This window comes from Ambystoma mexicanum, chromosome 6p, assembly GCF_040938575.1.
Source record: "Ambystoma mexicanum isolate Mex_15411 chromosome 6p, UKY_AmexF1_1, whole genome shotgun sequence".
NCBI lineage: Eukaryota > Metazoa > Chordata > Amphibia > Caudata > Ambystomatidae > Ambystoma > Ambystoma mexicanum.
The window spans coordinates 698,898,116-699,042,294 of NC_090935.1; the positions used below are offsets into that span (position 1 = coordinate 698,898,116).

General features: G+C 46.2%; 1 pseudogene; it reads left to right on the top strand.

Annotated features, from left to right (window-relative positions):
- The first annotated feature begins 62,086 nt into the window (after positions 1-62,086).
- On the top strand, positions 62,087-64,572 carry LOC138510763 (inactive tyrosine-protein kinase 7 pseudogene; annotated as a pseudogene).
- Positions 64,573-144,179: the final 79,607 nt, after the last annotated feature.

A 144,179-nucleotide genomic window follows, 5' to 3' on the forward strand; every position in this document is an offset into this window, starting at 1 on the left:
GCCGCCGATGATTTTGGCCTGTTGGAGGATGGGCCTCTATGTTTCTTTGGGGATGTCCTGTGCAGGGGTCTCCGGATACCAAGTTAGTATGTCCGCTTTCTTGTTTTCTTACCCAGGGTGGTAGTATGAAGTCAAAGTCAGCGAAGTACATAGCCCATCGAAACTGGCAAGGAGTGAGGGCTCCTGTCGACTTGAGGAACTGTAAGTTGTGGTGATCAGTTAACACCATCACTGTATGCCGAGCCCCAGGTTCTAGATCAAGTTTGCAGTCATAAGACCGATGAGGGGACAGGGTTTCCTCTTCAACTTTGCTTGAGACATCCCGGTATTCTTCATACTCTGGGGGCAGGACTGCTCTGGCCTCCTTGCTTGGGTCTGCAGTTGTCCTAGGTGCTTTCGTGTCCGCTACCTGCGTTGTGCCCAGAATTACTTGGTATCCCGGTCCTCCATCTGCAGTGTTCTGATTTAAATTGCACCATGCCTCGGGCCTAGTCGATTGTTGGGTTGTGTAACGTAAGCCAAGAGAGTCCCAAAATAAGCTCAAATGGGGGTGCGGGCGGCAGCTATGACATCAAATCTTATAATCTTCTTGTGCCCTTGTACTTCCAGTAACACCTCCTTGTTGTGATGTGTTATGGGTCCTGAGGTCAATGGTGATCTATTCACAGACTAGACTGCTTCGCCACTTTCTTTGGCGCACACTGGAAGACCTAAAGCTTGCACAGATTAATTGTCCACAAAGTCTCCCGGAATCCAACATAACCGTTCAGGGGCGTCCCTCTGGCGTGACCATAGCCACCCTGTGATGGTGATGTGAGGCTTTGAAGGGTGTGTGACATTGGCTAAACAATGGGTTGGGGTGTCAACTAGGCATGGGCTCAGCATTTATACCCCGATCACTGGCAAGCACCAGAGTTTCCCCGTGGTGGCCCCTTCAGATTCGCCCCACACTCCTTCACAAAATGGCCTGATTTGGCGCAGTAAAGACACAACTTCTCTCGTCTACTTTTCTCTTTCTCCTCCTTGGAAAGTGGGCCTTGGACAGACCCGATCTGCATTGGCTCACCTTCGGTAGTTTTCTCACTCTTGGTGGTAGACCTTTAGTACTGAAAATCCAATCATGCTGGGTTCTGTTTGGCGTCCCACCACTGCTTATCCTGGCGCCGTTCACCCTGTCGATGGTTTTTAGCACAGAGTTAAGTCTATCATGGCTGTACACTTGTCTGGTTGCGGATTCACCTGCGCTATTAGGTAATTCAGGCCTTTTCTGAGCCCTTGGTAGAACAGGTCTAACGATTTCTGATGTGGCCACTCCGCTTCTACCACCAAACGGTTAAAAGTGGTGACATAAGTCACCAGGTCCTTGCTGCTTAGGCACAGCATTAACAGTTCTCAGTCCCGTATAAGAGATGCCACCTTGCGGTTGAAAGTTTTTCCAAACTCCTCTAAAAAGCCACGCCAGTCGTACAGCATGGCATCGTCCTTCTGTACCAGCGGTGTTGCCCAAGCCGTTGCGTCCCCATAAAATAAGAAATTATGAAGGCGGTACGAGCAAGGGCAGCACAAAGGCTGTTGGTTTCGTGAGGAAATGTTTGCGGGTCCCCCATACCTTTCTGGCAAGGCTGAGGGCAAGGTGGGTTCTGCTGTCACTTGAACATGAACTGGGGCAGGGGAAGCTGGTGGTGGGGCTCTGTCTGAGAGTGGCCTCCCTTGTGCTGTGAGATCTTGCAACTGGGTGCAATACTGCATACTCCAGCCGGGTCGTTGCCACCTCGGTTTTTAGTTCCTGCAGAGCTGGGACTACATCCTTCATGGTGGTCAATTCATGCTACCATGGCGCTAGTAAATACTTTGGTTTGTGCTTCTGTCAGAGCGAGGCTTGGTCCAGCGCAGAGGCAACACAAACTCCTTCCTCCCCTGGTGGGTCTTGGCGCCTGCAGTAGCAGAAACACAGGCCACTACAAACCCAAGGGAAAGAGGGTTAGGGTGCACAGGTTGGATAAGTAGAGGGCAGTAGGGAGACCGGAAAGAGGGTTAGAGAGTGGAAATGGAAAGGTCGTTTTTTGGGGGGATAGCATGCTCCTTGGCTCTTGGTTTGCCAGCCAGCACTCCTTTACTTTTGTTTGCTAAATGCCAGATAACTTTTACGAGCACACTTCACACACTCGCATTCATACAATCTGAATGAGGCTTTATCACTCAGTTGCTTCCCTCACTAAGTTTACCACTGAGCACTCACACTGTTGCCCACTGGGATTGCCCAAAAGTGCCCTGAATTGAGCGCTTCTGCCCACTGACACTGATTCAGTGACTAGCAAGCCCAATATGAATACACTGATCTGTGACTGCCTGTGACTAGCACAGACCACCAAGAGCTTGCACAAATGTGCAGATACATTGCTAAAAGAACCTTGCTGCCTATAACATGGAAACTTGCCAGAACATAATCTAACACATTATCTTGTCATGATAATTAGGCTAAACACAGTTTGAACACGTCACTTTAGTGTCATTAAGTGAAAGCACTTAGCTTTGTTTATGCACGTAGTCCGGAGCCAGTCTCTGCTGAGCAGCTGTCTCAGAAGCTATTGGAACATTGTGTTAGCTGTGGCACCTGCGGTCTGTCAAAGAGGGTGCAGTTAGTACGTGCCTTTTCACATATATACAGCGTTCGTCTGCCTACTGCACTATATTCACCTTGGCACATGCGCCGTAATGGGTATGCGCCTTCCAATACAATGACATGCGGGTTAGTGATTCCCCCGGTGCCCGATCTTAGTTTCATGCTGTTAGGGTTTACTCCCCACTGCCACTGAAAAGGGCTACAATCCCAGCACTTATCTGTTTGTCAGCGGGCACTGCAAGGACTGCTGCAGGCGAGGGCCTGGCCCCACGATGAGTGTGCCTGCCAGGAACTGCTTCAGGGTACATCTATGTTGGTGAAAGGCTCTAGCGCGAACAAGCGTTCATTCTGCATGCATGCGCGCAGGTCTGGGCATTGGCCTGGGCATTTCCTGAGGAGTTTGCAGGTTCCGTGGCCTGTGCATGCCAGGTTCAAAGGCTGCTGGGGATTGTGGTTATTCCCATGTTTGGGTCTTTTCTGTGCTCCTGCTGGTGTGTGCTGGCTGCCTTTTCCTGGTGCACCTACAATAGGGGCAAATGTGACATTAACAATGGTTCTGGCACTCCACCAAGCCTGCTACCCTGTGTGTTTTGGTTTGCGTCATGACAGTGAGGTGTGTGATTTTGATGGGGTGCTGCCTCCACTTACGAGGAAGGGCTGTGTTTTCGCAGAGGTGCAGCCTGGAATTGCGAGGTGAGGCGTGTGATTTCACTGGGGTGCTACCTCCATTTACAAGGAAGGGCCGTGTTCTCGCAGGGGTGCAGCCTGGGCTTGCAAATTTAGGTGCACGATTTTGCTGGGGTGCTGCCTCCACTTACGAAGGAGGCCCTTGTTTTCACAGGGGTGCAGCCTGGGCTTGCGCTTGCGAGGGAAGGCGTTCCTTCTGACAGGGGTACTGGATGGTGGGTCATGGGTGGACGCAGTGGGTTGCGCCTGGTTTGGGATTTTGCTTGTTTTTCATTGTGCGTGGGGGGCATGTTGTGGGCATTCCTCGTGCAGCTTGTTTTTACTTGCGTGATGGCTAGAAATGCGCATTTGGATTAATGAATACGCAGGGCACGCATTTAGTTTTGCACCACGGCTCACGCAGGGTCATTCTCTGCGTGCAGGACTTGCGGGAAAAATGCACTGATTTCCATGAATAAGGCCTTTAGTCTCAGGAGAGTGTGAGTGTGGTCAGGGTCCCTCAATGTATCAATGAGTCCACCCAGGATAGCACACTTATTACATTTAGACAGTTAATTATACAAATACAGGTATTGGTTTTTGGCCTGATGAACACACTGGAAAATGAATCTAACAGGTAGCATTATTACACTGCACTCTATAATACAAATCTATACAATCACTATAGGTTCTCATATACATTAGCTAATTTAATCCAGCAAAGCTGATTAGTAAATTAGAGGCAGCAAATAATGGGAAGCAGATCACAAGAGAGATATCCTAGCTTGGGAAGTTTAAACCCTAAGATGAATGGGCCTTGTGCCCAACAAGTTGCAGGGTTCAACGTAATGTTTCTCAACATTATGAGTTATCTTTAAAAAAGACACAATGGTCTCGTGGTGGCACATGTTTTAAACTATTTCAAAGTTATTCAGCAATATACCAAAGGAAAGGTAAGTTTTCTCACTTCTTCCAGACCCAAGGTAACTCAGGGGCAGGATACCTGACCCAGGTTCGTCAACAAACGGTAGCTGGAGGGGAGACAGGAGACAAAGGGACTTGTTCCCAATGTTATCCTATGGAGGACAGGGGGGACAGGTAAACTAATGCTTACTTACCAGCTGACTCTGATTTTCCCAGATGTCTTCATGGATCATCTGGAAGTCGCTAGATGCTCAATCTTCCGCTATCTGTTCCATTGAGAGATTCCCAGGAGTTGTGGGTTTGAGGATTCTTCTTCTTGAATGGAAATGCAAGATGCAAACCTTTTCGGAGAAGAAATGAAGAATCCTACCATGCAGGCCTCCGTTGGACACTTCACTGGATGGAGGGAGATGAGTTCCAGTGATGGTCAAAGTTTTCAGGTGACAACAGGCAGACTTTCAATCGTGGTCACAGAAGCTACTCAAGGACAGTTTGCCTTGAATGTGGGAAGGTGAAATTCAGGGAGAATGTGACTTGTGGCACTGGCTGGGGACTACGACAGTTACAGACTTCAATTTAGAACTGTAATGGTTCTGGCAAGGTAACTGGTCAGTCCACCTGGCATTCCAGGGACACTTCCAAAGGCTCTTAAGGGATGGATCCTCAAGAAGGCATCAAGACTAGTTTATCCCACTAGTCCAAGGGCTGAAGCACAGCTCAGGGCCTTTGGAGATTGGGCAGAAGTGCAGGGATTCACCGGGCTGGACACAGGAAGTGATGCTGGTCCACTTCATAAATCCTCCTCAGATCTTCAGCAGGCTTCTCTTCTTCGAGGAATTCTTGGCTCCAACATAGAGCTCCAAAATCGCTGCAGAAGCCCTCCAAGATTCTAGCTTAAAGCAATTCCAAGCCTACCAATGGTAAGGATCTGCACAATTCAGGGACAACTACTGGTTTCACATCCGCCCCAGAAGAAAACTTTCTGGCACCAAAGATGTGGACTGGAACTAGATAAATAAAGACCTCTTCCTGGGCCTCACACACACAAAGGTTCACTAGCCTTCGAAAGCCACTGCTTTCCCAGGCAAGTGCCTGACTCTATAAGGACTTCCCTGACCTGGGAAGGCAGGAAGAAGACCAAACTCCAATTGGCCAAAGAGCAAGCTTAAAAGTAGTGGCATGGCCATTGTTGGGCACTAACCAACTTTAGCAGCCATATACGATACACATTAATGTGCACACCAAAACTAACAAAAACATTGTAAAAATGGAACTGCTTTCACTAGCTTAATACTAAATGTTCCGCCATCACCCCTTTTGTTTTGCTATAGTCACCCTGAGTGGGACAGGTATGCCCAGACGTGGGGCCCTTGCCTGCTGAGCCTAGAGACCCAAACTACACCTCACTGATGAGGCTGAACTTGGATTTTTGAGGATGTTTATGGTCTCGTGCAGAAAGGATGTGACCAACTAGTACGGGCTGGACTCCCCTTTTTTGGGCTGGGACTTAGCCTGATTTTTAACACAATATTCCAATGATTGTGATGCTGGAAATGCATTGGAGGGACAGTGCCTCCCTGTCCTTGTCCTGTAGTCCTTTTTTGTGTATGTACTGTGTTATTTTCTGCACCATAGTCGATGTGGGACTCCTGGCAGTGCAGCTCTTCCTCTTTTTGGTTTGGTGTACAGACCCTTGGGATAACCTTATGCACCCATGGGTGAGGGTACAACTATGTGCCCCTAGTGTATGTTTTTGAGCACCTGTGTGTGGCCCACAGAGCTGGGTATGGGCTGATAGCAGCTGCATGCTGAATTTGGCAGGGGCTCTGAGTATCCTCCATTTTGGGAACCCAGGCCCTGCTATTGGAATCAGTTGATTCCTGATAGAAGACAAGATGGACCCTGTGGACTCTTGCTTTCTATTGCATGTTACCTTGTTTTTTCCCAAAGTCCTGGGAAGCCTTGGCTCTGTCCCTTCCCCCTGACTGGCTGCTGGGTGGAAGTTCCATATATGGTATTGTGGGGATGTCCAGGCCAGACTGGCTGAAACCTTCCTAGTGACTGCATGCTGTGGGTACACCCTGTGGGTGGGACCCGGGTGAATGGAGTGTATGACCAACTTGCACTTCTTGTTATGAGTGTCTAGTTTCTGGTATGTGACACAAAGACTGAGACAGCCCTGCCTGAAACTGTTATGAATACAGTGTGGAGAGCTGAATGGCTGGGCACTTGTCCCAATACACATTACTTGTTGTCAGTTTCTGAGAGGGAGGATAATGACCTGAATGCACTGTAAGCCTGATTGGCTGCCTGCCTTTGAATGCCCTTCTGAGTGATTGGTTGCCTGAGTGTGAACCAGCAGAGTGAATGAGAGACAGAACAGAATATCTGGGAGCCTCTCACTGCTAGAAATCGTTCAGAAGCTGAAGTCGAAACTGATGCTTAATCTTGAAGCCAAGCCTGAAGAAGAAGGTTGACTGCTGTTACTTTCACCACAATCCGAAAGCTGCTGTGCCGTCAAAACTGATCCAAGAGAGGACCTGGCTAGGAGATCTCATCCTGAGCTAAGAGGGACCATCGTGCACCGCTAATCTTTGCCGAGCCCGAAGATCCCTGGAAGCCAGCCTTCAAAAGACTGTCAACCGGAGATGGGGACCACTGAGGAGAATGAAGAGAAGCACTGGACATTCCATCCACCATCGTCAACCAGGGTTCGCAGGTTTGCTATAAACGCTAGAGGTCAGTCGAAGCTGTGTTGCCCAGAAGCGGGAACTGCTTGACACTGAGCCGCCGATGACCAGAGCTGCAACGCTCCACAGGATTAAGACACTTTGAATTCATGGACGCTCTTGCCAGCACTGCCGACCGCTTTGTCCTGCCGGAGAAAATCAAGGCAATCTAGGCACCGAGGAGAATCTGCCAGTGGGCTTCCCGCCACCAGAAGACCGCAGAGACGCTGGACGACTGGATGACCTTACTGGGCCAAAGTTCTTCAGTGACTCTTTGCGGCAACCAACTACTGTCGTCAAGGTGCACTGCACGCCTCCTCTTCACAGGACGGCGATGACCGATGGTGAGCGAGCACTGCCAGGACTGAAGCTGCTGCTTCAACGCCATTGTTCACCATTTCTTCTAGGGATCTTGATGATCTGTGGCTCCTGCCTTAAAGGGAGCCGCTCAAGAAGGATCCGTTGACGACCTGATGTCGAACTCTGCTATTCCAGGTACATTGAGGTGGTAGCACTATTATAAGTCTCATAGAAACAATACATGGACTGGCAGTGTATTATATTTTTATTTACAGTTTGCTCAGGTGGGGGGATCCTCATACAGCACTGTGCCTAGGGGGTGGGGCCTAGTATTCTACCTATTGTTTTAACCCACCTGCGTTCCTCCTATGTCTATTGTTGGTTCACTTTATTAACTGATTTGTATGACATTTCAACTGAGTACAGTTTATGCATTTTAATGGAATCAAGAGTAATTGTGGTACCACATTGAGACTGTATATATTTACCATTTTAGAATTGTCAGAGCACAAAGTGTGTTATTGTATGAGTACATAATCAAAGCCTTATTTATATAAAGGCTGTGTTTTCACTAAAATAGTGTGTGGACATTCCTTGGGGACTACACTGTACTTAAGAACCAGCCTGCATCACTTCCTGAGAGCTTAAGCCTTGATTGCTCGCTCATAGCTACCCTATAGAGAATCTTGGCTGGTGTGCCCTGTGCTTCCACTCTGCCATATAGAGAGCAGGAGTACAGACACCCCCATCCAGTCTTTACAATGATTAATGAGATGTTTACTTCTAATGGTTAGATATGGCTCTTGTGTAGCGTTGAGATCACCCATTGCAATTATGGAGAACAATAAACCTGAGTGAATTCCATAGACAGTGAAGAAAAGACATTCATGTACTTGCCTGCACAGTCTTGTACAGAGTATGTGGCAAGCAGCCAATATTTCAGGTTGAATTTGCAATATAGTTAAATGTGTCTCCTTAAACAACCATTATCTGTTCACATATTTATCCAAAATAAGACATTTGAGCCACAATAGTCAATAAATCAGAACTTGTCTAAACCACAGACACAAGTGCAGGCATGAATCCAATGCATTTTGGACAAAGTGTCAGTTATCATGGAGAAGTGCGCAAATAATTTACAAAATAGGGCTAGTACAATAATTACAATTTTTACAATTGCCTCAAAACCATCCCTTAAAGCCGGAAAGATCTACACTCAAACCTAACCGAAAAAGTGATTGTTGGAGGGAGTGAAAATGGAACAAATTCTAGAAAGATTCTCTCATATTTTCAAATTAGACAGAATTAAAAATGTCTGCCAATATCCATAACGCACACCTCAGAAATGAATGCTATTCTTAATGTCCGATACTCTGGAAAATGACGTAGCCCATGTAAAAACATTTTGAAATCTCTGTGAATAAAAATGCTGCATTAATACTGTATTGAATCAAGTATAGGTCATATGGGCATACAGTTAACTATTACTGAACAATGGACCTCCCGTGAATTTCAAAAAAGTATTGGCAGTAATGTCTGTTGGTTAGAGAGCTCCTCGTGGTAAACAAGCAATCATTTATCTGGCTGTCCCTGAAACAGGCACAGTAGTGCCACACACAGAAACACGTGTGCGTTGATGTCACTGATGTGATGACATCATTGTGACCATGAACATACTATCAGAAGAAGAACAGCATGAGTGATGGTAATAAGCAAAGTCACAAAGCCAATCGAATACTACACAGGCAACCTATGTTCAAATCCATACAAACCTCAACTTAGTATACAATTTCTGGAATGAAACAACCATTAAACTTATATTTATGTGTCTCAGTGGTTGGTGCTCATTTTCTAATAATTTCATGTAATGTTCAATCTTAAACTATGATATTCTTATAACTGCATATTCTCTCATAGCAACTATTCAATGTTACTGTTGTGGGATTCTTGCAACATCAGCTAAAGAACAATGCCAGTGTGCCATAAATAGCATCAAAACAACATCCTTACATTTCAATTGTTGAAACTCATCATCACTAGCATAAATGATAACGCTGTTTTATTATCTATAGATTGATCCGATGTTTCATACATTAGTAATAATATAAGACATATAAATCACATCGGTGTACACATGAACAAACTTAATGACATGTATGATTTCAATTCTTGTCACAAACAATTAAGATTTCTCTCCTCATTCATCCCACCTGATATGACTAAATCTAGCCTATCTATCCAGAATGCTTCTCTTTGATCCAATAAACATGTAATATGGGCCAGTCCATATAACATCTAAAATGTGAAATGTTATCTGATTACCCTTGTGTCCTTGTTCAACATAATTGTGAGCCATTGATGACTTGAAGTTCTGTCTAAGTTAATTCAAGTGGTGTTAATTCCAATCAAACAATAATAACTCTATTCATGCAATAAGCCGTAAAAGTACAACACAATACATACCATGTGAACAATTTCAATAGCTCAGATTGCCATCCAACCTTACAGAAAATGTGAAAGCAATATCTCCAATCCCATAGCCTCTGCAATTATCAGCAACCCGTGACTCAGTTAGAGCTAATCAGTTAGCTTGGTGATCAGGATTTCCTCATTCATTGGCGATGCCCCAGAAATATTTCCCCAGTGGAAATGAATTGGATCCGGAAAGCAAAGGACATCGTGGCCTAGAGCCTATGGGGAGAACACTGTTATGATGGGGAGAGGCACTGATTACAATCATACTGCAGGAAGGTATACTGCGTCTTCTTGCAATTCCCAAAATTACATTTGCCACTCTTATTTCCCTCAGTTTAAAGAATATGGTATCGAAGGCACCCCCCCATCATATGGTAGTCTAGGATAATGTATTATATCAACCCGAATTAAAGATGTGCAGACATATACCGTTCTCAACCAGTGGCTACCCTTATTGGTTAGCGATTCCCGGGTTTCTGGATGGGCAGTAGAGACTTCGGAAATTCTGTGTGACCCTCTCATATTTCCGGATTCTACACCTTGGCCAGGGAGCAATCTGGGACCCTGCAGGTTTGTTTTGTGGGGGGATGGTTAAGATTGTACACAGGCTACCCGGCTGCTTTGTTTGCCATGTATGGTTCGAACCTCCCAGTCTGCCTGCCCACCTGTTATGTGCTGAAACGGCTGAACATTTTTATTCTGGTGGCTTGGAGTTTGCATCCACGTGGGTGCCCAGATTAGCGATTGTTAAGGGCCCTGTCTCGAGCTTGGCATTTGTATGACCTTTAGTTTCACTGGTGTTATTTGACAATACTGAGTGGGCCACCGGGCCCCTATACGCTTTCTCTACTAATGGCTGGCTGCCTGACCCTTGTGCAGCCCCATGGATCCTTCAGTGTTTTTAGAATATGCAGGAGCTGCCTCTTTAGGACTGATCATTCTGATAATTGAAGGTTGCATTTGCATCCTGTTAATGAACCCTCCCTCGTCTGTTCCATCAGTGGTGATGATAGAAGGCATTTCAGTGAAGGCTGGGGTGCAGGGGGAGTTGGCACACGGCTGTAGCTTGCTTTTGGGGTACACAGCCCCACCACCCCCCTCATATCTGATGACTCTTAGTGGTAGTGAGTGCTAATCCTGGGTGAAGGCTCCTCCCACCCAGCTCACCTATTGGGGAGCGGCTAGTCACTGATTTCTGGCCCTTGATTTCTTCAGCCACATCAGTCATGACAGGGCTCAGTGCGGAAGAAATTACAACTGTGGTAGTGTCAAAACCAACAATACATTTCGCCGCAATGACAGTTTCAATAGGCTTCCTTGACAATGGGTGATAGGAACGCAAAGCATCGGCTCGTTACCTCTTCAGCTCTCCATGCTTTGGTAGAGCAGATCCATGGACAGGGCGCTGCAGGTGGTGGGGTTATCTAACCCTCTGCTCATTCAACCGAGGCTCAATGAGGTGTAGGTGATCCCTCCGCTACAGTCTATATTGTCATTACCACGTGAATCGTCCTCTGCCTTGTTGTTTATGACATGGTTACCCATGTGGTTCAAGTCACTCTAAGGAACTGGTTTATCTCCTTAATGAGTTTATATGCTTCCCCAGTAAGCTTTATAGGAGTGCGTAGCTGCACATGACATGAAAGAGAGGGTTGAGGAGTAATCAAAGGAAACAATTGACAGGTCGCAGTTCAGTTCAGTTCAGATGCCCTCCTCAGTTACGGCTTGTCAACTGACAAATGTTATGATACATGATCTCTTCTCCAATGCGTGTGACACAACTAAGCAGATCATAACAGGTAGCCCACCCTCACCCGTGGGCACCGACTGCCCCGCAGCAGCACAACACCCGCACCCTTGTACCGCAGGCTTCACCCTGCATGTGCGCCTAAGTCCAGTTAAGGCTGAGGGTGCGTGGCTAAAAAGAGGGAACAGGAACCAGCAGCAGAGAGCCCCTTGGGAGCCAGAGAGCACAACACCCTCGCCTTTGTCCACAGGCTTAATTCCATTGAAGCTTTTTTTCATCAAAGACTGACCAAATGGACAACAAATTCAGTATATCAAGTTAGATGTTTCACATGAAGTATAGTCCCATAACAGAATATTCTCCCCTTGCGTGGGTGGGATGTATTACTACCCTTAGTAACATGTGCACAGGACATGCATTGGAATACTTTTAAAGAAAGTGCCTAATTGGTTGTCCTGTGAAACAGTAATCCAGTGCTTCAATATGATATTTCTCAATCTTAAACTTTACATGTCAAGTTTGGACCTATACGCTAAGACTGATCATTCTCTTGCTTTATCCACATGCAATAACGCTTATTTATTTATTCAATTATGTATTTATTATACAGGAAGCAAATACTGTTTCAAAGCACCGACAGGGCAACAGGGAAGGGACAGGGGACGATAGACAATAATATTTAATACAAAAATATGAGCATAGACAAATAATGGAGAGGTGAAGACGAACCTACAATGCCTTGTGAGTGTTCAGAAAATGCAAGTGCAAAAGGGATAGGGTATAGGATAGGTGATGTGGTGCTTGTGGGAGACCAGCAGGTGAAGTGCTATGAAAAAGGTAAGTGCAAGCCTCCATGGTGGAGGGTGAGCCGAGACAAATGCAGAGGATAGACAGCAGCAGGGATGATTCGATGTTGGAGGTCAGGGCCCCGAGGATGCATAAGGGCCCTGCACACCAATCAAGCTACTGTGCGATTTGCAGGGGAGACAGGGAGAGAAGGAGGAGGTAATTAGAAAGGCTTGAGGCTCTTCCGGAATTTAAGAAGGTCCTGCTCAAGATGAAGAGGAAGGGGGGGCTGTTCCAAAGAAGGGAGCCAGCTGATGAAAGAGATCCACCACCTGCCTTCTGTTTAGCAAAATGTTTTATACACAGATAATTGGTGCCAGAGGAGCTCAGGGGCATGAGGGGAAATATGGAATATTTAGTCAGAAAGAGGTGTAGATAATGTGGTCCCCGGGCCCCAGACAGTTTTGTGGATGATACAGAGGGTTTTGAATTTAATCCGTGCTGCGACTGGGAGCCAGTGAAGACTTTGTAGGGCAGTAGAGATGCAGCCCCTGGCTTGAGTCCAAGGATAAGTCTTGCTGCCCTATTCTGGATTAGCTGGAGGGGTCGCAGGCAGAGTGGACGAAGGTAGATTCAGGAGGAGGCTATTGCAATAGTCAAGCCTGGGGAGAACCAGATCCTGGGTAACATTGAGCCTCTGAGGGAAGGTGAGGAAAGATATAAGTCCTTTGAGGGGCAATAGCTGAAAGTGGGACTTCTTGGCAATGTTTGAGTGTGAGGGAGGAAGGAGAGAGAGAAGTCGAAGATGACTCAGAGATTACTGGCTTCCAAAGAAGGGTAATGGGGAGATCCCATGGTAGAAGGCCAGAGTGAAGGGAATAATTTGGTGCAGCGTTCCCAATACAAATGATCTCTGTTTTGCTGGCATTGAGGCAGATATCATTGGTAGTGCACTAGGCCTGGATGGCAGAGGGACAGTCAGGATGATGGAGGGTGCAAGGGCGTCTGCAGGAAGTTTGAAGAAGAGCTGTGTGTCGTTAGCATTGCACTGGAATTTGGGGGAGAAGGAGGAGATGAGGCGTGACAGCAGAGTAAGGTAGATGTCAAGGAGCTAAAGTGAGAGAACAGTACCCTGGGAGATGCCACAGGAGGAGAAGGAAGTAGGCGAGGAGAAGGTACCCAGAATAACATTGGACAAGCGGTCAAATAGGAAGGTGATCAGCCGGTCCAGTGCCCGCTCCGAGATACCAAGGGTGTCATGGAGCTTTTTTATGTGGATGGAGTGGTTGACTGTGTCAAATGCAGAAGAGAGATCAAGAATGATATTCTGGCCATCTGGACCTGTGGTCAACCCCTATTCTGGCTAATGTTTTGTGATATAGTACTCATTGCAGGCTCACCCCAACAACTGCAAAACCTTGATGTTGCCTTTTCTACCTTCTGCATTGATGGATATGAAATAACAGTCCTCACACATATTAAAACATTAGGTGTACACCTTGATGCTGAATTATCCATGATGAAACATATCAATACGTTATTGTCAACTACAGGCCAGACTTCTAATCTTATCTCCCTGAGCAGAAAATGTTTGTCCACTGACAATTGCTTTGCACTGGCTAGAGATCTCATCATTAGCAAACTGAACAATTGCAACATACTCCTTATGGGTACTACTGCAACTAACCTGGCGTTATTTCAACTAATACAAAACAGAGCCTTGCACACTGCACTTGGTTTACGCAAATCTGTCCACATCTCTGCTACTAGACGTGAAGTCCACTGGCTGCCAATAAAAGCCTGATCCGCCTGTCACACACTGCTGTATCCACAAAGAAGCCCCAAATTACCTCAACAACATCATTATCACAAAACAAGATGTGTGCTCATTTAGATCAGCATCCAGTACTATGATTTTCATTCCTCGCTACAAAAATAAGAGAACAGATGGTGTCAGCTTTTGTATCACAGCACCCACCATCTGGAACTCTCTGCTGCTGGCTATCAGAAATGAACAGTCCAACACAACCTTCAAAAAAATCGGTAAAACCCTGGTTGTTTAACATGTATGGCTAGAACCCTGCAACTCTTCTCCCGCCAACCCACTGTACAAATGTTGTGAGACCCCCGGGCGTCTGGCTGTTACATAAATGTAATACATAAATGGACATTCATCCTCTGAAGAACCTTTTATCAAAAACCTGCTGTACATATAATCTTATTGTTTAGAACATTCTTCCTCGTCAAATACAATCCTTCTCAGCCTAAATTTCTGACTCTGCGGTAGTATGCTTGGAGGATGAAAACTTAATCAATGAGGCAAATTATTAAAATCAGTGGAATTTCAAAATATATGAAGCCCCCATTTTTGAGATGCGATCTTCGCCGTTACATCTAGACATTGACCTTATTGACCTTAGATGAAACCACTATTGTTGTAAAATGTATATGTTCATATCTGATTGATGCAACCAAGGAATCAGAACATATATTCTGCTATTCTTTGCCAGTTTCCGAAGAAGTACTCTCTGTATTTCCCCTAATATCATATGCATTCATGCCAGATGGGGGGATTTAATATGGGTTCCTCTTCAAACTTGTGCATGAGGATATTGACATTTGTGGGTTCCATGGTAGCACCCAAAGTGGTCAGAGGCACTTAATATTGTAATATATTAAATAATATTGGGTCTTCTATCTAAACTATGAGTTCTGGGCAATAAAAAGCAAATGAAAAATAATACCTACATTTGATGTTCCTTGCAGTTCTTCTTGTAAAATTAGACATTCTACTCTTTTGTGTCATATGTTGTTATGTTATGTTATGTTAAAGATTCGTCTACAGCGCAATGTTGCCACCTGCTTGGTTTCTTGGGGCTCTGGCAGGTCAGCAAAGCAAGGTGGATGATGGGTAGGTTAGTTGGACTGAGCAGGAGAAAGAGCAAGAGAGCTGTGATGTCCTGTTGGCAGCTTCAGTTCGGTTGAACTGTTCACAGAGAGTGGATGTGTTTTTCAGTTGTTAGCCACCATCTGCTGTTTGTCAGAGTTTGAGAAGTATAAGCAGAAGGGTGTAGTAAGGTTGGTGTAGTCGGTGGGCTAGTGGCATTGGTCTTTCCTACCCCTGCTATTATAACTAACCATGGTCCATATCCCTTCCCCTGTCTGAAATTCTGGTGTGCTGCAATTACCGTCCCTATGGTACCTGGAAAGTGGGGGGACACCCATGCAATCAGCATGAATACTGACACACAAATGTAGGCCCAATGCTGAGTCACAATAATAAGACACGCACATGTCAACCAGGCACATTGACATGTGGACACATACGCATTGCAAGGAATCATTACACATCACTATGCCAATGCCAAAGTGGCCCAAGTATAATCTGTAGGCAGGACTAAATGATGTGCACATGGGCACGTGTCTCAGTACCACCATTGCATGGCTAGGAAGATCACCTTGTCTGCTCGCTGAGACATGCAGCGTGGGAAAGGATACAAACAGGACAGACATAGGGAGCCATTCATGGGATAGGGAACCCTGACATCAATGGCCTAGATAGCAGCACACAAGGGCATGGCCACAACCCCCCATCCGTGGCTATGTCTTTTATGCCCTAGAGCAGTACCCTCCTGAGAGGCCTGGGGACCACGACCACGACATGGCGACCCAATAGCTCTATCTTGATACTCCTACTGGACCCCTGGTCCTGCCTGGGCATTCAGTTGCAGGGCTTGCATAGACTCTCCCTCTGGGTCCAGGCCCATTGGGCCACATCTGCTCTGGGTCTGTGGTCCAAGCACAGAGGAGCATGTCCGGATCTGACCCCACATGTCTGTCCCACAGGGAAACACTTCCCAGCGACAATTAAGCCCCCACATGAGTGTGGGCTCATGCAACCTGAATGCAGACAAATGCAAAAGCCAGCTGGGCCAGCCGTGACTCAGGCCATCTGGTCTGACCACCCTGACCAGATGGCTGCAAGGCCATGAAGTAATTGCTGCATCAAGGCCAATGTCCAGGATACGGGGCTAAAGCTGCCACTTTAGCATCCAGGTTCCGAGGCTTCATCCGGCATCCATGAACCAAGGCCCAGCCTCCCCTCCCTGCCTCACTTGGGCTTAGTCGAGCCACCCTGCCTCTGCTGGCTGGGCCAAAGCCAGCTGGTCTGCTAGGCTGACAGGAAATGGAGAAGAGTGCTCCCTGCCCAGTATGCACTGCTGCAGGTGTATCCAGTTTCCTGTGTGCCCCACGGTGCAACAGAAAGGACAGAGACCGTTGCGGCCATGCAACCACAACAGAAGTGCCATATACAGAAGTATGACTCAGACTATGCCATCCAAGAGATAACAGCGTGGTAACTGCTCCGCTACTTACAAAACCCTGACCCAGAGTCAGGTAGCCTATGAATGATTACTCACCAGGTTCCCCACGAACATCCAGTGCATTATGGGAGAGAGGTATGGCCCCCTTGTGTCCACACTGGAGTCCTGAGGCAAGCGGCTCTTCACACCAGCCCAGAGGCCATCTATCTTAGGCCAACTGAGGCTCCAAAGCACTGCGGAATCGAGACCATTTAGGGGAGATTCTGACTAAGAGATGTTCAATCACAATAACAAAGATGGTAGCTACGCCTCATTGGCTCAACTTCCAAGCACATACACCAATGTATTAACCTGCGGTGCCTCTCGTACTGAGCCGGATTACCATTGCAACAACACGTCATCAGTAGGGTATAACCAATCTGTCTCTTTATGGTGTAAACCCAGCTCACATTATCTACTTGGTGAATACTGCTTCACAATTATAAGAAGAGCTGACATTGAAGGATCAAAAAGTGACATCACTATGAACACCTTGGCCGCCACAAGTAATTTATACCTGAGGTAACTTCTCAGACACCTCCTGCTTGAAACCCAAAAAGTCAAAAGGATTGTGATGCACTGATCTCCTGGACTGTATTCATAGAGAAAATCAAGTGTGTTTTGGCCTTCTCCTCTGCTGGAGTTTTCTGTCCTCCTTTAGATCACCTTGGGACACCTGCATTATCGTCTAACAGGTCTACTACCCTAGTCACAGTCCCCACCTGCCACTGTCCCTGGAGTGGGCTGCGCCCGGCGGGTGCTAGGTGGTTTCACCCAGAAGTGAGAGCTCCACTAGGCTTGCCCCTTTCCTCACTGGGTAAGTGCAATAAGCAATTTGCGCAGTGGCATTTCACCTGCAGCCTAAGTCTGTAGAGAACCGATCCCGCACCCCCCCTTCCACTCTGATCTGACTGCTTGGGAGCTTCCAGGCTGCTTGGCCTTTGAACTATTTGGAAGGGAAAGACACCCATGTAAGGAGGCACTCCTGAGGGGGCATGCTCCAGTCATTGCCCATCACAACAGCCAAGCCCATTCAAGCAGTTCAACCCTAGATGGACCAAGTGCACCAAACAATACAGTGGATTGGAGGTAGCCATATGGACAGACTGTCCTGCTGATGAAGCGCAAGTCTTCTTAGTTTCTTCTGTCAGCCAGGCATTCTGTTGGGCCAGAAAAGGCTTGGCCACTCAGAAGAGCGCTCCCAGCCGGCAAAATGTATCTGGGCCATTGTGTGAGGAATGGCCCTTGGTTGTCTGATGGATGTGCAGAGCCTGGGTTTGTTACCAAGTAGGATCAGACAGGACCCTTCCACACTGTCAACAATAATCCAGAGAAAGGCAACTATGCTTACTTGTCATCTGTGTACCCTGGGTGACAGAGGAGGAGGTCTGGGCCAGAGCATAATTTTAAAAAGATGGATAATTCATAGTACGGACTTGTCAAAATTATATACTTAATATCATTATTCTTGTGATTTTTCTGTGCACATTTTAAGAGGTGTTAGGATTCTGTACCATGTTCTGTGGGAAAAAACCATGAATTATGGAGATTGCAGACACGGGGTTCACGCTAGAAAAATGAAAATTTACTGGAATATGTGTAGAAAGGCGGTGTACATCTGTGTAATTTTTGGTAAAAATCCAATATTGGTAAACCAACTAAAAACGAAAATAAGTTGCCATTTTTGAACCCTGGCTCTTAGAAACATCAGAGTTGGAACAGAGACCTACCCGAAGTAATATATGATATGTACATGTAATGTCAACCACTTGTGTATTTTGGAAATATGTTTAGTTATGAAAATGATTTTCTAAGGTAAAAGCAAAGGGGAGTGTTCTTTCTTTGGAGCCATAAACATGACACCTGATGACATAGGATGACTCACTGTTCCCTTCTCAAATCAGGTCAAAGAGAAACCCTTGACCTATCAAATCATGAGTGGGTTGGGCATAGAATGTTAGCTTCCACACCCATTTTCAAAAGACATAAAAAGAGCCACTGGAAGCCGGACAGGGACATTAATTTTCCAACCTTCAACTGAATTCCTGCACAGCACGCTGATGGAGAACTCCAGAACCAGAACTCCTTCCTATACTAACTCCTCATTGATTGTAAAGAAGTGTGCTAGTTTCAGATTATCTATTGTTGATCAACATTATATTTATAAGGGTGCTATCAAATATTAATTTATTATAAAAGTGTGATATATATATATTGTGTAATTTTTCCAATAAACCTTTTAAATTGCAAAACAAACCTACTTCTTGGCTAGTGAGGTCAGGGGGATTCAAAGAGAGGGGTGTCATACAAGGGTTTATCATCCAGGGTATAACTTGCTATCAAAATATATAAATAAGGGCTTCCCTTGGGCATCCCAGACGAGGCACTGACTTAGTGGGAGCGTTGAATTGAAGTAATTTAACAGATTTGGGGGCTCGAGCCGGGGATTCTGGATTAGATCTATCAATTGTGCAGATTAATACGGTGTGCTAACTGACAGGATATATAAATTCTGTTGGATCACCACGCTGTGTTACACTGTAAAAACACCCCTCAAAGGAACGCTCTGAGGAAACGGTCTGTTTTTCAAAATAAAAAACAAACTTCTGTAAGTCAGGAAGGAAATCAAATTCCAGAATGACGACCTTGGTAGATATCAAAATAGCCAGAGAACACCTCTTACATAAGCTATTTGTGAGAGGTGAGTGGGCTCATCAGGACCAGGCGGTCTGGTTGCAGGCAATCGCATGCCAGATCACTGAAACAGGGTCAGACATATCGAGAGATCAGGGTCCATTACATGTGGTCCTGAGTGAACTATATATGGCCCCTAAGGCTAAGGATGAGCACAACAAGATTGCCAGGGTAGCGGCATATTTATGTTTATATATGGGAGCCATACAGGACAAATGTGCTGAAGGCCAAGATCTGGAAAAAAGGCAACTGATGGCATTAGAGAAGGCCCAATCTGACCTGGTCTCTTCTGAGCAGAGGCTGCAGAGGAGCCAGGAGTCAGAAAATGATAGTAGGCAGTATATTATTAAAATAAAGGAGGATATGGATATCCTGCAACAGGAAAAGTCTGACCAGGATAACAGATTTCTGACCTTGCAGAAGGAGTACCAAGAAGGCTTGGACGCCCTACTTCAGAGCCAGAAAAAGCTGGAGCAACAACTGGACTTCAATAGGGCATGCTCAGAGCAGGTAGTCACCCTGCAAAGCCACCTAGATAGGGAGAAGACAGAGAGCAATAAACTGATTTTGAAAGCCCTGGCTACCCAGGCAGAGTTTGATCAAGAACGCCAGAAAGCTGGTGCCTTTCAAAGGCAGAGGGACGACCTGGCGGCACAGATGCAGGCTCTTAGTCAGGAAAGGGACATCTTAGGCCAGGAAGTCTGCCAATTAAAAGAAAAAATTGAAGAAAATCACTTGGCCCTCCAGGGACTGGGTGACTTCCAAAAAGAGCATCAGAATTTGTTAAAGCACACCAGGAGGGTGGAAGATGCTCTGGCAAGAAAGGAACAGGCCAGTAGGGATGGGACTCAGGAGGTAACCCTCCTGCAGCAAAGACTGGCCCAGTATTCCAGGACCAACCAGGAAGCGCAGAGAGAAAATGAGGCTCTCTGTCAACACAATGATAGGCTCCAGCAACAGGTAGCCATGCAGGAGAGACTGTAGAGTCTAGTAAGGCCTTAACTGAGGAACTGAAAGCGCAGGCTCTTGCATTGCAACAGGAGCACGGGCTGGCAGAGATGAGGTTCGCTGGGAAAGGGAAACACCTAAGCATAACCTCAGGAGCCCTAGTACCAGAGGCCTTCATCTCTCCCAGTCCTTGGACTCTACCACCCCCATGTCCCCTGGCACACAGGAGCACAGGGCCACAGGGATGGCAGATTACTATCCAGCCAAAAGTATGGGGTTCATAGGCCAGTACCTCCCAGGAATGGATGGGCGGGCATCTGGGTATGGGCACCGAAGCACAGTGCAATTTAGTGGGGAACCCCAGGAAAGTAGGCCCACTAAGGGCATCCTAAAAACCTCTGCCCAGTTAGGTCAGTGGGGGGGGTACCCATCAAATCCTGGCAGCATGGAGGGATCTGAAGACTCCTCTGTGCGGCACAGGACACAGGAGACTAGGTCCCCACATTCTGCCAGCCATTCCCAGGCTCGCAGAATCCGGGAAAACCTGGAAGATCAGACGGGCACCTCTGGGAGCAGTGCCTCTGAGTCAGAGGATGAGTGGACCAGGGTTACCCAAACCAAAAAGGCCAATAAGGCAAAACGGGCCATGCTTAAGGACCCCTTAAAACAGATTAAGGCAATCAGGAGTGTCATCACGCCTTATCACAAGAACTCCAAGTATTCTGTTTGGGAACACTTGGAGCTCTTTGAGCAAGTGATGGAGACTTTCCATCTGAAAGACAGCAGTAGCTGCATTCAGTATGTAAAATGGACATTCTCCCCAGAATACTCCAGTTTCTTTGCGGGGCTGGAGGACCAAAATCATTCAAGATGGTCCACCTACAGGGCAGCCATCTTGAAACATTTTTCTGTTCACAGAAATCCCCAAGAGGCTCACAAGGCAGCCTACAATTTGCAATGTGGGGAGGATCAGGTCCCACAAGAATATGTGCAGGAGTTAAAGCGTGCTTTTGCGCAGACTACAAAAAGGGTACGCACGGACAGTAAAGAATTTGTTAATACATTTTTCCATGCCTTACCCAAATACATAATGACCCAGTTCGTGAGAGACTTTCACGAGAAGAGATCTTTAGACTGGGTCATTGAGCAAGCCACCCGCATCTATGAGGTGCAGAAACCGGTGGAAAATAAGAATCAGCCCAAAAAACCCAAAACCAACAGCACCCCTGCTGCTGCCAAGGTGGCAGAGGTAAAGGTTGCCCCCATTTTAGATTTGGAGATGGGGGGGCCTAAAAAGCCCGGAAGGCCCTCGGGCCAGTCGCAGACAGGGAGTCAAGGAGGTAGTCCCACAAATGGGGACCCTCGCTCCCCTGACTATGTAAGTCTCCACTATAAGGTTAACAGTCCAATCCTGGGTTATGTGTGGACTCCTCCAGCCCAAGGGGGGGATGCAACCAGGCACCCAACCCAGGAACCTCCCTCCTAACTTCCCACAGGAGGGCAGAATTTCACCAAACCCTGGGCAGAACTTTTTTCCCAGGTATCCACCCAATTTCCAGCCCCAAAATCATCCATCCTTCTTTCCCCAATACCCTGAGCCCAGAAAACCAAATCCGGGAGAGAGGATACCAAGGGTGGAGGGGTACCCAAATCTTCCCAACCCGGGGTACTACCAGAGAAGGGATAGCTACCCTTCCCGGGATCAGCCCAGGGGAGAAAATAGAACCCCGTATCAGCCTGAGCGGGTTTCACAGTTAGAGCGCCAGGTCCAAAATATGGCACGGGATCTGGGTCACATACTGAGGGCTCAACAGTACCCTCAAATGAGCATGCCACCGCAGAATGCCCCAAACTCTGGGCCTGGTGCTCCAGAACAATGACGGGGCAGCACCCCGATAACCCACCGGTTCCCAGGGAGGAGGCACAAGGGGAAAGGGTGTGTAAAGCCTTGGAGGAAGCTTCCTTCCCCACTTGTAAACAGCCCCTGAAAACCCAGGAACCGGAAACAAAATCTCCTACCCCTGGAAGTCTGCCACCCAAGGAGCAGAGAGGAGGTAGGAGAAACAAAGGACCCAAACAGACCCATTTTGTGGAGGAGGTACAGGTCTTCCAATTTGAGGGAGAGGGATCCTCAGAGGATCCTGGGAAAAGGATCTTCTCCTTCAGAGATGGGGGAACTCCTCCCAAGGAAAAATGGGTCCCAAGGGATTCCAACCCAGACTGGGTAGATGTGGGGATCGAGCTGTCGCCGCCCATCATCCTATCCCAGAATCAACAATACCGAAAACCCCTGGTTCAAACCCATCCTAGTGACTGCCTCCAAAAAGGGGGGGTGGCCCAGAATCGGAACCAGGGGAACCTAAAACCGAATCAATAGACTGGGTAGATGTGGGGATCGAGCTGTCGCCGCCCATCATCCTATCCCAGAACCAACAATACCAAAAACCCTGGGTTCAAACCCATTCTGGTGACTGCCTGCAAAAAGGGGGGGGGGGGGCAAGGACCGGAACCAGCGGAACTCAAATATCCTCTTTCAAGTTGCCAAATTTTTCTTTCAGATTCCCGAGACTCTCCACATAATTTTGCCCAAATCTCTTCTCTCCCAATGTCAAAAACCAGTAAATTAGCCCACCAGTTGTCCGAAAATGTGCATTATCTGTGCCCCCTTGAGGAGAAGGAGGGAAGATACTATGCCCCGGTACAAGTACATGGGCAGGGTACAATTTCGGCACTGGTGGACACTGGATCATAAGCTACCCTTCTGTCCAAAAGGGCCTTTGATGAACTAAATGCAGGAAGGGGGGAGAATTACTGTATTCCTCTCACCTCTCTTCCTGGACAACTCCAGAACTTTGACGGGAAGGAAATTCCCATCGAGGGGACTGCAGATTTGGACATCAAAATTGGGCGACACAAGGTGAAACACCCAGTCATAGTAGTGACTCCAGAGGGCACCCTTTGTTTACTAGGGAATGACCTCCTGAGAAGGTTGTCACCCCTAATAGATTGTGTAAACAAGGTCCTCTGGACCCAGACTAGCCGACCAATAAAATTAAAGCAGAGTGTCAACTATGTTAGCTTAAACGGCACCTGCCACATGGTTGAACAAAAATCTGACCAAGTAGAATTTGACTTCCAGAATAACCAAATTCCAGATGTGACAGTAATAGCAGTAAGACAACAGACTGGTGATGGGGGGTCCTCTCTATTTCTGAAAATCAACCTTCCTTCCAGTTTAAGGTGGTATTCCACACTGGAAGGAAACACTCTGAAATTCTTTACTAATCCAAAATCAGACATTCCCACTCCGATAGTCCAGAAAGATGTGAAATCAGCTCAGAGCCTGGCTGATATTCAGCAAATTGGAGAGCAGTTGTTCATCCCTGTTCAGCTAAATGATGGGAAGGACTCTCTTCTCGCCAGAGTGTGTGTAAACAACGGTAAGAGCTTCATCAGCGAAACCATGTTCTGCCAACTCCCAAAACATTAAGCCATTCCTGCATTCAAACTGATAGACAAATGGCAAATGGACCTGGAAGCACCTAATTCCAAACATCTCCTGCCAAGCAGGTGTATGCTCAAAATCTCCATTGGCAACAAGAGCATAGTCCATAATTGTTGGGTTGTTGCGAGACGTCACTGCCGCCTTTTACTTAGGCAGTGACATTTCCAATCGCCTTGCCATTAGTTTGGACCTAATAAACTTCAAAGCTTGGTCCCGATTAGCAGATAATCCCATGGGCTTTGATGATCCAGAAAAAGCATTTAGGTCAGCTCAATTGCTACCTTATGCAGTTGAAATTCAGATTAAGGAGGAAGTCACCATCCCAGAAAGGACCCGACAATTCTCCCTGGGAGTGAAAGTTAAAAGAGGACAAAAATTGAAAAACCCTGATGCTTATATTCATCTAAATGCTTCTCTCCAACAGCAAGGGTTGGGGGTAAACCCAATACCATAAGTCGCATAGAACATGACACCATTCAAATAGAGGTGGATAACAGCGACTTAAAGAGTATTACTCTAGCCGCGGGCACCATTATTGGAATGGCGGTTGATGACCGACATTTCTCCATTGATTTAGGAAATTAACTGTTAGGACCAATCCCCAAGGACTGTTTTGACCGTGACAGTGATGACAATAAAACACCAGACAGGATCTTTACCCGGCATGGGGGGAACTTCCTGGTGTACACTTCTTGCCCTTATGGTAAGGAAGATGTGACTTGTGACTTCAGAGTGGATGAGGTGATTTTCCAGGTCCATGAGGGCTGCCTTTCCCACCTGAAGCCTCCAGTCCAAATCAGCACTCTGACCAGTGACTTCTCCACCCAGCTGGAGGAGGCCGCTGAGATAGCAAAACCAGAAGTCTTTACAGGCTTCAGGCAGATGGTGGAAGAGAGAGTCAAACTAGCTGATGCCTGCGTGACTCTGGAACAGAAGCAAAAGTTGAAACAAGTTTTCTTGGATTTCCAAGATCTCTTTGCGGTAGACTCATATGACTGTGGTCACACCGACATCCACACAATAACAATTCCCACGGACCCTGGCATGACTCCAGTGTTTGTGAAGCAAAATTGTTTGCCCCTCGCATCCATGGAGTCCCTTACTGAAATAATTAAGAACCTTGAGTCCCGGGGAATAATCCGTCCAGTTCACATCACCTTCAATAATCGGGTGCTGGCGATTTTGAAACGAAACGGCCAGTGGAGACTCTGCGCCGACCTTAGGGAGCTCAACAAACAGGTCCATACTTCCCGATGGCCTCTGCCCTACATTGACCAAGGGCTGGCCCAGAATCAGGGGTCACAGGTATTCACTGCAATAGACCTGAACAATGGATACTGGACCATGCCTGTCAGTAGGGAGGACCAATAAAAAATGGCTTTTACCTTTCGGGCCAGCAGTGCACATGGACCCGGACTCCCTTCGGATACCTCAACTCCGGCAATTAATTTAACATTTTCCTACACAAGGCCATGCCTGACCTGGGTGAAAGGGTCTATTTAGATGATGTTTTAGTCAAAAGCTCAACTGTGGAGGAACACATAGCAGAGATCCGTTATGTTCTGACACAGTTGAGGGCCGCTGGAGCAAAACTTTCCTTTCAGAAAGCACAGTGGTGTAGAACCCGTGTTAATTTCTTGGGGCATGAGATTACTCCTCAGGGTCTCTGTCCCCAAGAAAATGAAAGTGGAAGCACTTCAGAAACTGAAAGACCCCACAACTCTGCGGGAACTAAGGAGTCTCCTTGGACTGACTAATTACAGCAGAAAGTTCATTGAGGGCTACTCAGAGATCACTAGACCCCTGATTCATATTTTGAAGGGGGGGTCAAGTGGGAATGGGGTCCAGAACAATCTGAGGCAGTAAGACAACTCAAAAAAGCCTCTCACAAGCGCCCTGCCTAGCTCACCCTGCCAGAAACAAGGAGTTTTTCCTGGAGACAGGGTTCTCTAATACGTGCTTGACGGCAGTATTATACCAAAAGCATGACAAGGTCAATAAAGTAATCTCTTATGCGAGCAAAACTTTATCCTCTGTGGAGGAAAAATTCAACGATTGTGAGAAGGCACTCCTGGCAACGGTGTGGGCATTGAAGAATTACCGCCCATTCATCCAGGGGGAACACATCATAGTGGAGACTCCACACCAGCCTCTGCAATATCTCCAAAGTGACAGAATCCGAGCCGGAAATGTGAGTAATTCCCAAATTACTTCCTGGATTCTATCAATGCAAGGCTTTCCTGTGGAGGTCAGATATGGCCAAAACAAGAAGAGTCCCCTCGCACAAGGTCTGGCCGACTTGCATGATTGTGCCAGAGAAAACTGTCTCGAGGACGAAAGTCTAAAAATCAAGGACAACATGAAGGCATACCTTAATTCCCCACACAAAGTCTTTGAAGAAGACAAGTGTGAGGGAATGGCCACTGTCTATGTGGATGGATGCTCTTACCATGTTGACAACAATGGGGAGAAAGAACTGGTGGCCGGCGTAGGGAATGCATGGGTGAATGAATCCCCAGAACCCTCCGCTGGGTACAAAATTGGTCCCCGAAGTAGTCAGGTGGCAGAATTGATGACTGTGCATCAGGCCATCCTCACTGCTGTCCAACATCAACTCCACGAACTGGTCATAATCACAGATTCAGATTATGTACGGAACAGATTCGTGGAGCACCTGGTTAATTGGAAAACCAGAGGCATGTTATGTGCTAATAACAAACCCCTGAAACATGGGAAGTTAATTCACAACATTGATGATCTGGTCATCTCGAACGGGATGAGCATCTACTGGAAAAAGATCAAGGGTCATTCCAAAGTAGAGGGACCAGACAAAACTGGATATGACTTAGCTGATCAGCTGGCCAAAACCGGGGCCATCCAAGGGGATCTAATAGAGATTGAGTCCCTCTAGGGGGAAATCCAGGTCACTGCTATCACTAGGTCCCAGACAAATGCTCACAATGATCTTTCAACTGCACAATGGAGTAAGGAGACCCCAGATGATGATTTAATTACAGCTCAGAAAGGGGATTAAATAATCGGTAAGTTTTACCAACACATTGGGGACCCTGAGAACTTTCCGCTGACGGATACCGATTACATTGGGAAGGAGGACCTTAGAGTGTTGATGAAATGTCCAAAAATTTTCCGAATCCAAGACGGTTTGTTGGTAAGGAAATCCCAAGATGGCCATGATCAGTGGGTGGTTCCTATCTCATTCCGAAGCCTGATGTTAAGTCACGCCCATGATGCGGCCACAGCCGGTCATAGGGGGTTTCACACAACACCGGAAATCTTAAGAGAGGTTGCATACTGGCCACATATGGGACAGGACCTCGACCAATACTTGAAGGGGTGTCTTGTGTGTGCACAATTTCAGCCGACATCCCTCACACACCTTACACCTCTCCAAAAGAGGGGATGACACTTCCATGGTCAGATTTACAAATCGATTTCATAGGCCCCGTGATTCGCTCCTCTCGGGGGAATAAGTACATGTTGACGGTCACATGCTTGTTTACCAAGTGGGTGGAATGTCTCCCAGACCCAAATTGCAAGGCAGAAACTGCAGCTGCCCTGATGATAAACCATATCTTCTCCCGGTTTGGACTGCCCCAGCGGATCGAGTCGGACCGAGGTAGTCACTTCACTAGTGAAGTGATGACAAAGATGTGGGAGATACTGGGGGTCAAAAGGAAGCTACATATTGCTTACCACCCAGCTTCTTCTGGTGCAATGGAGAGACACAACAGAACCATAGTGAGCATCTTAAAAAAGTTTGTGGCAGATTCTGGGCCAAGTTGGGAGACCCGATTACCTCTGGTCCTAATGGCCATCAGATCTACCCCTTCATCTGCAACCAAAATGTCACCATTTGAGCTGATGACTGGACGCAAGATGGTGCTTCCCCAGCATTTCCTCTACAGCACCCAAGAGCAAACGTTGATAAATGCCTCCACAACTCATGAGTATGTAGAGAATTTAAGGAAACACCTTCAACATGCTTTTGCCTATGCTTAGCGGAATCTAGAAAGATCAGCTGATAGCATGAAGACCCATTACGATTTGAAGACCACCCGGAAAGAATACAATGTGGGAGACCGGGTCTATCTACACAATTTCCAAAGAAACCAGGCCAAACAGTGAAAATGTTTGCCTACATGGAAGGGACCTTTTGAAATTATAGACAAGATCTCCCCAATTGCCTACAAGATCCTCATCCCCAAAGGTAGTGTGGCAGAAGGGGAAGACAAGTGGGTCCATATTAATCAGCTAAAGTGTTGCCATCCCAGGTACGCTCTGCAACAACTGGAGGAGTCCTCTGCAATACCAGAGGGGGCCGTTCCAGAGTAATTCAGTTCCAACCCTAAAATGTTCCACATATCAAAAATATAGTAAGATAATGTAAATGTCTCCTAATTATATCCTGTTTTTAAAATAAGACTGCAAAATGTATCATGATGTGTAAAATGTATCTGTTCGCCACACCATTAATAGTGATGGAAAAATGTCTAGGAATGTGTATTGCGGCTTTGCTCAGTCATCCTAGGAGAAAGAAAACCCGGAGACTGACCACGGAAGACGACTTGGAGACCGGGAGCAAATATCCGAGTGGCCCGAGGTACCGCCCAATACTCCCATCAGGACTGGCGAGGAGAACCGATCGATCCACCCTGATGGAAGAAAAGATGCTGAACTTTGTCATCTACGGAATCGGAAGAAGATGATGCGGACATCCCAACGCGTGGATCAAAACATCCTTTGCACCTGACTCCCCCTCGACTCGAAATCAAAGCTCAGTCAGGCGAGGGGGGCTTGTTGGGTGTCCTGACCCACGTTTGACTATTATGCTGCAACATTTGGTGCTGTGGGTTTCGAAAATCCAAGATGGCCGAAAAAGCCCACATTGCGCCAGAATCCAGGAAAACCGCACAGTTTTGGCGCACACCAAAATGTTCCCCTGACCTGCCACCCACCAGTGCGAGCGTGATGGGCCAGGAGTGCCATGAGTGAAATGTGTGCCAAAGGAAAAACAGCAATGCCGGTTGGCTTAAAAAGCGCTTTGAAATCACCTTTGTTTCTCTGAAATGCAAGTTAAAAATGCCTATTTTAAACATTGCAAGATATTCAAAAATCTCAATGAACACCAGCAGACATTTGGCAGAATGTAGTCTTGTGTGCATACAAAATCTGGAAAGATGAAGAGCCCAAAACAATGTTTATAACAAAACTGGCTGAGCTGTGGATGTCAGCAGCTGAAGTGAAATTGGACTTAAAGCCACTAATATCGAAATGTTTAAAATAAATGAGTGACCTACTTTGAGTGCCACATAGGTTGCAACTGTTTAAATGTCATAGTTTTGAACTTAGAATCAGCGTTCTAGCTGCATGTGTAAAAATTGTAAGTTTGATTTGGATGTAGAAAACTGGAACAAAAGTGACATTTAGCTGAAGCCTGGCTTGAAGAAAGTGAATTCTGCCCAGTAAGTACCCCCGACAGGAGTTGAAACCTGCCCAGCAACTCTTCCCAGGCCTGGCTGCATTCTCCTGCCCCCACCAAAGGGAGATGACACCTCTCTGATTGGATTAGGGGAGGAGCAGCTACGGACCGCAGGAAACTGAAAAAATGAGCCTTCCTTGGCTCAGGCAAATGTTAAATTAGGGGGGGTCATAAATGGCTTCCTCTTGAGAGAAACTGGGAGGGGCAGTGTCTCTGTGTGCAACTTGAGTTGGAGGAAGTGGACAAACCAGAAATTCCACCATGTGCTTTGGGAAACCACACCCCTCTGGGCCAGAGCATAATTTTAAAAAGATGGCTAATTCATAGTACGGACTTGTCAAAATTATATAATTAATATCATTATTCTTGTGATTTTTCTGTGCACATTATAAGAGGTGTTAGGACTCTGTACCATGTTCTGAGGCAAAACCCCATGAATTATGGATATTGCAGACACGGGGTTCACGCTAGAAAAATGAAAATTTACTGGAATATGTGTAGAAAGGCGGTGTACATCTGTGTAATTTTTGGTAAAAATCCAATATTGGTAAACCAACTAAAAATGAAAATAAGTAGTCATTTTTTAACCCTGGCTCTTAGAAACACCAGAGTTGGAACAGAGACCTACCCGAAGTAATATGTGATATGTACATGTAATGTCAACCACTTGTGTATTTGGGAAATATATTTAGATATGAAATTGATTTTCTAAGGTCAAAGCAAAGGGGAGTGTTCTTTCTTTGGAGCCATAAACATGACACCTGATGACATAGGATGACTCACTGCTCCCTTCTCAAATCAGGTCAAAGAGACCTATCAAATCATGAGTGGGTTGGGCATAGAAAGTTAGCATCTACACACATTTTCAAAAGACATAAAAAGAGCCACTGGAAGCCGGACAGGGACATTAATTTTCCAACCTTCAACTGAATTCCTGCGCAGCACGCTGATGGAGAACTCCAGAATCCAGATCTCCAGAGATCCAGTCTAACTCCTGAACAAAAACTCCAAAGAGCTGAACTCTTCAGCAGGCCTCAAAATCTTTTGCAAACTATTCAACCGCCGGGTTGTGCGGTTTGCTGCTTGCTAAGAGTCCTGTGTATCCAGAACAGAACCAGTACCCAGAAAGCAGTGCGTTATCCAGAATCCACTTGATCCAGACCAGCAGAACCAGAGACCCAGACCAGACCGCTGTGAACAGAACTTGTGCCTGATTGACCCGCCGAGCAGAGAGAACCACAGCTAAACTTGTTGACCAGATCCGTGACAAGGCCATTCCTTTCAAATTTATAGTGTGAGTACCCAGCTAGAACTGTGCAGAACGCATCTCTTAGCTTAAAATAATCTGATTCAAAACATTTGAACCAGTCCAGAACTACGCCATAGGAATCGTGTGTTCATTCTCCGATTTTAAACCTGTAAAAGTGTCATTTTGCCATTTTGAATCATTATTTCATTTCTGAAAATCTACCTTCACGAAATCGTCCGTATCTCTTGACCCGTTTGTGCCAGGAGTGAGTTTTAACTTTCATTTTAAAGCTGAGATTCTATGCTTTCCAAATAACCCAGACCCGACTTTCTATTCTTTATACTTTTCCCGTAATCGCGCTTGACGCGCTCAGAAAAAGTGCCGCAATTTGCGATTTGGCTCAAATTTCTTCACTTGTCAAAATAGCAACTTCTTGCTTTCCTTTGCTGAAATCCGTTTTCAACCTGATAATCCATCATTAATCATTGTTAGTGTTGACCTGAACTGATTTAAAGTATCTCTCACTCACCCTGTATCTCTTATAGGGAATGAAAATCATTTTTAGCATATTTTTCCCTTCTTTGCATACCACATTTAAAGTACTTTTGCCTGTGTTTAAAATCATCCCTGTTTCTCTAAGCTTGCTGGGGGGAACGGAAACTGAATTGCCTTTGATTGTATTCCTGAAAACTGTGTGCTTTACTTCCATCTGCTTAGATTGCATAGGGGGGAGTGAATTGCCACAAGGAGAAAAGTGAACATATTAGCTCTTGTTGAACCCATATCAGTTTATTCCTGTGCTGCATTTTTCTATCACTGCATTCCTTGAAATCATAAACGTATTTTCTGCTACCTTATCCTTCCTATACTAACTCCTCATTGATTGTAAAGAAGTGTGCTAGTGTCAGATTATCTATTGTTGATCAACATTATATTCATAAGGGTGCTATCAAATATTAATTTATTATAAAAGTGTGATATATATATATTGTTTAATTTTTCCAATAAACCTTTTAAATTGCAAAACAAACCTACTTCTTGGCTCAGTGAAGTCAGGGGGATTCAAGGAGAGGGGTGTCATACAAGGGTTTATCATCCAGGGTATAACTTGCTATACAAATATATAAATAAGGGCTTCCCTTGGGCGTCCCAGACGAGGCACTGACTTAAGGAGCGTTGAATTGAAGTCATTTAACAGTGTCATGCCAACACATATCCACAACAGGATTAAATTCCAGATTGGAGCCCATCCGAACTTCCGGAGCTGGCCAGCCCTCAGGAAACTCTCATCAGGTGACTAGGCATGGAGAGCGGGCATCTGGCATTTAAAAGGATCACAATGGACATAGGTGGCCCATGCCCCTTGCCTCCTGGCAAAGACCCCCCACATCGTGGCCCCAGGAGGCAGAATACAGTGGTAGCAGGGTGGGCATTAGGTCCCTTGTTAGGGTGACTAACTACTAAGCACATGGGAGTACAGTCGGTTAAGGGGGACCTCCCTTGGCAAGCAGAGTGCAAGGCTGTGTATGCCATAGCTCTCAAGCTACCCTGTTTAATTCAGGACACCTCAAACCAGTCATAATGTGATTCTGCACAGTAAGGCCAAGCAAGCCAGTGGAGAGATCTCACAAGGCTTGTGTGGGCACTTTTACATCAAATAACCTGTACAAAATGCACCCTTGACAGTATGACCCGAATGCATGCAACATGTACAGGCACACATTTTTGAGGTACAAGCAGCAATGCTGTTGCTCTGAGTCCCAACAAATGCCACGATGACACGTCATGTCTGGGCCCTCATGCAGTGGGCTGACAGATCAAACAGCTGACCCTGAAAGTACAATGCACCAACATGTCATCACCAGTCATCCATACACATGTGTGAGTCTCAGCTGCTGAGTGTGGATGATGCAAACTTAGTTTGCAAAAGAGAAACCCACAGAAGTGTTGTACATGTATGTCCCTCACATGCCCCACACATTGTGATCTGGCATCTGTAACTGTCTGAGTACTTGCTGTCATCAACTCCCACTGATTGCACACAATTGCACTTACTCACCAATAAGCCTCTCACCTGTGTTACTAACCTCACACTTATATAACTGTCTTCAAACAATAGAAGATAGATTACATCATAATTGTGTTCCGAAAATCAGTCGGTATGTGTATTTGTGTTGGATACAACAGTTATTCTGTGTACATGCATTATCGCAAATAAGCCTCTCACCTGTGTTACTAACCTCACACTTATATAACTGTCTTCAGACAATAGAAGAAAGATTACATCATACTTGTGTTCCGAAAATCAGTTGACATGTGTAATTGTGTTGAATATAACATTTATTCTGAGTAAATGTTATATTTTATTTAAGTGTTTTTACATGTATGTTTTGAATAACATATGCTAATAGCTTCACTGACCCTGTGATTCTGCTAAAGCAAGTCTACGCAGTTCTATACAGTCTAGGTTTTGGGTGCCCACGGCCTTAGTGTGTAAAAGCGGGGTAGCTGTTTGTGGATTCTGTATGTTAGTCAAATTCCCCTGCCGTCATCCATATGGCCCCTTCAAAAAAGAGGACCCTGATGCTCATATACATTGTAATCTCTGATTTCACACTCATGCATTCTGTGGACCTCGCTGCTGGAGAAAACAGATGAGCAACAATGCCAGTGCACAGATGCATGAGGCTGTCTTACAGACAGGAGCAGATTTGGATGGGCAATAGATGTTTCAGTATTTTACATTCCACATGTTGAGCGTCAACATAGCAGTGGTCATGCAAGTGTGCACTGGTCATTTCCATGTCACACTATCCTCACTGATGGTTGAGATGCAAGTGATTGTGACTGACCACATATGTGGCTGAGAGCAGTGTGACAATAGGAGTTAGGAAGATCATGGCAACACATATGCATGCATGCATTTTCAGTCAGGAGATGATGGCTCAGACTTCCACATGTTGCACGAAGGTCGGAGTAATATAGGGGCTCACAATGGCGCACAGACCTAGATCCATTCACTGGTGGGAATCACACTCTCAATTATGTCTCTGTGTATGTATTATATCCTGATCCAACAAACAATGGCGCGTTGCAGGGCCTAATATGCCGCGACATGATTGCACAGATCATGGAATGCCATTCATCTGTACCTTACAGGTCAAAGTGTGCTCTGGATCAATGTGTGATTTATGTGTTGTTGGCCATTTCGTGTCTGTATGCATTGCACATCTCATATGCATGTTGTTCCAGGTACTCATAGGCCTGTATGATGTTCTCTGTCTTTGTGAAGGTGATGATACAGCAGATGGGGGGGAGGAGGAGGAGGACAGAGAGGAGGAGGATGCACAAATGTGAACCAGTACAGCCTAAGGTGTGGTGCCCAGTGAGAATCCCCTCCTGATGCAGTCAATTACCAGCTGGACTTCAGACTATTTAGATGCTGCTGAATCTGATGTGGAGGTAACAATGAGGGTCACATATGGGTCCCCAATGGGCAGCCTATAAGCCATGGAGCTCCAAGTGTTCCTTGAGTCTGCTGAGTCAGATGAGAGCCAGGCGACCCTTGGGCCAGCAGTAAGAAGCCCCAAATCACTGGTAATATCTGCAAGATTGCCTTTGGCCATGAGTGGACCAGCAGCAGAGGCTGGTGTCCCACGGATGGTTGCAGACTGCCATTCAATGAAGGAGCACTCACTGAGACGGGCCTGCGCTCCTGCATCCTAGTTTCATAAGCAATGCAAATGTAGGAGCAGCAGATGAAATAAGCAACCACACAAAATGGCAATATCCTATAGGAGATGGCCAGGGACCTCCATCATCTGACGGAGCATGCCATCTTCACCACTGCTGCATGGGATGCATAGTATTCAGTCTCGAGGGCCCACCAGTAGTAATTGATGGACACTTTGCTTGAGACAATGCATGCAGAGATGGAGGCTTCAAGGCACTCGCAACATTGAGATGCAGAAGCCCAAAAAAAAGCCAGAGATCACACCATTGTGATATGGATGCCTTGAGGCAGTCTCTGCATGAGGAGACATCCACAGCCAAGAGTGGACTAACCCGATGACTCAGTGGCCACTTGTGAACTTCCTCATCTTGACCTCATCACAATAGGGGCACAGAGTGGAGCACAAGTGGTTTGGCAGAGTTACGGGGGGGTTTGGCTGGGGTTGGACGAAGCTGGGGGCTCCCTCCTCTAAAAATGCCATTGGGTGTGGACAAAGGAGTGAAGCTCTGGTGAGTCAACCTGATTAATATTGAGACACTACACTTGCTTTAACTGCCCATTTTGTTGTGTTGTGGGCTCACCCAGGACACTTTGACACTGTTATACAGCAACAACCACCAAGCTACCGCATTATTACTTACAATCTGATTGGACCATAATCGTTGTGAAAAGCGACCAGCAGAAATGGTTCCTGGCCTTAAAGTATTATTTGGTCGCACTCATCCAAATTGAAAATGCCAAATGAAGACCATCTGTGTGAACAGGAGCTGACTACTGAGAGTAACAGAAATACCTTTAAAGACCAAGCTCCAACCTACTCAATTTTTACAAAGTCCAGGAAGAAAACAACAAATCAGAAGAATCAGCCCCAGCAGGTAATGAAAACGAAAATTATGCCGCTGGAAAAAATGTTAAGTCCAATGGCTCAAAGAAATCCATAGGACAACTGTCTATTCACATCCACACTCAAGCACAATCCAATCCCTGAATTAAGTTAAAACACAGCTGGGGACTCAAAAACAAATAAAACAAAAAAGAGTAGAAAGAAGGTGAGTGGTGTATCGATCTTGGATTTAGACAACATAAAATGGGGCCGCATGAATAGAACGAGTGAGATTATGACCTTGTCCACCTACTCTGACGATATGGAGACACTACATATTGACCAACCCAGGATGGGCAAGTTACCCGATTGTCAACATGTCGGACTGAGGAAAAAGAGTCAAGTGAGGTTGTCATCCAGAGTCAAATTACAAAGCTTCCAAACAACCATGACAAATGTTTTAACAGTTGAACAGCGCTGGAACATACTACTGAAATCCTGGTAGGGGTGGCACCCCAGAAGTTGGAAGAGGTTGACATCATGACCTCATGGATCGTGAGGGAGTTACCTCTGGGAAAAGGGGCCTGTATCACCAGGTTATTATGGGAGAAGCGTTCAACTTGTGAGGATACTAGATATAAAAGATAGATTGGTGTTGAACCGGGAAAATGTACTTCGGCTATTCCAGAATTCGCCAATGCTGTGCACAATGTGATCAAAGGATATAGAGTCTGCAGAATGACTTGACAGGATAAAAATGTACTTGGCCTCTAAACTGGTAAAAGACAGGCTGGTGCAGGATGGCCTTGGGTTTTGACCTAATTAACGAACAACTGGAACAGGAGGGGCCATCAGACAACTCTACTGAGAGGTCACAGGTAGTGGGGAGCCAGGGCTTACTAGGAATGTGGCTGGGTCTCTTCCACCTAATGACAAAAAGAGGGCTGACCTGTCAGATTCGTATCCCCCAAATGTTACCTTTGGTTGGGATTTGAGACCAATCTTTAAAGTAAATATTAAGGGCCTAGAGGATATGGGTAGGAAGGTTGAATTGATTACTAGTGGGTCTCTGAGATGGCGAGGTGGGGAATCTTTGGATTGGATGGCCAAGGTGTTAGCTACGGACAGTGAGAAATGCTAACTACATGAAGTTGAGGCTCCAAGCTGTTGTCCCTTGTTCTTGGAACATGCATGGTTTTGCACACTTGTTCAGGAAGTGGGAACATGCACTTGAAACATCTGATATTTTGTGTCTTGAGGAAACATGACTTTAAAAAAAACCTTGCTTGGACGGTTATTCCGTCTTTTTAAATCTAGCAATAAAATGGCCAAAGGGAGGGCCAGTTTCTGTTTTTTTTTTTTTATTGCTGTGCGGTCAGGCTTGGGTTTGATAGTAGCGAACATGTTTTTCCCAACGTATTCATTCAAGTGTTACTAATTAGGTCACGACAAACTCTGAGCATTAGACAAGCTGCCTTCTTACTATGTAACGTCTATTGGCACCCACAAGCCAATCACCATCAGGTTTTTAGGAATGATCTTCAAAATACATTGAATGATTGTATTGATTTAGCCATAGAGCATATTGTTATTATATGTGGGGATTTTAACATGACCAGTAGGGAAGTTAATTAAGGTCAGCATACACATGGGAGACAAAATCAGAAGGGTGTGATTGAAATAGACCGTCTATGGCTGGATGTAGTGGCTTCTAAGGATTGGCACATCTTGAACGGACATGCTTGAGGTGATAGGCTGAGCAAAGTAACCTGGAAACAGGAGTTTCTTCCTGTGCAATCAAACACATCTATGTCTCATGTAACCTCTCTCTGCAGTTAGACACCCTTGAAGTTCGAGATAGGCCAACAGTGATCATAACATTTTGAAAATAGTTTGCCACACTGGGATACAAAAAAAAGACAATGATGTGGGCACCAAACGAGCTCGAGGTTACACAAGGTCGTAATAGACTCTGATTAAATTGTGCAAATATTGTGTGCCTAACCAAGAAATTGAAGGTGGCCAGCGAAGCAGTTGAAGATGCCAAAGAACCCCCTTTATAGAATACCCAGCACTCCTGGCAGAATTCGAGGAAAAGCCTGGTGCCAGCAAGGCCAGGGACTTTTGAGAAAGCATGTATACGGTAGAGAAAAAGTGTTGGCCAAATGTTTCTTAAGGTGCGATATCAAGAACATTAAGACTTCACCTCTAACATCAGGTGAGGAATAGGTGAGACGCTTGAAGGCCCGGCACCAAAAATATAGGAACTGGGCCAAGTGCAGGAGTGCAATGTTACTGCAGTTTCAGAAGATGTATGCGTTACCCATTTTGAGCAACTGTTTAATACCCTTGTAGGTCAGTTAGAACTGAAGATGTCAAGAGAAGAGGGGGCTGGTCCATCGAGTTCGACAAAACTGTAATTTTTATGAGTATAAAAAAGGCGGGTAGCTCAAGGGCGCCAGGGCCAGACGTGCGCACTAACTTCCTGTTAAAAATGGATCACTTCCTGTAAACAGAATTTATAGAGGGATTGTTTTCCCAAATTTTGACAGCTGCCCAGGTCCCGAGTAACTGGAAATCATTGATTATGGTCCCTATCTTTAAGAAAGGCGACAGGGAAGAGCCAAGAAATTACAGACCAATTTCCCTTCTGGGCGTGATTGGAAAGTTCTTTGCAGGCATACTCCTGAAGAGATTGGAGGAATGGGCCTTAAAAAGGGCTGATAAGATCTGTTCCAGTTGGGTTTTATGTGAGGTATGGGAACTGGCTGTAATATTCAGCTACTCAGTGTTTTGCTGTCCGACGCACAAACAATGAGCAGGAAGATCTACCTAGCCTTTTTAGATATGGCGCAGGATTTTGATTCAGTAAACCGACTGGCCTTATGGGAGGAACTGGTTCAATGGGATTGCCTGATAAATTTGGTCTTGGCCATCCGTGACCTTCATGTCAGAACCTCCTTGATAGTCCAGCTAAATGGTGCAGGCCTACTCAAGTGGCTTAACACAGGGATGTTGGCTTGCTCCTGCTCTGTTCAACCTTTTTATTTTTGATATCGTGAATACCTTGAACACAGCAAGGTGATTTCCACCAAGAATCAATGGGCATTTAATTGGTCACATCTTGCATGTGGGTGATTTGGTCCTGCTGGATCAAAACCCGGTGGGCCTGCAAAGGAAATTGTATGCACTTAACTCGTATGTGGCAAATAATGGGTTAAGTTTAAATGCATCTAAATCTAGGCTATTAATTATGGAGACATTACAGGGTAATAGGGCGAAGCAAGGGGGCTGGTTTCTTGCAGGGGAATGCCTTTTGAAGGCAGAGACTTTTACATATTTGGGAGTGATGCTAAACGCAAGTGTAAATGATGCTTTAAGAATAGAATATCTACGGGTAAAAACACAAAGCTTGGCGGGTCAGGGAATGGTGCTGCTCTTAAGGAGGTTTTGTACATTTTCCTTTGGCCCTGCTAATGAAGTTCTACCACTAGAAGGTAGTACCGATAGTAACCTATTGTGCCGATTGTACCCTGTTTTGCTCATGCAGGATGTGGATGAAACTGGAGGCCCTTTTCTGGAGGAACGTTTTGTGATTACCAGAGGCGGTATCTGTCCAGGTTATCAGACACAAACTAGCATTACTTTCTATTGAGGCTATGGCAAAATGGAAATCACTTTCCCTTTTTTTGAAATATATAGTTGCTGAGGCCGAAAGAGGCTTTCAATCTTGAGGGACGCTATTGCAAAGGGGAATGAACTAACTTTGGAAAAATGAAAAGTAGCCTGCCTCGCCGTTCTAACTGATTTGGATGCAAATGAGGAGACATTGGTTCAGAGCCCAACACTGATTAAAAATAGACTCTGAAGGAAGGATTGATCCTTAACACGAATCTCGTAGGAGAGTTGTTCTCCCAAAATATCTGAAGAGATTCCCGAGCCGCCAGTACTGTTTGAAATTCTTAAGATTTTGACTAAGTCTGTACCCAACAAAGGACATTTTTTGGGTAAGGAAAGTTTGCAGCACATTGTTCTGGAATGTCAAGGTGTTAATGAAAGAAGGATCCATCATCTGAGCAAATTCCTGGGGGAAATCCTAACACTAAACCAGTCTGTGGGATGGGCGTTGAACAGGGCCGGGGAGCGAACATCTGTGATTATTGGGGTACTCAAATTCCTGTAAAATGTGTTTGACTCTGTTTGAAGTGGATCTGGTCACCACTTTAGTATTCCTAGGACTATATTGTAGGAACGTACATCTGCTGTCTTTCCTGTTGATGTGTATTCAGAAATCATTGATTAACATATTAGACATGTTAGTTACTTTGTAAAATGTTTTGGTTTTCAGTTGTGGTATCGAAGTGAACTCTGTATGACGTGTTTTGTAAACATATATTTTTTTCTCTAGTCTGTTTTGACGTTTGAATGTATGAAAAGTTACTTTTTGTAAAACTGCACCACAAAATAAATAAATAATAATACTAATGGGGGCACTCACACACGGATCTGCCTCACAAGTGGTCAGCCAATGAAGACCAGGCTTTGGCACTGCATGATCAGAGTGCAACTTCCAAAAGAGGATGGCTGTGACAGCCAGGATCTACCACAGGATAGTGGCCCCAGATGAAAGACGCCCCCTATTCTGTCTGTGCTCTGGTGTCAATGAGCCCAAGGAGTTTTTTTGTTTGTTTTGTTCACATATGTGAACCTCACCTCCCGCCTGTCCAGGGTGGACACATTGCATTACCCACATCCAAGATGGACTTTTTTCCTTATTTTGTGTGTGTCCGTCCAGGGTGGACTTTGCTCGCTTTTTACCACATACAAGATGGACTTTTCTGCTCATTTTATTGGTCCTCATCCAAGGTGAACTCTGTTTCTTTTTCTACCCCTGTCCAAGATAGACTATTTTTCCTTTTTTCTTTGTTTGCCTGATGTCATGGAACATTGCCATCGTGAGGCAATTTTGAGTTGGAGGAATGGACATACGGCCATGGGCAGTGGATTTAACTTCCATGGTTTGTGGACTGCTATAGGCTCCCACATACAGGTACACATTGCAATCTTCAATGATTCTTACATATGCAGTATGTGTGAGTGATTCCTTTGCTTGCTCCAGTTCATTGCCCAATGTTGTTACAGATATCTTGACTCCTCTCTCGGGGGTCTATGGCTGGTGATGTTTGCACCAACATTTTGGCATTTGGTGGCACATGTAGAGTTTGCATGGATGATGTTATTTGGTGAACTGGGAGTGATGTTGACTGTCACAGAAGACGTGAGTTGGCCTACACCTCAAAGGGATGGAAACAACTGAATTTTTCTTAAAATAAAGATCGATTTCAATTCTGCAACAAAACAAAATGATTTTGGAAATGCTGCATTTCGCATTAACTAATAACATCTTCATGTCCAATAAAACAATTTACAGACGAGAGCAGGGTACGGTGAAGGGGGTGAAATTTGCACCCCTATATGCTAACCTGTTCATGGGACATTTTGAGATCAATCATGCGTGGCAACACTCAGCATTTAAAGAAAGAAATGTTGTTTACTGGGGACGTTACATTGACGAAGTACTAATGATATGGAATGGAGTCACAAGGAAATTACAAAAATACATAGGACATCTGAATACAAATGACTATAATATAAAATGTACAGATAAAACTAGCCCAGAGCATAGAATTCTTGGATCTACAAATCTACAGAAATGGAGAAAAAATACTGACATACCTGTATATAAAACCTACTGCAGTAAACAAAGTTCTACATGCAGAAAGTAATCATGCAAGGCATATCATCAAAAATATACCCTATGGTGAAATTCTGAGAACAAAACGGAACTGGAGCTCAAAAGAATAATATGAAGAACATGTCTCAAATCTCAAAGATAAGGTTGTAAAGAGAGGTTTACACAATAGAAGAAGTGGAAAGAGCTATAAGAAAAGCTGAAAAAATACAAAGAACACATTTACTAAAAGATCAACCCAAACTGAAAAATAAACAAAGATGGATTTTATCACGACTTACAATAGTGAAGCATATATTCTAAACAAACCTTTGAAAAAATATTGGAATATCCTACAAAGTGATGCAACAATCAAACAAAATATAGAAGTCAAACCTAGGATAATCTACTGAAGAGCTCCAACTTTGAAAAAACAAATCATTCCCAGTCATCTTAAAGAAGTTAGAACTGAGACCCTCAGCCATTTCTTAAAAGTGCCGGCACCAAAAGGAATTTACAGCTGTGGAAAATGTGCAATTTGTAACCAAATGGAAAATGGTATGAAAGAAATAAAGTTGCCAAATGGAAGATTTCAAAAGATCAAACAGTATATTAACTGTAACACAAACTATGTAGTTTATACAATTATATGTATTTGTAAGAAAAAATATGTTGGGAGTACAATCAGAGCATTAAAAATCAGACTTCAAGAACATATTAGAGCCATCAAAAACAATGATTCGAGATATCCTATGGCAACACATTTTAATCAAGAACATCACCAACTGAAATCAAATTCTTGGGCCTAGAAAGAGTAGACACAATGGAGAGAGGAGGAAATAGAGAACTCCAGTTAAGAAGAAGAGAAGCTAAATGGATATATACTCTGGACATGTGTCACTCTGGCCTAAACTCAGAGCATGCAATGTAATTTTGAATGTAGAGTGCAAGATATATCGAACTGCAACTAATACTGCTGTTACAAACCAATTATCACCATTTCTGTGTATATATTTCCTTTATTTTTGTGCATTTAATAGTAATTGTGACCTTTTGGTATATTGTTTTGTTATTCACGTTATTGGAATTTGCATTTTGGGATACAAATAATGTTTTTGTAATTCTTTTGTAAAGCTGATTGCACTTCATATTGTTCTAACCTTACGTTAATTTTGTTGTTATGATATTCTTCCTTTATTTATCTGCATATTATTTCACTACATCTTACCTTTTCACATTCATAGAATACCTCACCCTAATTCAGTATTCCTTAAGGGAGGATTTGCTTAAGGTAGATCCACATAGGCAGAACACATAAAATCGCTAACATTTATACACAAAATAAAAGGCTCAAGCATGTCTTCTGAGAGGTAGTACCAGAAATTGGTTTCGGCATATATAGAGCATTCAAAGATGGCTGTTTTACGCGATTGTGTGATGCGTGATGTCATCGTGCAACGTAACACAGTTACGTCATGCGTCACATTGCCGCGGCCTTTAAAAAGGAAAGAAATCTTAGTCAGTTCAATACAGTAGGGTAGGAATTACCGTCTGCTGATAAAAGGTCATGATATGAGTCAAGGTAAACTTCCCAAATTTGCCCTTTAGAATTTTTGCTTGACATACTAATGTTTGAAGTTTGTTGCATCTGTCATGTTCATTAATTTTGTTAGACGTGGAAACTGCAATATTTAATCCCAAGTATGTACTGAAGCACGTTAGTTAAGCATGTATTTTGCAGATGCCATTTGTAATCTTTAGATCTACTATTACTATGAGGGGGACACACCATGATCTGTGTTTTGCGCAGATTAATAATCAAATTGTTGCTTGACACATACGAATTCAACTTGTTTAGCAACAACTGCAACCCTGATGGAGTTTGGGATAAAAGAATAAGGTCATCAGCGTAAAGAAGATGAGAAATGTTACGTTTCCCCAATTTAGTCAAAACCAAGGTCAAGCAAGAAATAATTAAAGATTGATGATGCTAATATGCATGCCTGCTTTACCCTTCGAAATGTATGCAATTTGGCAGTGAGTTTACCCGCCAAAGTTAGCCTTACTTGGACTGTTGTGTTTGTATGAAATCGCATAATCAAGGAAAGTAAAGAGGAAGGGCAATTGTGCTGAATAAGTTTGCGGTACAAGATGTTGCGATCAATGGGATCAAATGCCGATTGAAAGTCTATATACGCTATTTAGAGCACTTGATTCTTTGTTGCATATTTCGATTTGACCATATTCAGAACCAACAGATTAGGACTAGTACCCAAGCCGGCCACAAAGCCCATTTGGAAAGGGTCATGGAGCAGATTTGTGCTGGTCCATTCCTTAAAATCTCTCAATATCAATCTGGTGAATATTTTTCCCGGAGCGTCCAATAACGCGACTGGTCTGTAGCTAGATGGAAGTGAACGGTCTCCTTTTTTAAAGATCGGGACAATTAATGAATGTGTCCAAGATACTGGAAGAGTTTGAGTAGTGTTAATTAGCGTAAACATTTGAAATAGTATCTTGGACCATAATTCAGGATGTTTCTTGAATGTCCTATTGGATTAACCATCGGGACCACAAGTCCCTGACTTACTGATCTTATTTATATAGAAATGAATATCCTCTAGGTTTTTACGAAAGGGCACTGGATCAGATGGAAGGTGAGCAACAGTATTTGGAGGAACCGCGTAAAGCTCGAGAAAATGGGAACTCCAATCTTGTTCAGTGACATTATTTGCTTGCATAATGTCTTGTGAATAGTGCGTTGACTGATTGAGCAAAGACCAAGTCAGAGCAAGGCTCTTAGACTGCACTGCAGACCGCATATGTTCGCATTCATGCTGCAGTCTTTGAGCTCTAGTTGATTTGAGCCAGTTTTTATATGTGGTCTTAATATGTGCCAAGCAAGGGGCTCTCTCTGTAGATGACAATTTAGAGGCTGCTCTTAGCTGCCAACAGAATTCTCCTTACTAGGTCTGGTGGCCGCGTCATACACATGTAGCTTAGGATGCTGAAGATGGCAACTACGTGCACCTTTGCTATTGCTCATGCCTTGGAAATGTTGTAACATATCAGATTAAGAGGGCTGCAAATCATCACACCCTATATGGGTGTGAAGACATTGAGAGGATAGCTGATCTTTTAGCAATGTTAGAGATTTGGCCGACCATCTTAGCTGGTTACTGCTGTTATTTACCAAAAGATTTTCTCTCAAGTGGTTTGCTTGTGCAACAGGTAGGACATGAGCACATTGCCAATGGGTTACAAGTTGGTTATGATAACTAAGTATATTTTCCACAATACAAAACTTGGTAACACTTTGAAACATGTACGTGTTTACATAAATAAAGTCGATCATAGAAGCACTGCTGCCAAAATGCCAGGTTGGATGAGGGGGAATATCAGTCAGAAAGGCGCCATTTATTCTAATCAAGTTGTTTGAGGACACAAAAGCTGCCCATTTTGCCAATCGTATATTGTAAGTGGAAGGCTGTTCAATGGTGCAGTCTAAATTAAAGTCTCCTGCGATTATAATTTGAGAGATAGTTGTGTCCATTGCGATAAGATACATAAGTCGGCAAGAGAGTTAATAAAACAACCGTCCGATATTCCCACAGGATTCCAGTACACATTTGTTATACGGTAGGTTTCATTGTGAACTTTTAGTTTGATCAATTGTAAGAACTCATTAGGCATTGAGGCATTGCCCATGCCTGTGCGCAAATACCTTCTTCTGATTTGACAGCAATAAGCAAACCAGTAGAAGGCCTACCATGCAAGGCCTTGGTTGCAGGATTCAAAAAGAGATCATAGTTGTTCCACACTGGAGCTGACATTAGCCAAGTTTCTTGTAACATAACTATATTATATTGAGCTAAATTACTGTTGTTGTTATTGATCAGATGGGAGAAACCCTTTGTATTCCAATTTAAGAGTGCAATATTTAGGACTACAGCGGGTTGGAATAGTTAGGCACTATTTTTTGGTAGACTACAAGTGAAATTAGTTGGTTCACGATGAAAAGGACTCTGTTTAAGTATGGAGTGAATAGGACCATAAGGTTTATGTTGGTAATGTGCTTTATTTTTTGTCTCATCATTCACTGTTGTTTCAGTGGTAAGTGTAAAGCCCAACAAGAACAACTCCTTCTTGGCAAGCCATATTGTATTTTGAACCAGCCTGGAATTCAGCCATATCTGTACACCTTGGAGGTTTGATTTTTACAGGGAATTCCACCAACACCAAATCAGTGGAACAGATGTCCTCTAGCTGTGGTTTATCCGAAAAAATGGCTAACATCGATCTTCTATTCAGATCATATTGAACTGAGGGAGAGGCATTGCATGCTAGCTTCAAGGAAAAATTGGCCGGTGGTCTCCTGTTGGAGATCACAGGGAGTACAGCATGTGAAAATTTAACAAATGACGCTTCAGCGGTTGCTACTCTCTCTTGGCTACACAAAGGACCCATGGCCATTTGAATTATAAGTAGAATTTCAGGTCTAATCTTCGACAGCAGAAAATTTTGAGATGATAAGGGAGTCGAAGAATCTTTGACACCAAGGCAGGTGGAAGTGTGCAGCTTTCGGTTATCTAACTGGCCAAGTTACACTTTGCCACTGGTTTTATCGATGTCCAGATATGAGTTGTTTGCCGATGCAGTCTTATGGGTCACTTCTGCTGGCAAAAGATTTTCATTTGCCTTTTCATCCTTGAAGCTAACACTTTTAGCATTTGCGCTGGAAGGTATAGAGAGTTGGTTGTCTATTTTAGAGGCAGATTGACTAATCATGTAGGTGTCAACTGCTTTTCTTATCTCTTGACAATGGAATTCTCTAGTATTAAGAGCCAAATTAGTATCATTTGTCATCAGGGATTTAGGTGGCAGCAACAGAGGTTGTTTGCCCTCGTTGGTGCTTGTGTGGAATGCTGCGACATTGCCTCGTAAACAAGTGTGTCAAGAGGGGCATATGCAAGAGATGGATTATATAGGCCACCTTCCGATCTATTCACCTGGGAACAATTAAGTAGCTGATATTTTTGGGAAATCGCTTGGGCATTTGTAATTGCATTAGTACTCGGTATGTTCAACTTTTTAACAAAAGTTTGTATCTTTGTGCCTTTTTTGTTTTTTGTCATTGGTTGATTTTTAGATAGCTTGGTAGGAGGAAAATTTGACCGTTTTGTACCACTTTTGGCATTTATTTTGCGAAAAACGTATATGCAGCTTGAGGAGCCTTTGTTGAAGTTTTGTGAGAGGTGCTACACACAATTATTTTGCTCTGTATAAGGTTATTGGACCCATTGTCAGCTGGTCGTGTGTCACCATTAGTGGCAACACCACCAATAATATGATCAATTTGGGGAATCAGGTTGAACACAGGCAAAACCGCTACCGGTACAGGTCCAGCTACAGATGGTGGCAAGAGTACAGCAGGCCTCATACTCATTGCTGTCGTCAGATTGGAGGGAGCCAGGGCCTGCAGAACCGGATTTGTGCCTTTGGATTGTAATTTATGCGTAGCTTTCTGTTGCCAAAGTAGAAGATGTTCAATTTGTAAAGCTTGTTTGTGAACCTGTTCAGTAAGGGTGTCATATAACTTAAGCAGGGCAGAAAGAGAAAATTGAGTAGCTTTTAACGCAAATTCCATCAAGGCGTTACTATTTGCACAGAATTGACTACATCTATATTCTGGTGTGGTTCCACAGAAGTAATGGGTAAGTAAGCACGGCAGAGGCGCTTCTGCCAAACATACCGGTACTTCATTAAATGTAAACACCGGCGGAACTCAAGCTTGCTGTGGCGTTAGTACACAAAAGGACACATGAATACTAGAATAATCGGTTCCAATACTGGAAAACATTGCTGGTGATTTGGACAAATTATCTGAGAGAAGCTGTGGAGAAAAGACAGAATTAGACGAATTCAAGTCAATAATTACAACATCAGACGCTATACACTCAACAGGAGCCTTTACAGCTCCAACTGGGGCTGAGCACGGCACAGAGTTGAAAAGACTGGTGTCAGTGATGGAAATGTTCCTTTTTGCAAATTGCGCACGTGGAGGAATGCACAACGTTGGATTAATTAGTGCTGGATGCCCACCACATTGTGGTTGTTTGTGAGATTCAAAGTTTATTTTTTTGTCGAGCAGCTGGCGGGTCCCAATTGGAAAGAGGGGCAGGTATTATGGGAGTACAAGTACTCACTGCGTTGTCCGTCAGCACGACATTTGTTGACGATGAAGCATCCTTGCAAAATTTTCTGATGTCCATACAATCGTTAGGAGCGGCTTTGGCAGTTGCCGCCTTCCGCACCGCCTTCGGAGTGGAAGTATGATTGAGAAAGCAGTTCTTTGTATTAATACCCACAGACCTGACCAACACAGGCTGATTCATAGGAAGCAGACCCTTTGGTATGCCTGTTTTTAGGGAGTTAGCCATTACAGCACAGCAACCGAGCAAGCCAAAATGTTCCCTCGGCCACAACGCTGCAGCGAAGAGGCAAAGAGGGACTTGTCGGGACTTGCTCAGTGCACGCACGCTGGTGCACGCGGACGGCTCCCTTTATTGAGACGTACACAAGGAGGCGTGGTTAACACGTTACCTGTACGCTCTAAAGAAACGGAAAGAAGGGGGCGCTGTTGCACGGCTGCTTGAAATGACCGTCGCCTGAGAGGCTCTGGCCAAGGCCTCCATATCCTGCCTGATATCCTTCATTTTTGGGACCCGTTCTTGCTCGGCAGAGCTCCGGATGACCCATGAGCTTGTGCAGCACTCGCGTTTCAAAGTTTCGCAGCTGCAGGGCGGTCGTGTCCTGCGAGCAGGAGGGGGTGCCGACTGCAGCCTTGTTGGCGGTGCTTGAACTGTGGGGGGAGGAGGGGTGGCCTCCCCGTGCTTCGCCTCAGGTGCTTCTCGCCACTCGTTACTCCTCCTCGCTGCCTGCGGCTGTGGAGTCCGGGGCCACCTCGGCCTGCTGCTATCGCTGACAGACCTGGTTGGAGCACCCTCCTGGAACCCCGCGTTGCTCCTGCGGCTGTTTGGAGCTTTGCAGATCCGCGTTCAGTCCCGGCCCCTTGGACTCGCAGTTGGCCGGCTCCCCTTGCGTTACCTGGCCCCTACTTCCTGTGGGGGTTCGTCGCCTGTTTGGCGCTGTGCACTGCGGCGGACCACGGCGCAACTGGACTTGGATGCTGGCTGGGGCTGCCTGGACACTGGAGAACAAGGTGAGGCACGCCCCGTTTTGTCCTCCTGGCTTGCGGTGGACCCACTTTCCCCCCTTTCTTCAGCTGGGGCGCACTTCAGATCACTCCCCCACTGCCTGATCCTGCTCGTGGGGGGCCTTGCCGCTGGGAGGGCACTCTTCTATCCTGCAAAGCGATTGTCTCCCTAGACATTGACCCGCACGCCACCAGGGGTTGGGTCCACCTTGAGGAAGCATCCTCCTGCATATATCACCCCGGTTTACTGCACCCCCCCAGGCCCTGGCCGATAGCTATCGAAGTGGGATCAACGCGCTGCTCCTTGGACTGCGAGGTGTGGCTTCCTCTACGCTAGCGCCGGACAACATTGTGAGGGATCCCTGTCAGTGTGTATGCTCTGTTGCCGGCGGTGCACGCCTACCCCCTGACTCCTGCTGACTGCTGATCAATCCTGAGGGGAAGGTGGGGGGAGGGCTCCCCCCAGTTGTCCACTTTCCATAACAATAATAGCAAGTTATCCAATTGGTGTTGGGCTTGTGAGTCTCAGGAGTCATTTATGTCTGGTGGATTAGTGCTTCATTCATTGGCTTACTGCTGGCTCACCTGGCTCTGCGCACAGGGGAGAGCAGTGTGCAGGGCGCTGATGCCTGGGCTGCAGGGGGCAGTAACGCGGACTCCTGTTTCGTGGAACACCGTGGGGCCCATTCTGCACTGGACATTTACATAGGCTGTGGGGGATTAAACCCCACCTACGCCCCCCACACTGCTGCTGGATCTGTGCCCCCGTCCCCCATCTACCTCGCTATGGGAAATCACAAGAAACAGGCTAAAATGGAGCAGTTTGCCCACGCTGACCAACCTTCCAGGCCGCCATCTCCCTCCTTGAGCCAACCTCCATCCCAAATTGATGTTGCTACTCTGAATCAGACTTTGCTTGCATTAAAGAGCAGTACTGACAGCCTGGGCGCAAAAATAGACTCCTTAACCTATAAGGTGGACACCGCGGCCATACAGATTGACAAATTGTGTGGATTTATGACAGAGGTGGAGCAGCGCATAGGGGAGGGCAAGGACAAAGTTTATACTCTGCAGCGCGAGGTGGCCGTTCTGCAGCAGGATATTAAAAAAATCACAGCTAGGAACGAGGACTTGGAGTGGCGCTCCAGACGGAACAACATACGCATGCTTGGGGTGCTGGAGTCCACGGAAATTGATAATATGGAAAAGTTCACGGAAACACTCCTTACTGAAATCCTGGACCACCCCCCACTTCCGTCGATGTTCATGGTGGTGCGGGCACATCGCTCCCTTGCAGCGAAGACCCCTCCTGGCGCCCCAGAACGTCCAATCATAGCTAGAATTTTCAACTATTGCGATTGTGACATCATTCTGCACTCTGCCAGGGAGAAGGGGGAATTCCGATGGGGCTCATCCGTGATCCGACTGTTTCCAGACTTCAGCCCTGCAGTCCAGGATCAGCGCAAAACGTTTCAAGCTGTCAAAACCGTTCTCAGACGAAATGGGATTAAGTATGCAATGCTCTACCCGGCCCGGCTCTGTGTTCAACATAATGGATCTGCGGTCTTCTTCACCTCCCCAGAGGCCGCCCAGCGCTTTGCCTAGAGCCTCCCAGATACAGAGCTCCACCACTACCTGCAGACACTGCAGTTTGATTGTTAATTATGGGATTTGTTGGGGATGGGGGTGGGATGGGGCTGCCGGTAGGTTCTTGTTTCTGGCGTGGGAGGGTCTGGGTGGCGGGAGAGCCATGTCTCTGGCTGGGTTGTTCTTTGTTCTTAATTGCCTCAATGCCCAACGGGTCTTTTGAACACCCGCACAGACAAAATAGGTCAGTAATTGTTGCATGTATAATGCCCACATCACAATGTTGCCTTGGCTGATATATTCGCATATATGATGGGTGGGGGTAGGCAAAAGACCCTTTCGGTTCTGTCCTGGAATATAAGCGGATTTACAAATCCCAAGAAATCTCGCTTGATAGCGAATTTCTGCAGAAACCATGGGGTCAACGTACTTTGCATTCAGGAAACCCACCTTCCCAAGGGGGCTCCGCTTCCTAAGCTTGTTGGGTGGGGTATCCATAGGTACAAATCATCCTACACGTCCCATTCCAGAGGGGTGGCAATTTACATCAACGGCTCCTTATAATTTGGGCTACATGAGCAACTTATGGACGAAGAGGGTAGATTTGTGATTCTGGAGAGCTGTATGGTATTAAGTTGCTGCTCATAAATGTGTATTCGCAGAACACAGACTCCCCGGAGTTCTTCCATCGGTGTGCGGCGCACATTCATAAATTCCCGGGTTATGAGATTGTGTGGGCTGGTGATTTTAATTTGGCTATCACGCTGGAACTGGATAGATCTGCATCCAGCCAAACTTCCCTCCCCTTGGCAGCTTGAGCTTCGACTGCCATCTCCCAGTACCACAGTTTGTATGATACATGGCGATCCCTACATCCGAATACTAGAGAGCATGCATTCTACTCGGGAGTACATGGTAGCTGCTCTAGAATCGATTATGTTATGGTCACTCCCCAGCTCCTTAGGAATGCTGTTGCAGGTTCTATTCTTCCCTGTACCCTTTCCGATCACTCTCCTGTTCTAGTATCCATTACTGTTCCTGCGAATCCCCCGAGTCATCTCAGGTGGAGATTTCGGGCGCGCGCCTTGGAGGACGTGGCCTTCCAGTCTGAGATAGGGCAAGATAGCCAAACGTTCTTCCAATTTAATACAGATTCAGCCCCCGATCAGAGTATAGTTTGGGAAGCCTTCAAAGTTTACCTGCGAGGTTGTTGTATTTCTAGGGAGGGTGGGGTGCTTAAAGCCATCAGGTGGTCTATGCAGGTTCTTGAAGACAGGATTAGGGAAAAGGAGAATCTGCAGGGCAAAGCTGACACCCCTGAGCTCCGTCGTGAACTGCTGGCCCTCAGGGAGGACTTACTCCAATTGGCCAGCAGTGAGGAGAGGTTCATCAGAGATCCTATTTTAGCTAAAAAATATGCTGAAGGAGATCGCCTGAGCAAAACCTTAGCATGGGCAATTCGGAAGGAACGTCAATCTACCATAGTGCCTGAGGTTGTGGGGCATGATGGAGCCATGATTAGAGACTTGTAGGGGATCAATACGGAATTCCGTGAATATTACAGTCAATTATACGCATCGTGCCCGCTGCTGGGACACAATGTGTTGGCCCAATATCTTGACGAGGTGGCACTGGGCTTGTTGGAGCTGGAGCAAGGTGCTTTGCTCAGTAAACCTATCACGGAAGAGGAAATACGTGAGGCTATAAAATCTCTTCCTTACGGTAAGGCTCCCGGGCCGGACGGCCTGATGGCAGAATTTTATAAAGCGTACGTGGATTTAGTGCTCCCCCACTTACTCAGCATGTATGACAGTGCTTTCTCGAGCGGCTCTCTCCAGAATCCACAAGATCTGCTCTGGTAACAGTGCTCCTAAAGCCCAGGCGCGACCCCTGACAACTGTTTTCGTATTGTCCATTGTCACTTATCAACATGGACAATAAAATCCTCACGAAAATACTCACCGACCGCATCCTACCCCACATGCCAGCTTTGGTCCTCCCGGACCAAGCTGGTTTTATCCCGGGCCGCTCCACCCAGTTTAATCTTAGGCGCTTATTCACCTTAATGCATAATGTCAACCCTGAGGTCCCAATAGTCGTATCGGCGTTCGACGCGGAGAAGGCCTTCTATTTTATTGAGTGGCCTTTCCTTTTCAAAGTGCTTCGCCGATCTGGGTTCGGATTGACATTTATAGAGTGGGTAAAAATATGATATACCGCTCCTAGAGCAGCAATATGCACTAACGGTATAATCTCGGAGCACATCTACCCTACGCGGGTTACCTGACAGGGATGCCCCTTCTCACCTGTCCTATTTGCTCTAGCAATGGAGCCATTGGCATGCCACAACCGGGAGCAACATGCGCACAGGGGCGTGGTGGTGCGCTCGCACCAAGCTGTGATATCCTTATACGCTGATGACATCCTTCTGTTTGTTAAACATCCTCAGCAAAATTTAAATCCCCTAACTCAAGAGGTGGTCAGGTTTGGCGAGCTATCTGGCCTCCCAATTAATTGGACCAAATCTGAGGTCCTTTCCTTGACCTCCTCTGCGCGACAAGTGGATGCAGGGGAAGGTTTTCGTTGGTGCCCACAGGGGATACGTTACCTAGGGGTGAGGGTCTCCACTACACCAGATGTCCTGTATAGGGAAAACTACTTACAAATCTTAGAGGAACTGGAGCAGAAGGTTGAGGCTTCGATACTTCTCCCTGTGTCTCAAGCGGCCCGTATTGCATTGTCCAAGATGGTCATCCTTCCTAAACTATTATATGTTTTTAATAACGTCCCCCTATGGCCTCCTCTACGTTTCTGTGCTCGTGTCAGGAAATTGATGACGAGACTAGTCTGGGCTGGTAAGCAACCTAGGGTTGCATATGAAACTCTCGCCCGGCCGTACGACCAGGGTGGCTTGGAATGCCCCGATATGTTCCTATACTACCTCGCGGCACAGGTGCAATACATTGCTGACTGGAGTTCTCTGAGTTCCGAGGTCCCACATAGCCATCTTCCGTCAGCAATCACCTCTCCTAATGCACTCATGGGGTTGTTATGGGGCAAAAGGGCTCCTATTCCGAAGGGGGATATCCAGCCGCTAGCGGTGACATGTAAAGCCTGGGATAAGATCTGTCTGCTGCTCGAATCCACTTATCGATACCAGCCCTCTTTCCCAATTTACAACATAGCTGGGGTCCCACTCACACATGAAAAATCCTTTAAAGAACACTTTCTGAGACTTGGGGTGCAGACCCTTAGCGACTTCATTTTTAATGACCAGATGATGACTTGGGAGGAACTTAAATCCAGAGGAATGCACAATTCAGTGTCTTTACTCTACTACTATAGGCTTTGGGGTATACTTAAGGGTATTTGGACGGAATTCCCCTGAGCTCCCTCCCCTCATCCAGCCCTGAGTCTTATCACACAACCACAGTCATCTGGTAAACTTGTGTCTACTATATACAAATTGATCAGGGCTGGGAGTGAATGTGGTAACAGCAGGCACATGCGCATATGGCAATCAGCCCTTGGAGAGCCTTTAAGTGAGAATCAATGGAGGGCAATTGGCATGCAAACCCGATATATATCCTTGAATTGCCGAAATAGGCTGATCCAGTTCAAATGTATCCATCAGGCCTACTATTCCCCCGCTGCTCTAGACAGGTTCTTCCCCGGGAGATCTTCTGCATGTAAGAGGTGCGGGACGGCAGACACAGATTTTTTTCATATCGCTTGGTCTTGCCCTTGCATCAGGCGCTTCTGGTCCAGTATAGAGGTGGCAATGAATGCAATGCTTTCCTCGCCACAATCTTACTCCCCGGAATTCTGGTTGTTGGCCCTGATGGAGAGTGGCACTCGCTCAGAGAAGAAACTATTAGGTATGGCCTCTGTGCTGGCTAGGCACCTTAGAGCCAGATATTGGGGGAGATCTAACCCGCCCACTGTTACTAAATGAACACATCAGAGAGAAGAGAGACTAGGTACGCCTTCACTTTGCCGGCCTCCAACCGCCCTCTTGACTATTGGTATCCTCTAAGTCAGTACAGGGTGGATAGGTCCTCAACGATGCAATCCCCTTGCCCCTTCCCCCGAATCACGCTTAATAGTGCAAGCCTGTGGCCAGCTGGCCTGCCATCCCGGGATCCGGGGAGAGACTAGAGAGTGAACTTTTCCTTCTCCTGTTGTAACATGGAACTGCATGACCATACTGAGTGTTAATTGTTTTTGTGATGGGGATGGGGAGGGTGGGTGGTAGAACCTCTGGGCTAGAGGTAATTTGTTGTTTTGTTTGCACGTTTTTTTTTAAATTCAATAAAGAAAGTTAAAAAAAAAAAAAGAAACGGAAAGAAAATAAAGTTCAAATAAGGTATTTGCACTAAATAAAGTGGTCCACAGTAGAAAATAACCTCCTTAAAACGGTCTCTGATTCAAGTTAATACCTTAAAACGGTACAGAAGGAAAGCACACACAGGATTCCAGCAGCGTTGCAGAGCATCCTGAGGCAAAGAGGGACTTGTCGGGACTTGCTCAGTGCTGCTTCAGTGTTGATACCAGGCCAGACAACCTCGCCATGCAGCTACACGATTTCAGCCTATTCTTGCTGCAACACAATTCTTGCCTTTACTCTTCATGGGTCCTAGCCTACTAAATTCATGACACTGATGTCCAGCTCCTGTGCAATGGTTGCTCCGCCTGCATTCTATTCACCACGTAAAGTCAGCTTCTATGATGACTTAATCTACTTGCATTTCAGCATCTGTACACTTATTGAACAGTTAAGTCTCTGCAGCACTTCATGCATATGTAATCTTATTTTTCGTACTTAAAATTCACTTGACTCTTTACTTCGGCATTAGTTTCTTGTAAGATCCATGCATCCTCTTCAGCCAACAGCCCTGGATGTTGCACATGTCTCGTGTGATGTTTCTATATTCTTTTTTGCTCTTTTTAATATTCCTTCAGAGAGTTCCTCCCTCAAATTGTCGTCCCTTCGGGGATACATTCGATAGGGTTGGCTTTCGAATATACACTGCAGTATTGCTGGTGTCAAACATGGCACAATCTCAGACTTCCAACATATAGGAGGGAGGGGGTGGGATTTCCTGCAGAGGCATGTAACTGCTCCTCTAAATTCACCCTCTGGTCGAGTCCTCAACCACCTCTTCAATTGTTTCCACATCCTGGTATTTTCTCTTGAAGAATTGTTTCTTCGGCATCCATATCTTTATCACTCCCCGCACAGTGCCGGCTGATTTGACATATTCATCTACACTCCAGATCATGTAGTTGCATTGTCCATTCGGATTACAATAGACCCATCATCCCCCATACTTCTTATGATTCTTTCGATACTGAAACTTTGTTACTTCAGGTGTTATGATACTGACCTCTATATATTTTCTGATAACTTCATCAGTCAGCTCCTTGGGTCCTAGTCCAGATTCAATGCCGATCATGAGCTTAATTCCTAGCACCTTCTTTGCTGTTTGCTTGCGTTAGGCAATTGCTATCCTGGTTAAACAGAATCTGAGCATCACTAGCACTAATATAACTCCAGAGATTTTAAAAATATTTGCCAACCACTGCGGAATCCACAAGAACAGGGAGGCAAACCAACTGTCATCTTCAATGCCATCTGTCTCATCTTCCACCTTGTTATGCAGGCCTGTTAACAATGTTATGGCGTCTGTCAAGGTCCCATTTTCTTCATCATGAGAAGGTATGAAAGTGCAACATGATGGCCCAATTTTGGTGCAAACTCTTCTTTCCATCATATCCAGGACATATCTGTTCTGGAGGGTCATTAGTCATATTGCCCTCCATATTTCCCGAATTCCTTTATGGTAGCATTGATGGTAGCATTGATTGTCTGCAGAAGCTCCCATCTAGCGATCTGTAGCCACTTAGTATCTGCTACTGTTTGGATCCCAGGCATGAATATAGTCGTAAATATTGTGGCAGTCTTACTGAGCAACCTTTGTTAATCAGGAATGGAGTCATATGCCGTTATTGATTTAGGTGAAAACAAATTCTCTGTTCTTGTCTGACAAAGAAGTTCAAGCAATCTTCTTTTTCTCAAATAGGCATCCACTTTTGGAAATTTACCAATGTTCAGGTCACTTTGTGGAATCACCAATGCTGGAACATGGAAGAGCACCAAAAAACATACTCTGTCCCAATCCTTGGGAAACCTTAGATAAGCTCTTGAACCACAAACCCAATACCAGTCCATGAGGACGGCTGTTCCTTCTTCCATCCTTGGAATGTCAATTGTAGTTTTGCATTCTTAGTATCCCATGTTATTCTGTATGTGTCTTCGGAAACACATTGTTGCATTAGCCAACGGGATTACAACTACTAGGTCTGATTAATCTTCTACCCATGTCAGTAGCTTGGTGTGTTTAGCCCATGACTTTAAACACCCATCATTCACCTTCTTGTACATGCTCTGTTTTCAGAAGGTGAACTGCACATGACATAATTCCTTCTTCCAATACCTTCTTGGATTTCACTCATCCATAAATCGAAAAATGTGGTTTGTTCCCAACATTCAGGTGATCCAGCTATTTCCGTCAGGGCAGTTCAATTTCTTCATCTCTTCAATCTTCACCTCATCCTGTCCTGCAGCAGGATACACAAGCATCTTGCTCTTCCATCCAGGTTCCTTTTCCATTTGTAAGGTCTTAATATAGTCATCCTGGTATGGAAACAACGATTTTGATCTCGATCGCAAAGTTGCCAAGCTTCCTTGGAATTGTCCTTGAGTTGTACATGTTGAAAGATGACTGAGGCACATTGCATCATGCTCTGGAATCTCTCTGGCAATGAAACTGCATACTGTATTCATGGCATAGGGGATGAGAGAGCAGATGTAGCAACATTCCTTAAATGCTTTCACTCCCACATTTCCCATGTGTTGGTACCACATGTTATTCCCCAAATGTTCTATTTCATCTAGATAGGTATTTATCTCTTCACTATCCTCCTCTGCATCTCTCTTGTGTCTCCTAAAGGTTTGTAATAATCATGGAGTAAATCAAAAGCAGTTTTCATAGTAGGGAGAACCATAGGAACTTCTCTTTCAGTGGAAGTGCTAATATGATAGAAACTGTGAAAGATGAGGAACAGAAAGACACCGAGAACCATCATGCAGGCAAATATTATGCATAAGAATATAGGCATTGATCTCTCATGCAATCCTACAACTCGTTGTACTTGTACATCCTCCAGAACTGTGTCACTTTCTTCTTTAATCATTTTTAATATAATCATCAAATATCTTTATGTTTGTAACTGTAAAATCTGTTCAATTATATCAATAAGAAGTCTTCTTATCACTAGGCAATTTTTTCGGCTCCTGCAAGAACATGTGAATAATAACGTCTCCTCTAACAAGATATTGGTAAGATCAAAGTATGAACACAAAGACAGCTAGCACAAACCGATGAATGTCACTATCGGCAGGTACCATATGTTTAATCACATAAAACAAATCCTCTACAGGAAATGAGTCTGGATACAAATCACGTTTCCAATTTCTGATCAAGAACTGACGTTTAGGGATAACTCTGATGCTTCAATATGTATTTCTAAAAGCTCTTTTCAAAATTCCTGGAATTCTATACAAGTCTTTGCATTTTCTGCTAAAATATCTATAAGGAGTGTTCATTGAATTTGAGTCCAATGGAAAATCTGTATTAATCACTCGTTGTTTTGTCGTCCTGCTTCTTCATCATCATCGATCGAATCTGCACACACTGAGATTCTTCTTCTTGTCTTGCTTCTGGATCGGCAATGGTGGGAGGGCAGATCTTTTCTTTATAGATCTTCACATCACCCAGGTGCAGCCTAGCTCTTCTTCCATGTATTTTAACAGCAGAAGGGGACACATCTTCAACACAGAAAGGGCCATGGAAAGGTGGCTCGTGCCCCTTTCTGGTAACAATTCTAATTCGGACTAGGTCCCCAACATATTACTTAGGTGGTGGTAATAGTTCACTTGGAATGGTTGTCAAATTATCTTCTTCTGTGTTCTTAGACCGTCCCCCCAGCGCTTCACTTGATCTTAAATGAAAGAAATGCTAGAGGTCATACATGTCAAATAATCGTGCATCTCATAACCTAAGGTTTTCGCAACTGTTTCGGCATCACTCCTACTCTTAGAGGGAGGCATAACGGTTATTCTCATGCGACACCCTGTAACTAGCTCATGCGGCGTCAGGTGGTGGTCTGATCCTGGCTGATTCCGAAGGGCATGTAAAGCGATGGGTAGGCAATACAGCCATCCCTTTTTCAAAGTCAATTTGATCTTGGCAATTCTTTCTTTGAGGAGGCTGTTGAGTCTCTGACATATCTTTATACTTAATAGAAGCCCTATTTGTTCCAATAGTTCACTGACAAAATGCAGCCCATTTTCGAATCTCAGCACGTCACACACATGCCACCTCGGGAAAACCTTACACACTAAAAACCTTGCTGTGCAAGTGGCATCAGGGGGTATACACTGACGTGCTTCGATCCACCTAGAAAAGGGGCAAACCACCACTAACAGATACCTATAGCCATTACAGACCTGCAGCATATCGACATAGTGGATATGTAAATGCTGACACAAACCATTTGGTAGAGGTATTACCCCTCTGATCATCCTCAGTGTGTGCCCAGAAGTACACTTTTGACACACATTGCAGTTCACCATAAATAGTGCAACATGTTCCAACAGATTAGGAATGAACCAGTCTTCTGCAATCATAGCAGCAAGACTCTCTTTAGTTATATGCACAGGGTAATGCAGCTGTTCAAGAGCAACCTTTATTAACATCACTGGCATCACTGGCTTTCCAATGCTGTTTTGTTGCCCTAATGCTTCTGTGGGGGATAAAAAAAACCTTTGTTTCCATAGTTCTTGTTCTGCCTGTGGTGCACTTCCTTGAATCTCTATTAGTTGGGTTATAGAAAACGTATTAAAACACTCTTGCAGTAACATGGTTGTAACTACTTTTTCTTTAATACTCTCAGTATCCAAACTCATAATTTCTGGAAAATATGCTTTCCATTTGGCTACTTTGTTTGTGGCTTCGTTCCCATAAGCAATAACATCTGTTTTCTTAGTATGCCTGCACATTTAGCGACTGCTATGAGCACTGGGAGATGAAGTGTATTAATAAGTTTACCCAATAAGGATGCATGCTGTACTGGAGTGTCGTCTGTGCGGAGGTAGCCCCTCCTTTTACAACGTGACAATCTTGCGTGTACGGTTGATCTCACGTAGGCAGAGTCACTGTACACGGTCAATTCCTGACCTTCATGTTTCTCAATTGAGACAATAAGTGCTACTAATTCTGCTGCTTGCGCTGAAAAGTGAGATGTAGTCTTGCACTTGCTACTACTTCAAATTCTCCACTTAACCTGTGTCTTATTACAGCAGCGCCTGAATGCCTTTCCCCACTAGTCTGATCAATTTTTGAAGAACCATCAATAAAGAGAATCTCCCCTCCCACTAAAACATTCTCTTTTACACAAGATATATGATAAAATTCAACATAATTAGCATAGGCATGCACATGATCGCCTTCTTGTACTGGGTAAGCTATAAATATGGCAGGGTTCACTATTTTACATCTTAGGATTTTAATCACTGGGTTAGAAATCATTATCTCATAAGCAGAAGCTCTTTGGGATGTCAATATTCCCTAGGGTTTCTCTAAAATGGCAAAGAGGGCATGCTCCACAAAGAAGTTATAGAGCAGCCCATAACAATACTTGTGGACTTCTCGATTGAGTATGCGGCAGCTGGGAAAGATTGTTCGCAAGGGAAGTGTCCTCTCATAACTGGGTCTAAAATCCCACTGTAATATGCCAAAGTTTTGTACCCCAATGTGGTTCTCTGTTTAAGTACTGCTGTCATAACTGTCCCATTTGTGTGTGAAAACAAATAAAATTGGGAATTCCTAAAACAGGGCTGTACAAATAGTTTTTTTCAACTCTGCAAATCCTTCTTCCATTTCTTCAGTCCATCCTATTTTCATTTTACCTACTTGCGCTTTCTTTAATGCTTGCAGAAGTGGCCTTGTGTATGCCTCGTCGTATGAACCCATATCCACCTTGATCCATCGGGCACAGATTATTTGCCTGTGTTGTACCCATTGTTTCCTGCATTCCCGGTGCTGCTCTGCTTGTCAATACTGCCCCTTCTGTGGCAACGTTTGACAATTCTTTCTGAACTTACTTGGCTTCCTCGGTTTTCCTATTCTCATTCTTCTCTTGTAATAACCGACAACAGTGCACTATTGTCAATTATATCTCAGCCCTTTGCTCCGCCTCCATCCCGCCTTGTTTTTTTCATCTGCCTTTGTACAGGCAATCCTTGACATAAAATGGGGTAAAATAATGCCACTGTCTTTTCCCACAGCTCGCAAGCTTCAAGCTGCCATTTCTCCCAAATATCCTGAATGTAAGCAACAGGGTCTTCATCTTCCTTCATTTTACGTGTCACAATTGCACCCATATCTTATGTGTCAGGATACTGTGCCCAGAGTGCCAGTCAAATATTTGCTCCACAATTGCTCCACAATTATTAAACAGGTGCTCCATCATGCAATGTTTTTTGTGCAGTCTCAACTGAATATCCCGCTCTTCTCCATCCAAGAATAGCTGACAGGAGACCTTTTATGTCCTCTATGGCCAGCATATTTCCTTCTGTCATTTTTTCTAATTCATATATCCATTTTCCAGCTCCCGAATTCAAACTTGGGAGCTTGCACCTAAAGTTATCCTTGTCCAGCTGTGGCAATGGAATATATTGCGGTCTTGCTCTGCCTTTTTCTAACAAGGGAAACTGCATAAACCCTGTCCCATAGCCGGGTCCGTCTCCTTGTGGGTAACAACTTTAACCTACTCATATATGATGGCGACTCTCCCTTCTCACAATGTAATCGTCCTCGGGGACGCTCAGGATATGCTATAGGATCTGGTGGTCTATCTTTAGGTTGTCCCAGATCCGAGCATGTTACTTCCTTATCCATGTGCAGGCTTCCTTCAGGGGCGCATGCACTCCCTCCTTCTGCTCCAATACCGGACTTTCTTTCCTCATCTGACATATGTAGTCCCCAACTAGTGTGACTAGCATCCCCTTCACCCTTATCCAGATTCAGTCTACTTAAAGACAATGCCTGACATTTGTTACTGAACATGTTTCTCTCATCACTTCGCGATTGAGATACTGAGGATGCATCTCTATTCCCTCAAGTTCCATATTCGTTACCTCGCCTTAACTGTTGACAGACCTTATAAGTCCTTTCTCCAATACTTTCTGCATCAAATCTTTCTTCTTCCAATGCTACTCTAGATACTGCTTGTGTTACTTCCTTTATTGGAAGAATCTCTTCCACTCTGTCCCAGCGTATTTTGTGCTTGGCCTCAATTGTTCTTTAGAGATGAGACTGGCATCGAGACCTCATTGTCTCCTTTTCTGTTCTATTTCTTTATCTACTTCTCTTCACTTAATCACGTCCCTTCTAATTCTTTCTTCTCTTGCTGTCGTTCTTCTCCTCTCCTTACTCCTTCATGTCTTTCCTCTTCTTCCCTTCACTACTATAATCTTGTGTCCCTTAATCTGTGTGCTTCTTCCTCCCCTCTCTTGTTTCCTGTCTATCCCTTTCTTCTATCGTTCTTTGTTTTTGTCATACTTTCTTTGTTCTGCCTGTTCTTCTTTTTTCTCTTGTTCCTCCTGATATATCTGTTCTTGTCGCTAGCTGCTTTTCCTTTTTTGCTCATCTTCTTTCAATCTCTTCTCTTTTTCTTTATCTTTTCTTTCTTGTTCCTCCTTATCTTCTCTTTGCCCAACTTTCTCAATACATTTCCCATCTATCTTAAGTAATATCTGTCCTCCCATCGATTCATTTTGTGCAAGCGCTATCTCGTCAGCCTGATCCTTCTCGATTTTCATCACTCACTCTTCTCTTCCTTGTCTTGTATGATCTTACAAATATCTTTCTTTCTTTTATTCTCCTCCGGGCTATCATCACTACTGTAAGCAGGGGTTATATTTTGGATTACTATAACCTGTTGCTGCTTTCAGTTCCTTTAAAGGATACACCCCTATTTGTTCCATAGTAACACCCTTTGCTTCAGGTGAGGTAAGGGTGGCTGAGGGCTCAACACCTTTTGATGATTAACCATCCACTCCTCGGGTGGCAGGTCTTCTCTTTCCTCTTGCTAAATCTTCCAGAACTCTAAAATCGCTAATCTTTTCTCTAATTTCTACCTGTGTTTGCAGCGTGCAAGTATGAGGTCATGTGTTGCAATACAGCTTTTTACAATGATCCCCCTTGTGGGCACTGTATGAACATTTTATCTGTCGTGCCTTTTACCTATTCCACATTATACAGTTTGAGCTTGGGCATATGCTTTGGTAGTGTTTTGCATAAGTGCATGAGAGGCGTATCCACCATAATGACAAGTCTCAATTGACTGTTAATACTTACTTTACAGGAGTGGTTTTTTGATAACTCGCCCATCACGAACAAGACACGGGTCACTGTGTTTGCCAATGGGACTCTCCTCCTAACCCAAGTGAAAGCGCGCAGTGCTGGAACCTACTAATGTATCGGCAAAGGTCAGAGGGGCAAGCCAACCGTCCTGGAAGCCACCCTACGCCTCGCAGACATCGAGGACATGATGCCCTTCTCACCCCAAGTCTTTACAGCCAACACGATACAGCGCATTGCCTGCCACCCCCGCAAGGGTTGCCTGAGCCCAGCGTTTGGTGGGAGCGGGAAGGGATGCGAATCGCCCAGCGAGATCCTGCTAACGACCGGGACCTGGTAGTGTACCAGGACGGGAATTACTTGATCTTCAGTCCAATAGAAGAAAAGGACTCTGGCACTTACACCTGTCATGCTTCCAACAAGGCCGGGGAGCGGAAACAGCCTCGCCATCACGGTGGCAACAAGCCCTAAATGGCTGGAAATGCCCAAGGACAGCTCTCTGGAGGAAAGCAAGCCCGGCTATCTGCACTGCCTCAACAAGGCCTCCTTGAAGCCCAGGATCTCTAGGTATCGCAATGGCAATCCCATTTCTGAAGATTCCCGTTTTGAAATCTATGAGAACAGGACACTACGCATCAACAATGTGGAGGTTTACCATGGAACGGTCTACAAGTGTGTGAGCAGCACGATTGCTGGGAGCATTGAGGCACAGGCCCGGGTGCATGTACTCGAAAAGCTTAAGTTCACTCCCCCTCTTCAGCCCCTGCAGTGTATGGAGTTTGATAAAGAAGTGACTGTCGTCTGCTCTGCTACTGGTCGTGAAAAGCCGACAATTAAGTGGGTAAAAGCAGATGGTAGCAACATGCCGTCTCACATCAACCTGAATGCAGGCATTCTACAGTTCTACAAGGTGACTAGGAGTGATGCGGGCAACTACACTTGCATTGCTTCCAATAGCCAGCAAGGGGAGATTCGATCCACCGTACAGCTGACTTTGGCAGTTTACATCACCTTTAAGTTGGAACCAGAGAACACAACGGTGTATGAAGGACACATGGCTGTGCTCCACTGCCAGGCTGAAGGAGATCCCACACCGCAGATTCAGTGGAAAGAGAAGGACAGACTCCTGGATTCTACAAGAACCACACCCAGAATAGCCAAAAACCTAAACAGACTACAAGTCATGCAAAACAATGCTCTCCGGGCCGTTCTTAGTATCCCAAGAAGAGAGCATATCACCCATGCCAGACACTCAGCCCAATGGCCACCAGTCAAAGAGCGGATCACTCTCAAAATCCTCACCCTCACACACAAATGCCTCTCTCTCTCCACCCCGTCCTATCTATCAGAAACCATTCTCAAACCATCCTCCTCCTGTCCCACCAGGACGCAATACTCCAACCTACCCTGCAGCCCGCGCATCAAAAAAGCCAAAGCCGGAGGTCTAAGTTTCCCCTACATTGCAGCCAAGACCTGGAATGCTCTTCCTGCTGACATTAGAGCGGAAAACTCACTCCCGATTCTTCGCAGGAAACTGAAAACTTCATTCCTTGCAAATCAATAGGAAACTCTTGTGAACCCATGTAAATATACTGCATTGCTAATTTGTACATGTCTACTGTAAATATTGTATTTGTATGTAAATATTGTATCCTATCTAACTAAGATATTGTCTGTAACAAGCGCCACGATGCCCCCGGGCTGACGTGCGCTCTACAAATCTGAATAAATAAATAAATAAATAAATAAATAAATAAATACCAGACTGTTAAATATACTTTATACCTTTGCTTAAATTACCACTTTTCAAAGTCTTACAAACAACAAATATGAGCATGCACCATCAATCACTGCTCAAGCCTCTAATTTCAGTAGCCTATCTATTCTCTTACTTGATATATCTATTCTCTTGATTGGCGCCAATCACTTTGCTATGCTCAATCATTGTTGCTTCTCAACATTTTCAATGTTTTCACAACCTCTTTCGCTCTTTGATATTTTTACTCGACAAACAACATTCAGAATAGTCAAACATTACATATTTATACTCACTGTGATCACCTTATTTCTTGCCTTTATTTATACCCTATACTGGGTTTGAAACATCACCTTACATAATCCTGATTACACGTTATATATTTCACTCTACTCCCCTTTGGAGTTTGAGATGTCTTCTAACTCCCTTGAGTCAAGACTTTTAGATGCTACCTCTTCTTCACAATACTTCCTCTTACTCAAAAATTATTATAATCCAATCCCCTTATTTGTCACTCTCATTAGTCTACTCAGCATTCATTAATCGACCTGAGGCCTTCGGTATCATCCACTTTGCCTTCCATCCGCAGAGCGCACATTGAAACCAGGCAGTGATTTCATTAAAGGGGGACCTGCCCACCATCTCGATTCCTCTGGAAAGTTTATTTCTTTCGGCCATTCTCCACAGGAAACCCTGTGATCTTCCAGCTAATAGTGGAGGAGGACTGATCATCCGAAATACTGGAGACAAACTGGTTTGGAACTTTTAACCATCTGAAACTGCTACCACGTGAGCTTAGGGTTGTACCGCTACCACGTGAGCTTAGGGCCCTTTAGTAACATGCAAACAATGGATGGGTTCACAGAATAACTCTGCGTTCCAATAACTGAACCAACTCAGGAAGATGTCAAAGTTATGTTTTATTAACAATGATCTAAAACAGGGAGTTACTGTGATGCTGGAAATGCATTGGAGGGACAGGACCTCCATGCCCTTGTCCTGTAGTTCTTTTATCATGTGTGTTCTGTGTTATTTTCTGCACAGGAGTCCATGTGGTGAACAGACCCTCGGGATACCCTTATGGAAACCCATGGGTGTTTTTGGTCACCTGTGTGTGGCCCACAGAGCAGGGTATAGGCTGGTGGCAGCACCATGCTGAATATGACAGGTTCTCTGAGTGTCCTCCATTTTGGGATCCCCAGGCCCTGCCATTGGAATCAGTTGATTCCTGTTGCCTCTTGCTTTCTGTTGCTTGTTACCTGGTTTTCCCAAAGTCCAAGGAAGCCCAGACTCTATCCCTTCCCCTGACTGGCTGTTGGGTGGAAGTTCCATATATGGTATTGTGGGGAAGTCCAGACCAGACTGGCTGGAGCCTTCCCAGTGACTGTATGTTGCGAGTATGCCCTTTGGGTGGGATCTAGAGGAATGGAGTGTGTGACCAATATACATTTCATGTTATGAGTGTCTGGTTTCTGGTGTGTAACTCAATGACTGAGACAACCTTGCCCGAAACTGGTATGAATGCAGTGTGGAGTGCTGAATGGCTGGGTCCTTGTCCCAATCCACATTCTGTGTTGTGAGTGTCTGGATGGAGAAAAATGGCCTGAATGCACTGTGAGCCTGATTGGCTGCCTGCCTGCTGAATGCCCTGATGAACGATTGGCTGCCTGAGCCTGGCTCAGCAATGCGAATGAGAGACAGAACAGTATATCTGAGGACCTCTCACTGACTAGAATCATTCAGAAGTTGAAGTCGAAACGTGATGCTTACCGTGAAGCCCAGCTGGAAGAAGAAGGCTTTGCTGCTGCTTTCCTTCGATGCAATCCGAAAGCTGTCGTGTCTCCAAGAACGGATCCAAGAGAGGACCTGTCCAGGAGTAGGGACGTCATTTAGGGGTCACCAGGAGTTGCAACTGCGACCCCTGTGGTCTCCCTGCTACCACTGCGGTCTCCTTTACTACCCCTAAAAAAATGAAAGAAAAAAAATACTTTTTCTTTTTTTAAATGCAAGTTCCTGGGTTGTGGCCAGCACAATGTGGCTCTTTGCTTCTGGAGTGGCTAGCTTTCTTCAAAAGACAAAAGACAAAAAATAGGGGTTCCTCAAGTCTAACACTTTCAGCAGCGATCGTAAATAAGAAAGACTAGGAATACCAAATATTGTCTTTCTGGAATTCTGTACAATAATTGCTAGAATTTATTTCTGGCACCCTTCAGGGAGAGAGTCACTGATTAAGGGCCTCATGACGAGTTTGGCGGTAACCCTTAAATGCAGTGGTAGCGCAATTACCGCTGCATTTAAGAGTCTGCCAAATCATGGGTTTGGCAGATTTCCCCCCCAGCTCTGAGCTGGGGGGAAATCCGCCGAAATTTTGTGCTTTTACCGCCGGCGGGAAATCCGCCGGCGGTAAGAGCGTGAAAATTCTGCATCGAGCCGAATGGGGAATGGGGAATTCACGAATGGGCTCAGTGGGGAATGGGTAATACCCGTTCCGCCAAACCCATGATCCCACGCTATTAGCGCTGGGGGGTTTGGCGGTAGGGCTATAAACGCTGGCGCTAATAGCGCCGACGTTACCGCCCAACTCGTGATGAGGCCCTTAGTCTGTTCTTAAACACCCCAACTCAGCCTTTAATCCTTCTGAGATCGATAAATGACTACCAACACAGGTTGGATGATAGTGTATGTATTCTATATAAAGCGCTTAAGCGTAAGTGCTATACAATAACACATTATTATCATTTGGCCATGGACTTCTGCTTGCATTCACAGTAATTTGGTAATATGGGCCTATACACACTGATCTTAACAACACATATGGCAATCCATTCTTGTATGAAATGTATATCACTTTATAGTGATATCATAATCATATTTTTCATACTGTATTTAGGCACAATAGCGCTTCCTGTTTTGTCAAGTGGTGAAAGGTCATGTTCGATCACTTCCTGTGATATCACTTTGGCGTGGGGTGAATTGACATCCCTTCCTGTGATGTCATCAGAAGTCAAGGGTCGTATGATGTCACTTCCGCTACTCCTGGCATTTTGGTGAAATGACGTCCCTGGATAGGAGACCTCTTCCTGAGCTATGCGGGAACATTGTGCACCAGCTAACCTTCACCAAGGCTCCCTGGAAATCAGTCCTCGAAAGGCTGCTGACCGGAGACGGGGACCATCGAGGAATCTGAAGTGAAGCACCTGGACATTAAAGTCCATTGGCGTCAATGACCATCAGCGTCGACCAGAGCAGCAACACACCATTGCCTAAGACATTTGAATCAAGGTCTCTCTTGCTCATCACTTTCGACCACTTTGTCCCACCGGAGTAAGTCAAGGTCCCCGATGAACCGAGGAGAATCCGCTGGTGGGTTTCCTGCTACCCGAAGTCCTCAAAGACGCTGACGAAGATCTGAAAGCCATCCGTGATCGAGTGCCAATCGCCGATGACAAATGCTGACGACCCAACGCCCATGCTGGGCTTATGTTCTTCATTGACTTTTTGCAGCAACAAACTATCGTCGTTGAGGTGCACCTCAAGCCTCATCTTCGCTGGATGTTCACAACCAATCGTCTAGCAGCACAGCAAGGACCGAAGCTGCTGCCTCAACAACATTGTTCACCCTTTTCTTCGAGGAATCTCGATGATCTGCGGCTCCTGCCTTGAAGGGAGTTCACTCAAAAAGGATCCGTTGACAACCTGCCATCAAACTCTGCTAAGCCAGGTACATTGGGTTTTTAGAACATTTGTAGAATAAAATAAGAATCTGCAATATATGGAATGGGCTTGTCAATATCTTATTTACAGGTTGTCCAGGTGGGGGGAACCTCACACATAACTGTGTCTTTGATAAGGACAAAGTATTCTGCCATTTGTTTAACCAACTTGTTTTCCTTACAAGTCTATGGTTGATACCTTTTGCTATTGATTTTTCTGCCAATTTGAAACTGTCAGCAGTTGGTGCATTTTAATGGAGTCAAGGAGTAATTGTGGTACCACATAAAAAATTGTACATTCATCATTATAGTATTGCCTGAGTACAAAGTGTGTCATTGTGTGTGTATATAACTTGAACCTTATTACTATAAAGAACTGTGTTATCACTAACATAGTGTGTGGACATTACTTTGTGGTGGCTTGGGGACTACACTGTACTTAAGAACCAGCCCGCATCACCCCCTTTGAGCTTAAGCCTTGATTACTCGTCCATTGCTACTGATTAGAGAATCTTGGCTGGGGTTCTCTGTGCTTCTACTCTGCCATTTAGAGGGCAGGAGTACAGATAACCCCCCTCCAGTCTTTCCTTTCATAAAGCATACATGTTATACTAAAAATATGTCAGAGGTGACATCCTACTGCTTGGCAAATAATTAAAGACCTACTAAGGGATTGTATTTGGCTTAAGGGTAACATATAAATATGCATTACATAGGAACTGGGATTGTGATTGGCTACCTACTGTCAAGTGGACAATAAATATATGCCTACCTCTGAGACATGTCATCTTCAAAATCAAAAAAGGAATTATCCATCCTCCCCATGTTCACTCCTTTCAAGAATAGAGAGCCGACCTTGGCTGCTTCAGTGTTGATACCAGGCCAGACAGCCTCATCATGCTGCTCCACGATTTCAGCTATTCTTGCTGCAACACAATTCTCGCCTTTTCTCATCATCGGTCATGGCTTACTAAATTCATGACACTGATGTCCAGCTCCTGTACAATGGCGGCGCCGCCTGCATTCTATTCACTACGTAAAGCCAGCTCCTGTGATTTAATCTACTTATGTTACAGCATCTGTACACTTATTGAACAGATAATTCTCTGCAGCACTTCATGCACATGTAATCTTTTTGTACTTAAAAGTTCACTTGACTCTACTTTGTCATTAGTTTCTTGTAAGATCCATGCATCCTCTTCAGCCAACATCCCCGGACATCAAACATGTCTCGTGTGACATCACTATCTTCTTTTTTGCTCTTTATCATATTACTTTAGGGAGTTTCTCCCTCAGATTGTCGTCTCTTCGGGGATACATGTGATAGGGTTATCTCAATGGGTATCTTCTTTCGAATATACGCTGCGGTATGGGCACAACTGCTGGTGTCAAACACTGCACAATCTCAGACTTCCAACATATAGGAGGTAGGGGGTGGGATTTCCTGCAGAGGTATGTAACTGCTCCTCTACACATGTCTTGCTCTTGTTGCAATGTACCCAGGGGCGCACATATCATGGTGGTATTGTGGGTGTGGATGTGGTCACTGTGTGTGGTGTTTTAAAATGCACTGGCCTTAGGCAAGCAGGCCAGCTGCAATGATGAGGAGGTGGACATGATGAAGATCAGAGACTGGTGAGTCTGTTTTTGCACTTGTTGCATGGCACTCAGGGGTGCACAAGGTATGATATGATATATTATGTTTATTGCACACCTATACACAAGTGTTTCAAGGCACGACTAAGCAAAGAGGGGAACAAGGGAAGACAATACGCCAATCTAACTAGGCCAAGTGACATTGAGATCATGCAAGTGCGGGGAGAGTGAAAGGAAAAAGTGCAATGAGAAGTGGAGAAGAAGAAGTGCGAGAATTAGGATCAAGACATAGGAAAATAGTGTGGCCAACTGTTGGTGGTGCAGGGGTTAATTGCAGACAACAAGTGTTGGATAAGTGCAACTCGGGCGACTGTAGGGATGCAGATACAGCCCCCAATTGCATGGTTGCCAGGAGGCAGTGCAAGTGTGCAACTGGGAGGGCAGGGACCATGGTCCGTGAATCAGAGGGTAGCCAGTGCATTTTCAGACAAGAGATCAGCAGGGAAGTGGAAGACAGAAGGCAGAAGCAAAGAGAAAAGTCTTGAGATGCTTCTGGAACTGGAGATGGTTCTGTTCAAGTTTCAGAGAGGCAGGGAGGCTGTTCCAGACTGAGGCACCGGCCAAGGAGAGAGATCTGCCCCCAACTCGTTGCGTAGAGAAGCGACTGACCCACAGGGAGTTGCAGGATGAAGAGAGAAGAGCTTGAGAAGGAAGATACTTCTGAAAAGAAAGCTGGAGGTAGGTTGGTCCCAGGCCCCAGAAGGCCTTGTGGACAATGCAGAGGGTCTTGCATTTTATCCTGGCAGCCACTGGGTGCCAATGAAGTGATTTCAGGGATGGAGAGATACAATCCCTGGCCTTGAGGCCAAGGACACATCTTGCAGTCCTGCTCTGCAGAGGACGGAGATTAGAGGAGGGTAGATTAAAAAAGAGGCTGTTACAGTAGTCAAGCTTAGAGAGAACCAGATTTCTGGAACAGTGAGCATCTGGAAGGAGAGGAAAGGAAAATTACCTCTGAGGAGGTGCAGTTGGTAGTTTGACTTCTTAAAGATGTCAGAAATGTGAGGGGAAGAATGAGAGGGTGGAATCAAAGATAACCCAGAGGTTCTTAGCCTCACAGGCAGGCAAAGGATGAGGGGCAAGTGAGGCCTTGCAAAGAGTGCTGGGAAAGGAGGGTGCAGGAGTGACAATGAGGAGGATCTCAGTCTTACTGGCATTCACGTAGAGATCATTGGTGGCGCACCACTCCTGGATTGCAAACTGAGAATCTGGGATGCGAGAAGGAGAAGAGGCAGCAAAGTGGAGCCTGAAGGCAACGTGGGTGTCATCCACATAGCACTGGAAATTAGAGCAGAGACCAGCAATGTGGAGGGCTAGAGCTGTCAGGTATTGGCTGAACAACCAGGGAGAAAGGTTAGACCCCTGTGGAACCCCACAGGTGGAGAGAGAGATGCAAGTGAGGGAGGACCCAAGTTGGACCTGGGAGTGTTGGTCAGAGAGGAAAGAAGTCAGCCAGGCCAGAGCCTGATCAGTGATACCCAGATTATCACAGAACCGGTTGATCAGGATGGCATGGTTGACCATGTTAAAGGCAGAGGAGAGATCAAGAAGGATGAGGACTGAGGGGAGGTTGGAGTCAAGGTTAGAGAGCAGGTCTTCACAGATGTTCATGAGAGCAGTTTCCGTGCTCTGGCTGCTCAGAAGCCAGACTGATGGTCATGGAGACAACCAACAGATTCAGTGAGAGATTAAGCTGGGAGATAGCTAGCTTTCCCAGGAGTTTAGCTTTCCCGGGAGTTTGTCTATGAAGGGAGTGATAGAGATCGGGCGATAATTAGCCAGAAGGGAGAGGTCGGCTGAGAGTTTCTTGAGGAGGGGTGCACAAGAGAGTGCTTAATGGGTGAGGGGAAGGTTCCAGAGATGAAGGAGTGGTTACAGAAGTCCGTCAAGGCTGGAGAGAGGGTGTCAATGTGATCCTTGATGCTTTTGGAAGAACAGGGAAGAACCTGATTAGATGAGGTTTTCATAGATCAGACTTGTCTAGAAACCTCATCATGGGAGAAGAGAGGAACTACAGAGAAGGGAGGTGGGGTGGCTGCAATGGGGCCAGAGAAATAGGAGATAGTGGAGGGAGTAGCAGGAGAAGTATTGATGTTGGACAAGATGTCCTGGGATTTAGAGATAAAGTGAGAAGCCATGGCTGTACAGAAGGCCTGGGAAGAGACAAGAGAGGTAGAGACGGCAGAAGGATTGGCCAATTCCTTGCAGATTTTAAACAGTTCAGCCGAGTTGCTAGATGCCGCAGAAATGCAGGCTTGGATGTGATCTCTCTTTTTGGTAAGGATAGAGAATCGGTATTGCCTTTGGAGCAGGCATCAGGCCAGTTTGTCAGAGGATGTACAAGATGCCAACCCTTTCCTCTCAGCCACCCTGCACTTGCGTTTAAGGGTGACGAGGTCAGAGTCATACCTAGAGTTGCACTTGATTTTAGGCTTCATGCGGATCCTCATGATAAGGGCAATTACATTGAGAGTATCAGAGTTAGCAGAGTAGAGCTTGGAGAGCACTATGTCAGGGTGTGAGTCAGCCAGAGGTGCAGGAGAGGGAGGGGAAGATGCAGCAAAAGCCTCAACTGACACACCCTTCATAGGTTGAATGACTGAGAATGTGGGTGGCAGTTTGGGGGTAGGATTGTTCTGGGTGTAGTGAGAGAGAGATGGGAGGAGAGAAGAAAATGATCACTCCAGGAGAGAGGAGAGAGGAGTGGTGAGAGGGTAAGAGAGGGGGAGGTCCGATGTAATTGGGTGCATGGTTATGTTATGGCCTTGTGTTTTCCTTTTTTTTTGTCATTCAGCAAGGGTATCAGGTTGCTGTTGAGTAATGTGACAGGGATCTGGAATTCCAGCACACCACACGTCAGTCACTCTGTGTTGGTTTGGGACCCTCCAGAGAAGTACATTGATACATGACTGAGGAGAGCTGGAGCAGGCTATCCAGGGCTGAGGCTGTCACATGACAGTGACATTCTTCTTCAATACAACTAACTCTTATGTATGTCTATATCACTCCTTATGTGGAGTATTGATTTGAGGGCCATATTTTTGGCAGTGAATGGAGTAACCACTCCACCGGTATATCAGGGTGGGACATGCCTAGGGTGGTTGAGGCAGTACTCCCAGGCATTAGTTACTGCTTACCATACATGTTCTGGCTTTCTACTTTTGATCTCCTGTGTGTTACATGATTTTTTGTCGCTAGCACGTAAAACCTGTGACAGGAAGTATTGATTGTGTTGTCTGAATTTGTGTCACCAACAAGGATATTGTTGTTTACAATTGCTATGACTCTGTCAGTGGTTTGTGCACTTGATTTGATGTATACATTTTGCCTCTCCGAGACACACATTCTCAGGGTGTTGTTCTTGGCATGCTGGATTTGCCCTATTCCATCACTGAAGGGCATCAGAGATACAGCTTCACTGTGTGTGCTCCACATGGGCAACAATTCAGGTGTGGTGCATTTGTATAACCTGATTATGTGTCTCCAGTCCATGTGCCCTTTGTTGTTGTGCTAGGGGGATGGGTTGTGCCTGTGGAGGTGCGTGTTGTCCATTCTGAAGCACCAAGGCTGTGCCACGACGTGTGCAAATATTGTAGAGGACATAACTTGCCACGACGATCAGGCATACTACTGGTGGAGCATATAGCAATATGCCAACAGAGTGATCAAGAGAGCGGAAGCATGACTTTAGCACCCCAAACGTGTGCTTCACTATGCCCCTGGTGGCTATGGGTGCTGCCTTGTACCTTACTTCATGTGGAGTGGATGGATTCCTGAATCATGTGAGCAGGAATGGTGAGAGCGGGTAGGTACTATCCCCTACAAATGCCAATGTTTCCGGTTGTGATACATGTGTTCACTCTCTAGGGGAGGCTGTAGCGCTACATGGGTGGCTCCCAGGACCCGTGGAATCTGTGCAATGAAATAGACCTCCTGGCACACTCTCTGCCTAGCCTGCAGTGTGAGTGGCATTTAAATTTATCTACACACATGTGCTGTTATGAAGCGCAATACCTGGTGTAAGCACCAGGATTGCATGGACTGCAATGCACCCCCGACAATGCCATTGGTTCGCTGAAAAGAGCTCATTGCCAGAAAATGTAGGGCTGTTAGTACTTTCTCAAGGTGTGCCAGTGCATGGGAGAAGATGGTGGGTGATGCAAGGTAATTCTCCCATTCCCTGGTCGGGTCTATAAAGACATGGGGAGGGAATTTGTACCTTGCATCCACCTCCTTGTCTGGAATCACAAATAGCACCCATATAGCACTATGCTTTGATGTAAAATCCTGGGACTCCTAATCATCCTCCTTCCATAAATGATCATTGCGACTAAAGTGGTTTCCAACATCCTGGAAGTCCTATGTAGACAGGGGTTGCATTGAGCTTTTATAGTTGCATTGAGCTTTTACAGTTTCCAACATCCTGGAAGTCCTATGTAGACAGGGGTTGCATTGAGCTTTTATAGTTGGGCTTTCTTTGCGACACGTACCCTGTGGCAGAAAGTATCTGAGATTTGCATCCTTCATTGGATTGTGACTTTGCAGTGTTGAATTGGGGAGGGGGGTGGCAGTAGACAGCATGGCATACCTTTCTGCTCGGAGAGTCTAACTACAAGGCCATGTGCAGTGTTGAATAATGGGCCAGTATGACACCAATGATGTGGATGTGCACACTGCATGCATAATTCCATCATTACTCTTACTGTAATTCCCAGAAACAATTACAAAACCTCCATGAAAGGGCACAGAGCCCGGAGAGGGCACCAAGAGGGTAAGGCAGATCAAAATTGAGGGCAAGGAACATCATTGCCGATAAATGTAAAACAAGTAAACCTCAGACAATCAGGGGGAGATGACCCTACTCAGTGTTGTGAGTGCATGAAATGTGCAAGTGTGTGGTGTTATTGACGGCGCAGCACAGTAGTAGTCGGCCATAGTGCAACTCAATGACAGGCATGTCACTATCTATGCAATATAAACATTGCATGCATGACTACAGTTATCCCGTACAGCGATGCAATAAAGAACTGAATGTACCAGAATACACCACACCATAGTGACAACGACAAGCAGAAACACAGTCAAGCAAACCCACAACTCATGTTGCACAGCCAGAGAATACTGAATCTCCTATCGACAAAACACATTTTGGCTGCACACAAATTGGACAGGTGAAAAGCTAAATGCACCATTGTACGTGGGCATATAGCCGGAATTTATTTGTAACACATGATTTACATCAATTACATGTGTGTCAGTTGCAGAAGAAGGGTCTGAGGTCATATTGTCTGTGAATGGTCCATGTGAATGCCACTGCACAGCACACCCCCCACAGGCATTATGACAAAATGCAGTTCTGGTACCCGAACATTGACATATGGTAGCTACACTCACTTTTGATTGTGGATGTTGGTCCCCTCAAATGAGCACTGAACCTGTGCCAACTTGAAATGACCAGGAAATTGCCATGTACACTTTCTGTTGCTCCCATGCAGGTGATGCTAGGTATCCCCTGATACCATGGTTGATGTCACAATCCATGCTCCTGAACCCCTCAGGTGTAACAGCCCCCTGGCAGCAGTGGGGCTAAAGCCCTTCACACTGGCCCCAAGGGCCTTAAAACTCCATCAGAAACATACATGGAGTCAGTTCTGGTGTCTTTGGCGCCAGGCTCATTATCAGGAATAAAGCAGTACCAGTTTTGGACCTTAATCCAACATGGAGGCATATTACACATCTCAGTTTTATAGAACCAAGCCACGCGGTCTAGTGTTTTGGGTGTGGCTGGGCCTGGAAATACTTGGCCTGGAACTACTTTACCTGGGTTATTTAAACCACACCCAAACAGCAGAATGCGCTTCGCGTTATTCTGCACTCCTGCAGCGTAATGCTCACCGTGTCCAGTTCCTGCTCATCTGCTTCTCCGGCGGCCAATCCTGAAGACCTAGATCCGCATTCCATTAATAACCTGGAAGAACAAGAACAGCATTAGCAAACAAGAACATTTACCAGTGAAGTAACTGGTCTTGAATCCATCTTGCGCTTCACTTACCTCGCCCATCTCCGGAGTTCACCGCAACCTGCAAAGGTAAAGAAACAAGGACAGCACTAATAACAATTTTTACCTGGGCAAGCAGCGTGTCCTGGCAGCACCCTGTGCTTCTCTTACCTCGCCCATCTCTGGGTTTCACTGGAACCTGCAAGAGAGAAGGAATAAGGTCAGCATTAACAAAGCACTTACCTGGGCAAGCAGCGCTTCACTCGCTCATCACTCCAGAACATCACCGCAACCTGTACAAAGAGAAGAGAACACAAGTTAGCAATTAACACCAATAAACAGCGCAGCGCTCCGGCAATTAATAACTCACCGTGGTCTTCGGCATCGATGGGGCAACTCCGAGATCACAACCATCCCTGTGAAAACAAAAAGAGACATTGTTAGGCAACAGCGTAGTGGAGCAAGACACTGAGAAGACAAAGAAAACAGAGGGAAAGAAAGAGACATAATAAAGACAGAAAAGACATTATAACTCACCTGGAAGACAGCAAGCAGAGTCAGCGTCACAGCCGGTCTGAACCCGACATAAGGGCACACGGACCAGTGAACCAACTAGTTCCATGGAATGCCCGCACCAACCACGCACCCCTGCACAGAGACGCAGGATGGAGAGTTCAACGCACAAAAACCTAAGGTGAGCAACAACCCCAAGGGAGGGGATTTGGACCAGAGGGAGGTGGGAGTTCACCCATCACAGAACCAGTATCTTAACACTCCAATCTCCTGTTATAGGCACTACCCAATATCTGGCACATAACCAAGGAGAGAGGAGACATCCATCCAGTATCGTGTGGCGCCCCTGTGGATAAACAGGTGAGCGTAACAGAACACAAAGCCTCAATTAAAACATCCACCTGGGCGTCATGGAACCATCAGAGACTGACCAACTAGCCCAGTTACTGGGAGAATTACGGGCCGAGGTGCACTCCGCCCGGCAAGAAATCAAAGCCCTTAGGAGGGAATTGATTGTCAACAAGGACCACACCGATGAATTAGCCAGACAATTGCTCCAAACACAGGCTTTTCAGGCTCCGTGGCAAGGAAGTATTCCATCAGTTCCAGCCACATCCATCAATCCAGTGCAGTTGGTCCTCCCTGGGCAGTTCCTTTGGCCCCACCGGAATGTTTTACGCGGGACCCAAGAAAATATGCAGTATTCATGAACCAGTGCTGCCTCCATTTTCTTTGTAGACCCAGAGCCTTTCATAATGATCAGTCACAGGTTGCCTTCATTCTGTCATATCTGAGGGGCAGTGCCGCGGATTTGTCCATACCATTAGTAATCCAGGATGACCCACTCCTGCAGGATTTCAGGGGGTTTCAACAGGAGATGGAGATGCTGTTAGCCCGACATACCCAGGGTCAAGCTCAGGATAACGAACTTCTGTCCCTGCGCCAAGGCAGCCAAGATTTGTTAACATATATCGCCACTTTTAAAAGACTTGCCGTTGAAACTGGGTTGCCTGAGGAGAAATGAACAACATTATTCCATCGAGGATTACGGGGGAAATTGAAAGACATCCTAGCTCAGGTGGTAAACCCGCCAAAAGACTGTGCAGAGTTCATCATCCTAGTGGTGCAGCTAGACCACAGGCTGCAAGATTGAAGGACAGATTGAGCCAGAATGGAGAATCGGACTGTGTATGTACACTCAAAGCAGAACAGTCCGCGTTCATCAGAAAACACTTCAGAACCCATGCAAATTGGAGGGGGTACGGAGCCCATTAACCAAGGCCGAAAGAGAAAAAAGGAGACAACAACAATTATGCCTGCACTGCGGGAAATCAGGTCACTTCCTCAGAGAATGTGCCATAAAACTCCCTAGGAGAACAGTTGGAGCTACAGAGAAATAAGGAGAAGAACAAGAGTCAGAAAACTTCCAGTCCCGGCAAGCCTAGAGGTCGTTTGTCGAGTGAAGGAAAAGAGCCACAGACCTCACACCTTGCCCTACCTGTGATTTTGATCGGTCACCAACAACTGTCCCGGATGCATGCTGTGGAGGCATAAATAGACAGCGGAGCCATTGGTAACTACATAGACCAAGGACTGGCAACAAGGATGGGGCTTCCCCTCTGTCAGAAAACAACAACTGAGAAGGTCACCACTGTCGACGGCATGGAGATAGCTTCTGGTCCTGTAACTCAACGCACAGCACAATTGACCCTTCTGTGCCAAGAGGGATATCGGGAAGCCATTGCCTTCGACCTTATCAAGGCCCCTCAGTTCTGGGTGATTCTAGGGATGCCGTGGTTGGTGGCTCACAATGCTAACATCGACTGGCAAGCCAAGAAATTAGCCTTCTCCAATGAGTGTGCTCATGCGTGCTAACACGTGGAAATGCCATTGTCTGACCCAGAGACACCTGTCCAAGATAAAGAGGCGTTAGTACGAGGTGTAACAAGTACACTATCAAGCAAATACCACAATTTCCAAGACGTTTTCCAAAAAGAACAGGCTAATACATTACCCCCTCACAGACCATTTGACTATCAGATCGACCTCGTATCTGGTGCACAAATCCTGTGTAGTCGAATTTATGCACTCACTGAACCTGAAAATCTCCACTTAAAATCATATCTGGACCAATACCTGGCAAATGGTTTTATCCGCCCGTCCAAATCCCAGGCAGCCTCACCCCTATTCTTCATACCCAAGAAGGAGGGGGACTTGAGAATGTGCATCAACTACCGCACACTAAACCAGGTAACAGTTAAAAACTGTTATCCTCTACGCCTTATCTCACTAACTGCTGGACCAAGTCACGGATGCCCAAATTTACACAAAATTGGACCTCAGGGGGGGAAAACATCTTGTGCGTGTAAAGAAAGGAGACAAATGGAAGACCGCCTTTCATACTAAGTATGGGCTGTACGAATATCAGGTGATGCCCTTTTGGCTTTGCAATGCTCCTGCCGTATTCCAGTACTTCATGAACAATGTACTACGGGAATTGATTGACGTATGTGCCCTAGTTTACATCAACAAAATCTTGGTGTACTCCTCTTCTAAACAGGACCATGTCAGGCATGTTCGCTCGATCCTTGCAAAACCCCGACAGCACCAGCCATACGCCAAACTTGAAAAATGCTCTTTCCTTGTCACCGAAGTTGAGTTCCTTGGTTTTGTCCTCACTCTCAGAGGCGTCCAGATGGATATGCACAAAGTAGACACCATCCTTAGCTGGCCATCACTGTCTTCAGTCAAAGGTGTCCAAAGTATGCTCGGCTTTGCAAACTTTTATCGCCGATTCATCCCGGGGTTCTCCCAGATTGTGCACCCAATCACTTCTTTATTACGAAAAAACAACAAACTGTTCCAATGGACAGAAGAGGCGGAGAAGGCCTTCCAGGAACTCGTGAAAAGATTTACCTCAGCCCTGGTGCTATGACACCCCTGCCCAGATCTCCCATATGTAGTGGAAACAGATGCCTCCAGCATGGCAATGGGGGCTGTTCTTTCCCAAATGGATCCCGAAACAGGCCAGTTACATCCGTGGCCTTTTGGTCGTGAAAATGTGCTACACCTGAACTTAACTATGCAATAACACACAAGGAACTCCTAGCGATCAAGGCAGCCTTTAAGGCTTGGCGGAATTATCTCCTAGGCACCAGACATACCATCACAGTAATCACCGACCATCGCACCCTACAATACCTCAAGACGGTAAAGGCTCAATCATCCCGTCAACTCCGATGGGCTTTATTCTTCGCAGAATATGATTACATAATCACGTACCGACCTGGAGTCCAGAATGGAAAAGCCAACGCCTTAGCCCGCATGGGTATTGTTGAGAATGCATATTCAACCCCAGACACGGTGGCCATTAGTCCAGGTGACAAACTACTAGGGCTTACAACAACGTTATCTCTGGACAAATTCCAAATGGAAATTCGACTCCTAATGAACACTGAGGCTCTACAAGACTGGACCACTCAAGGTGAACGTTACACAACAAAGAACCAACTCCCCTATTTCAGAGGGCGTTTATATCTACCGAATAAGGCACTATAAGAACAAGTCATTTCTGGTTATCACGACCCCCATGATAGAAGGACATCCAGGAATCGACAAGACCCTAGCCAAGGTAAAAAGAAATTATTGGTGGCCGACCTGGTGAAAGGGCATTACACAGTCGCAGTTTATTCTGTCATGTGCCATTTGTGCACAGAATAAATCCCAGAAACAAAGACCTGAAGGCCTTCTTCAACCCCTGGAAATTCCACCTGCACCTTGGCACACACTCTCCCTCAATTTCATCACAGATCTGCCTCCCTGTCAAGGGTTCAACACTATCCTAGTGGTTGATGACCTATTGACTAAAATGGCCCATTTCATTCCGCTTAAGGGTCTACCAAACACATCCAGTCTCCCAAAGGTGTTTTTAGTGCAAATCGTACGATTACTTGGTTTCCCCTCCGTCCTGATTTCTGACTGAGGGAGGCAGTTTGTGCCTGGAGGAATAGTTGTGCAATTGCCCAAATCGATATTCGTCTGTCCGCTAGTCATCCCCAAACTGATGCCCATACGGAGCGGATGAATCAGACACTAGAGCAATACCTACGGTGCATGTTACATCAAGTGGAAGAAAGTTGGAAGGATGTGCTGTGGATAGCCAAATATGTCGACAACAACTCTCATACCAGTACCGGACAGAGTCCATTCTATACCGGCTATGGAAGGCACCCACGTACTTCCGAATTAGATACCCCCATGGCCTTGGAAATGCCCGCGGTGAAGCCTTTACATACGACCATCACTCAAACCTTCAAAAAGGCAGCAGAACACTTGATCCAAGCCAAAGAAAGACAGAAAAGATTCTCTGATCAACACCAAAGAAAGCCCAAGACTACCAAGTCGTAGTTGAAGTCTGGTTGGCGTCTCAGCATGTGCCCATAAGAGGAACTCGACCATTTCATCCCAGCTATCTAGGGTCCTATACCATCAAGGCTATTATAAATCCTGTGGCAGTAAAACTAGCTTTACCATCAAATATGCAGATCCATCCCGTATTCCACGTGTCACTCTTAAAACCTGTTCAGCCTGGAACTCGGGTCAAAACACCACCAAATCTGACACTGGTTAACGGAGAACCCGAATTTGAAGTCAAAGACATCCTACATTCTAAACTCATGTAAGTGATTTCAATCCGGCACTTCACCTAAGTCAATGCCTAGCGTGGGATACACAACTGAAACCCTTAATTCTTTATTTGTGTCTATAAGTTCTTTTATTCTGAACGATGTACCACTTATATCACGCCCCTCTCTTTTAACCCCCCTCCTCCCTCCGGTCACACTGAACCAGGAATTAGGCTAGTTTGCAAAGTTAAAATATTTATTTATATATATTCACAATATCATCACACTATTTTTACTGGGTATACAATAATCACCAAGGGTTGATGTCACACTAAACAATCTCTTTAACCATAAGGAGTAATAATGAGCAAAAACAATGCAGCATAGCAATAACACTTTTGTGGGTGTGTTTTCAATCAAATGGCAATGTGATTACTCTTTCCCCCTGCACACCTCTCAACCCCCAATATGCAATGTAGAGAGATAGGAGGAGAGAGAACAGGTTTCAGTAATGCAGAATTCAAGCAAATATATAAATCCCAATTTCCCCCCAGCAAACACAAGAGAGAAACAGAACTAATTGGCAAACTGTCAAAATGGTTTTAAAATTGGCTTTGAATGGAAGAGGTAAAACACTAACTATGGGCATAAATCACTGAAATTGTTGAAATTCTAATAGGAGCCGCTTTGTATGGTTGTAGACAAACACTAGCAAAGATTTGACAGTAATAAGCAATGGGAAAACTTAAATTTGAGGTCGGGTGCAATGAAAAGCTATATTACACGTTATAGATTTTTGCCAAACGAAAAATTCAGGGCAAACTTTTTTGCATGTGCTAATCGCAATCATGGGAGAAATATAAGGATGCGGTTCTGGGTTCTCTGGAAAGCTTAGGATGTTTGCTGCAAGCAGACACTTAAATTTCGTTTCTAGCATGAACATTTAAGAAGTTATCAGCGTTTTCGTAGAGGTCATTTTTTTCAGATAGAGGCAAATTGTAAAATAAGGATGCACTTTTAAAAAGACAAACAGGATTTCTGGACACTAGGGATGTACTATTAGGAAACAAACTACACGACAGCACAGCCTCCAGCCCAGGATGTGTCTGGATGGATTTTGCCTGCCAAGATGATCGCCTTCTTCAGATGAAATATAGATCAGCGCAAAGATCGGTTTAACACTACTTGTACAGAAGATAATAGGGATGAGATGGAGAGTTCAGGCAATTCAAAAATATTCTAACAATGCATTTCTGGATATGAGAGAGGATGAGTTTGGATAGGTATGACTATGGACAGTACATAAACTAGTGACAGTCCTATACTAAGGATACTCACTACATAGGTTTCAACAGAACTGTCAGGGATTCAGGTCAGTCAATATTTCTGGACAGGAATTCTGCTGGGCACATCACACTGGAGAGCAAGGCGCTCTGGTCTGCAATCAGCAAGGTGCTCTGGTCACTGCACGGTAGAACTGGACTGGATCTGCAATGGCTCAGGTTCACAGCACGGCTCTATTGGGTTGGGTCTTTGGATTCTGGCAATAATTCTTAGCAGGAAAGCAGTTACAGGACAGCCAGGCTGTTCCTTCGTTCCCCTTAGAGGTCTGGGGTAAATTCTGGTTTCTGGAATTTTAAAGGCCAGGCTGAGAATGGTTCAGATATGGAAATGGGCCTTTCTGCTTGCCAAGTTTCTGCAGTCTGACGCAAGGGAGATGTCAGGTCCCCTGGCAGGGTGCTCCGCCAGCAATCGGTTGGCGGGTGAATATGTCTGTCTTTCTAAGCCCTCAGCTGTCTCTATTTATGCATTTAATAAAATGGCGTGTATGCTGAATTATGCTAAGCGCACCCCTAGGTAGGCTATTGGTTGGAATCCGCTCTCTCCCTTGATTGGAGGAGAAAACAGTGTGTCACCATGATAATGTGGTTTTATCAGTCAAAACATCCTCCCCTTTGCCTTTTGAACATGAAATTTACTTTTGGTATAATACATCTATACATGTGTACAATCTTTATACCAATAACATACATAGATCACATATTTTGTGGAGCAAACCCTCTTCAAAGCCTCGTGGCTGTGGGATCTTGGATCTGGATTTGACAGACTTTCCCAATTTTTGTCTGGGACACAATATCTGATTTGTCCAAAAACTGGAACATATGTGCGCATTGTCTATGGGCATAAGTGTGTGAAGTTTCATGCTTCTGACATAAATACATCTGCTGCAAAACCAGAATTTTCACTGTGCCTTCCCAGAACATCGCACAGAGTTCTGGCATTTTTTAAAATGTGCACCCAAAAATCACTTTATAAATGCTATTAATTCTATAATTTTTACAAATTTCCACAGTCATTTATCAGACTTTTTCAAAATATGCTTTCTGTTCTTGTGAATCGACAAGTGACTGTCTGTCCCTGCCTCCTTTTCCTGCTGGCAGGTCTGAAGCAATCTGCCCCCTTCCTTCTGGGAGGGCCACTCTTGACACTTCACAATCTGTGTTTCCTTTCAGCCCAGGAAGGTCCATTGTCTCCTTCTGGTGCAGCCCAAGATCTCCTCCCCTGATTTAATTCTCACAATGGTATGACTTCCTGGCCTTGATGGGAAGCATGCCTTTTGTTGGGGAGAGGCTGTGGAACTTGTTGGGTGGCTTTGAGTCAGCTTAAATTCAATGTCATCTTCTTACATTTCTCATGGTTTAGAACTCTTATTCCAGCTTCTAAACCATGGAAATAATAGTTACAACCTAGGTTCATCTTAATAACAGGTCACTTAATTTCCAGACATTTGATTTCAACGGCACAAGTTTAAAATTCTGATGCAAACTAATGACAGCTGTCATACAGGCGGCCGCTGGCACTGTGCCCATATTTTGACAGATTTCACAGGCAGGCAAACTGGCGGTGGATGTTTTTGTGACCAATTCAGCTTTCCAGGATATTGCAATTTCACAATGCTTTCTTGACTTCAGTAAAATGTGACACCCCGCAAGAAAATTGCGGGTGTTTAGCACCAGCATTTTGTATTTTTAGCAACCAAGAAAAGATTTGACTGCATGATTTCGGATTTCTTTCAGCAAACACTGCTTTTCATCTGTGCTCCATTTTTACGTGTTGGGCAGCCCAATGACATGTTTCAAAAGTGTGGTCTCCATTCCACCACTGACAACATGCATGGTAGATTTGGCAGCCATCTTTTTGTGCTTGGTAGAGCGCAATTTCCTTAGATTTTGGCGCGCATGGGGTTTTCGCAGCCATTTTGATGATTCTGGTGCCACCAGCACATAGTGATGCGGCAGGGCAGAGCAGAGTGGGTTAAAACATCCCACACTCACCAGGTCCAAGTTATATTACTTAGTGGACTGGAAGGGATACGGCCCTCAGGACAGGACATGGGAGCCTAGCGAGCACGTCCATGCGCTACGCCTGGTAAGATAATTTTATCAGACCCATCCGACCGAACCTGGGTCGGATGGAGGAAATACCTTGAGTGGGGCCTTAGGGGGGAGCACTGTCACAATCCATTCCCCTGACCCCATCAGGTATAACAGCCCCCTGGCAGCAGTGGGGCTAAAGCCCTTCACACTGGCCCCAAGAGCATTAAAACTTCATCAGAAACATACACAGAGGTAGTCCTGGCGCCTTTAGCACCAGGCTTATTATCAGAAATAAAGCAATACCAGTTTTGGACCTTAATCCAACATGGAGGCCTATTACATAGCTCAGTTCTTTAGAACCAAGCCATGCGGTCTAGTGTTCTGGGTGTGGCTGGGCCCTACTTGGTCTGGAACTACTTTACCTGGGCTATTTAAACCACACCCAAACAGCAGAACACGCTTCACGTTATTCTGCACTCCTGCAGCGTAATGCTCACCATGTCCAGCTCCTGCTCATCTGCTTCTCCGCTGGCCCGATCCTGAAGCCCTAGATCCAGATTCCATTAATAACCTGGAGGAACAAGAACAGCATTAACAAGCAAGAACATTTACTTGTGAAGTAACCAGTCTTTAATCCATCCTGCGCTTCGCTTACCTCGCCCATCTCCGGAGTTTGCCACAACCTGCAAAGGTAAAGAAACAAGGACAGCATTAATAACAATTCTTACCTGGGCAAGCAGCGAGCCCTGGCAGCACCCTGCACTTCTCTTACCTCGCCCATCTCCGGGTTTCACTGTAACCTGCAAGGAAGAAGGAAGAAGGTCAGCATTAACAAAGCACTTACCTGGGCAAGCAGCACTTCGATCGCACATCACTCCGGAACATCACCTCAACCTGTACAAAGAAAAGAGAACACAGGTTAGCAATTAACACCAATAAACAGCGCAGCGCTCCAGCAATCAATAACTCACTGTGGTCTTCGCCATCGGTGCGGTAACTCCGAGATTGCAACGATCCCTGTGAAAACAAAAAGAGACATTGTTAGGGAACAGCGTAGTGGAGCAAGATGCCGAGAAGACAGAGAAAATGGAGGGAAAGAAAGAGACAGAATAAAGACGGAAAAGACATTATAACTCAGCTGGAAGACAGCAAGCAGAGTCGGAGTCACAGCCGGTCTGGACCCGACATAAGGGCACACGGATCAGTGAAACAACTAGGTCCACGGAACGCCCGCACCAACCTCAGGCCCCCGCACAGAGACGCAGGACGGAGATTTCAATGCTCAAAAACCTAAGGTGAGCAACAACCCCAAGGGAGGGGATTTGGACCAGAGGGAGGTGGGAGTCCACCCACCACAGAACTAGTATCTTAACCCTCCATTCTCCTGTTATAGGAGCTACCCAACATCTGGCACATAACCAAGCAAAGAGGGGTCCAGGATAGCGCTTAGACCTCCATCCAGTATCGTGTGGCGCCCCCGTGGATAGCAGGTGAGCATAACAGTTGATGACCCCCATCAGGCAACACCACAACATCCACAAGCAGGCATACAATTGTGCCCTTGTATGTACTCGCTGCACCATGGAACAGACATTTGGCCTGTTGAAGCAGGTTCCCCTGCCTCAGCAGATCGGGGGAGCACTGATGTACAGCCCTGAAAATGTTTAGGAAAATAGTCCTTGCCTGTGCCATGTTGCACAACATGTGCATCAGGCGCAACGTCCCCCTGACTCCAGACATGGACATGTAGCCACCATAGGCTGAGGAAGACAGTGACGATGAGATGGCAGTTGAACAGCCCCGCAATGGCATGGATGGACATGTCGCACGTGAAGACCTCATACACCACTACTTCGAGCATGTGTCACACACACACGGCACAGGACATCTAGCACACTGGGCACTGGACATGAATAAATGCACTCACACTGAAAGATCAATGTCCAGTCATGATTTCTTTTGCAATACCAAATCTATTGTGTGAGAAAAAATGATTGTGGAAAGACTTAACACACTATACTATCCCACCCAACTTTCCCTCCCCACCGATACCCCCTAACTATCCATATACCCCCACCCCCTCCCCAACTTTCCCTCCCCACCCCCAAACCCCAACTATATGCATACCCCCATCCCCTGCCCAGTTTTCCCTCACCACACCGACCCCAAACTGCCCCCACACCCCCAACCCCTCCGAACTTTCCCTCCCCACACTCAACCCCAACTATCCACACACCCCCACCCCCTCTCTGACTTTCCCTTCCTACCACTGCCTCCAAACTATCCCCACAGCCCCACACCCTCCCCAACTTTCCCTCCTCACACCCAGCCCCCAAACTATCCACACACCACATCACCAAACTGTCCATGTGTATTGGGGGGTGGCTGAGGTGCAGGTGCCTCCTGGTTGGGGGGTAGAAGGGGTTCAGGTGCCCCCTGGTTGGGTGGTGGCAGGGGTGAAGTTGCAGATGTTGTTGCCCTTTCACGTCTGCCGGAGGATGCAGTTGAGTCCTGTGTGGACGTGGTGGTGGTCTGTCGGCGGCGTGGCCTAGTGGCCCGGGATGTACTCGGTTGTTTAGCCTCATTGTCAGATGATGTGCCTGAGGGGGTCAGAAACGCAGGGAATCAGTGATGGGTGTGGATTCATGAGACAGACACATGCTAGTACTTTCAGATGACAATGCTGTGTTATGGACATGGTGGTGGCCATGGCATGGTGCACACATGCCTGTGTCGGGGATGCTGTGCGGATGCATGTTTGGTGTGCCAACATGGTGTGTCCAGAGTCTGTTGCGTGGTGTACTGGTGTTTCCCGGTTAGGGTGTTATGGGTATGCCACACATGATGTATTATATAGTTTTGCGGCTGGTTCTGACATGAATGTGTTACATGTGTGACTGTTGCCTATGGTACTTACTGCGGTGGTGATGATTTTGCGGGTTGGGCGATGGTGGATGGAACGAGTGGCCCACATGTATCATTGATGTGTGCGGCAGGCCATTTGCTGGTGGTGGAGGTGCTTGACACTGACGTAAATTTGGGCATGTGCAAACATGGCGGTGACAACAGAAGTTGGGCTGTGTCAGGGGGATGTGTGCCTGAGTGCCAGCAGGTGCATCTTGTGAGGGCGATACAGGGGGCCTGTGTCATGGTTTATGTGTCACTAGTGTATAAATGTGGTTTGGGTGCAAGGTCTATGTGGATGTGTGCTACCAGGTTGAAGGGGGGACGCCAGCAGGGCTATACTGGCATTGGGCACATCATACTTGACATGTCTGCCTGCTCTATTGTATACAGGGTAAAAGGTATATGATCTGACATTAGGCTTACAGGTACTCACCAGGCTCCTCCGATGTCACAGCTCCAGCCTCCGCTGCACCAACTAACTCAATAGCCTCTAGGTGCAGTATGCTACTGCATGTCTCCTCCCATGGCTGCAGGTGGTTGGGAGATGCAGGTCCGCCACCTGTGCCCATGCCCTGGGTGCGCTGGGCCGACAGGAGGATTCTCACACTCAGACAGAGGTCATCCCACCTTTTGTGGCAGTCCCACACTGTTCGGGGTGTTGTCCCGACTGCCGTGACCTTCTGGGCCACCTCCTCCCAGATTGCCTTCTTGTGCATCTGTTCCTGCCTTCTGAGGTCGCTGCTGAATACCTCATCTGAATGCTCAACTAGGGTGTCAGCCAGCATGTCTAATTCAGCCCTGCTGAATCACGACTTGCACCTCTGTGTTGCAGGTACCCTGGCAGACATGTCTCCTGTTAATAATCTGTGCTCGGGATGTGGCTGTCAGTCCTGTGCACAGAAGATTGCAATGAATTGTGTTTTGTTAATGACAGCTGCCCTATTTCCTGTTCCGGCGATCACGTTATTTCCATTTCAGCACAGTAATAATGGCACCATTGCTACCGGTGCCAGTGAGTTTGGTACCGTGGAGCCGGATTCAAAGTCAATGGCGCAGAGGTGCCAGTGTGTTTTTTTTGGGGGAGTTTGGTGGTATTATCTGCATGCCGGTAGAACTGTTTCGAGCATGCCGGAATGCGTGTTCACGCTAGCATGGAATCAACCGTTGATTCCGGCAGCAGTGCTTCATGGATACGGTAGCACCGGCATGCCGGTAATTATGATTTTTTACCAGCGGACTTCTAATGAGGCCTGTCTGTAACCTCCTCCTGAAACATTGTGCACACTTTTTTCACAATTGTCTATAAATCCACCCATGGTCTTGCATGTCCACACCTTTCTTCTCGACTTTCTTTGTACCCTCTAGGGTCCTCCTTTATGCTTCTCCAATCTCTTAAGCCCCTTTGAGCACAATCGTTTTTGCTCCTTTTCTCGGTTGGATCCTAAAGTTTGGAACTCTCTTATCCTCGACATTCACCTTCATGAAATCTTTTCTGCACTCGATAAAAAATATTATTGCTTGGTTCTGCCTATTACCTCTGTCTCTGGCTCTCTCCTCTAATTCCTCCCTTTATTTATTGTTAGTTGTTCAAACTTGATTTTGTACTTTTTGTTGGCTCGATTTGTCCATCACTTTGCTGAAAGTGTTCTATAATTTAATTAAAATACAAATATTCGACACTGAAGATAATCTCCTCCTTCTGGAAAAGCCTTCTAAATTTTTTCTTAATAACATGTTTTTTGTTTAATCTTAATAAGTGCCATGTTGTGGTGTATTTCTCGCTCTGATCAAATAAATGATGACACATTGCATTGAAAGCCACTACATATCATCTCCACCTTTCTACAAATAATTATTCGACTATTTTTTTCCAAGTGTTATTTTCTCTTATTCATTACAAACAATTTAGCAAACTGAGTTACAAACACTGAAAGTAATGTCATTCTTGAAGCAAAGAAGTGTAAGATTTTTTCTCCAAAACGAGTATATTGTGTTGTTCATCAGAATAAGATGTCAAATATACAGAACGCCAATTAATAAAATCGTACACTGGCATTAAATAATAGAAGATATTTACTCTGCACATAGTATCTTCTTTTGTCTATCATAAAAAGATGGCATGCTGAGTCAGAGCCTTGGAAAATTATCTCTTCCTTCCACTAAAAATGGTCTACTCAATGAACATGTTCCCATGTTCATCACAACAGTATGGAACATTGAATTACAAACACTGCATGTAATCTCCTCCTGCCTTCAAAGAGTTTTACTTCCCAACTAGTATACTCATGTATCACAGAACGTTGTCACATTGAATAACAGTCATTAGCACCCGGCACGCACGGCGCAACGGGAATACTGTGTGGTGATTGGCTCATTTGCGAGCCATACCACACGGTATTCCCTTTTACGCCATGCGTGCCGGCTACTCTGTTCCCGTGAGGGGTGTGGCAGCCTCTCAGCCAATGAGGAGGCTCGAAATGGGGCAGTCACCGCTCTGAGCCTCCACATGGCTGGAGGCTTCCTTCGCCCCCCGCCGGGGACTCAGGTAAGAATTTTTTTTTTCCTCCCTCCTCCCACCTCCCACCCCACCCGACTTACCTTCTATCCTGCGATCTCCGGCGGGGGACGATGGAAACCTCCAGCCATGTGGAGATTCGAAGCGGGGCCTTCCCCGCTCCAAGCCTCCACATGGCTGGAGGCTTCCATGTGCCCCGCCGGAGACCGCAGTACTTTTTTTTTTTTTTCTTTTACCTTCCCCGTCCCCCTCCCTTCAACCCTTCCAACCCCACTTACCTTCTTTTTTCTTCTGGTCTTGGGAGCGAACGCACTGGGAACACTTCCCAGCGCGTCCGCTCCCGATGGCCGCCATGGAAAGGGAAAACGGACTACTGAATCCTCAAGTTCCCCATGGATGTCGATAGAGTTTGGTTTATCAAGTAAAGTCTTCCTTTGTTTAATAGAAAGTTATGCACCCGATAAGGCTGGAAGGTGATTTCCCCCCTAGGTTGTGTAGTCGTTTTGAGAATAGTCCAATGAATTCTGAGATGTTTTCAAGGAAACACATGTTTTGCATTGCCACAAATAAATGGTGCACTAAATTGTAGGAACTAAATATAATCTTTGCTTGACTCCACAAAATAAAACAACTTTCCTCACAAGTAATATTTCCTCTTATTCATCACAAAAATCTGGTACACAGAATGCCATTTTCCCCGCCCACAACCAAGGATAGCATGCTCCTGTTACCGCTAGTACCTCTTAAGCAATGTCACATGTGTATGTCTTACAAAGTTCTCATTGGTATTCACTCGTCCCCTACTCGTAGTCAGAAGTAGATTCAGAATGTTGGACTAAACTTGTTCTACTTCCCTCTCAATAACATGAGATAAATGTGTACGTCTGTCTCAACTAAATCTAATTTTAATTGTGTTACCTCTCCCAAAACTAAATAAAATATTGTTTACCTCTCCCTCTAATAGTACTGTTGTAAAGTTTTACTTCTCCCTGAAGTAAAGGTTCCTTTAAATGTATACTTCTCCCTCAACTAAATCAGTTTCTCATGTTCTACCCCCTCTATGAAATCAATCTGATGTATTGTCTTCTTCCTCACCTAAAGCCAACTGCTCTAGTAACCTCCTGCTTCTGCTTCTACCAACAAGACTACCTCTGAAATAGAATAAGCGATGCGCTTTTTTTAAACTATGTTATTCCAAATTGCCTTAAAGGTTTTGCCCTAACCCTGTATAAAGTACAGAAAGGCATGAATCTACACTCAAGGCATGGGTGATTTAAGCTGTAACTGGTCATATTCAGACACAGACTTATCACTTAGTCAAAACTCCCCTACTCTCCCTTACTCCCCCCCTTCCAAAAATAGTACCATGGTACTGTATAATATGGCACACTCAATGATGGCACCCTCCAGTTGTAACATGCTTTGCTGTTCTCGTTCTTGATGGTCGCTCTAGGCAATACAATACAAATACATTAATTCAAATAGTCACACATTTGCATTTGAACAAATTGCTTAAATGCTCAACAATTTAAAAACTTGCCGTGCAGACCGGACTTGGTTTGCCTGGGCAAAAGTTACCATTGTTTTAGAAAAGTGTTACGTACACGTAGTATTCTCACCATTTTGGCAGTGCAAGGCATAACAAAAAAAAAACTAAAAAAAAATGTTTTTGCCCTGCGTGCTCAATATACAAACTGCGAAATGGCTACATGAGTATGGAAGGCAGTCTTTCTGTGACGCGCATCCATGACTGAAAAAAAAACAACAGGGCAGAAGTATCCTCAAGGAAAAGCAAGACACATATTTGCCCGGAAGCAAAGATTCAGGCATCAGTGTGTCTCGGGGGCTGTTAAAAGGTCTTTGTGAGGTGCCTTCTTCTGTTTACACTGTGTCCTTGAAATATGACATAATTGAACCATAAACAAACCACATATGTTATTCTATATGTTCATATTATTACATTATTTGTCCATTCATTCATTGTTATCCTCGACCAGAAGTTTCTATTTTTCACCAATCAGATGAGTACCTTTATTATCAGGTGATTCAACGAACTAGTCTTTTACATACACAAAAAATGTGATGGTATTTCTTATTGTCCAATAAAATATGCATGTCTGTTTTATAAAAGCATTTTCAAGGGAAAATCTAAATGGCAAACACTTTTTTTTTTAACAAACACGAGATCTACAAAGCAGGAATTATTATTGCTATTTCATTGCAAAATAAGGGTGACTAAATGAACAAGTATCATGTTCACGTGTGTTTGCAGCTGAGACAAAAGGCCATCATTTTTGTTTACCGATACAAACACTTTTGAGATTGCTGAAGTGTGAATGAAATGTAATTATTAATACCATTTTAAAAATGTGTAACCACAGTTAACTGCTCAGAAAAAAAACAATATTCTAATTAAATGAACATTTCATATAAAACGGCTCCACTAACTGGCCCAAGGGAGCATCCTATTAGCTGGCAGATTGATGAGAAGGGATATACCCAAAATTAAAGAATTAGAACGTTTCTATTAATTTAAAAAATATAATATAACATAATTATAACCTCCTACGTGAACATGTTTACTAGTCTGATGTACATTTTCGATACTGTAAAATCCTCGAGGCAACACTTTTCACAGATTTCTGTCTCTACGACACATTTGCAATCCTGTTTAATTAGCTAGCAACAGCTAACATTGAAAGCATGTAAGGAGATGTACTACTACCAGTGGCAAACATATCTATCGTAAGTTGGGAAAAAGCAAGTAAAAGGTTCATGGAAATTTAGATGCTCTCATCAAACCAGGCAACATCCATAAATTAGGAAATAAAATGGCTTTTGAAATTAATCGAATTGATTGTTTATGTGTATTGCGCCTATACACAAATGTTTCAAAGCACATCAAGAAGGGAGGGAACACAAGAGAATACAGGTACATTCTTACAAGTCCTTGACACAATACAGAATGCAAAAAGAAAAATAATAAAATAACTATCTTAATCTGCCAGGCGACATTTCAGTGCAAGTGCAAGAAACAATAGGGGAGGCGGGACGAGAAATGAAACAGAACAAGCAGGAACATTACTATGCCTGACGACAATTGTTGTAGTGCCGGTAATTAACAAGAAGAGGGGAGGAGGGGGAGTGGAGAGAGGGAGAAGGAGAGGAGCAAACCAAGCAACTAACATACTAGGTCTGACGACGATTCATAGTAGTTCTGGGGTGGGAGGGGAGGAGAAAAGGAGGGGAAACAGGAAAGGAAGGGGGAGAGACAAACAAGCTGCTATCGCAAACTCATGAGACAGATGATAGAGTAAGTGCTAGTTAACAGTAATAGGGAGGTGAATTGGAGAGAGGGTGAGCAAGACAGGCAGCTAGCATTACTATGCGTGATGACAGTTGACGTAGTGCCAGAAAAAGACAGAAGGGAGGGGAGAGGTGTGGAGGAGGAGGGGGCAGGTGGAATGAAAAATGTTTGCCCAAAATATTAATATTCCAGTAGTTTTGAATAGTGATAACGAACGTAACTGCTTTCTTAGCTCTGCTCATATCTGCAAACCAACATTTTTCAAGGGGTTGAACGATTAAAGACCCGACACATTTGACATCATGAGTTATATGTATCATCAGGCTCCAAGCAACTCAAGCGCGGGACATCTGCTTATCAACATCGAGGGGGAACTGGAGGTTAGTCCTGATTTTTGAAATTTTTATTACAGAATAGCAAGAGGGTGAGAGAGATTTACACACTAAAGTAACCGAGTCAGCGTGAGCAACATTTAAGGTTGCTGGTGGTCTTTATTTTTTATTAAAGACGCACTGGTGAGATATACATTTTTTTACATATACAAGATCATTCTAGGGGAATGTTATTATTTAGTTCAATAAGAGACAATTTAAGATTAAGCATGTACTTCAAACCATATAGGAAACATCTGGAAGACTATGATGCACATTTGGTGACTTCTTCTGTCAAGTACATTGCATGTACTAGAATTGTCCAGCCCCTGATAAATGTTCAGTGGATTCAAGCCTTTTAGGACAGAAACTTGTACAAGTTGGGCTAGAGTATGAGCATATAAAATCATATCATTCGACCTTTGCTCAAGCATCCAAGAGTAAAATGGTGCAGAATAGTGCAATCTTGACCATATACATGAGTGTGTTATGTCTATGTGTGGATAATGGGGATTTGTGATTTTTATGTGTGGACCATACTGTAGATTTGTAATACAACTTTTGTATTTTGTTTATACCGTTTGTGAATAATTGTTTAACAAAATTGTTATTTTTTGATACTAAGAGCAATATTTGTATTGTGAAGGTCAATTCTTTCCAAACTATCCTCCAGTTCCCCATGGATGTCGATAGAGTTTGGTTTATCAAGTCTAGTCTTCCTTTGTTTGAAAGAAAGTTATGCACCTGATAAGGCTGAAAGGCTATTTCCCCCTAGGTGGTGTAACCGTTTTGAGAATAGTCCAAGGAATTCTAAGATATTTTCTCTGAAACACATGTTTTGCCTTGCCACTAATACATGATGTACTTATTTGTTGGAACTAAATATAATCTTTGCTTGACTTCAAAAAATGAAACAACTTTGCTCACAAGTAATATTTCCTCTTATTCATCACCAACATCTGGTACACAGAATGCCATATTCCCCGCCCACAACCAAGTAAAGGATGGCATGCTCCTGTTACCACTAGTACCTCTTAAGCAATGTCACATGGGTATGTCTTACAAAGTTCTCATTGGTATTCACTCGTCCCCTACTCGTAGTCAGAAGTAGATTCAGAATGTTGGACTAAACTTGTTCAACTTGCCTCTCAATTACATGAGATAAATGTGTAAGTCTGTCTCAACTAAATCTAATTTTAATTGTGTTACCTCTCCCAAAACTAAATAAAATATTGTTTACCTCTCCCTCTAAGAAGTACTGTTGTAAAGTTTTACTTCTCCCTAAATTAAAGGATACTGTAAATGTATACTTCTCTCTCAACTAAATCAGTTTCTCATGTTCTCTATGAAATCAATCTGATGTATTGTCTTCTTCCTCACCTAAAGCCAACTGCTCCACTAACCTCTTGCTTCTGCTTCTACTAACAAGACTACCTCTGGAATTGAATAAGTGATGCGCTTTTTTTAAACTATGTTATTCCAAATTGCCTTAAAGGTTTTGCCCTAACCCTGTATAAAGTACAGAAAGGGATGAATCTACACTCAAGGCATGGGTGATTTAAGCTGTAACTGGTCATATTCACACAGACTTGTCACTTAGTCAAAACTCCCCTACTCTCCCCTACTCCCCCCCTTCCAAAAATAGTACCATGGTACTGTATAATATGGCACACTCAATCATGGAACCCTCGAGTTGTAACGTGCTTTGCTGTTCTCGAGCTTGATGATCGTTCTAGGCAATAAAATACAAATAAATAAATTAAAATAGTCACATATTTGTATTTGAACAAATTGCTTATATGCTCAACAATTTAAAAACTTGCAGTGCAGATTGGACTTGGTTTGCCTGGGCAAAATTTACCATTGTTTTAGAAAATGATTACATAAATGTGGTATTCTCAACATTTTGGCAGTGCAGTGCATTTTAAAAATAAACACAAAACATTATTTTGCCCTGCATGCTCAATATACAAACTGCGAAATGGCCGCAAGAGTATAGAAGGCAGTCTTTCTGTGAAGCTCATTCCGAACTGAAAACAAACAAAAAAAACAACAGGGCAGAAATATTCTAAAGGAAAAGCAAGATACATATTTACTCGGAAGCAAAGATGCAGGCATCAGTGTGTCTCAGGGGCTGTTAAAAGACCTTTGTGATGTTCCTTCTACTCTTTACACTGTGTCCTTGAAATATGACATAACTGAACCGTAAACAAACCATATATGTTACTGTATATGTTAACATATTATATTATATTACATTATTTGTCCATTCATTCATTGTTTTCTCCGACCAGAAGTTTCTATTTTTGACCAATCGGATGAGTAACTTTTTCAGATGATTCAACAAACTAGTGTTTTACATACACAAAACATTTGATGGTATTTCATAATGTCCAATAAAATAGGCATACCTGTTTTTTAAAAAGCATTTTCAAGGGAAAATCTAATAGGCAAACACTTCGGAAATCAGGCTCAATGAGTAAAATATCAGCAAACACACGTTTTTTTTTTTAACAAACACGAGATCTACAAAGCAGGAATTAATATTGCTATTTCATTGCAAAATAAGGGTGACTAAATGAACAAGTATCATGTTCACAGCTGAGACAAAAGGCGATAATTTTGGTGTACGGGTACAAACACCTTTGAGATGGCTGTTGTGTGAACGAAATGTAATTAGTAATACCCTTTTAAAAATGTGTAACCACCAATAACTATTCAGAAAAAAAAATATTCTAGATAAATGAACATTTCATTTAAAAACGGCTCCACTAACTGGCCCAAATGAGCATCCTATTAGCTGGCAGATTAATAAGAATGTATATACCCAAAATGTAAGAATTCTAACGTTTATAATCATTTAAAAAATATAATTTAATACAATTATAACCTCCTACGTGAACATGTTTACTAGTCTGATGCACATTTTCGATAATGTAAAATCCTGGAGGCAACACTTTCACAGATTTCTGTCTCTACGACACATTTGCAATCCGTTTAATTAGCTAGCAACAGCTAACATCGAAAGCATGTAATGAGATGTACTACTACCAGTGGCAAACATATTTATCATAAATTGGGAAAAAGCAAGTAAAAGGTTCATGGAAATTTAGATGCTCTCATCAAACGAGGCAAAACAGAAAGGTGATGGCTGGAAGGTTTTGAATTAATCATAACCACGGCAAAACTCTGGGCAACCCTCCAGACCATCGTTTTTCAGCCTGCCAAGCCATTACAGAAGGGGAAAAACCACATGCAAATCAGGATTGGTCCTACCCCAAAAGGGGCAGTCCAGCCCGTACTGCTAGGTCACATCCCTTCTGCACGAGACCACAAGCATCCCCAGACATGTTTCAGCCTTGTTGGGCGTCATCAGTGAGTAGTAGCTTGGGTCTCTAGGCCCGGCAGACTCGGGACCCACTTCTGGGCATACCCGTCCCACTCGGGGTGACTTTAGCAAAACAGAAAGGTGATGGCTGGAAGGTTTTGAATTAATCATAACCACGGCAAAACGCTGGGCAACCCTCCAGACTATAGTTTTTCAGCCTGCCAAGCCATTACAGAAGGGGAAAAACCATACGCAAATCAGGATTGGTCCTACCCCAAAAGGGGCAGTCCAGCCCATACTGCTAGGTCACATCCCTTCTGCACGAGACCACAAGCATCCCCAGACATGTTTCAGCCTTGTTGGGCGTCATCAGTGAGGAGTAGCTTGGGTCTCTAGGCCCGGCAGACTCGGGACCCACGTCTGGGCATACCCGTCCCACTCGGGGTGACTTTAGCAAAACAGAAAGGTGATGGCTGGAAGGTTTTGAATTAATCATAACCACGGCAAAGCTCTGGGCAACCCTCCAGACCATCATTTTTCAGCCTGCCAAGCCATTACAGAAGGGGAAAAACCATATGCAAATCAGGATTGGTCCTACCCCAAAAGGGGCAGTCCAGCCCATACTGCTAGGTCACATCCCTTCTGCACGAGACCACAAGCATCCCCAGACATGTTTCAGCCTTGTTGGGCGTCATCAGTGAGGATTAGCTTGGGTCTCTAGGCCCGGCAGACTCGGGACCCACGTCTGGGCATACGCGTCCCATTCAGGGTGACTTTAGCAAAACAGAAAGGTGATGGCTGGAAGGTTTTGAATTAATCATAACCACGGCAAACCTCTGGGCAACCCTCCAGACCATCGTTTTTCAGCCTGCCAAGCCATTACAGAAGGGGAAAAACCATATGCAAATCAGGATTGGTCCTACCCCAAAAGGGGCAGTCCAGCCCGTACTGCTAGGTCACATCCCTTCTGCACGAGACCATAAGCATCCCCAGACATGTTTCAGCCTTGTTGGGCGCCATCAGTGAGGAGTAGCTTGGGTCTCTAGGCCCGGCAGACTCGGGACCCACGTCTGGGCATACCCGTCCCACTCGGGGTGACTTTAGCAAAACAGAAAGGTGATGGCTGGAAGGGTTTGAATTAATCATAACCACGGCAAAACTCTGGGCAACCCTCCAGACCATTGTTTTTCAGCCTGCCAAGCCATTACAGAAGGGGAAAAACCATATGCAAATCAGGATTGGTCCTACCCCAAAAGGGGCAGTCCAGCCCGTACTGCTAGGTCACATCCCTTCTGCACGAGACCACAAGCATCCCCAGACATGTTTCAGCCTTGTTGGGCGTCATCAGTGAGGAGTAGCTTGGGTCTCTAGGCCACGCAGACTCGGGACCCACGTCTAGGCATACCCGTCCCACGCGGGGTGACTTTAGCAAAACAGAAAGGTGATGCCTGTAAGGTTTTGAATTAATCATAACCACGGCAAAACTCTGGGCAACCCTCCAGACCATCGTTTTTCAGCCTGCCAAGCCATTACAGAAGGGGAAAAACCATATGCAAATCAGGATTGGTCCTACCCCAAAAGGGGCAGTCCAGCCCGTACTGCTAGGTCACATCCCTTCTGCACGAGACCACAAGCATCCCCAGACATGTTTCAGCCTTGTTGGGCATCATCAGTGAGGAGTAGCTTGGGTCTCTAGGCCCGGCAGGCTCGGGACCCACGTCTGGGCATACCCGTCCCACTCGGGGTGACTTTAGCAAAACAGAAAGGTGATGGCTGGAAGGTTTTGAATTAATCATAACCACAGCAAATCTCTGGGCAACCCTCCAGACCATCGTTTTTCAGCTTGCCAAGCCATTACAGATGGGGAAAAACCATATGCAAATCAGGATTGGTCCTACCCCAAAAGGGGCAGTCCAGCCCGTACTGCTAGGTCACATCCCTTCTGCACGAGACCTCAAGCATCCCCAGACATGTTTCAGCCTTGTTGGGCATCATCAGTGAGGAGTAGTTTGGGTCTCTAGGCCCGGCAGACTCGGGACCCACGTCTGGGCATACCCGTCCCACTCGGGGTGACTTTAGCAAAACAGAAAGGTGATGGCTGGAAGGTTTTGAATTAATCATAACCACGGCAAAACTCTCGGCAACCCTCCAGACCATCGTCTTTCAGCCTGCCAAGCCATTACAGAAGGGGAAAAACCATAAGCAAATCAGGATTGGTCGTACCCCAAAAGGGGCAGTCCAGCCCGTACTGCTAGGTCACATCCCTTCTGCACGAGACCACAAGCATCCCCAGACATGTTTCAGCCTTGTTGGGCGTCATCAGTGAGGAGTAGCTTGGGTCTCTAGGCCCGGCAGACTCGGGACCCATGTCTGGGCATACCCGTCCCACTCGGGGCGACTTTAGCAAAACAGAAAGGTGATGGCTGGAAGGTTTTGAATTAATCATAACCACAGCAAAACTCTGGGCAACCCTCCAGACCATCGTTTTTCAGCCTGCAAAGCCATTACAGAAGGCGAAAAACCATATGCAAATCAGGATTGGTCCTACCCCAAAAGGGGCAGTCCAGCCCGTACTGCTAGGTCACATCCCTTCTGCACGAGACCACAAGCATCCCCAGACATGTTTCAGCCTTGTTGGGCGTCATCAGTGAGGAGTAGCTTGGGTCTCTAGGCCCGGCAGACTCGGGACCCACGTCTGGGCATACCCCTTCCCACTCGGGGTGACTTTAGCAAAACAGAAAGGTGATGGCGGGAAGGTTTTGAATTAATCATAACCACGGCAAAACTCTGGGCAACCCTCCAGACCATTGTTTTTTCAGCCTGCCAAGCCATTACAATAGGGGAAAAACCATATGCAAATCAGGATTGGTCCTACCCCAAAAGGGGCAGTCCAGCCCGTACTACTAGGTCACATCCCTTCTGCACGAGACCACAAGCATCCCCAGACATGTTTCAGCCTTGTTGGGCGTCATCAGTGAGGAGTAGCTTGGGTCTCTAGGTCCGGCAGACTCGGGACCCATGTCTGGGCATACCCGTCCCACTCGGGGTGACTTTAGCAAAACAGAAAGGTGATGGCTGGAAGGTTTTGAATTAATCATAACCACAGCAAAACTCTGGGCAACCCTCCAGACCATCGTTTTTCAGCCTGCCAAGCCCTTACAGAAGGAGAAAACCCATATGCAAATCAGGATTGGTCCTACCCCAAAAGGGGCAGTCCAGCCCGTACTGCTAGGTCACATCCCTTCTACACGAGACCACAAGCATCCCCAGGCATGTTTCAGCCTTGTTGGGCATCATCAGTGAGGAGTAGCTTGGGTCTCTAGGCCCGGCAGACTCGGGACCCACGTCTGGGCATACCCGTCCCACTCAGGGTGACTTTAGCAAAACAGAAAGGTGATGGCTGGAAGGGTTTGAATTAATCATAACCACGGCAAAACTCTGGGCAACCCTCCAGACCATTGTTTTTCAGCCTGCCAAGCCATTACAGAAGGGGAAAAACCATATGCAAATCAGGATTGGTCCTACCCCAAAAGGGGCAGTCCAGCCCGTACTGCTAGGTCACATCCCTTCTGCACGAGACCACAAGCATCCCCAGACATGTTTCAGCCTTGTTGGGTGTCATCAGTGAGGAGTAGCTTGGGTCTCTAGGTCCGGCAGACTCGGGACCCACGTCTGGGCATACCCGTCCCACTCGGGGTGACTTTAGCAAAACAGAAAGGTGATGGCTGGAAGGTTTTGAATTAATCATAACCACGGCAAAACTCTGGGCAACCCTCCAGACCATCGTTTTTCAGCCTGCCAAGCCATTACAGAAGGAGAAAACCCATATGCAAATCAGGATTGGTCCTACCCCAAAAGGGGCAGTCCAGCCCGTACTGCTAGAGCACATCCCTTCTGCACGAGACCACAAGCATCCCCAGGCATGTTTCAGCCTTGTTGGGCATCATCAGTGAGGAGTAGCTTGGGTCTCTAGGCCCGGCAGACTCGGGACCCACGTCTGGGCATACCCGTCCCACTCAGGGTGACTTTAGCAAAACAGAAAGGTGACGGCTGGAAGGTTTTGAATTAATCATAACCACGGCAAAACTCTGGGCAACCCTCCAGACCATCGTTTTTCAGCCTGCCAAGCCATTACAGAAGGGGAAATACCATAAGCAAATCAGGATTGGTCCTACCCCAAAAGGGGCAGTCCAGCCCATACTGCTAGGTCACATCCCTTCTGCACGAGACCACAAGCATCCCCAGACATGTTTCAGCCTTATTGGGCGTTATCAGTGAGGAGTAGCTTGGGTCTCTAGGCCCGGCAGACTCGGGACCCACGTCTGGGCATACCCGTCCCACTCGGGGTGACTTTAGCAAAACAGAAAGGTGATGGCTGGAAGGTTTTGAATTAATCATAACCACGGCAAAACTCTGGGCAACCCTCCACACCATCGTTTTTCAGCCTGCAAAGCCATTACAGAAGGAGAAAAACCATATGCAAATCAGGATTGGTCCTACCCCAAAAGGGGCAGTCCAGCCCGTACTGCTAGGTCACATCCCTTCTGCACGAGACCACAAGCATCCCCAGACATGTTTCAGCCTTGTTGGGCGTCATCAGTGAGGAGTAGCTTGGGTCTCTAGGCCCGGCAGACTCGGGACCCACGTCTGGGCATACCCGTCCCACTCGGGGTGACTTTAGCAAAACAGAAAGGTGATGGCGGGAAGGTTTTGAATTAATCATAACCACGGCAAAACTCTGGGCAACCCTCCAGACCATCGTTTTTCAGCCTGCCAAGCCATTACAGAAGGGGAAAAACCATATGCAAATCAGGATTTGTCCTACCCCAAAAGGGGCAGTCCAGCCCGTACTGCTAGGTCACATCCCTTCTGCACGAGACCACAAGCATCCCCAGACATGTTTCAGCCTTGTTGAGCGTCATCAGTGAGGAGTAGCTTGGGTCTCTAGGCCCGGCAGGCTCGGGACCCACGTCTGGGCATACCCGTCCCACTCGGGGTGACTTTAGCAAAACAGAAAGTTGATGGCTGGAAGGTTTTGAATTAATCATAACCACGGCAAAACTCTGGGCAACCCTCCAGACCATCGTTTTTCAGCCTGCCAAGCCATTACAGAAGGGGAAAAACCATATGCAAATCAGGATTGGTCCTACCCCAAAAGGGGCAGTCCAGCCCGTACTGCTAGGTCACATCCCTTCTGCACGAGACCACAAGCATCCCCAGACATGTTTCAGCCTTGTTGGGCATCATCAGTGAGGAGTAGCTTGGGTATCTAGGCCCGGCAGGCTCGGGACCCACGTCTGGGCATACCCGTCCCACTCGGGGTGACTTTAGCAAAACAGAAAGGTGATGGCTGGAAGATTTTGAATTAATCATAACCACAGCAAAACTCTGATCAACCCTCCAGACCATCGTTTTTCAGCTTGCCAAGCCATTACAGATGGGGAAAAACCATATGCAAATCAGGATTGGTCCTACCCCAAAAGGGGCAGTCCAGCCCGTACTGCTAGGTCACATCCCTTCTGCACGACACCTCAAGCATCCCCAGACATGTTTCAGCCTTGTTGGGCATCATCAGTGAGGAGTAGCTTGGGTCTCTGGGCCCGGCAGACTCGGGACCCACGTCTGGGCATACCCGTCCCACTCGGGGTGACTTTAGCAAAACAGAAAGGTGATGGCTGGAAGGTTTTGAATTAATCATAACCACGGCAAAACTCTCGGCAACCCTCCAGACCATCGTCTTTCAGCCTGCCAAGCCATTACAGAAGGGGAAAAACCATATGTAAATCAGGATTGGTCATACCCCAAAAGGGGCAGTCCAGCCCGTACTGCTAGGTCACATCCCTTCTGCACGAGACCACAAGCATCCCCAGACATGTTTCAGCCTTGTTGGGCGTCATCAGTGAGGAGTAGCTTGGGTCTCTAGGCCCGGCAGACTCGGGACCCATGTCTGGGCATACCCGTCCCACTCGGGGCGACTTTAGCAAAACAGAAAGGTGATGGCTGGAAGGTTTTGAATTAATCATAACCACAGCAAAACTCTGGGCAACCCTCCAGACCATCGTTTTTCAGCCTGCAAAGCCATTACAGAAGGAGAAAAACCATATGCAAATCAGGATTGGTCCTACCCCAAAAGGGGCAGTCCAGCCCGTACTGCTAGGTCACATCCCTTCTGCACGAGACCATAAGCATCCCCAGACATGTTTCAGCCTTGTTGGGCGCCATCAGTGAGGAGTAGCTTGGGTCTCTAGGCCCGGCAGACTCGGGACCCACGTCTGGGCATACCCGTCCCACTCGGGGTGACTTTAGCAAAACAGAAAGGTGATGGCTGGAAGGGTTTGAATTAATCATAACCACGGCAAAACTCTGGGCAACCCTCCAGACCATTGTTTTTCAGCCTGCCAAGCCATTACAGAAGGGGAAAAACCATATGCAAATCAGGATTGGTCCTACCCCAAAAGGGGCAGTCCAGCCCGTACTGCTAGGTCACATCCCTTCTGCACGAGACCACAAGCATCCCCAGACATGTTTCAGCCTTGTTGGGCGTCATCAGTGAGGAGTAGCTTGGGTCTCTAGGCCACGCAGACTCGGGACCCACGTCTAGGCATACCCGTCCCACGCGGGGTGACTTTAGCAAAACAGAAAGGTGATGCCTGTAAGGTTTTGAATTAATCATAACCACGGCAAAACTCTGGGCAACCCTCCAGACCATCGTTTTTCAGCCTGCCAAGCCATTACAGAAGGGGAAAAACCATATGCAAATCAGGATTGGTCCTACCCCAAAAAGGGGCAGTCCAGCCCGTACTGCTAGGTCACATCCCTTCTGCACGAGACCACAAGCATCCCCAGACATGTTTCAGCCTTGTTGGGCATCATCAGTGAGGAGTAGCTTGGGTCTCTAGGCCCGGCAGGCTCGGGACCCACGTCTGGGCATACCCGTCCCACTCGGGGTGACTTTAGCAAAACAGAAAGGTGATGGCTGGAAGGTTTTGAATTAATCATAACCACAGCAAATCTCTGGGCAACCCTCCAGACCATCGTTTTTCAGCTTGCCAAGCCATTACAGATGGGGAAAAACCATATGCAAATCAGGATTGGTCCTACCCCAAAAGGGGCAGTCCAGCCCGTACTGCTAGGTCACATCCCTTCTGCACGAGACCTCAAGCATCCCCAGACATGTTTCAGCCTTGTTGGGCATCATCAGTGAGGAGTAGTTTGGGTCTCTAGGCCCGGCAGACTCGGGACCCACGTCTGGGCATACCCGTCCCACTCGGGGTGACTTTAGCAAAACAGAAAGGTGATGGCTGGAAGGTTTTGAATTAATCATAACCACGGCAAAACTCTCGGCAACCCTCCAGACCATCGTCTTTCAGCCTGCCAAGCCATTACAGAAGGGGAAAAACCATATGCAAATCAGGATTGGTCGTACCCCAAAAGGGGCAGTCCAGCCCGTACTGCTAGGTCACATCCCTTCTGCACGAGACCACAAGCATCCCCAGACATGTTTCAGCCTTGTTGGGCGTCATCAGTGAGGAGTAGCTTGGGTCTCTAGGCCCGGCAGACTCGGGACCCATGTCTGGGCATACCCGTCCCACTCGGGGCGACTTTAGCAAAACAGAAAGGTGATGGCTGGAAGGTTTTGAATTAATCATAACCACAGCAAAACTCTGGGCAACCCTCCAGACCATCGTTTTTCAGCCTGCAAAGCCATTACAGAAGGCGAAAAACCATTTGCAAATCAGGATTGGTCCTACCCCAAAAGGGGCAGTCCAGCCCGTACTGCTAGGTCACATCCCTTCTGCACGAGACCACAAGCATCCCCAGACATGTTTCAGCCTTGTTGGGCATCATCAGTGAGGAGTAGCTTGGGTCTCTAGGCCCGGCAGGCTCGGGACCCACGTCTGGGCATACCCGTCCCACTCGGGGTGACTTTAGCAAAACAGAAAGGTGATGGCTGGAAGGTTTTGAATTAATCATAACCACAGCAAATCTCTGGGCAACCCTCCAGACCATCGTTTTTCAGCTTGCCAAGCCATTACAGATGGGGAAAAACCATATGCAAATCAGGATTGGTCCTACCCCAAAAGGGGCAGTCCAGCCCGTACTGCTAGGTCACATCCCTTCTGCACGAGACCACAAGCATCCCCAGACATGTTTCAGCCTTGTTGGGCGTCATCAGTGAGGAGTAGCTTGGGTCTCTAGGCCACGCAGACTCGGGACCCACGTCTAGGCATACCCGTCCCACGCGGGGTGACTTTAGCAAAACAGAAAGGTGATGCCTGTAAGGTTTTGAATTAATCATAACCACGGCAAAACTCTGGGCAACCCTCCAGACCATCGTTTTTCAGCCTGCCAAGCCATTACAGAAGGGGAAAAACCATATGCAAATCAGGATTGGTCCTACCCCAAAAGGGGCAGTCCAGCCCGTACTGCTAGGTCACATCCCTTCTACACGAGACCACAAGCATCCCCAGGCATGTTTCAGCCTTGTTGGGCATCATCAGTGAGGAGTAGCTTGGGTCTCTAGGCCCGGCAGACTCGGGACCCACGTCTGGGCATACCCGTCCCACTCAGGGTGACTTTAGCAAAACAGAAAGGTGATGGCTGGAAGGGTTTGAATTAATCATAACCACGGCAAAACTCTGGGCAACCCTCCAGACCATTGTTTTTCAGCCTGCCAAGCCATTACAGAAGGGGAAAAACCATATGCAAATCAGGATTGGTCCTACCCCAAAAGGGGCAGTCCAGCCCGTACTGCTAGGTCACATCCCTTCTGCACGAGACCACAAGCATCCCCAGACATGTTTCAGCCTTGTTGGGCGTCATCAGTGAGGAGTAGCTTGGGTCTCTAGGTCCGGCAGACTCGGGACCCACGTCTGGGCATACCCGTCCCACTCGGGGTGACTTTAGCAAAACAGAAAGGTGATGGCTGGAAGGTTTTGAATTAATCATAACCACGGCAAAACTCTGGGCAACCCTCCAGACCATCGTTTTTCATCCTGCCAAGCCATTACAGAAGGAGAAAACCCATATGCAAATCAGGATTGGTCCTACCCCAAAAGGGGCAGTCCAGCCCGTACTGCTAGAGCACATCCCTTCTGCACGAGACCACAAGCATCCCCAGGCATGTTTCAGCCTTGTTGGGCATCATCAGTGAGGAGTAGCTTGGGTCTCTAGGCCCGGCAGACTCGGGACCCACGTCTGGGCATACCCGTCCCACTCAGGGTGACTTTAGCAAAACAGAAAGGTGATGGCTGGAAGGTTTTGAATTAATCATAACCACGGCAAAACTCTGGGCAACCCTCCAGACCATCGTTTTTCAGCCTGCCAAGCCATTACAGAAGGGGAAATACCATAAGCAAATCAGGATTGGTCCTACCCCAAAAGGGGCAGTCCAGCCCATACTGCTAGGTCACATCCCTTCTGCACGAGACCACAAGCATCCCCAGACATGTTTCAGCCTTATTGGGCGTTATCAGTGAGGAGTAGCTTGGGTCTCTAGGCCCGGCAGAATCGGGACTCACGTCTGGGCATACCCGTCCCACTCGGGGTGACTTTAGCAAAACAGAAAGGTGATGGCTGGAAGGTTTTGAATTAATCATAACCACGGCAAAACTCTGGGCAACCCTCCACACCATCGTTTTTCAGCCTGCAAAGCCATTACAGAAGGAGAAAAACCATATGCAAATCAGGATTGGTCCTACCCCAAAAGGGGCAGTCCAGCCCGTACTGCTAGGTCACATCCCTTCTGCACGAGACCACAAGCATCCCCAGACATGTTTCAGCCTTGTTGGGCGTCATCAGTGAGGAGTAGCTTGGGTCTCTAGGCCCGGCAGACTCGGGACCCACGTCTGGGCATACCCGTCCCACTCGGGGTGACTTTAGCAAAACAGAAAGGTGATGGCGGGAAGGTTTTGAATTAATCATAACCACGGCAAAACTCTGGGCAACCCTCCAGACCATCGTTTTTCAGCCTGCCAAGCCATTACAGAAGGGGAAAAACCATATGCAAATCAGGATTTGTCCTACCCCAAAAGGGGCAGTCCAGCCCGTACTGCTAGGTCACATCCCTTCTGCACGAGACCACAAGCATCCCCAGACATGTTTCAGCCTTGTTGAGCGTCATCAGTGAGGAGTAGCTTGGGTCTCTAGGCCCGGCAGGCTCGGGACCCACGTCTGGGCATACCCGTCCCACTCGGGGTGACTTTAGCAAAACAGAAAGTTGATGGCTGGAAGGTTTTGAATTAATCATAACCACGGCAAAACTCTGGGCAACCCTCCAGACCATCGTTTTTCAGCCTGCCAAGCCATTACAGAAGGGGAAAAACCATATGCAAATCAGGATTGGTCCTACCCCAAAAGGGGCAGTCCAGCCCGTACTGCTAGGTCACATCCCTTCTGCACGAGACCACAAGCATCCCCAGACATGTTTCAGCCTTGTTGGGCATCATCAGTGAGGAGTAGCTTGGGTCTCTAGGCCCGGCAGGCTCGGGACCCACGTCTGGGCATACCCGTCCCACTCGGGGTGACTTTAGCAAAACAGAAAGGTGATGGCTGGAAGATTTTGAATTAATCATAACCACAGCAAAACTCTGATCAACCCTCCAGACCATCGTTTTTCAGCTTGCCAAGCCATTACAGATGGGGAAAAACCATATGCAAATCAGGATTGGTCCTACCCCAAAAGGGGCAGTCCAGCCCGTACTGCTAGGTCACATCCCTTCTGCACGACACCTCAAGCATCCCCAGACATGTTTCAGCCTTGTTGGGCATCATCAGTGAGGAGTAGCTTGGGTCTCTAGGCCCGGCAGACTCGGGACCCACGTCTGGGCATACCCGTCCCACTCGGGGTGACTTTAGCAAAACAGAAAGGTGATGGCTGGAAGGTTTTGAATTAATCATAACCACGGCAAAACTCTCGGCAACCCTCCAGACCATCGTCTTTCAGCCTGCCAAGCCATTACAGAAGGGGAAAAACCATATGTAAATCAGGATTGGTCATACCCCAAAAGGGGCAGTCCAGCCCGTACTGCTAGGTCACATCCCTTCTGCACGAGACCACAAGCATCCCCAGACATGTTTCAGCCTTGTTGGGCGTCATCAGTGAGGAGTAGCTTGGGTCTCTAGGCCCGGCAGACTCGGGACCCATGTCTGGGCATACCCGTCCCACTCGGGGCGACTTTAGCAAAACAGAAAGGTGATGGCTGGAAGGTTTTGAATTAATCATAACCACAGCAAAACTCTGGGCAACCCTCCAGACCATCGTTTTTCAGCCTGCAAAGCCATTACAGAAGGAGAAAAACCATATGCAAATCAGGATTGGTCCTACCCCAAAAGGGGCAGTCCAGCCCGTACTGCTAGGTCACATCCCTTCTGCACGAGACCACAAGCATCCCGAGACATGTTTCAGCCTTGTTGGGCGTCATCAGTGAGGAGTAGCTTGGGACTCTAGGCCCGGCAGACTCGGGACCCACGTCTGGGCATACCCGTCCCTCTCGGGGTGACTTTAGCAAAACAGAAAGGTGATGGCGGGAAGGTTTTGAATTAATCATAACCACGGCAAAACTCTGGGCAACCCTCCAGACCATTGTTTTTCAGCCTGCCAAGCCATTACAATAGGGGAAAAACCATATGCAAATCAGGATTGGTCCTACCCCTAAAGGGGCAGTCCAGCCCGTACTGCTAGGTCACATCCCTTCTGCACGAGACCACAAGCATCCCCAGACATGTTTCAGCCTTGTTGGGCGTCATCAGTGAGGAGTAGCTTGGGTCTCTAGGTCCGGCAGACTCGGGACCCACGTCTGGGCATACCCGTCCCACTCGGGGTGACTTTAGCAAAACAGAAAGGTGATGGCTGGAAGGTTTTGAATTAATCATAACCACGGCAAAACTCTGGGCAACCCTCCAGACCATCGTTTTTCAGCCTGCCAAGCCATTACAGAAGGAGAAAACCCATATGCAAATCAGGATTGGTCCTACCCCAAAAGGGGCAGTCCAGCCCGTACTGCTAGGTCACATCCCTTCTGCACGAGACCACAAGCATCCCCAGGCATGTTTCAGCCTTGTTGGGCATCATCAGTGAGGAGTAGCTTGGGTCTCTAGGCCCGGCAGACTCGGGACCCACGTCTGGGCATACCCGTCCCACTCAGGGTGACTTTAGCAAAACAGAAAGGTGATGGCTGGAAGGTTTTGAATTAATCATAACTACGGCAAAACTCTGGGCAACCCTCCAGACCATCGTTTTTCAGCCTGCCAAGCCATTACAGAAGGGGAAATACCATATGCAAATCAGGATTGGTCCTACCCCAAAAGGGGCAGTCCAGCCCATACTGCTAGGTCACATCCCTTCTGCACGAGACCACAAGCATCCCCAGACATGTTTCAGCCTTATTGGGCGTTATCAGTGAGGAGTAGCTTGGGTCTCTAGGCCCGGCAGACTCGGGACCCACGTCTGGGCATACCCGTCCCACTCGGGGTGACTTTAGCAAAACAGAAAGGTGATGGCTGGAAGGTTTTGAATTAATCATAACCACGGCAAAACTCTGGGCAACCCTCCAGACCATCGTTTTTCAGCCTGCAAAGCCATTACAGAAGGAGAAAAACCATATGCAAATCAGGATTGGTCCTACCCCAAAAGGGGCAGTCCAGCCCGTACTGCTAGGTCACATCCCTTCTGCACGAGACCACAAGCATCCCCAGACATGTTTCAGCCTTGTTGGGCGTCATCAGTGAGGAGTAGCTTGGGTCTCTAGGCCCGGCAGACTCGGGACCCACGTCTGGGCATACCCGTCCCACTCGGGGTGACTTTAGCAAAACAGAAAGGTGATGGCGGGAAGGTTGGCCCAGACGTGGGTCCCGTGCCTGCTGGGCCTAGAGACCCGGGATACTCCTCACTGATGAGCCCCAACAAGGGCGAAACATGTTTGGGGATGCTTGTGGTCTCGTGCAGAAGGGATGTGGCCTAGCAGTTCGGGCTGGACTGCCCCTTTTGGGGTGGGGCCAAGCCTGATTTGCATATGGTCTTTCCCTTCTGTAATGGCTTGGCAGGCAAGGAACGGTGGTCTGGAGGGTTGCCCAGAGCATTGCCAGTGGTTAAGATTAATTCTAAACCTTCCAGCCATCACCTCTTTGTTTTTGCTCATCAAACGAGGCAACATCCATAATTTATGAAATAAAATGGCTTTTGAAATTCATTGAATTGATTGTTTATTTGTATTGCGCCTACACACAATGTGTTTTTCAAGGCACTTCAAGGAGAGAGAGAACACAAGAGAATACAGTTACATTCTTACAAGTCCTTGACACAATACAGAATGCGAAAAGAAAAATAATAAAATAACTATCTTATTCTGCCAGGCGCCATTTCAGTGCAAGTGCAAGAAACAATAGGGGAGGTGGGAGGGAGAAATGAAACAGAACAAGCAGGAAGATTACTATGCCTGACGACAATTGTTATAGTGCCGGTAATTAACAAGAGGAGGGGAGGAGGGAGGGTGGGGAGAGGGAGAAGGAGAGGAGCAAACCAAGCAACTAACCACGTTCACGATATATGGTGTTCATGACCCCCCAACCCTGTTCCCTCGGGTGAAATGTTAAACCTACATGTTAAATCCCAGTGCCTCCCAGTTTTATCTATGCTGCTAAGCCATTTGTGAAAAGGTTTAAAACCCATATTGCCCATTGCCCATATTAAAATGGTACGACTAATGCCCGTCCTTAGACATCTCCGTGAAAAGGTGTCGAACGTATACTCAAATCTGCCATTTACCAACCCATGGTTGCTGCTATCGCAAAATGGTTAAAAAGCAATGTATAAAATGCCCATGCATGATATGATTGTAAGTGACAGATGTGAACCATTTAGAGTATAGAGCCACGCCTGCTGTTGATTGGAATGTTAGTTGAACTTGTTATCTGATCAGAAGCATAATGGTGTAATTTGTCACTGAGATCGATGCACCCACCAACCTGGTTCTACCTCACGTTTTATATTCATTTTCCTCATGAGCTCCAAGCAACAGAATGAAAAACGTTGTATGATGTAAATGATAACTTTCTCTCCATTAATCCTGTAAACATGAGCACACACGAGTTGTAGAGATATATAATTTACATAATGCCCCAAATTTAAACAGTCTGTCTCAATAATAGTGTTCATGCCATTCAGTAAACAGGGACCCACGAAAAGTTACAAGGCAATCGCCTCCTCCATCTAGAGAGCTGCACACCCAACTCTTCTCCTACCCCCAAGGCTCGGCAGGGCTTGAAGGTCCCTAGTTTTCGGTTGCTGGCATGTTACAGCTACACCTCCCCGCATTCCTGCTGGGCCCGCACCAAGTATTTACCTCCCCACATGCCTCCGACACTAGATGCCCTCATAAAATCACTGTGTACCGCCATGACCAGGCCAAGAAGAATTATGAGCCACCCGGTCCTGAATCCCACCGCCTTTGAGGTGCCAGCTATGTGCCCCCACTGACCCAATAGTATTTCAGCTCACCCTAAGCCTAACGGGACATGGAGACAGTTATTACCACTGTGCTAACATACCGTAAAGCTATCATTCACTACATCTAACAGAATAGAATAATAAAGGTAGCCTAACCCGTGCCCCCTGATAAGACACCTGGACTCATGACACTGGGTCCTTTGTTTTAGGTAACTTTCATGGTGATGTATTAAGAAAGCCTGTAGGGTATTTTGTGGAGATTTGGGGCCTGACGGTATTTTCTTACCGCCGAAAAATAACTTAGCAACAATCACTCCTTGTATTCAGATTGGGCTATGTACGACAATAATACAGTGGACATGCATTATTTCAGCACACAGACATGCGTATTTGGTATGCGTGGTTGGTATGCGTGGTTGGTATGCGTGGTTGGTGGTATTTTGGTGAGCATAATTCCCTTATTTTATTTGTGGCCCCAATATCCAGAACCCCTTATTTTTGTTTAGATTTTTTGTGTAATCACTAGAGAGACCTCAGGCTTGCATTTCAGGAACACCACATTTTCATTTTTAGTGTGCCACCATGGGCAATTTCTCTCTGTCTTATCTACGGCAGCGAGCTATCATGTGGTATTTTCACTATCTTATATACGGTAGTGAACTATGTCCTGCGCCTCCCTTTTTGCCAACTCATAGACCTCCGACAAACTACAACACACACAGTTAGTTATAATTTCTCATACTGAATTACATTGTGCACACGGCGGCAGACAATTTGATGTTTAGCTACCTTGAAAATGACAATTGCACTGTCTAAACATCTCCCCACATCATCAGCACTGTATTGGTAAATATAAAACACACCACCCGTCTGCTTTCAAATATTTTTGTGTATTATAAAAGTTGCATTTAAACACAATCTCACTCTTTACAGAAATAAATAAAATAGCACAGTAACAGCGTTGTCTGTGATACACTGAAAAGAGAGTGGCGGAGACAAGAACTCAATTTGCAACATTAAACATGTGAGTAAAGCACAGGAATCTCTTTTCCAACACTGACTGAATATTCTCATACACACTCAGCCCCCACACTTCTGTAATTACCTTATCTGTTCAGCATGAGTTTTCTCCAGCTGTTCTCTTTCTGGATTTGGCTCCCTTGAAGATTAACCCCAGTGAAAACAAGCGTCTTTCGTTCTCAAACCGGGGTTATTGCCTGGAATTCTCAGCTTTTGCAGCAGGAATGTTTCAGCCAGGAAACAGGTCCTTCTCCCAGCTCTGCCAAATCTCGACTGTTCTCCCCCTCTCCTCAAGCTCCCCCAGCAAAACTCTAATCACTGCCTCTAGCATGATACTTGCTATGACGCTGCTCCAATCAGAATCAATCATGCCATCTCCTATCTCACTACACAATGGCTCATTTCTACAGTAACCATTTGTAACAAACTGATTTCCTGTTCCTTCGAGTCCTTTGCTTCCTTTAGTTATGTGGACAGAGCAGCAGAGAAAAAGAAAAAAAATGAATGTGCGTTTAAAAGTTCACTTTCAGAGTAGGCCTAATTCTGCAGTGGAGACACATTTTTATTAGTGGGTTATGTTAAATGCAGTTTTATTAGTCAGGTTAGTTATTAATAAGGTTAGTTATTAATTTTCAAATGTGTCTCTTGCACCATAGGCATTTCAGGTGAAAAATAGTGTGCATTTTTGAATGTGCACGTGTGCTTTTAACTGTAAAAATAGATTTGCATCTTATATGTTAAAATCGTTTTTGACTGAATAGCCTGTCTTTACTTATATGTCCATGTTAATCTGGCAACACATATAGCAATGCACCACACCCATGTGGTGGTGCTGCATCAAAAAATAAATTGCTACATGTGCAGTAGTGCTGTACTCTGTGCTGTAACACACCAAATATCCTTACATACCCTCCTTTTGTTTTTAGAACTTGGCTACGATCCAAGCCAATTCCTAAAAACAACTTTTAAAATGCATGTGTATTGGGATATCTTTCTCTTCCTGACGTTGCTAGAAAAATCAGTAACATTTTCATTTTTACTGATAGCACAATCAACCATCCACCCATGATTAGCACCAGGACAGCCAAACCCACTATTGAGCGTTCCCCCCAGATTCCCCAATTAAATCTTTCCACTTCTATTATCCCCAGATTACTAATTGTAATATTGTTTTTTTCTCAAATTCATTTTTATAACATGTCTTTCTTTGTGATTCAATACATATTCCACATCTGGATCTATTGGAAAAGTATCCCTTTGAAAAAAATCGATATTTTCCACTTGGCTTTCCCAAACATCATTTGTTACATGAAACAATGTTAACTCCCCAATTGACACAATTGTATCCTTTGGAACCTGTAACTAAAAACATTATATTTCACCTGTTTAACCACGTATGTTCCATGGTTTAAATGTACTACAGTCATGTTCTTTAAACAGGTGCTGACCAACCATTTACCTCTGACCATCTTAGCCTGTGCCATTTCTTCACTCCCCATATTGCTAATAATCACTTCACATCCTCTGATATACTTGGGTCAGATTTCAAACCACAAATAGCATCTGTGGCATCAGGAACAAACGGTTTACCTGGACACATATAATTTTGTTCTTTAAATTTTACACATGTTTCCGGGTTTGATATTAAGTAAACTTCAGGTTCCCATGACTGAAATGCCACCACTTCTGGAGTCTTAATCTTAATAAATTTGTCCTCTTGCCAAAATCCCACGTTGTGTACCCACTTCGTTTGATAAATAAGTTCAGGGGCTACATATGGGATGCAATACAAAAATCCGATCTCTAGTCTTTCCAAGTCCACATATAACGGCATTGCATTACCCATTTCGAATGCAATTTTTACCTGTATTATATCAATTTCCCTCCTGGTCAATCTTTCTATCATTTGACGAATAATATCCTGCGAAACAAAATACAAGGGGATATGTCCTTAAATCAATTGTGAAACTGCAGTTTGAACTTCTCTCATATAATTCGTTAATAGTCTATCAACAGGACTCATTATGTTCAATATTTCATTTAAAGTTCTGTCATGCTTAAGTATTATTTTAGTCGCCCGTTGCATTACATCCGCTTGTTCATTTAAAATGATTGCAGTTTCATTTATGAATCTTACTTGTTCATCCAGTCCCCCTCTAATTCCATCTAATGTTTTTTGTATTATTGCTAGGTCAATACTCATTTGTTGCGCTTTAGTACTCAGTGTTCCTACCGAAATAGAATTGGCAGTTGATATTGTGGTACCTATTATGGCTCCAACTATAGAAATTACCAATGATATTGCGAGCATCACCGCACCTCTCTTTCCTCTCCTCTTCTTAATGTCTGCTGAATTCACAAATGTTTTTTCCAATTGCATTAATATATCTCTTATTGACTGCTTAGTGTCCTCTTTTCTTATTTCCAGCCACTCTTTAGTCCGTTCAATCTTAATTCCGTTATTGTTCAAGTGTTTTTCAACCAAAATCTCAGGATTCAATGGTATGTATATATTTTGGAAAATCATCCTTCTATCACTCATGATGAATCCTGGTGCCTCTTCCACCGCGATACCAGATGCTGGTCCAGGTTCAATGACAACCTGTGCTTCTGAATTCTTGAAGATCCCTCCAAATATCATCATCATTAACCATATCATCGGTATCATCTTCAATGCTGATCGCTTTGCAGCCTTGGTCTTCACCCCTCTTTGGGGCTTTCCAGGAATCCGTCCACGTGGGCTCCAGGACTCCATTGTCTCCCGTGGGCTTTGATCCCGGAACCTCCGACCAAATAATGTTAATTTTCTAAATCAAATAGAAAATAAACAAATTAAGTACATGGCACAATACTAACTTCACCCTTTTGCCAAAAATAAAACATGCTTGGTAAAAATATTTCGTTATTTTTTTTTTTTCTGAAATTAAACACAAGTTAAAAAGAAAACAAGCACATATAAAACAGCATTCAATATTTAATACATTTTCTCTCTGCACACCAACCAAGAGCTTCCATTATATATATTTATTTATTTATTTTATATTATATATTTTTATATATATTACAGTGTTTATGTGCCATTATAACAATCAACTTTTTAACTTCTTTGTCGCTGCCTCCTGATTGTACCCATTTATTTTCTCTTTTTGTGTTCAAGGGACTTTATCTGTTTCTACATGCTCAAGCTGCCTGATCTCATGTCTGGGATGGCATGGTTTGATTTGATTTACATGGACAAACTGCTCTATTGCCGTTTCACCTTCATTTTTCAAAATTTTATAAACTACAGGAGAGACTTTATCTATAATTCGAAATGGCCCCTGCCAGGCTGCTAGAAATTTAGAATTTTTCTGTTTACTTTTTCCAAAATGAAACTTGTACACCTGATCCCCTACACTGTATTCCTTTACTGATGTCTTTTTGTCATAATAAGACTTTGCACTGTCAGCAGCTCTTTCCAGATTTCTCTGCACAAAAGCAAATGCATGTTGCAAATGCCTCCTTAGTTCATCAATATATTCATGAACTGTGGATGCACTCACAAGTGTCTGCTCATGTGTTCTGTATAGTAGGTGTTGTGGTAACACCATTTTCCTACCTGTCAAGACCTCATGGGGGCTAACACCTGTTGCTTTCGCAGGAGTTGATCTGATTGCCATCAAAACCAATGGTAAACGTAAATCCCAGCTGGAACCTGCTTCTGCCACAAATTTCTTTAAAATATCCACAACAGACCTATTGCTTCTTTCAACTGTACCTGAAGATGCTGCCCTATATGCGATATGTAGTTTCCTTTTCACACCTAGTATTTGCCATACCTTATTCATTAGAGTACTTGTGAAATGACTTCCTCTGTCTGACTCAATTCTTTGTGGCAACCCAAACCTTGAGAACACATGGTTCGCCAGCAATGTGGCTGCTGTTTGCGCACTACAATCTGGTGCAGGAATGCATTCAATCCACTTCGACATCAAACATACCACACTCAAAATATAACGGTTTCCCCTGCTCAACCTTTTTAAAGGACCTACATAGTCTATTTGCAAATCTGACCATGGGAGAGTTAGGCCTCTTTTCATCAATGGTGCTCTATGCATTGGTGAAGCAGGTTTAAATTGGGCGCATACTAGACATCCTCTAGTATATAATTCCACATCTTGGGACATATGTGGCCAGTAAGCGTAATCTTTTAGTATTTCTAATGTTTTTTGTGAACCTCTATGGCCTGCAGTTATGGCATCATGTGCATGGTGTAGCATTATCCCTCTGAATGAAAGGGGTACTACCCACTGTATTTGTCCTGTTATGGACTCTCTAATCATGAGTCCATCCTGTAATCTAATTCGTGTTTTGTTCTTTAATAGCACCCTCAACTCTTCTTTTCCCATACAATCATTTCCTGTTAAAGAATTTTGTTCAGGATCTATCAAATGATTATAATCGATTCCCAAATTTCGATCATTCTTTTGTGCCTCAATCAAATCTTGGTCTGGCGTGTCATGACTCCACTGCACCACCGGTTGATCTACCTCCTTTGGTGCTTTAGAACGTGTCACTGCATCAATTTGTATTTCACCCATTAAATAATCAATAGGTAGCAATTCTCCTATCACAGCCCCAATCTCAGCCAGGTGGTCTGCCTTATCATTCCCCTCCTTATCCTCTCCTGGTGTTTTTAAATGCCCACGAATTTTTCTCCAGTATATTGTTAAATTATTCTCTGACACCAATTTGTCCTTGGCTTGTATCATTTTTCCATGTTTAAGTGGCTTTTTGTTGTATGTAACCATGCCTCTTGCTTTCCAACCAGGCAAATACTCCACAAAGCTATTCCGTGCATAGTCAGAATCAGTCACCAGGACAATTTCACTGAACTTTTTATCAACTGCAGTAGCAATTGCTTTATAAATGGCTGCCAATTCCGCCACCTGACTGCTCCTATCTCCAATCCTCATCCCTATACTGGGGATGCCTTCACATTTCAACCAGACATTTCCTATTCCTGCCACTAATTGTTTATTACTGTCATTTTCAATGTGAAAAGCACAACCATCCACATATACAGTTGGCAAATCCTTGCATGTTTTTTCATCAAAAGCTTTGTGTGGTGATTGTTCAAATTCCTGCAAACTAATTTCCACTTCCATTTCATTTGGTATTTGTTCAGCTGCACAGTCATGTAAGTCAGCTAACCCTTGAGCAATTGGGTTCTTTTTATTTTGTTCATATCTCACTTCTACGGGAAAACCTCGTAATGCCAGCGTCCATGAAGTGATTCTGGATTGCGCTAGATTACCTGATCTAATTCTTTTACTCTCTAAAAATTGCAAAGGTTGATGATTTGTTTCAATAATCACCTTTTCTCCCTGAACAATGGGGCGGAAATGTTGTAGCGCCCACACAGTGGTTAATAGGGCCTTTTCACATTCATTAAATTTCATTTCAACTTGGGAAAATGCCTTACTTGCATATGCAATGGTTTTGTGATTCAAATCGTGTTTTTGTGATAACACTGCTGACATACAATGTTCAGAAAAACCTATTTCTATAAAGAAATCCCTGTCCTTTATGGGGTATGCTAAACATGGTGCCTTTACAAGACATTTCTTTAATTTAGCCACTGCATCAGACTGCTCTTTTTCCCATTTCCAGGGAGTATTCAGTTTAAGCAGTTTAGTCAATGGTTGAGTGATTTCTGCATAATTTTCAATGAACTTTCTGTTATAGCCTGTCATCCCAAATAAACGTTTTACTCCTTTCACATTTTTAGGATCTTTTAATCTTTGTATGGCCTCTATTTTCTTCTTTTGTGGATTTAGCCCATGTTCAGTCACTTCATGCCCTAGAAAGTTCACTTTTTTCTTGCACCATTGTGCTTTTTGCAAAGATACTTTGGCGCCTGCTTTCTGCAATTGGCCAAGTACATGTCTTATTTCATCAAAATGGCTTTTCAGGCTTTCATTTTTTATCAGGACATCGTCCACATAAACTATTGTTCCTCTTTCCGCTGCATCCGGCATGGCCTTTCTCAAAAATTTGCCAAATTCACTCCCACTATTGATGTACCCGAACGGAGCTCTAAGCCAGGCATATTGAGCCCTCTCAAATGTAAAGGAAAATAAATGTTGTATCTCCTCTGCCAATGGCACGCACCAATATCCAGAGGTGAGATCTAATGTGGTAAATACATTTGAACCATGTACCTGAGCTAGGCCCTGATCAATGAATGGCAGTGGCCATCTAGATACTGGTACTCTTTTATTTATCTCTCTCAAGTCTGCACATAGCCGCCATTGACCATTTGGCTTTAACACACCTAAAATAGGTGTATTGGATGTGCTATGAATGGGCCTGATGATTCCCCGCGATTCCAAATTTTTAATAATCTCTGCCAATGATTCTAAACATGCCAGCGGTAGTCTATACTGGCGTACAAACACTGGATTTCTGCTACACCCTTCTGGTAGTGTGGCCACATGTAAATCAGTTAAACCACAATCATAAGCATCTTTCGCAAATACATCCTTAAACTCCATAAATATCTCCCTCAGATTGTCCCTATCCTCATTGCTTTCACACGCATCCGCTAAGGAGATCTGCTCTTCTACCATTTTGGAAAATTCTGGAAAATCTTCTGGTAAGGGAATCTCGGCGCTTTCCTCTAACTGTGTGGCTGTGTCTTTTTGTAAAGCTGCCACTTTTAAATATTTTGGCATATCAGCTTCCACTTCAATGGGCTGATTTTCTGTTTAATTTTCATTTAAATTAAATATTATGCAATCCTCTTGATGGCAGCACACTGTCTCATTTGAATCATAAGGATACACAGAATGAATTTTAAATATTCCTTTGGGCTGAGAGTCCAGGTGTTCTGGCAACTCACCCTTGGCATCTACATACTTTTCAGGAATATTTCCAATCACCATGTTATTTAAATCTGCCGTATAATGTGATTTTTGTATGGCCATTCCTAATGGGGAGTTTTCCTCTAAATGAATATCCTAACAACCTTTATTATTTACCATAATTTTTACAGATACTTCACCAATGTCTACCAATGGAATGTATTCATAATACAGGCCTTTCTGTTTTATAGATTCATTCAGGCATACAAATGCATCAGAGTCTTTCATCTGCTGTCCATTTTTGCATTTCAGTGTTATTGCAAACTGTTTTGTAAATGCAGGAATAATAGTATCTTTCCTCATTTGTAATTCGATTGCATAAGGAACCAGTTGTGCACAATGATAAGCCATTCTTTTGTCTTCAAATTCAGGTGCCGGACCACCTAGGTGTGACCATATTTTTTGATTAAGGAAATCTAACACCATACACATTCTGTGCATGATGTCATTGCCCATGGAAAATTCATTTTGTGCTCCACTCACTATCCATACATTATGGTAAATTGTTTTCTGCCCAATGCTAATTTTAAGCATGCATCTGCCTGCAATTCGGTTTTCAAAGTCTGGACTGTCCAACCCAGAAACATATTGGTTTTTAATCCTAAATCTCAGGATTTCTTCCCTCTCCATTATTTTTTGCAACAATTTCTCATTAATGAAACTCCTTTCATGTCCAAGCGCTAAAGTGGCTTTTATTGTTTTAAAATAGTAATTTATACCAACATGAACCCATGGTTGCTCATCTTCCATGTGTATTTCTGCCAGAGTGGTAATGTGTTTTTCTGAATCGGTTTTAGGAGCAATATTCTGTTTGCATGTTTTCTCTTTTAAATAAAAACGTAATGTGTGCTCATCTATGGCAGTCTGCCAATTTTTCCTTGGGTCCAAGTATATTTGTACAGGTAGTTTTTCATTGTCGCTCTGCATTTTGTCTTGACACATTAATATAACAGTGACACTAGGTATGCAGCTATTCTGGAGATATACCTCCACAGCATCATTTGTTTTGGCAACGGTGTGACATTCATTTATATTGCTGTTTTGTGATTTTAGTTTCTTAGGCCTCAATGGTTTTTTGGTTAAGGACCACAGCACTCCATTCACCCATCTATTAGAGGAGACAATCTTTTCAGGCAATCTGTCCCCATCAGAAATGGAATTTCACAAATAGATGTGATCAATACCTCTTGTTTCATTCTGTGCTTTCCTATTTTTATGTCAACCTCAGTTACACCTATGATGGGCACCTCCTCCCCATTAAAGTTATGCGCTGGGCCTTGATTTTCCTTCACTGTGGTCTGACTCTGTGGGGGTCTCCCTTCATTGATACTCTTTACCAGCTCCTTGGACATAATCGTGGCCTGTGCGCCAGTGTCAATCATAGCAAAGGTGTGGCATTTTTCTTCTACAGTGATGGGTGCATAATATCTGTCCTCAACTTCCTCTAATATACATAAGAAATGTGAATTCTTACTGATTTCAGGGCTCACATTTCTCAGGTCTTTTTCACTTTTGGCTAAACACATTGGTAAATGGAAAGACATTTTTCCCTCCTTTTTACCCATTTCTGCACGAGAGACTTTATTCATTTCTCCATGATCAGAGGTTTTTTGGAGTGTGGCCACTGTTCACCCATCCATCCGGGTAACATCAGAGACCACATTACAACCTTCCAACTGAACATGTGTAACAACATCATTCAGCAATTTGTCATTTTTTAATTCTGTGCATTTGTGATCATTTAGTGTGATACCAGCCCTTTCAGCCTCTTCAAAAATATGTGGCTCAAAGAATTCTTCAGGTGATTGACTTGTACCCTCCTTGTGAGTATTTCCTTTTTCTGTCTGTGTTTGGTCATTGTTTTGCTTGCCCAGGGAAGGAGCTATAGCATCCCCACTTACTCCCTGTCCACTGGTATTCCCCATACATGAGTCATTTTTCTTAAATCTGTCCCTTTGTTCTTTTGGAATTCCTAATGTTTCTTTTTCGTTTGTACAAATCTTTACTGTTTTATTTAGCTCTAGGTTAAACCGTACCTCTTTTTTTAGAAGTATTTGCACTTTCTGTCACAAGTTCATTTACTGGCACTTTCACATTTAATCCATTAGGCATCTCAGAGTTGTTATGCAAAATTATATCAGAGCAAGCTGTCATTTTGGCACTGCAGTTATCATAAGTACTTAGTCACTTTTCGGAAGCCCCCCGGTATTGCTATGGCCATCAGCCCCCTCTTTGGAAGGTTGTTTTTGCGCTGTACAGAGCTTTCCTATTTGCTCAGCTAACATTTTCACTTGGGCCTCAAGGCACTGGAACCATTCCATCTCTCTAGGATCCTCTTTCTGTGGCCTAGGTCGATATTGGTTGTTTTCCCCCTGATTGGATCTATTCTGATACCTCTCAGGTGATTGATGTCGGTTGGGATGGTTTCTGAACTCTTGATTCATTTGTGGAGGGGAGCGGGTTGCACCCATCCTTTGATTATAGTCCCCTGGTGGGGAATCATTGTACTGACGTGGATTGTAGTTCACGTTTTGCCTCATGTCCTGTCTCTCAGATTGTGGGTACTGGCCCCTAGGTTGATTTCCATTATCAGTAAATCGATCCACATATCGGGGCCGATCCTGATTACCATATATCATGGTGTTGGGATCAAATCTGCTCTGTGTCCCCAATGACTGGTAGGGACCATCATTTCTTTGATCTTGATTTTGTCTCTGGTTATTGTTCATACCTGCCATATCAGGCCGATATCCTACCCGGGGTCTGTCCCCTAAATACCTAGGGCTGATGTAGCTCTCTCTATTACTAGGATCATGTGATTGGAACATTGGTACAGGAAATGGCGATCTTTGTTGATTACCCCTTTGTTCAGGTGCCACATTATTTTTACCTTGGCTTTGAGCAGACTCAAGGGACATTTTGGCTGACCTGATTTCCATTACTGTGGCTGAGGGTTCTTTAGATTTAGGTCTAGTATCTTTCATTTTATCACTTTCTCTACCCTGACAATAGAGTACCTCTTATAGTTTTGTGCTTTGATGTACAATCCATTCAAGGGACTTGTCATGGTCAAATTCACGGACCAATTGGGATATGATGTCTTTGTGTAGCCCATAGAAGTATGCAGTTTTAAACTCATTGGAATTTGAGTCAAAAGATACATCAAAGAGAGAAAATGCTCTTTTTAAGTCTTGTAAAAATTGGCGAGGGGATGTATTAGGTCCAGCAGTAATTGTGTAAGCGACTTTCTTTGCCTCCTGCAATGACTGAAAAGGAGAAAAATGACGCCTAATTTCTTTTTCAAACTCCAACCAGGTCATATTCTGCTGTTCATTTAATCCCCTTATGATGCTGGCCGTCGGGGCATCTAAAGTTAAATGAAAATATTGTCTGTACTGTTCCTTAGGTATCTGGAGTGCTTTAAAAATGTCATGCACCGCTTCTAAGTGATCCTCAATGCAGCATTCACCTCCCTTTTTAAATGGTTTGATCAGGGCTTTAATGGATTTCATTATTTTTATGGGGCTACTTGTTGCAATGCATGGAATTGCACTATTTTGTGATTCAATCCTGTTTTCAGGTGTATGAGATTGGTGGCTGCCCCCAATGGGAGTATCAAATCCCCCAAGGGCGCTGCAACCAAGTTCAGTCACCGGCCCAGTCACTGGAGCACTAGCTCTTTGGGCAGAGCTAGAATTCACCTCCACTCCATTGAATGTGGTACCCTGCCGCCTCTCCTGGGACCTGGGAATGCACATTTACTGTTCTAAGTCCTTATACTTTTTAAGGAGTCTGTTTGCTTCATTTTGCAAATAGTTGTTTTCATCACTCATCTTAATAATCACCTCTTGCATGTCGCACATTTGCATTTGGCATTCATTGAACTCTTTATTTCTCTTGTTTCTTTCTTGAATCATTTTAATCATTTCTTGTTCTGCACTCTGGAGATCACATTCTTTTTCACAATGTTCTTTTTGTAAAATCTGCATTTCTGAAACAACCTCATCTTTATCCTATCTAATGTGGTCCACTAAGGCTTTTAAGTGTACCAATTCTTGCTCACTATCCTCAAATTGTTTCTTGCTTTTGGATAACTGAGCATCAAAGTCTCTGCATTTTAATTGCATGTCTTTTTGGCATACATCCAATTCTGCTCTTAACATTTCCTGATTTTTACTTGCCCCATCTAATTCAGTCTTTAACCTGTTAATTAGCTGAGTATCATTCTCCTGCATACGCAGGGACTTATTCAAAATAAACCATATTTTGCCGCATAGCCGTATTAAACAGTCTTTCTCTGCACTTTTATCGGCTGCATTCAATAATCTTGTAAGGCAGACCTGAATTATGCTGCCTTCTGCAAAAATATTGTCTAGTTTTTCTTTCTGCACCTCACCCTGAATGCGTTCACGCCATTCTAACGTGCTATTCGACGACCAAGTCCCATGTGCAAACAACTTTGCCTCTAAATATTGCACTAGGTCTGAGAATGTGGTTTCCCTTTGTGACATTCTGAAATTCGTTTTTAGTGTCACACTGCTATTATAAAATGGGTTCCCTTTAATGTGCAAATGGCAGTGTGAGACACGCTTTCCACGCCCATTAGGTACTCTCTGATCACTTTCCCGGCCTGCAACGCACCATAAATATGTACGGTATTTTGTGGAGATTTGGGGCCTGACGGTATTTTCTTACCGCCGAAAAATAACTTAGCAACAATCACTCCTTGTATTCAGATTGGGCCATGTACGACAATAATACAGTGGACATGCATTATTTCAGCACACAGACATGCATATTTGGTATGCGTGGTTGGTATGCGTGGTTGGTATGCGCGGTTGGTGGTATTTTGGTGAGCATAATTCCCTTGTTTTATTTGTGGCCCCAATATCCAGAACCCCTTATTTTTGTTTAGATTTTTCGTGTAATCACTAGAGAGACCTCAGGCTTGCATTTCAGGAACACCACATTTTCATTTTTAGTGTGCCACCATGGGCAATTTCTCTCTGTCTTATCTACGGCAGCGAGCTATCATGTGGTATTTTCACTATCTTATATACGGTAGTGAACTATGTCACGGGCCTCCCTTTTCGCCGACTCATAGACCGCCGACAAACTACAACACACAGTTAGTTATAATTTCTCATACTGAATTACATTGTGCACACGGCAGCAGCCAAATTTGATGTTTAGCTACCTTGAAAATGACAATTGCACTGTCTAAACATCTCCCCACATCATCAGCACTGTATTGGTAAATATAAAACACACCACCCTTCTGCTTTCGAATATTTTTGTGTATTATAAAAGTTGCATTTAAACACGATCTCACTCTTTACAGAAATAAATAAAATAGCACAGTAACAGCATTGTCTGTGATACACTGAAAAGAGAGTGGCGGAGACAAGAACTCAATTTGCAACATTAAACATGTGAGTAAAGCACAGGAATCTCTTTTCCTACACTGACTGAATATTCTCGTACACACTCAGCCCCCACACTTCTGTAATTACGTTATCTGTTCAGCATGAGTTTTCTCCAGCTGTTCTCTTTCTGGATTTGGCTCCCTTGAAGATTAACCCCAGTGAAAACAAGCGTCTTTCGTTCTCAAACCGGGGTTATTGCCTGGAATTCTCAGCTTTTGCAGCAGGAATGCTTCAGCCAGGAAACAGGTCCTTCTCCCAGCTCTGCCAAATCTCGACTGTTCTCCCCCTCTCCTCAAGCTCCCCCAGCAAAACTCTAATCACTGCCTCTAGCATGATACTTGCTATGACGCTGCTCCAATCAGAATCAATCATGCCGTCTCCTCCGTCACTACACAATGGCTCATTTCTACAGTAACCATTTGTAACCAACTGATTTCCTGTTCCTTCGAGCCCTTTGCTGCCTGTAGTTATGTGGACAGAGCAGCAGAGAAAAAGAAAAAAAATGCATGTGCGTTTAAAAGTTCACTTTCAGAGTAGGCCTAATTCTGCAGTGGAGACACATTTTTATTAGTGGGTTATGTTAAATGCAGTTTTATTAGTCAGGTTAGTTATTAATAAGGTTAGTTATTAATTTTCAAATGTGTCTCTTGCACCATAGGCATTTCAGGTGAAAAATAGTGTGCATATTTGAATGTGCACGTGTGCTTTTAACTGTAAAAATAGATTTGCATCTTATATGTTAAAATCGTTTTTGAATGAATAGCCTGTCTTTACTTATATGTCCATGTTAATCTGGCAACACATATAGCAATGCACCACACCCATGTGGTGGTGCTGCATCAAAAAGAAAATTGCTACCTGTGCAGTAGTGCTGTACTCTGTGCTGTAACACGCCAAATACTGTTTTTCTGTGTTTCCCCCCTGGTATTAGATTGACGTGTTGTAGGATTTATATGGTAACCTGACATAGCAGTTTGTGATGAATGTGTACAAATGGCCACAAGGGCAAATTGTTAGTATTGTAGAAATGTACCCACATGGACAGCTCGCACCCGACTCTCCACCCCGATGAGCCCAGCTGACCCAAGCACTCCATGATGCTACCACGTGGATCTCTGCCAATCATGGAGCACCGCACCTACATTATACATAGTAGCTAGTCATCGCCATCCAATCCCCACGACTATGTGCCCCCTATAGTTTATCTCACGTATGACGTGTTTTTGCAATAAATATGACTGACTTTTCTATTGTGAGACAGAGCGCTCTCAGAGTTTGCCGAGTCCTTTGAATGCCCTATATCGATTTAGATAAAAACCTTCTATATCTCACCCGCACTTGTTCTTGGTCTCATTCCCTGCTGGGGTGTGTCCATTATTGCCTCTCATTGAAGGGGGTTAACTGCCTTACCGGGGGAAGCTCACTTTCAAGTGGTAACCCCTTAGATGTGATTTGTCTTTTTGTCCTCTTTTGGCATGAGACATCCCCGGCCACAGCGGAGATGCATGGCGCGCCCCCTCAAGAGAGCTCCCCGCCTACGGCAACTGGTACACTTAGATGTGCACATGCAGTAGGGCGAGGGGGTACGGGTCCCACTTCAAAAAACCCTTATTACCACTTGCTGGACCCGGGGGTGGCCATTGAGTGTGAGGCAGCACCGCCAGGACGGACCGAGTCCAGAGAGTCTCGGAACAAGTCGGCATGTGTGTATTAAGTGCGAGTGACATTAAAAGGAGTCGGATATTGATAGAAGTGTACGAGGTTAAGATAATCCAAAGGGGGTTCTCTTAGGGGTAAAAGTAACTGGGGATGTCATACTTTTCTCTTTGTGTTGCATAATGCCATTAGGATAAGTTAAGAAGATCATAAGGTGGGTGCGCTGTTGCGCACAAGACGGAATGGTCGCACTCGTGTGAGCTCCTGCGAAGACCAAGGCCTGGAAGCCAATACGATGAATAATTTGACTTGGTTTGCATGAAAAACGCGAATAATTTATAAAGCAACACCTCATCCAACTGCAAGCGAAGACCCATGAAGAAACTCGTTCGATTGACGGAGTCGCGCGTATGAAAGATCATACGGCTCAGAACGCTGCTGGAAGAGGGGAGGAGCCCAGCGACGGCGGCGCGGGCTGCCGAGGATGCAGAGAAGGCACAGCGGGCCGAGTGGGGGACGCAGGCGCTCTGGAGGCCGTCGAGCGCCTGCTGGCCTTACCCCCCACCCCTGCCTGGGCACGAGACGAACCAGAGGATCGGAGACAGGGCCCGCGGCCCGCAAGGTAGGAGGGCCCGGGTGCCTGGCTGGACTGCTGCTCCCCAGCGACCAACAGAGGTACGCATCTGCAATCTGGCTGGGACCGCGCGGGAGGTCCGCATCGAGGGATTGGGCCTCCCCGCACTAACGTGCATCTGGTGACATTGAGAAAACCTGTTTAAAAGACCAACGGGGTACTCTCCCTTCCCCCCGCCAAAGACACGCATATAGGCGTCTTGGCGCATACCCCATACCACATCCCTTAAATAAACGTGGACACTCGGCGACGAAAGGTCCCCCTGGTCCCCAAAAGGACGCCCCACGGCTGGCTCGAGCGCAGACCCTCAATAACCTGGGCACTAACACTAAGGTACATTTGGAGGGGCTGGCGGGCAGCGGTCCTCGGAGGCGGGGGTCCTGCAGCGCTCTGGATGTCGCTGGCGGTGGGGGAGTATTGCAACAGCCAGCAACCCCACGTGAAGGATAAGGGCTTATTAGCCCGGTGTGGGCTGCGGATCTGAAAGGCATTGTGGTGTTTTTCCCTGGCTCTCCGCTATCACAGACACCACACCAATACCCCAACACGCTGAGATGGTACGGAAGAACTTGGGGCCAGAGGAGTTGTGGGGCTGATGGGAATGCTGCCTGTTGGGGGCTAAACGTGGTCTCAGCGATCACAGCGCACACATAGGGCCAGTACCGGAGGACAAGACAACTAATAGGAGGGGTGGCAGGAACTGGAACGTGCTCTCTGGCCACAGCGGTTGCATAAATCAGCCTGGAGGAAATACCACAAGCTTCATGCATAAGCTGGTTGCGGGCCCTAGACAATCCCCAGAGCCACGAGGGAAGGGGGGTGAGGATTAGACTCCGTACAGACAATGCCCAATCGTCCTGCTCAAAAGAAAGTGAAGGGATCCATTGAAAGATTCACAAAAGCACTTGACAAAGGAACACAACCCTTGATGTCTGAAGATGTGCCTCCACGAGAGCAACTGGCGGCTCAAGCGGCCATGATGGATCCGCAAGCGGTCTTCCAAGCTACGCAACAAGGGTTTGCCGCGCTCAATGTCAAATTGGATGGTATAACAGCTGATGTTACATCCATTAAAGCCAAGCTATACAAGACAACAGCACGCATTACAGAGGCGGAGACAAGAATTTCCGGAGCAGAAGTCGCACTTGAGGCTTTGAAGACCACAGTGTCTACAATGGCGATCGATCTGGGGACAGTGAAATCTAAGTGTGAGGATTTGGAGGCCAGGTCTCGACGGAATAATATCCGCATATTCGGGGTTCCAGAGGAAGCTCTAAAGGGGTCAATAGAAAAGGCGGTGGAAGACCTCCTCCGTAACCTACTGGGGGACCCCGGCTGGTCGGCAATGTTTATCGTGGAAAGGGCACACAGATCACTGGCACCCAAACCGAAGCCTGCGGCAAATCCCAGGCCTATTATCGCACGCCTGCTAAACTACAGAGACAGAGATCTGATATTGAGAACTGCCAGGCAGAAACAGGAATTAAGGTGGGAGGCCAACATAATGCGCATCTTCCCAGACTTTACTTTGGCGGTACAGCAGGAAAGGAAACTGTTCACGGGTGTAAAGAAGCTACTAAGCAAACCCCAAGTAAAATATGCCATGCTCTATCCGGCAAGGCTTAAGATACAGCATCAAAACAAGACATATTTCTTTACGTTCCCTGAGGAGGCGGCAAACTTTGTCGAGACACACATCCCTGCCCCTGCCGGGATGCCTAGAAACGAGGAGGACTCATGAAACATACGAGTGACAAAATGCTACTATGGTGCTGATTGAGAAGGGACTGCAAACAGCTAAGGCTCCCTATCGGGTGGCCCACATGTGGGAAGATTAAGACTAAACTGAAGAATCACATATGCTAGCTCCACCCTGCATGTGTTGACAGGTATGAGAGTAACAACGGAGAACCAGTCATATTGGAAAAGACGATGAGTGGTCTGGGCAATGGTGGTCGCTACAGCCCCTCCTGTAGCAGGTGCACGTTAAATGTTGGGAGGAGGAAGGGTGGGATCAATAAGCATAGTTAAAGTTCGGGGAACTATGAGGGAGGGGGGAGGGGATGGGCAGATTGTTTGGGATACTAGTTATGAAAAAGTTGTGGTTAAAATGAAAAGCGCACAAGCCTTTGACACTACAACTACTAAATACACAGTTAGGTTACACAACCAAGGAAATGGTCATAATCAATGGTTAGATAATGGCTAGACCAGACACTGACGGCTTGAAAATATTGAGCTGGAATGTACGCGGTTTGGGTATCCACATGAAGAAGAGAAAGATAATAGCATACATAAACAGGCTAGGCCCCAAAATAGTTTTCCTTCAGGAAACACATCTAGGGCCCCAAATAGCGGGACATCTAATCCCGAGTTGGGGGCCACATCAATATTTTACAACCTACTCAAGAAGGGCAAGGGGGGTGGTGATCCTTATTCATAAATCACTTCAATTCAACTGTATACATTCAGAAACAGACCCTGAAGGCAGATACATATTGCTACACGGAACCCTTAGTGACAGCGAAATAGTCCTCCTTAATGTGTATGGGCCGAACATAGATGACCCAGAATTTTATGCTGGAATATTTGAGAAATTGGCAAACTACCCGACGGCCCATTTGATCTGCGGGGGGGATTTCAACACCATCCTTGATGTAAACCTAGATCGCACATCAACAAGGACTAGGACACTCACCAAGGCGGCACAAAAAATACACCTTCACATGTCTGACCTCAACCTGAAAGATGCATGGAGAGCGCTGAATCCGTCCAAAAGGGAATACACATTCTACTCCTAGGTCCATGACATGCACTCAAGAATAGACTTATGACTGGTTGACAATGAGTTGCTGGGTTGGGTTACAGATACACATATTTATCCCAGGACGTATTCGGATCACTCCCTGATACAGCTAACAATAAAGGTTCCCGGAATCAGGGCATGTAAGCCACCATGGAGGTTCAAGCCTCTGGCTCTCCAAGATCTCGTCTATAGAAACGCAATGGCTAGGCAAATACAGGAGTATTTTGAGATCAATGAGGGAACGGTGTCTAGTCCAGCAATACTGTGGCAGGCGTTTAAGGTTTGCATCAGAGGCAGCTCCATAGCTGTTGAATGCGGAGTCCTGAGGGACATTAGGGGTAGACTGTCACGCCTAGAAACACAGATAGCTACCTTACAAACTCAATATGCACACTCTCCTTCAGCGCAAACAAGCACTGAAATTAAAACCAAACTGGATGAATACAAAGAAGCAGTGGAGCAGGAGATCCGCTATTTCGACAAACCAGTGACTGCACGTAGGTATGGGGAGGGTGAAAGACCAGGGAGACTTCTGGCGAGAATGGTAAGGGGTGAGAGAGGCATGACAATGATACCGTGCGTACATCTGCCGGATGGCACAGTGACCACTGAAGATGTTAAGGTGAAAAAGGCATTCTATGATTTCTATAAGAAATTGTACTCCCCTCAATGTGACAGTACTGATGAGGAGATAGACACCTACCTATCCCAAATACCGACAACGCTTCTGGCAGACGCCACCAGGGAGTCCCTCGAGACCCCGATCACAGAGGCAGAGATAGCTGAAGCAATAAAAGTGCTGCCCAATGGGAAAGCCCCAGGAACAGACGGTTTGGGAGCAGAGTTCTACAAAGAATTCAGCGATCCCCTTGTGCCCAGGCTATACACTGTGTGGATAGAGGCCTTGAATAAAGGAGAACTCCCTGAAACAACAAGGGACGCAGTGATCACACTATTGCTCAAACAGGGAAAACCACCTAAGGAATGTGGGTCGTACAGGCCGTTGTCACTAATGAACACAGATGCGAAGATTTTCGCTAAAATGCTGGCAACCAGACTATCATCGTTAATGCCGTACATGGTACACCACGATCAGGCAGGGTTTATTATGGGCAGATCCACAGCAACCAACATCAGACGATGCCACAAGATACTAGCAACAATATCCCCTGAGACCCAAGGAGTAGCGGTCTCACTGGATATGCAAAAAGCGTTCAATACGTTTTTTTGGCCATTTTTATTTGGGGTGATACGCAACTATGGCTTTGGCCCCAATATCATGAGGTGGATTCATGTTTTATACACTCACCCCTATGCCAGGATTAGAATCAATGGCGCTTTAACGGAAGTCCTGGAACTGTTGGGAGGCACTCGACAGGGTTGCCCCCTGTCCTATTACTGTTCGCCCTAGTGATAGAACTGCTGGCTGACATTCTCGGGGCTCGTTATAGCGCATACGGAATATGGTTGGAAGGTAGGAGGCAGATCATCACTTTATATGCCGATGATATTTTATTATATCTTAGGAACCCGGACCGGACACTGGGCAAGGTACTGGCGGAGGTGAATAAGTTTGGCGGGTATTCTGGATTGAGACTCAACCCTAGTAAATTGGAGGTATTCCCACCCACGAAAAATACAACGGAACCCAGGGACTTATGCGGTCTCATATGGAGCCCCACACATATACTCTATCTGGGAGCATACATAGCGAGGACGGCCCAGCTCACACGAGCGCTAAACTATAACGCATTGTCTGATTCCCTGTGTGCAAAAATGAAGCGCTGGAGCGCCCTTCCTATATCACTAATGGGGAGAATAGCCCTCGTTAAGATGATCATACTGCCGAAACTCTTCTACCTGTTTCGCACAGTCCCACTGTTTTCCAAGATGAAGAGCGCCTGCACATTGTTCGTCTGGGGTGGGCACCCCAGGCTTAACTGGAATACATTGACTAACACATACCAACGGGGAGGGCTGGCCGCTCCGGATCTGGAGCTATATTACCTCTCGGCGCTGGCCTACTATGCTGCATATTGGGCCACAAACTTCAGAGAAACAAGCTAGAGAATCAATACTGGCACTGCATAAGATGTTGGAACCGGCCCCTAAACACCATAATTCCTTAGACCCCACGAAGGTGACAACCACAGCATGGGCTAAGATAGCGGATATATTTGGCAAGGGTAGGCTGTATCATCCGAGTATGCCGATATGGGGGGACCCGCGTTCACCATTCTCACTCGATGGGGAGGTGGCTATTCACTGGAATTCCAGAGGGATTGCGCAGTGTGGCCAGCTGTTCCGGGATGGGCTATTTGCCACATGGGACGACCTAAAGGACGCAGTGGGGAACACGAATAGACACAAATGGCAATACCACCAAATTAAAGACACCATGCAGAAGGCTTACCCCTCCCTTCCGGAAGAACCAGAAATAAATATGGGGTTGGGCTATATGTTCACGAGTGGAACCCAAAAAGTCACAGCTTCTGCACTCTATAAAATCATAACCCAGACACGCCCAGAAGGGGTCCACTTGTCCAGAACCAACTGGGAGATAGACCTGGGGCAAAATATAGAGGACCACGAATGGACGCAAATATGTATGCTGACCAAAAGTATTTCATGCAACTCCAGATATAAGCTAATACACTATAAAATAATACATAGGCTGCATTACACTCCTGCAAAGCTTCAGCGAATCTACCCTTCCACCTCGGGATTGTGCCCGAGATGCCATGCCGAGGGCGCAAATATCTACCAGATGCTTTGGGAATGTATAAAATTCAAAGAGTACTGGAGGGAGGTCTGTGCAACACTTGATGAAATGGCGGATCTACCTGTTCTGTGGACGCCAAGGCTGTGTTTGCTGGGTGCGGTGGGGAAGATGAATCCGATTTGGCGTAAACTACTAAATTTGAGCCTGCTAATTGCCAAGAGGGCAATATTGTTGAAATGGAAAAGTGTAACCCCCCCCAATTAAGGCAGATTGGGAGAAAGACATGTTGTGGACTAACAACACTGAAGAAATGTATATAGACTCTATACTACCCATAGCCAGACCCAGAAATATATGGGACCGGTACAAGCAATACCTTGTGGACAAGGCTATGGCGGAAGAATCAGAATCGGAGAATACCTGATTGTGTATCATTATTGAAGTGTAATTACTTTGGAATGGTGAAATGTACGTGATCGGCTTGTGTGCACCAATAAATAAAGTTTAAAAAAAAAAAAAAGAAGATTATAAGGTGAAAAAGGAAGATGGGAACCTAGCTCTGCATCCTCCAGTTGTACATTTTTTAATGTAAATTTAAGAATTGTAACGTTTATATTCATTTAAAAAATATAATTTAATACAATTATAACTTCCTACTTGAGCATGTTTACTAGTCTGATGCAAATGTTCGATAATGTTAAATCCTGGAGGCAACACTTTTCACAGATTTCAATCTCTACGACACATTTGCAATCCCATTTAATTAGCTAGCAACATCTAACATCGAAAGTATGTAATGAGATGAACTACTACCAGTGGCAAACATATCTATCGTAAGTTGGGAAAAAGCAAGTAAAAGATTCATGGAAATTTAGATGCTCTCATCAAACCAGGCAACATCCATAATTTAGGAAATAATATGGCTTTGAAAAAATAAATTACATTCCAGTAGTTTTTTGACAGTGATAACGAACATAGAAAAAGACAGAAACTACACAGTATTTAGCTGATTCCGGTGCTACTCCTATGAACCAATTGAACGTGTAAAAGCAGCAGGACATACACTGCTTTTACACGTTCAATTGGTTCATAGGAGTAGCGCCGGAATCAGCTAAAGACTGTGTAGTTTCTGTCTTTTCCTTTGCCTATGAAGCTGCACTGAGCTGCAAACTCCACTAAACTGATTTCACCCATCCTGTTCGAGTGTATCTCTATACATTCTACAAAAAGATGTTGAAATGTTTTTCTGAAAGGAACAAGGAGGCGGAAGCATTATTCTCAAATCAAAAAACAACACCAACCACTGAACAGAAATCAAATTCCAAATCTCTAAAAATCCTATTTGAACAACAAGAAAAACTTCTAAAATCTGAATTATCGAGGTGGTGGGAAATGAGAACTTTAGAACAATACCTCAAAGTTGGGCGCATACCAAGAGGCCTTAGAATATGTATATTTCCACCATTTGATGAAAATGACATTGAGAGCTTGCAAGATTGGGAGGAATTACTCACAAATGCATCGAGACAAATGATTCAAAAATTGATTGAAAATGCTAAAAAACAACATGAGAATATAATTAAGGACATTAATATAATCAAAGAAAATATTGAAACGTTAAACATCCCGGAAAGAACTTTGAAAAATTATTAAATACTGGATGACATCATTGAAAAATTCTCGCAAGAAATTAAAATAAAGAAACAACGCCAATTTCTAAGAGACAAACTAGATTACAAGTTCAAGAGGGTGTACACCTTCAATAAACCAAAAGGCAGACAACTAAAACCACAAAATCTACAGAAATCTCTAAGCAACCCGTTACCAACTACAACCCCGCCATCTTCTGAATCTGAATCTCTTAGCGAATCAGAACAAATATCCTTAGAATCCATTCCAGAAGAAGAACTAGAGACAGAGAATCCTCAAACCCAATTCCATCCTCTTCTTTTTTAGAAGAATACAGACACTTCAAGAAAACCCACTCCAATCTAAAACAAAATCTAAAATGGGGCTTTACCATGACACTGAATACTTCAAGACAAAGAGGGGACACAGAGGCAAAGGCAACAAACAAAGAAAATGGATCAGGCAAAAACAATGGCGTACAAACAAGATCAATGAACCAACCCAAGAGGAAAAACTAGTAATCAATCTCACGAATCAACCATTACCCAAAGATTTAATTTCAGCACTTAACAAAGGACACACCTTCTGTCCAACCAACACTTATGACTATTATGAGACCATTACGGATTTATACCTCTTTTGTAGAAAACTGAGGCTCAAAAAATTCTTTCTGCATAATAGCAACCGAAAACCACCGGGTACCACAGGCATATGTTCGGAAGTTTCTTTAGTCCATGTGGAAAACACCATCAGTCTACTAAATCTAGCAGAAAAAGAGGATATCCACATGATAAGATCTTTCACACAGGAACAAGGCATCGCTTTGGGCCATGCCAAACATACCAAACTTAAATCCAGATCTCAATTTACCCCAATGCTACCAATAGACATTGCAATAGACCTTTTCCAGAAAGCAGTACAAGGAGAACTGAGAGAACCATATTTGAGAAATCAGAAACCGAGAGTTAATCACAACCTCAATCGTGAACAAATATTAGCCATCACAAAATTGAAAGAAAATTATGACATCACAGTTAGAACTGCCGACAAGGGGGGGCCACATCCTGTTACTCAAGACTGAAGATTATATACAAATAGCAATCAATCACCTGAATGACACAGAGGGGCCAATTCATAGAATTTGGCGCACAAGTGGCGCACGCGGCTGGCGCACAGTGTGCGCGTGCGGTAGTCTGCGCCAGCCGCGTGCGCAGAAACACATTCAGGCGCACAGCGTATTCATGGATTCCAACATCCACAACCAACCGTGGCGCAGAGTGGCGCAGCGACCCTGCAGCAGCGTCAGTTACGCCCCCAAGAATGCCCCTTGCGCAGGGAAAAGCCATCAAAATCCCCAATCCAGCGCAAAGGGCAGCAGCAAACGCAGAGCGGGGAGCGTGTATTTCAGGGGTGTGCGGGTGTCCCCACACGCGATAGGCCTGGGTACGTGTATTACAGGGGTGCGCGAGAAAATCTACACGCGATTGGCCTGGGTACGTGGATTTCAGGGGTGCGCGAGAAATTCTACACGCGATTGGGCTGGGTACGTGTATTACAGGGGTGCGCGAGAAAATCTACAAGCGATTGGGCTGGGTACGTGGATTTCAGGGGTGCGCGAGAAATTCTACACGCGATTGGGCTGGGTACGTGGATTTCAGGGGTGCGCGAGAAATTCTACACGCGATTGGCCTGGGTACGTGGATTTCAGGGGTGCGCGAGAAATTCTACACGCGATTGGCCTGGGTACGTGGATTTCAGGGGTGCGCGAGAAAATCTACACGCGATTGGGCTGGGTACGTGGATTTCAGGGGTGCGCGAGAAATTCTACACGCGATTGGCCTGGGTACGTGGATTTCAGGGGTGCGCGAGAAAATCTACACACGATTGGGCTGGGTACGTGGATTTCAGGGGTGCGCGAGAAATCCTACACGCGATTGGGCCTGTGCGAGTGGGGCAGTGTATTACGTAGGTGTGCGGGAAGTTGAAGAGGTGAATTGCCAGTGTGGGTCCTCCCAGGTCTCCCCTCTACCCCCTCCACGACCTCTGCAGGCAGCCCACACCACAGGGGACTACCCTGCACCCCTGGTCATGTCCCGCAGGCAGCCCATCCACCATGGGCATGCCCCCCAGCCAAGCCACATGTCCTCTTGCACCCCCACCCCCCAGCACCGCGGGGCACCTGCCAGCAGGCCCCCAACCATGTCCCACTCATGTCCCCTTGCACCCCCACCCCTCCAGTCACCAGGGGCAGCCTCCACCAGGCCCCCACCCATGTCTCCCACCACCCCCACCCCTCCAGTCACCAGGGGCAGCCTCCACAAGGCCCCCACCCATGTCTCCCACCACCCCCACCCCCCAGCACTGTGGGCACCTGCCAGCAGGCCCCCAACCATGTCTCCCAGCACCCCCACCCCCAGTCACCAGGGGCAGCCTCCACCAGGCCCCCACCCATGTCTCCCACCACCCCCACTCCTCCAGTCACCAGGGGCAGCCTCCACCAGGCCCCCAACCATGTCTCCCACCACCCCCACCCCCAGTCACCAGGGGCAGCCTCCACAAGGCCCCCACCCATGTCTCCCACCACCCCGACCCCCCAGTCACCAGGGGCAGCCTCCACAAGGCCCCCACCCATGTCTCCCACCACCCCGACCCCCCAGTCACCAGGGGCAGCCTCCACAAGGCCCCCACCCATGTCTCCCACCACCCCCACCCCCCAGTCACCAGGGGCAGCCTCCACAAGGCCCCCAACCATGTCTCCCAGCACCCCCACCCCTCCAGTCACCAGGGGCAGCCTCCACCAGGCCCCCACCCATGTCTCCCACCACCCCCACCCCTCCAGTCACCAGGGGCAGCCTCCACAAGGCCCCCACCCATGTCTCCCACCACCCCCACTCCCCAGTCACCAGGGGCAGCCTCCACAAGGCCCCCACCCATGTCTCCCACCACCCCCACCCCCCAGTCACCAGGGGCAGCCTCCACAAGGCCCCCACCCATGTCTCCCACCACCCCCACCCCCCAGTCACCAGGGGCAGCCTCCACAAGGCCCCCAACCATGTCTCCCAGCACCCCCACCCCTCCAGTCACCAGGGGCAGCCTCCACCAGGCCCCCACCCATGTCTCCCACCACCCCCACCCCTCCAGTCACCAGGGGCAGCCTCCACAAGGCCCCCACCCATGTCTCCCACCACCCCCACTCCCCCAGTCACCAGGGGCAGCCTCCACAAGGCCCCCACCCATGTCTCCCACCACCCCCACCCCCCAGTCACCAGGGGCAGCCTCCACAAGGCCCCCACCCATGTCTCCCACCACCCCCATTCCCCCAGTCACCAGGGGCAGCCTCCACAAGGCCCCCACCCATGTCTCCCACCACCCCCACCCCCCAGTCACCAGGGGCAGCCTCCACAAGGCCCCCACCCATGTCTCGCACCACCCCCACCCCTCCAGTCACCAGGGGCAGCCTCCACCAGGCCCCCCACCATGTCTCCCACCACCCCCACCCCCAGCAGGCCCCCACTCATGTCCCCTTGCACCCCCACCCCCCAGCACTGTGGGGCACCTGCCAGCAGGCCCCCAACCATGTCCCCTTGCACCCCCACCCCCCAGCACTGTGGGGCACCTGCCAGCTGGCCCCCAACCATGTCCCCTTGCACCCCCACCCCCCAGCAGGCCCCCACTCATGTCCCCCTGCACCCCCACCCCCAGCACTGTGGGGCACCTGCCAGCAGGCCCCCACTCATGTCCCCTTGCACCCCCACCCCCCAGCACTGTGGGGCACCTGCCAGCAGGCCCCCACTCATGTCCCCCTGCACCCCCACCCCCCAGCACTGTGGGGCACCTGCCAGCAGGCCCCCAACCATGTCCCACTCATGTCCCCTTGCACTCCCACCCCCCAGCAGGCCCCCACTCATGTCCCCTTGCACCCCCACCCCCCAGCACTGCGGGGCACCTGCCAGCAGGCCCCCAACCATGTCCCACTCATGTCCCCTTGCACCCCCACCCCCCAGCAGGCCCCCACTCATGTCCCCCTGCACCCCCACCCCCCAGCACTGTGGAGCACCTGCCAGCAGGCCCCCAATCATGTCCCCTTGCACCCCCACCCCCCAGCAGGCCCCCACTCATGTTCCCCTGCACCCCCACCCCCCAGCACTGTGGGGCACCTGCCAGCAGGCCCCCAACCATGTCCCCTTGCACCCCCACCCCCCAGCAGGCCCCCACTCATGTCCCCCTGCACCCCCACCCCCCAGCACTGTGGGGCACCTGCCAGCAGGCCCCCAACCATGTCCCCTTGCACCCCCACCCCCCAGAAGGCCCCCACTCATGTCCCCCTGCACCCCCACCCCCCAGCACTGTGGGGCACCTGCCAGCAGGCCCCCAACCATGTCCCCTTGCACCCCCACCCCCCAGCAGGCCCCCACTCATGTCCCCCTGCACCCCCACCCCCCAGCACTGTGGGGCACCTGCCAGCAGGCCCCCAACCATGTCCCACTCATGTCCCCTTGCACCCCCACCCCCCAGCAGGCCCCCACTCATGTCCCCTTGCACCCCCACCCCCCTGCAGGCCCCAACTCATGTCCCCCTGCACCCCCACCCCCCAGCACTGTGGGGCACCTGCCAGCAGGCCCCCAACCATGTCCCCTTGCACCCCCACCCCCCAGCAGGCCCCCACTCATGTCACCCTGCACCCCCAACCCCCAGCACTGTGGGGCACCTGCCAGCAGGCCCCCAACCATGTCCCCTTGCACCCCCATCCCCCAGCAGGCCCCCACTCATGTCCCCCTGCACCCCCACCCCCCAGCACTGTGGGGCATCTGCCAGCAGGCCCCCAACCATGTCCCACTCATGTCCCCTTGCACCCCCACCCCCCAGCAGGCCCCCACTCATGTCCCCTTGCACCCCCACCCCCCTGCAGGCCCCCACTCATGTCCTCCTGCCCCCAGGTCCTGACGAAACGCAATCATGGCAGTAATGGACAGCATACCCAGCACAAACACCCAGCCAAGGATTGCATCCACCCACATAGTAGATGCAATTACATGATACAACCCCAATGGCAAGTATGTAAATGAACACATGTCCCTCACACACACATACACAATGGGTGCAAGTGAATGTCAAAACCCATATCATGACATGCATGAAACCAATGAGAAAATACCACAAATGTAAGTAATAAATATATGTATTAAAGATGAAAATGAAGTAAAGAAATAAAACACACAACAATGGGGATGACAAAACAAATGGTCCATGTCCGAGAACTAATAGAAAAAATAAAAAAAAAAAGGAATCCAAAAACTAATGTAGTCCAAAGCAAAATAATGGGGGGAAAAATAAGGAAAAACCATTGCCTCATGGTGAACACAAATATAAATCCAACAAATGTTTTCCAAACATCAAACTATGTACAAGAACATCCCAGGGTCCATGAGCCCAACACCATAAATTAAACCTACTACTACTAACTAATAATAAAAATATATACAGAAAAGTGGCCATTGTCCGAGCGGTCCAAAAAAAACTTAAAAAATAAAGGAAACCTAACACTAACTAACTAAAGAACTATATACAATGGCAGCGGGCAAGTCCTGCGGCTCACTCTGTGATGTTGCCGGCCAGGGCATCCTCGAACTCCATGTCGATGTCCCGGAGGCGGGACTCTGTCCTGGCCCCGAGGTCTCGCAGGGACAACCCCGTGTCCACCTCAAACTCCCTGCGAGCTTCCTCGAGGCACTCAGCCCGCCTCAACGCCCGACGCATGGAGAACTCCGCCCTGACCATGGTGAGCCGCTCCTCTTCCGCCCGCTGCCGCTCCACACCTATCCGCTGGACCAACTGCTCCCACACGGAAGACACTGCCATCCCAGGGTTCTCCTGCCCTCCGGCCGATGCCTGCCCCTCTGATCTTGATGGCCCCGAGCCATGATGCCTCCCACGTCGAGCCTGCTGCTGCCTCCGACGCCACTGCCTCTGCCAGCACGACGGCATCCAGGCTGATGGAATCCACCGATGCCGTCGTGCACGTGCCCTGCCAGATGATGCCGGCACATCCTCCATCTGCAGGGGGACAGTTGCTGGTGTGTCCACCCCTGCTGGACCTTCGACTCCCGACTGTGGCAGGGATGGGGTCCCCACCGAGCTGGCTGCGTTGGTCGGGGCAGGTCCACAGGGGGCCCTGGTGGCATCTGGGCCGGAAGACGGCATGGAGCACGACTGGCGCATAGCCACCACAGAGGAGAAGAGGGTCGCCAGAAGGCCACACACATGTAGGAAACCCCCGACCATGGCGGCTCCCAAATGGTTCACGTACGCACGGTGCTCTTCGTGATGATGTGCATGCTCCTCCCGGGAAGCATGCACCTCATCACGAATGCCAGCCGTGCGCAACGCGACTCCAATCAGGACCCTCTCCACACGGCCAGGGGTCCCCTCGTCCGCAGGTAGAGGAGTGTCAGATGACATGGACATCTCTCCTACCTGCGGACGGGCCTGGGATGGGGCATCCCTGCTGGTGCATGGTGGTGCAGTCACAGTGTCAGGGACAGTGACATGCACAGGCACCTCCACAGAGACCTGTGCTGCCTCCTGCCCCTGGCCCTGGACTGCACCACTTGCACCAGCGGGGATGCCCCCACCAGGCCCCATGTGTGGCTCAGTAGCGGCCTCCTCCCCCTCTGTGGAAACCACCAACCTGGATGTCTCCACGCCGTCTTCCGCCGGTGCAAGCCCCTGTGGGGGCTCACCCACCCCTTCCGCTGCAGCCGTGGTGGCATCCCCGCCGCTCTGCTCCACAGCTCCTTCTCCGCCCTCTTCTTCACTTGCCACTGTGTAGAGGGAGACATAGAACACAAGCATCAGGGTACTGTACAATGGTCCCCTAGACAGGAAGCAACAGCAGATGAGTGGCACTGTCATACATCACTTCCATCATGTCCCTCCACAACACATGGGTCAGTGCAGGCAAAACACATACAGTAACAGGCATGGCGCATGCCATGGACATTGGCATACATGACCAAGGGACTCATGATTCATACAATGTTGGTTTTAAACTCACATGCATCATGGGTCTTGCCATCACATGCACACACCTCACCGTAGTTCCATCCATCTGGCCTCATACACCACAGACGCAGTGGATACAAGGATGACTAGGCTGCATCAGTGAATCTGAACATTGTCACAGACATGTGTCATGCATCCATGGCAGTTACAAGTCACAGACACGCAGGTCAGACACACACACATGGACACCATACGTGTACATGGGACCAGCACCCATCCCTCACCCCCACCCATGTCCAGGAACAGAGACTGCCATGCTTCCATGTGTCCATTCCGCACAGAGCCCCCCATGTTGCAATAGAACACATGCACCAACCATGTGGTTCACACATCACTGTACTCACATGCCTGACCATGATGTCCCTGCACACACACATACGTACATGGCCTATGTCACACATACAGGCAGGTATCAGACAACCAGCACACTGCAACATGCCCTTTCTCACACAGTAATGCTTGGCCACTTACCGGCCAACTCCAGATGGGTCTGCCTCCGAAGGATCTGGGCGTGGAGCGCTGGGTCTACGCATTCCAGGACCCTCATCTGGATGTCACTCAGGCGTGCCCGGCCCCCCTCCGCGAGGCGCCGGGCCTTATTGAGGGTCCTGGACCTCAAGTCCTCCCAGCGCTTCTTGATGTGCTTGATGTCGCGGGTTGCCACCCCCTCCGCGTTGATGGCAACCACTACATCGTCCCAGATCCTCTCCCGTCCTTCCTTGTTGGCGCGTGGTCTTCCGAAGAGGGCATCATAATGCCCCAGGACATGCTCCACCAGGACACCAACTTCCTTCTCACTGAAGCTGGTGGCCCTCTGCCTCTCTGGCTGGGGGTCGCCACTGGTCTCAGATGGTGCTTGCCCCGACATGGCGACCCCCGAGGCAGGCGTGGGTGGGCAACTGGGTCCTGGGGCTGGGCTGTGGAGCGATGGTATCCCAGTCGGGAGTCTAATGTTCCAGCAGGGGTCGACACAGCAACTGGACCCCTGCAGATGGCTGATGTGCAGGCACCAAATGGCAGGGCACGGTGGCAGCAGGCAGGCAGGCAGGAAGGCAGGCAGCAGCAGATGGCACGTGGGAGGCTGCTCGGGGCACTGGGGGGCAGTGATTCGGCCTTCTGGGCAGGAGCGTGGTCTTCCGTGTGTATTCGCGTGGCCAGCTTGATACGGAGTGATTTGGCACGTGAAAAATCTGCACGTCAGCGTGTAATTCGAGGAAAGGCCCTTAGCGCGTAAGCGCGTCTGCACGCATACGCATTTTCATTGGACCAAAGGCCCTCAGCGCGTGAGCGCGTCTGTGACGTGTCGTGCGAGGGTGTATCCCTCATTGCACGTGATGACAGAACACACGTGGATTTCAACCAATCGCGTGTGAAAGTTCACGCCACCCCGGAACACACGTACCCAGGCTAATCACGTGTGGAACTACCCGCGCACCCGGAAACACACGTACCCAGGCTAATCGCGTGTGGAACTACCCGCGCACCTGGAAAAACACGTACCCAGGCTAATCGCGTGTGGAACTACCCGCGCACCCGGAAACACACGTACCAAGGCCAATCGCGTGTGGAACTACCCGCGCACCCAGAAACACACGTACCCAGGCCAATCACGTGTACGCTCGCTCCCCTCCGATCACACGCGATGACACCCGAATACGGGAAACACGTGCACGGCAAAAGACGTGCACAGGCGTCAACGAGTCCGCCCACAAGGAGGCGTCCCGCGGACAGCATAAAAGTGCGCGCAAACAACAAACGCGTATATACAGCGACGATGAATGCCCCATTTGTTGCTGCACTGATCGTGGGACACCGCAGGAGGAGGAGAATGCCAGGGCATGCATTTTTGCACCACGGACAAGCCTTTTTGGGATGCCTGACGACCAGGTCTACGGCAGGTATAGGTTTCCACCCCATTTCATCCTAGACCTGGTCAGGGAGTGGGAAGATGACCTCACATCCCCCACCCTTTGCTCCCAAGCATTGAGCCCCTTGGAGAAGCTGCTCAATGTCTTGCATTTTTTGGCCACTGGGTCGTTTCAGCGGACCACTGCCATAGTGGGGGGGTCTCACAGGCCACGCAGTCACGCTGCCTACATCAGGTACTAGCAATCATGACAGCGCGCCCCTCAGTCCGCAGGCACATATACATGCCCAGAACACCCGCAGAAAGGCAGGCCGTTGTCCTGGATTTTTTCAGGGTGGCACACTTCCCCAAAGTGCTCGGTGCCATAGATTGCACCCATGTGGCCCTACGTCCACCTAGGGCCACTGAGCACATCTACCGAAACCGCAAGCACTGGCATTCCATCAATGTACAGGTGGTATGCGATGCAAAGGGAATCATCACCTCTGTCTATGCAAACTACCCTGTCTCCACCCATGACAGTTTCATATACAGAATGTCCGCCCTGAGCCGGGCCCTGGAAGCTGGGCAGCATGGCGACACATGGCTCCTAGGTCAGTACAAATGCCCTTGCACATGCATGCAAGTCACACACAGACAAATATCCCAACCCTAATAATCTCAATTATTATCACCTCCCCAGGGGACAGTGCCTACCCTCTGAGCAACCACATGATGACGCCAATCCGGAACCCCACCACACCACCCCAGGTAAGATACAACGCCGCCCATATTGCAACCAGGGGCATAGTGGAGCGCACATTCGGAGTGCTCAAGTCACGTTTCCGCTCCCTTGACCGCTCTGGTGGGCAACTACTCTATGCACCACCAGTAGTGTGCAGGATCATTGTGGCAGCATGTGTCCTGCACAATGTTGCAACACGGCAGGGCGTCCCGGTGGACATGGTGGTGCCCCCACATCCCCAACCACAGGCACAGGCGCTGCCCATGGGAGGGGACAGGGCACGTGGCGAGGAAGCCCGGACCCAGCTTGTGGCCACATTTTTCACCTAAACTCCCACCCCTGCGGAGTGCACACAGGCCTGGCACATACCAGGTGAAAATCGATGATGACAAAGTGACAGTCAACTGTCACAACCCTACCACCCTGAGATAGTTGCCATGGAAGTGCCACATCGTCTGCATCCCTAGCTACTTAAACACAAGCTATCCTGTGCAACCAAAATGCACACATATGACATGTGACATGACATGGGCCATACACAAGTATTCCAAGGCGCAATGAGGCAGGGGGGGGGGGGGAAGGGAACACAGAGAACGGTACTACTAGGCCAGGTGTCATTGAGTTTGTGCAAGTGCAGGGGTAGGGGGAAGGGAAAAGTGCAAGGGGAAGGGTGGGGGGGAGTCCAGTACAGGGGAAGTAGGCCAAAAAAATAATACATAGGTCGCCTGGTGGCAACTGAAAAGGTAAGTGCAGACAAGTGCTGGGAAGGGAGGGCTGTAGGGATAGAGAGACAGTACTGCAGTGCAGGGGTTGCCAGGGTGGCAGTGCAAGTGGACAGTGGCTGGGCCAGGGACCGAGGTTGGTGAGAGTGTCCCAGTAGCAGCTCCTGTGCAGTTCCAGTGAAGAATTCTGCAAGGGAGAGGCAGAGAGTAAGCAGAAGCAAAGAGGAAGGTCTTGAGGTGCTTCCAGAACTGGAGATGGTTCCCCTCAAGTTCAAGTCAGGCAGGAAGTCTGTTCCAGGGGGAGGGCCCTGCTGCGGAGAGAAACCTACCCCCAGCTAGTTGCTCTGAGAAGCGGATGACCTGGACATGCAAGGTGTGCATCACACACACCTGCAAAACAGGCCAT